Genomic DNA, 107,879 nt, shown 5'->3' with positions numbered 1-107,879 from the left:
CTCAGAGCTCTGGCCAGAAGAGATCAGCAGAGCTTGACTGCAGGGACAACTGAGACAGCCCCTGCATTAAATCAGCCTCAGAAAATAAGTAGAAACTGCCTCAGAATGTCCCCATCAAAGCCTAATTATCTGCTGACTTCTTAGACATGAGAGAATTTTCTTTGTCTATTTAATTTCATGCTTATCATCAAACTAGTCATTAAATAGCTGAGTATTAGGGGAAAAATGCAAAGCTTTCTGGTCTGTCTTGTTTAATCCTTCAGCCCCTCCCTCCCCTCCTCCCCGTCCCACTTTCTCTCTGGCACAGTCAGGAAGAGGGGAGAGCAGGCAGGGTGTCCTGCTGGGCACTGTGGCAGTCCCTGGATCCTGCTCTCCAGGTGGGCAGGATGTGAGAGTCCTGGCAAAAGCTGGGATGGAAAACCCCCGAGTTCCATGCCAGAGCCCAGCTTTGGTTGCTGGCAATTTGGGCTTGGCCTCCCATAGGATGTAGCAGAGGTGCAGCAGCCACTAAGACTGGGATGAGACCCAGAGGTCTGATCATTACAGTGGAAATGAATTGTCTGTGAGTCAGGTGAATCATTTAAAACAGAACCAAAATGATTGACCAGCAAATGGTGCTGGTCTTTCCTGTCTCATAACATATTAGTGGGGGACATTACATGAAATTGGAAAATAAAAAATTGTCCATCAATAGAAGGCTTTTGTACGTTGGATGAATCTAGGATGTGGAATTGCTGCTTTGGGCTATATTTGAAATCAGGAACATAGAAACATTTAAGCAATGATTGGCTACTTAAAATGATGCCAGCCTGTCCCACTGGGATGAGTTCCTGCTTTAGGTCTCAGCTGCTCTTCAGCTGGGCTGCGTGGAGGAACAGGACTGAGTCTGCAGCAGCTTTCTGCAGCCTGCTTGAAAAACCACGTTCTGGCCATGGCAGGATTTTGGCTCAGCTAACCCCAGACACACCCAGGAAGGCAATTCCCAGCTTCACAAGGATCTGTGGCAATGTCCTGTCTGCTTCTCCTGGGCAGTGTCTGTCCTTCTGAGGGCACATCACTGCCCAGTCAGCTTATACAGCAAGACAATCCCATCCAAAAGATCTTGATTAAGTGTTTTGCCTTGATGCCAACTCCTGCTTTCTGCAGTTTGGTTTCTAATGTCCAGGAGGAACCATTCCCTAGCAGCAGCCTCCAAGCTGTAAACTTTTGACCTGAGCTAATTACTGAATTCACTTTATAGAAGTAATGAGGTTCTGAGCCTCTGCAATGCCTTGGAGGCTCTAGAGAGTCCGAGCCAAAACCTGAGCTCCCTAATAAGTTCTGACTCTGTTTTTTTTATTCATTTACCGAGTGCCCCGAGGCACTGCCGCTCCTTGAGCTCCCTGGGAGGAGCTGAGTGCTGCTCTCCCCAGCCTGCAACTGGGCAAAACATCCCAGTCAGGGCTGCAGGTACACTCAGCACCTCAGTGATGTGAGGAGAAGGCATCAGTGGGGACCAGTGATCAGAGCAGCTGGGCCAGGAGAGTTGTGCTCAAGTCTGTCCTCAAATCTACCATTGGACAACTGGGATCTCTTCCTTCTGCCTCAAAACCTCCAACAAAGAAGCTGATAGAACTTTGCTATCTGTGGGAGAGCACTTGGATAGCTGTGGGCAGTGTAATGATGAGAGGAGCGGAGGTGTGGCTGTACAGAACCCTGGCAGCAGGAGCACAGCAGAGACAGGCAGTGGGAACACTGCAGAGATGTTCCTGTCCTCTGGGCAGCTTGTGAAATCCCATCTCCCTCACTTTGCTGAGTTCTTCTCACTCAGTACAGGCAGGCCTTAACCAGCAGTCCAAAACTAAGCCCAGAGAAGTTGTGGATGCCTCATCCCTGGATCTGTTCAAGGCCAGGTTGGATGGGGCTTGGAGAAATCTGGATTTTTTCTACTGGAAGGTGTCCCTGCCCATGGCACACTGGAATGTGCCCTATGGCAGGGGATTGGAAGCAGATGAGCTTAAAGGTCCCTTCCAACCCAAATAATTCTGTGAGTCTATGACTATGATTCTGCCTTTCCCTGGGAACATCCAGGAGCTGTCAGCAGCTGAAGAAGAGCTGGAGACCTGCAATGAACCCCTCAGCCCCAAGCCCACTGCTGTTCTCCAGGTGCTCACAGAGACAATGGCCCCAGCTTCCCCTCCCAAAGGCTTCCCCTTGCCCTTGTGCTTGCTTTGTTTGTCCCTCTCTCTGTGGGGTGCTGAGGCACCCCCAGGGCTGACAATGGGGAGGAGGTGACTGTCACCCAGGCCAGGACACTGCTGACCAGCTCCACCTCCAGCAGCCTCCCAGCCTGGGGCTGCATGGTGAGAAGAGCATCCCCACTTCCCAAGATGGGAATGGAGAGGGAAGGTGTGCTGTTCCTGGCCACCATCACCACCAGTTTGAAGCAAGAATGGTTCTGCAGGCACATGTGAGCTCTTGATGCTGTGCTGCCATGGTGGGCTCCTGCTGAGCCTCACTGGGCCTTGTCCATGGGGACCCCAGGGTGAGCTCTGCCCCACAAGGGACCCCAAGATGAGTTCCACTCCACACTGGGCAGTGGGGGACCCCACCCTGAATCACCCCAGCCACGTCCTGACTGCTCATGGCAGAGCCCAGGCAAACAGAGCTGGCTCTCTGTGCCCAGCCCTGCAGTGTGGGCAGCAGCAGTGTCAGCTGGGCACAGGGAAGGCAGAGCTGCCAGAATGCAGGAATGGCCCTGCTGCTGCTGCTGTTGCTGCTCTGGATCCCAGGGAGGCAGTGCTGGCAGGAGCAGAGACAGGATTTACATTGCAAATCCACACAAGGCTGAGCTCCAGCACCCGGGGCCAGTGCAATCATTATTATGGGCTTGGCAAACCCAGCTCTCCTCACTGAGGGTGATGTGCTTGGTAATTACATCAGATTGGCACATCTCTCCCTGCTCTTCCTCTGTCTCCCTTCAGACTGAGGCTTGGTGATTCAAAGTGGGGACTTTGTGAGCATCCTTGTAATCTGACAATTCAGGTTCATCACACAGGTTTGAGGCGTCACCTCACCTGACACAGGCCAGAACAAATAACCTGCAATGCAAATGATATTTTTATATGGAGTATAAAAAAATCCAAAAAATACATGTGATAGTTCTAATTTTAGCTCATAGTCATGCAAGTGAAGGCTCTGGCATCTGAAACACAAAAATCCAGTGTTTTAAAACAGCTGCAGCAGAGAAGTAAAATCACTGGGGGAAGCAAGAGTGGTTCTTCAAACCAGCTCGTTATGGACACTGGGAAAAGGGCATTGGCAGGTGGAAATGCACCAAAGTCTTTTGCCATCAGTGGAGATGGGCTGATTTCATATCACTTACTGTGAATAGACCACTTACTTGGTAGGGAAGTGATGCACAAAAATCTGTGACTGGACAGGAAGGGATAAGCTGTGAGTACCTGCTACCAACACACATTTATAATATTTTACAGTAATATAATTATAGCATATTATTTTATAATATTATATATTTTTTATAATTCATCAAATCGTCCAGCAGGAGTTAAAACTTTATCTTGGAAAATTCAGAACAACAAGGATATTAAGCTATAGCCAATTCAGTGGTGGATGTGGGCAACAGAGAGTGTTCTTGAATTTCAGATACCTTTTCAAAAACAAGAAGAAAAAATTATAAGAACTATGTTTAAAACAAATCAATCTCTTCACATACATGGTCACTTTGATGGCTGTGGGAGGTGAGCACTCCTGAGCAGGCTCAGGACATTGGTTTACCAGGCACTAAAGTGATTATGGGATAATCCAAAACACTTGGAGAGAGCAATAAATCTTGGAGCTCTTGTGCCACCTCTCATGTCCCCACTGCTGCACCATCATGCTTGGGGCAGTGGGACAGTGTTGGTAAACTTGAAGGAGCAGTGAAGGAAATCCATTTCATTGAAACAGGGAAGAGTGGTAGATGCAATTTTGCAGATTTCATTTGGTGTTTAACCCACCTGCCTTTTAGTGGGGTAGATAAAACCCTGCTGCCAGTGGAATCAATAACTGGAATGGGAAATGCAACTGGACCTGGGAGGAGTCGGAAATGTGAGGCAAGAGGTGCAAGGCTGGCTGCTGGAGGGAGATTTTCTGTGATTAGACCATTTAGTCTGGTCAGAAAAAGCTGATAAGCTTTAGGGAAAACAAGCCCTTCTCTGAATTTGAAATAGAAGCAGCAAATTGACAGATGGCTCAGGATAGCAGGAGCAGTTTGGTGGGGCCAGCTAATCACTGGAGATAAGATCTGCAGCACAGACAGATCCCAGCCCCTGCTGTGGCACCGTCCCTGTCCCTGCAGACATCCTGGCAGGTGGGGAAATGCCACCACATCAAGGAGTGACCTCATGTCCCAGGGGACAAGTGCAGCTCCAGCTGTGGCAGCAGTGCCTGGTGCAGCCCTGCTGCCAAGGAGGCTGAGCCAAACCACTGCCAAGCTCAGCCTCTGAAGGGAGCCTCAATCATAGGGAATATAAAAACACAATGTGCCTCTTCATTCTTTGGCAGGTGCTTTCCAGCCCCAAAGAAATACAATTCATGTTACCCACAGGTACCAAAAACCATCTTGTGAGCAGATGGTAAAATTAAATTCCTGAGGAAAAGGTTTGTAAGAGCATCAGGAGAGTCAGTGCTAGAGCTGGATCTTCTCTTCAGTGGGGTGTGTGGGGTACTGTGTGCAAGCCTGGTAAAGAGATCCACTCCAAAGAGATCTCACTCCAACTGTGCTGTGCATCCCTGGGTGACACTGCAGACCAGAGCTATCACAAACTCCTGGACCCCTCTCACAGAGCACCTGACCTAACTGGGAAATGGCCTGGAAAGCACCACCCTGCTGTGGTTACCCTGAGCAACACCAGGCTGGCTACTATGGACTCACAGCAGTTACCCAGAGAAGCTGCCCCTGGATCCCTGGCAGTGTCCAAGGCCAGGTTGGACAGGGCTTGGGACAGTGGATAGTGGAAGGTGTCCCTGCCCATGGCAGTGGGTGGCATTGGATGGGCTTTAAGGTTCCCTCCCACCCAAACCATCCTGGAGTTTCATGATTCAGTGACTCTGGCACAGGAGCTGCCAGGCAGGACCCAATGGTGAATTCTACCTTTTATGCCTCCATCCTGTCCTCACACTTTCCCCTGGTTTCCATTAACACAAGAGCCTTGGGAAGGTTTTGCTCAGATTACTGGGGAAGGTTTTAGAAAAATTCCTCTATGACATTCTTGAGAGAACTCTCCCCCTCACTGCTGCAGACAATCCCATTTTCCCTCTTGGGGGACTGGGGCTGGATTGACAGGAGCTGACATCCATCCTGTGGGTGCATGCAGCTCCTGGGGCCTCTTTGTGTCAGGCTGCTTGAACAACAAACAGCACAGCCCCTGCAGCATCCCAGCCTGCCAGGGAGACAGGGGAGAGGAGAGGGGCCTGGCATGGCCAGCTCCTCATGCCTGGATTACCCCACTGATGAAATGCAGATGAAAATTATTTTCACTTTTTTTTTTTTCTTTTCATTTTCAGATCTCCCATATTGACAAAATGTGAGTATGAGGCAGATTGACATCCAGATTTGACTTGGGAAACAGTTCAGCATTAACCTATTAAGCTAATAAACTCCAGTTATCCGGATTTGTTTGCCAAAATTAGACCCAGGAAATAGCTGTTTATTCAGTGGGAAAGAGAACATAAAAGATCTGCCCCTAAAATTTCCCAAAGCAGCTGATGATGATGTCTAATTTTAATGGAATTCTTAACCTGACACATTTAAGAGAGACTGACTGTCAGGGAACTGACCCCTGGAAAAATCAGGATAATGGCACATGGTATTGCTCACAGATTTTAAGATTTTCCTATGTAAGTGTTACATTATACATCCAGTCCAGGGTTAATAGTGCCCAGGCAGAATCTGCCATCATACATTTATGTATCCAACAGGGCTGCCCAGTAAATAAATTCAAAGGATTTTCAAAGCCAGAGCTTTTAAGGCCAAAACTCAGAGATTTCTGTGGGATTTGGAATTGAGGGTGGATGGCATTTCAGTTGAAGGCAGCTGAGGCTCGTAACAGGTTCCTGATGCTGGGCAAAAGGAAGGAGTAGTGGCAGGATTATTGGAATTTGATTTGTGCACAGTCTGGGGAAGGCAATGTAATTTCTTGCCCTTTCTGCCTCCTTGGCTCTCTTGGAGGAGACTCTTTGCTCCTGTTTCCTGAATTGCATTGATAAGGTCAAACAGGCAGGATCAGCAGGGAAAAGGCAGGAGGAAACTCAGTCCTACATGGAGAACTGAGTTGTGTTTAATCATTATTATGATAATATAACATTTATAGTGCAATGGAGGCGTGGGGCTACTAACAGAGCCATGCAGTGCCTGCACCAAAAATCCATCAAGGTCATTATTTCACCTCCAGCAGCCCCATGTAGCTGCCAGCAGGGAAGGATGAAAGCATGAGGAAAATACACTTGCCCAGGATATTCTCCAAACCTCCAGACATTTGAGCCTCTAAGATTCCTCAGGCTGGGGGATGCTGCAGTGTTCCTCACAACTGGGTATGTTTTGTTTTTATTCCTATTCCTATTCCTATTCCTATTCCTATTCCTATTCCTATTCCTATTCCTATTCCTATTCCTATTCCTATTCCTATTCCTATTCCTATTCCTATTCCTGCCATATTTCCCTGGCCTCATTAGGAGGGAGGGAGGGAGTGAAAATTGCAGAGATGCTCCTTGACTCCTTCTTCCCTTGGCCTGGCCTTCTCCATCCTTTCCATATCCCTTTTCCTGGGATATTTATGCAGAAAGGAATAACAGTCTGAGCATTTGTGACTCTCACAGCCACAAATCAGTCTCAAAACTGACTGTGACAGTCGTGCAGAAACATTTTTAATTTGGGAAGATGAGCAGGAAGGTGCAATGTGTCTTTAAAAAGCTCCTTGCCCAGGGAGACCTGAGTCCTGAACATCACCCAAGAGCCTGAGAAATTTGATAGATGAGTCTCCAGCATTCTTGTCATGTCTCCCCTTCTGGTTTTGCCCCTTCCCCAGGCTGGAGGTGCAGAGAGGCGTGCTGTGAGGTCTGCCTTGTGTCGGGGAGCCTGTCAGAGCTGGGACATGCAGCCCATGGCCTGCAGCTGGACTCGCTGCAGTCTCCATCAAGCACTCATCCAAACGTCTCTGCCGGGCGGAACGCCCCGGGCTTCGGCACTCCTTTGTTTTGAAAGCCACAGTTATTTGTATCAGCAAAGCATGCTGAGAGTGCCCCAAAACGAGAGGGAGGGGGGAGGCAGAGAGGGAGGGGGGCAGAGAGTTTCTGTGCCTGATGGGATCATGCTCAGAGAAACAGGGAGAGACACATTACTGGGGTCTGATATTAAACAGGGCATCAGTGTTTTTGGAGAGAAGCCCAAGTGCCGTGGCAGTGAGGGGACAGGGCTGGTGCAGGCAGAGCAAACAGACCCTGTGAGGATCCAGCTCTGCCTTGGGTGCTGCCAGGAGTCAAAGGCAGAGGAGGGCAGTGGGGAGCAGCAATGGCGTTTGAGAGCTGCTGCTGAATGCACACGGGGTCTGCAGGCTGTGTGGTAGAGAAAATCCCCCAGCTGGGTTTCTGGGAGAGCAGGGAATATGAAATCCTTTTTCTCCAGTAGATGCTGCACAGGAATGACCTGGGGACATAAGAGACAGTGATAAGTGACTCTCTCCATCCCCTTTTATCCTGTTTACAATACAGAGGCTTTCCTTGAACAAAACCCTTTTTTTCCTCTCCATGCTCCTGGCTGTTGTGTCTAAATGAGCCAATTTGCTCAAGGACTCCTCCTGGAAGGACTTGAAGTCTAACAAGAATAGACACTAGGTTGCAGCATGTTGTTTCTGGCAAAAATCAATTTCTTCACAAAAGAACAGAAATCTGTTCTTGTATTTCAGTGCTTGCCATTTCATCAGGACTCCTGTGATACCTCTCACAGCCTTGGCCAGGAGGGAATCCCAGGCTCTATTTCCATGCAACCTATTTCCAGAATTGTTTGAAAATGGGGTCTAATGGCTCAGGGAAGGGGGAGCAAAGGATGGGGAATGAATGTGTTTGTTACTGCTGCAGTTAATGGTTTTGTTGATATGCTGTTTATCCTTGGGCTGATGTGATTTCTGGGGCTTGAGCTGCTGTTTGACATCCAGGGGATAATCTCTTGCCAGAGGCCAGGCTGGCTGCATGGCAGGGCAGGACAGACTAAGTTTGATGCATCATCTGAGACACAAGAGATGGACCCACAGGGACAGAATCTCTCATTAATTAAAGATGTGTTGTTTCCCTCTTTTATATCTGTGTGGTGCTCAGGGATGTGCTCTCCTGTGACAAGGCTGCATTCTTCAGGTGCTCACACTGAACTGCAAATGAGCAACAGCAGAAAGAACCCAACAATTTTGGAGACTGTTCCAGCCTCCAGGTTTCCCAATTTGCCCAGTCTCACATCAGGAGGTGTCTGCCTTCAGCTTCCCCACTTCTGAAAATAATTTCTCACTTTTCCTCCAACATTTGTCATCCTTCAGTTGCCTGAATTTTTGCTGTACAGTTATTTTGGTTTTGCCTAGGTCAAGTGCAGGATAAGGCTGAGGTTGCTGAAGGAAGTTTAGGATTTAAATCACTGTATTTTATTTCATTTTTAAGAGTGTTTTATCTGGATGGAGCCAGTTTAAGACATTATTCTTGTTGATAAAGCAGGTTTCCCTTCACACCACAGGTGGGACAGGCAGCACAAACCCAGAAAAGGGCAGAATCAGTTCAACATCAGGGGGAATTTGAAGCCTGAGGAACAAGTATAAAATTACAGCATTTAATAGAGGGAAGAAATAGTGGAGAAGGAGTGAGCTGAGTGCTTGCCTGGACCACGAGGCTTTTAATTACTGATCTTGTGGTATAGAGTTTAATGTTTTACAGCTTACAAGCCTTTCCCAATTTTTCCCAATCAAGCTCTTATTAGCATGAAGTTAGAAGAAGTATTTTCCTTTAAATCACAGTGACAAGACATAGTTATGGCCCTAATTTGAGCTTTCTAATCAATCAGTATTTGTACCTCTGATGTCCTGCTGCCCTGACTAACTGGGCTATACCTCCCCACCACACTCATTTTTTTATAATTCACCTCCTTGGTTTACCCATGAAGTAAAAGTTGACAGGAATTCAGATGACTCTTACCATAAAGATATTGGGTGTTGTAGCCCAGTACATGCAAGAAGAGTTGTGGCTTCAACTGTGGTGGATTATTTGCTCCAAACAATGAAGAGTAAACTGAAAAGCACTCTCATCCAGCCCCGAGCAAAGCTCTGTGAGATAGGACAGGAACCTGTGGATCCACCATGAATGGGGAACATCCTGCTGGAGAGAATTTGGTGCATCCCTAAGTATGGAGAAAACCCAGGATTATTAAGAAAGTAAAACTATTTGCAGGGTGGACACCCTAAACTGACCATGTGAACAAACCTGTGAAGTGCAGGCAGCTCCCTGGCAGTGAAACACTGCACAGGGCAGCAAGGCACACTGCAGGACAGGTGCGATGATGATGATGATGGCAGAGCAGGAAGAGCTGTTTTAGAAGGGATACCTGGATGGAGGGTTCATCCTATGAGGAAGGAGGTATCAGCTCAGGATCTGCATCTCCAGGTGTGTTGCTCACCTGGGCTCCTAGAGGTGACCTGCCTCTGGAGGCCCCAGCTGTGTCCAGCCCCTCCTGGGCATCAGGAGGCCGTGGAGCTGCTCCAAGGCTGGAACCCTCTACATGGAGCCCTCCCTCCATAGTGGGAGACTTTGGGGTGCTCACCTGGAGAAGGGAAGGTTCCAGGGAGACCTCTGAGCCCCTTCCAGGGCCTAAAGGGGCTCCAGGAGAGCTGGAGAGGGATTGGGGACAAGGGATGGAGGGACAGGACACAGGGAATGGCTCCCACTGCCCAGATGGGATATTGGGCAGGAATTGCTCCTGGGAGGGTGGGCAGAGCTGGCACAGGTGCCCAGAGGCAGCTGGAAGGTGGCCCTGCCATGGCAGGGTGCAGTGGCACCATGAATCCACTCCCTGCTGCCGTGCTGGGGATGCAGCTCCGCGTCCCCAGGCGCCTGTCCCAGCTAACACCCTTCCCGCCGTCCGCACCGGGAGGTTGCAGCCGCTCTTACCGACGAGACGAACGCGAGCGATTGGTGAGGGCAGCGCCGCCCTCACGGCCCCTCACGCCGGTCCTGCAGCGCCCCCTGGCGGCCGCGCGGGGCGCAGGGGCGGCACCGCCGCCCGCGGGAGGCGGAAGCGGAAGCGGAAGAAGCGGGAGGCGGCGGGGCCGGAAGTGGCGGGAGGTGACGTGTGCGGAGCGGAGCCGGTGCGGGATGGAGGGGCTGTACCAGCAAACCAACAAGTGCGTGAGGGGCTGAGGGGTGTGAGGGGCTGTACCAGCAAACCAACAAGTGCGTGAGGGGCTGAGGGGTGTGAGGGGCTGTACCAGCAAACAACAAGTGCGTGAGGGGCTGAGGTGTGTGAGGGGGGCTGTACCAGCAAACCAACAAGTGCGTGAGGGGCTGAGGGGTGTGAGGGGGGCTGTACCAGCAAACCAACAAGTGCGTGAGGGGCTGAGGGGTGTGAGGGGCTGTACCAGCAAACCAACAAGTGCGTGAGGGATATGGGGGTGTGTGAGCACTGTACCCTCAATCCAGCAGTTGCTGAGGGATCGGGGGTGACCCAATCCCGCTGTGTGCGGGAGCCCAGGGCCGACACCCCGCAGCTCTCAGCGCCCTTTAAAAGCGTTTCCCCATAAAACCCCACCCGAGCAGAGCCCGGGCCGCGAGTGCCGCGCCAGCCCCGGGGCTCGGCCGGGCTCGGTGATTCCTGCCCCGGGTTTATTTAAAGCACGCCTGTCTGTCGGCATTTTGAGGGGTCTGGCTGCCTGCCGCAGTTTAAACCACCTCTGGAGGCGTGTGGCTCCTTGAGGATAAATCCCGTATTTCACAGATAATGCCAGTCTGCAGAGGGAGGAGTGCTGTGGGAATTGCAAAATAAGGCAGAAATTCTCGCGGTTCTGTTGCTAATCCATATGGAATAACTCACGGGGGAGGGGCCAAAGGACACAGTTAAGGCAATATTCCAAATTTCCGTGGTAATTTGTATCTTTGTGGGGCTCTGTTAAGGGAGGTGGGGTGGTAAGAGACTTGAATTGAGTCTTGTATTGAATCATCATTTCTCTGTCTTTGAATAATGACACAGGGTGACCCTGTAGGGAAGAGCAGGACATTCCAGGAGATCTGGAAATGCAGGAATGTAGCAGCAGCTGTTACAGATGTGGGGTCTGATGTCCTGTTCCCATTCCTGTAGTTCCTTATTTTGTGATTGTTAAATGGTTCAGGTTGGAAGGGACCTTAAAGCCCATCTAGTTCCAGAATAATTTAACAACCATCAATTTTTTTTTCTTTTATTTTCCTATGCCACTGTTTGTCCAGCCACAATAGTTTTTTCTTATAATTACAATATTTCAATTTCACTTGATGCTTGTGAATTCACATGTCATAAAACAGTGAAAATCATTCCTTACTCTACTTCTCCTCTTGGGTGTCTCCCCTCTATCATCTCCAGACCAAGCTGAACAGCTGATTCTTGTAGAAAAGCTTTTCTATGCTTTTCCTTATCTTCACCTTGATTCCTGTTTTTAGACAAAGTTACTCTGTAGGTGCATGTGAGGTGAGGGCACAGCTTGCTTCCTGCTGAGAGCCTGGATTGATGGTCCTCATGGGCTGTCTGCTCTGACACTGTTTTCTGATTCCTGTGCTGTTCTAAAAAGTGCATTTCAGTAAAAAAAAAAACAGTAAAATGAGGTGCTGGAAATGATTTTATGGCTGTTAACTAATTCTCTGTTCTTTTTCTCCTGACAGGCAGGTCCATGAGGTCCAGTCTTACATGGGACACCTGGAGACTTCAGACAAAGAGTCAGTGCACTGTAAGTAAGGAGTGAGGGAGGGGGGTTTGTTTAATTTGCATCTTTAACCTTGCATGCCTTCTTAGTAAATTTACAGTCATTATTGGAACATATTTAGCTCCAGGGTCACTGTGATCAGCTGCTGGGACACATCATCAATTCAGAATGCATTGAAATTGTTTTGCTGTTTATCTTCAATAAGGTGTTGTTTGTTGGAGTGTGTAAAACAGGGAGAGAGATCAGAATGCAGAAATCAAATTAAAGCCTTTAGATAGAATAAGCCACTCCCATGACAATCTCAACAGATGTTTTGTATGAGGACAGAGCAGAAAAGACAAGAATTTGCTTCATCTTCCTGTTACAATTCTCTGATAGAGAGTTCTTGCTGAGGATGCTTCTTTAATGTGGTTGTAGAATGCCAGATTTTTGGTGCTGTTAGATTTGGGAATTCATGGTCAGGCTGTCTGTGCAGGCCTTTAGCACAAACAGATCCAAAACCTCCACACTGATGCACTCCTGGAGGTTTTTTGCACCTTGAATTAATGAATGCCTTGGTGTGGACAGACCTGCAGGTTGGAGCATCCCTGGGTTGGTTTGTTAGGAGCTCAGAAAGCTGAGAGATGTGACTGTGCCTGCCCTGCTGTGTGGTTATTCCCTCAGCATCCACCAGCTGGCAGCTCTCCCCTAAAGATGCTCAGTGCAGTTTTGGGGAAGATACTGGGATTTTGTGTGCAGGATGCTCCTGCCATTCCTGCTGCATCAGAGTCAGAGCCTGTCATTCCACCTACTGTGGGAAGTGTGTAGAACCATGAGGTCTGAAATTCTCTCAGTCAGTTTGGACTATAACCTGGGCTCATAAATGACTGTAATAAGATGCTCTGATATGTGTGGCAGGACTTTTTACCCCAGTGCAGAATTGGCACATGTATTTTGGACCTGTGTTTGACCCCTTAATTCCTGCATGAGTCATTAACAGTGGGTTTCATCAGGAACTTCTGAGGTGAAAGGACACTGCATTGACTGGATGCATTGCTGCACGTGTTCACTCCCTTCTCTTAAACACATTTGTGAGGCATGACTGGGCTCTAGGAAGGGCTGTGATAAATTTCCTGTCAAAAAGTAGTAACTTACTAATTCTGGATGTGGTTTTTGTGGTGGTTATACCACTCCTTCTACAATGCCAGATTTCCCAGACTGCTGTTCACTGGGGATGGTTTTGAAAGTCCTGAAAATTAGTACAATTTGCCATTTTGCTTTTATTGCTTCAGACCATATCAAGAGATAGGGTTATGTTGCTTACATCATTTACAGTTGGTTCATGAGTTTACACAGTTAATAAATGAATAAATATATGTATATATTTCTCTCTCTCTAAAGATACTAGTGTGTATTTCAGAATTTATGGAAAGCAGGATTACACATGGTTGAAGAGCAGGAATAGGGGCAGTTTGCCTTTTCCAGCTTGGAGCAAATAGTCCCTTCTTGCTCAGAAAAATGTGTAGTGGTGTAGTTTGCTCTGACAGAAGTTGCAGTAACTGTCTGTCTGCTCTCCTGTGCTGAGTTCAGCTGCAGTAAATGATGGAGAGATGGATTAGGACAATTTGATTGATTTGTCTCTGGATGTGAGTCAGTCACTCTTTGCTCTGTGAGATCCAGGGCAGACTTTTTCCTTCTGTGCTGCTGAGTGTGGATTTCTGGGAAGTGCTGATATGTGGAGTAGTTTGCAGGTGGTTGATGTTGCTTCTCTGTGTTCTTGTGACAGCAAATCCTGCTGAGGGAGCAGGAAGGGGCTGCAGGGGGAGTGTGGAGGCTTGAAATCCTAATTCATGGAGCTGATGGGAAAAGAGGCTCAGATGTGTGGAATGAGCAGGGGCTTTCCTAGGTGCCTTCTCAGGAGAGGAAGGAAAGATGAGAATGTCAAATTACTGAGCTAAAGAAATGACATTTCATTATATTTATAGTTCTCAGTTACCTGATTATTTTCATCCAGTAAAGATTTGCATCTATCATGTTTTACATGCTGCTTTGAATACTTTTGAGCATTTGCCTTCATCAGATAGCAGTTATCTAATTCATGTCAAATCCTGTTTTTATTTCCTTGTAGTGGTAGAAAATGAGATTCAGGCAAGAATAGACAACATATTCAGCAACTTGGAACGTCTGGAAATCCTGTCCAGCAAAGAACCTCCCAACAAGAGGCAGAGTGCCAAACTGTGAGTTCACTGCTCTGCTGTGATTGTGCAGGGTAGTCTTTGTAATTATTTTAATTAAATTTGTTGAAGCCCTTTGCCTTTTGATTTGTGTGAAATGTTTATACTTTGCATAACTGATTTCTGTGCTCTACAGTAGTAAAATTGAGGCACAGAGGCAAAATCACTTTCCTGCTTTTAACCCCAGGATCATGAGAATCATTAAAATTGGAAAAGGTCTCAAAGACCATCAAGCCCAGCTGGATTCATGGCTCTGTTCTCAGAGGAGCAGAACATGCACTTGGATGGTCTCTCTGTCACTTGCTTTTAATGGCAATTGTGGAGGTAGAGAGTAAAACTCCTTCATTTGATGTCATTTTCCAAGCTGTTGCTGACTGAAATAGAGGTTTCTAGAGTGAGCAATAGTCTGAGCAGGAGGTTGGACCACAGGCATCAGGACTTGCTGTTTTTAATTAATTCTGTGACTCAGCTATTGAAGTTTGGTCCAAAATGCCCTTGTAGATAGTATGGGTGGATTTCATGTCACCTGTATTGAAGAAAGAGGTCAGTACCTGACATAGTCATTGATTTCTTTGTAGAATCCTGGGATCCTTTGGGTTGGAAGGGGCCTTGAAGATCAGTTCCAGCCCTTGGCATGGGCAGGGACACCTTCCACTTGACCAGGATAGTCTGGTGATCAAACATTAAATTTTATCAATCATTTAATCAGGGCCAGTGGAGTTCTGGACATGATTTGTTTCAACCTTGTGGAGATGTCTGAGGTGTCTCCTGTATTGCCCACTGACTTTTGAGCTCCTATTATTAAAACCTCAAAGTTTAGAATGTGATGTTAATTAAAGAAAGTGTAAAGTATCATCTTTTATGTGAAGGGGGAGAATCATAAACTAGAACCTGTACAAATCCTACCATCTTTCCAAATCTGTGTTAAATGAGGAATGAATACAGTTACATAACACCTGAAGAGACAATCCATGTCTCTTGGATAGGATGTCCAAGACAGCTTAGGAGTTCTGCTTCACATTCTGTCATTAGCCTGGAGGCTAAATAATTGATTAAAATGAACAATCACCTGTGAAACAATCACCTGTGAAACAATCACCTGTGAAACAATCACCTGTGAAGTAGAAAAACGAGATGGGGAAGATGTAGGTGTGGAATTTCAGCCTGCATCTTGTTGAGAAGTAGAACCCATCATCCCTTGTTACTCACTGCTATTAATTCATGCTGCTGCTTGGTACAGCAGCAGAGTGCTGAGTGTTTGTGGTCCTTTTCAGGCGAGTGGACCAGCTGAAATACGACGTGCAGCACCTGCAGACAGCCCTGAGGAACTTCCAGCAGCGGCGCTACCTGCGGGAGCAGCAGGAGCGGCAGCGCGAGGAGCTGCTGGCCCGAACCTTCACCACCAACGTAAATATTCCCCGGGGCTGGGGCTGTGTGCTGCTGCAGCTCCCAGCCGCCAGGGGGAGCAGGCAGCACGGCAGCAGCACTGCTGGCAGCTGCTGCCAGGCAGAGTAAAGCAGAGAGCAATCTTAATATGTAAATAGGGGATAAAGTGCAGCTCGCTGGGCTCTTGAGGCTCCAGATGCTGCTGCTGCTGTTTTATCCAGTGCAGTCCCACCTGGATTTACACAGCAGTTGTAAAAGGGTCAGTGAGGTAGGTACCAAAGTGTACATTTCACTTGGATTTGTGTCAAATGTCTGCCAAGTCCTGAGATCTGTGAAAAGCTTGATTTTTACACGCCCCACTGGCAGCAGGGGGCAGCAAACATAAGTGTGGCCAGACAAAAATCACACAGCTGGGACAAAGCCTTTGCTTTTGCCTAGAAATGAGGCAAAAGTTTGTAATAATATAAATGTGTTCCATCTATTCTGGTTTGTTCCTCCATTGGGAAGTGCCCCCAGTGCAAATTCCTGGAGGAATTTTGCTCTGAGTAATGTAGGCTTGCTTTCAGATTTCACTTTTCTGCAACTGAAATGTTAAGTCTTGGGAGGTTTTTTTGTTTGATTGATTTTTGTTTAGTTTTTTTTTCTTTTTTTTTTTTTTTTTTTGTTTTGTTTTGGGGTTTTTTTTGTGTTTCATGTGAGATTTTTTTGGTTAATGTTTTTTGTTTTGGTTTATTTTTTAAATTATATTTTAAAATTTCTGTTTGATTTTCCTCTTTATTTCCATTCTTTGTTAAAGTCATCTCACCTAACATTCATTATCTGTGTTTTCAGTCATTGTCAGGGCAAGAAAGAAAGAATGTGAGCAATCCTAATTAACTGAGATTTTGTTAGTTTGATGCATTTCTCAAAGCCTGCCATAAAGATAATGCCTGGTATTTTGTTGACAATTTCAAAATTATAAACAAGGTTTGAAAGAAACACTGCAGTTTGTTATTTTTAAACATTCTGGTGTTTCCCTGCAAGTAGGGACAAGTTTTCCTACAGGAAAATTTGCTGTTCAGAAACAAAAGGTATGTGAGTGGGACAGTTTTAAATAGCAGTAGCAGGCTTAGATGCAAAATATAGAGCAAATGAGTTATTTTCTCCTTCAGATATTGAAAGGTATCATAGATGAAAAAAATACACAATTACTTTGTATTTCTTCTTGCCTTGCTACAAAAATGTGGCTTTAAAATGATCCTTTAATAGGAAAATGAGGATTTATTTTCAGTTATCAGCCTCTCCTGCTTACAGTTTTCCACAGTTCCTATTCATACAGGGATATTCTATCAGAAATGCCAGCTGAGTATGTGAGTAAATCACTGGAACATCCAGAACAGCTTTTGGAAGCTGTAGCAGTGTTCTGAACAGTTTGCTTAATTTAGAGTTAAGAATGGTCTTTATCTTTAAAGCCTTTCCTTGTACCTGGAGAAAATCAAAAGCAGCAAAACTGAACTCTGTGCCATCCCATCTCCTTGGCAGGGGGGTCACAAATCTACTGCTCTTATTGCTGCCTTATAGTGGATAAATAAACCCTTGTAGAGAAATGAAATCTGCTGGTTTGAAGGTTGTTAAATACCTGCAATAAGAGCCATTCACATGGAAATTAAGTGCTTCTGCTCAGACACTTGTGTGAGCTGCATTCACAGGGGCCCAGGTTTGTGTGAGCTGTCACAGCCCCTTCATCCAGGGCCCCAAGAGCTCTGTCCCTGATTCTTCCTTCTCCACAGTGAGCAGATTCCCTGCCCAGGCAGGGCAGCACCAGACCTTGGGTCCTGCATGGCATTTTCAGGTGAACATTTGGGGTTTTTACCATTCTGCTGTACCTGTGTCACCTGCACATGGAGTGCCATTCATTGTGAATTCTGCTTGGGATGCTTCTTGTTCTGAGTACCAGGAGCAGGTGATCAGTGTTCCAGCACTTGCCCCTTCCCCAGTTCCTGCTCTAAACCTCATGGGAGCCATTTCCTTGCCTCTCTGGATGGAGAACAGCAACCTGGAGGCCTTTGGCAGACAGGGGTGATCCCATCCTGTCCTCCTGTGCAGTCCAGATTAGAGTTTTACCTTGATATTTCCAATTCAAGATTCCTGGTTCCTAGTTGAGAGAATGAATCTTTTATGAAAAAAACCTTGAAAAATAGATTTTTTTTTTTTTTAATAGGGCCCTGGGTGAGTGAGCCAGAGCTCAGGGAAGCAGGCCCATGTCTGTTTGCCCTCACTGCCAGAAATTTGCACTATTTTGTAAATGTTTAGAAGGTCATCTCCAAACATTTTTTCAGGCCTTTTGTTGCTCAGAGATTTGGTGTGAAATCTTCCACAGATCTTTCACTTGCAGTGATCAATGACTAAGCACCTTCTTGGTGTTTAACACTTGTCAAACACCTTCTGTTAGCTTTGATGTTCTCTCCTGCAGTACCCTTTCCTACTGAGATTATAAAAATTCTCTGCTTTTGCTCTTTTCATCCTTGAGATCTCATTGCAGTTGAGCAGCTGCTCAGCTTTACTTTTTTTTCTTCCTTCTCTAAATGACTCTTTTCGCTCAAATATCAATGTTGCATTTCAAACCCATTATTAAAAACCAGTGTAAGCACAGTGCCCACAGTCCTGTTGGGTTTTGGCCATGTCTGCTGGTGCATGCTGTGTTTTGAGTCAGGTAACTGAGCCCCTGCTTTCCCCACAGGACTCTGCCACCAGCATCCCGATCGACGAAACCTTGCAGTTCAATGAATCCCTGCAGAGTGCCCACCGAGGCATGGATGAGCTCATTGGCAGTGGCACCAGCATCCTGGCGGGGCTGAGGGACCAGAGAGTCACTTTGAAGGTGGGGACATCATTTTGTACCAGAAAGTCCCCAAGTTTTCTGTGTTCATGCTGATCAGGCTGAGTAAAATCAATATATGTGTCGGTTCAGTACATTGCTTCGAGCTGAGGATGCTGGAGAGGCCCAAACTTCATTTAAACAACTTGATATCTTTCCATTTCACCATCCTGTTAGTAATACCTCTGTGATCTCTTGGGGCTGGCTGGTCTTCAGCTGCAGGGCAGCATCTGGAGTGCTGTAAGCTGTGTTTGTTTTTCTTTGGTTGATGGTTGTTTTTCTGTTCAGGTTCAGGAGGGGCAGTAACTGGCTGGCAGGGAGATGTTGGTTCAGATGAGCATCACTCAGAGCTGCCACAAAGCTGGTGATTGAGATTAGTAATAAAGATATTGCACCTCAACAATCTCTCCTTCCCTGCTGGTAACAGCTGCATCTCTGTCTCTTCATAGCAAATATTCATCTTTTATTTTACAGACTGCTCAAAGCGATGGTCAATTCTGAGTAAAAAGCTCAAAGATGCAAAAAACTTTTTAATAAGAAGTCTATGGGGAGAAACTGGACTTGTGAAAAATTTAGGGGTATGCCTGTCTGTTATATTCATCTTCTGTTCTAAATTGTGTGACACTGCTTTGTTCTGGGATGTATTTGCCAGATTTAGGCATTTTTAATGGCATCAATCCCAGATTTGGTCAGGTCTGTCACACCTGCAGCTCCATAGTGTGGCAGGCAGTGCAGGTCTGGTCTGCACTCAGGGGGCTGAGCTGGGTGTGCACAGGCACTTTGCTGTCCTGACCCCGGGGCTCCTGGTGTTCCCTGAACCCTGCACAGGATCCAGAACAGGATCCAGAACAGGGCTGCAGCTCCTTCTCTGCTCCCCAGTCTGGGTACCACACCCTGCACCCACAGATCTGACATGGAGACATTAAAGCAGAGTTTGAAGCTGAGTTCTTTCCAAGATGAGGTTTAGCTTCTGTTTCAGGTCACTTTTTCTGACCTGGTGAATATGGATTTGGTTTAAAGGTCCATTACTAGAAAAACTTTGAAGAAAACTCAGTGGATGGTTCAGTGTTCATTGCAGAGGAATGGTGTTGCTGAGCAGTCTGGCCACAGGAGTGATGGGGGGAGGGAGGGGTTCTGCTGCCAGCTCATGAGGAAAAGGCTGGAAGGACACATTACTGGTACTGGGAGAAGATTGGGGTTGTGAATGCTTTTTGGAAAGAGCACCTTCCTTGTAGTTCCTGCAGAACTCTTCTGCAGAGACAGGGCAGTGCTGAGCCTTGGAGCAGCCTGCAGGGGGTTAACAGGAGCTGTGGGAACTGGAGAAAATGGATTATGTGGGACTAGCAGAGACACAACCCACCTTCACTGAAGGGCCTTGAACACAAGACACTGATGATGTAGTTAGGCATTGCAAATCTGTTTTATGGACTTTTATGGAGAAACTTCTGCATCTGGATCTAATATAGTTTGTCTAAATTTTGTCCTTGGAGAGCTTTCCTGATCTTGAGTCAGGTTTATACTCTGAAAAATTCACAATTTTCATATTTTCACTCTTTTGAGATCAAAAATATTGTAGACTAAAGAAGAGAGGCTGAAGTTGTTTCAAAGTCACCACATGGAATTCAGCACTGTGATGGGGATCTGTGCTGTTGACCTGGCTCAGAGATGAATGCAGTGTTAGAGCATCCTGCAGTGGGGTGTCCTGTCAGGGACAGCCCGGATGTCACACTGAGGGACTGTCCACTGGCCCTGGTGTGGCAGGGCCCCTCCTGGGCACGTGGTGTGAGGAGGGTCCTGGTTCAGGGCTCTGTCTGCCCACAGGGGGGTCACTGTGTCCAGCTTTCACCTCCTGTGCTATCAGGGCTCTGCAGCCCTGAGTCCTCTCCCTTCTCCACACTCAGGGCAATATCCCACCCTATCTGTGCCTGTATTTCATACTGTTTCCTCCAGCCACTGCCCTGAAATAAAGCAGGAGGATTCCAGTTGTGTCCCTTCTGCTGATGTAATGGTGGGATCCATATTGCTAATAATGCCAAGTGTCCTTTCTGCAGCACCCTGTGCTTTCCTGTGGAAGGATTTCAGGGAATTGCATTAATTGCACATTTATCTGCCTTTTTTCTCCTATTTACCTTGCAAGTGTCTGGACCTTCTCAGTCTCTGATGTGGACTGTACTTCAGCAGGGGGAGCCCTGCACAAAACCTTGGCTGGTCAGAGCTCTTTTTAGACTGGAACAGGACCAGCAGAACTCTTACTCCTCCCTAAGGAACACATTTTTCTGAAACACTTTTTATCTTTTTTCTGTCCAGACAGACTTTTTTTGTGTCTTTGCCATGTTCCTGTTCACATATATGAATTAATTAGTCCAAACTTGCAGTTTTCCTATGGCCACCTCCTGTAGAATGGTAGGGATGGTTGGCTGAGAGAAGCTCCATGGGTTAGAATCCATCCCTCACCACCATGATGAAACACTCCTGGGCTGTCAGGAGGCTCAGAGCAGGAGGGTGACTGTGTCTTTGCTGTGTTCTGTCCTCAGGGCACTCACAAGAAGATCCTGGACGTTGCCAACATGCTGGGGCTGTCCAACACGGTGATGCGGCTGATCGAGAAGCGCGCCTTCCAGGACAAGTTCCTCATGCTGGGGGGCATGGCCCTCACCTGCCTCATCATGTTCCTCGTGGTGCAGTACCTGACATGAGCTGCTGACCTGCAAGAGGACTGTCTCCAGGACTGATTTCCTCTGGCTGCTGCTTTGGATGAGCCCTTCCTGTGGACTTCAGAGTTTACACATCCCACTCGGACAGTGTCACATGGAAAGCACAGCAGGAAATGGATCTGTGTGGGGATGCTGTGCTTGAGAATGGCCCTGTGAAAATAACCCCTGGCCTGTACTGCTCTCCCTCAAGCCTGCAGGGGTAATGGTCTGGTTAATAGGAAGCAGAAGTGAGCACTGTGCCCAGCTGTAGCAAGGCAGGAATGTCCCTTTGGGCACACAGGGGTGGGAGGATGCAAAGGCACAGCCTAGGATGCAGTGAGTCTTTGCTGTGCTGGCCAGCACCAACCTGACCCCTGCATTTTGCAGTGCAAGAGTGGCACAGAGAATTTCACAGTGTTCATTGGCCTGAGTTCAGCCTGTGGGACTCAGTGTGCAAAAAGAGTTGGGAAGTGAAGGGAGTGAAGGGCTCCCATCTGTGGTTCTGTTTGCTTGAAGGAGGAGGATTTGTGGGGAAGAGTCTTAGAACACGGTTATAACTTCAGTTAACTTTACACACAGTATTAACCAGCACAGATCTCTGCTTTAGGCTGAAATGCTGCTCTGCTCATGAGGGATGTTCTCTCTGCCCTGCTGCTTCCCAGGGGATGCTGAGTGCCAGGCTCCCTCCTGCTTCCCCTGGAATGCATGTCAGGCCTGTGGCATCTCCCTGGGCCTCCTGCCAAATCCAGCCTCTATTTCCAATGCTGGAGCACAGAGGTTTGGGGAGCTGTGTTCATTTCCTGAAGTGCTGGTTGGGTTTGGGCTCTGGAGCTGGAACTTGAGTGGATGGAGCAGGTGAGTCCCCCTGTGCTCCCTGGAGATGTGGGATTGTTCACAGAGCTGGAACAGGCTCTTCACATCAGAAGATCAGCACATCAGGCCTGCCACTGAAAATCAGCTTGTCAGAGGAGTTTCCTCAAGTTTCATCCTTGGGGTGGTGGTGTCCCCATCCTTGGGAAGGGTGTTCCCTGTGGTCCCTGTGCACTGGGAGTTACTGTGAAGGACACTCAGTGTCACCTCTGGGGGTGCTGCTGCCTCTCACTCATCTCCTTGGGGTTGTTCCCTGTCCCAGTGAAACACTGGAGCTGTGAGATCCTTGTCTCAGTCCAGCACTGCTTCCCCTGCAGCCTGGGGGGTGATAGAGGGGCCATCCTGGGATTTTGGGCATCATCCATTTCAGTCACCCTGCAGATCCATTCCCATCCCCACATGTGGCAAATGTGGAGCATTTCCCAATGTCTGACAGTGGCACAGATGTGGCATGTCCAGCTGATGTGCTGGCAATTCCTTCCCTGTTTCCTGTCTGGAATGGTTGTTGGTCTCTGGATTAGTAACTAATCACAAGTTCTATATTCTGTCCTCACTGCACTGAGCTTTGCTTTCATTATCTGGTCTGTTGCAAACTGGGAGAAAATTTTTAATATCAGAAAAAATTTTAGAAGAGATTTTAGGGAATATGGGCCATGAAACAGGACCATGCTGGTGACCAGAGCTGGGGTGGGGCCCAGCCAGACACCCAGAGTGACCAGTGGCCCTGTTCCTGGGCTTCTCCATGTGCTTGATAGTTCTGGAGTGTTTCCTGCTCTTGGAGCTCCCCATTTGTCCACATTTTCCAAGGACATTCTTTATCACAGCAAGTATGGAACTGGTTTTCATTTGAGCCCAAGGGAAAGGAGGGAAAAGAGGGAATCTGCAGTGATGGAATATCTGCCTTGCTGTGTGATAGAAACCATAAATACAAATTTGCCTGAAGTTTATTTTAGGTATAAAATCTGATGGATTCAGCCCTTGAGAGGGCAGCCAAGCACTTGCAAGGGGTCCTGGCAAATCTCAGTTCTGATGAACTGATCCCATTCCACTGGATTTTACACTGTTGGGGTTTAGGGTTTCAGGCTGGCATTGTTTAAAGTTTCTGCAGCTGTGACCTGGTGTAGCAGGGTTTGTCTCACACCAAGGTGGGTCTCTGGCCAATCTCTTTCTTTTTGGGCTGTGGTAGGAGCCATAAGATACTTGGAACTGGATTCTTTTTCTGTTTCTGAGCCTAGCTTGGCATTTTAATAGATGTTTTCCTGTTGATTTCTTTTGCCTTCTGGAGTCTCCTTATCCCTGCACAGGCTGATTTCCCCTTGGTGAGCCAAGTGTCCTTGCTGCCCATGGCATCCCATGGTGACACCTGGGGCTTGAAGGAACCCCCTGGGGAGCTGGATTTGGGGACAAGTGACATCAGATGTGTTTGTGGTGCCTGTGAAGTCCAGACACATTTCCAGGGGGTTTGTGTGAACCTCCATTGAAGTGGGATAGGGGTGGTTCCTTCAAGCCCCACATTTCCCCTTGGGATGCAGTGGGAAATGAGCTGGAGCCCTGGTGGGATTGTGCTCCCTGCCAAAGGAAACGAGCTGGAGCCCTGGAGACTCTGCTGCTGGAGCTTCGTGGTGTTTCCTTCCTCCCTGAACACCTCACTTCTGCTGCCAAGCTGTGGCACGAGTTCCAGCTCTGGGGTGAGCTGCTGCCTCAGGAGGGGACTCTGTGGGAATTCAGTTGCCTCTGGAATAAAACTTTTTACCATTATTTTATACATAAAGGAGCAAGGATGGGACATGATTCATGTGATGTTCTGTGAATAAAGATTTTTTTCAAGCAAAAGGAAGTTGGTTTTTTTTTGTTTTTTTTTACCTGGTTCACAATGGGTGCAGGAGGGGTCTGCAGGGGAGCACAGGGGTGCTGTGGGGGGCTCCCACTTGGGTCACAGGAGGAAATGGGTCCCAGTACCGTGGGCTGGGAGGAGCAGGAGCCTGGGCTGGACCTCACTGGTCAGACTGGGGGTGGTGCCAGGCTGGGCCAGCCCCAGAGCTGGTGGGGATGGGGTGGGTGATGGAGCAGGAGTGGGGGCAGCTGGGGGCACACCGGCCCTTGCTGTGCTCTGCCCACCGGGAGGGGCCAGACCCTCCCCCTCTACCTGCCCCTGATGCACGAGGGGGGCTCTGAGTAAGAGAAGTGAAGGAAGAGCCTGGAGGGCAAAATGTGGCTGCTGATAAAGAGATAGTGGATTTAAAATGTGAGATCAAGGGCTTGGATTATCTTCCTCTTGCTCTGAAGGTCTGTTTTGAAGTAATTCCAGTCCCTACAGCTACAAAACACTTATTAAATCAGAAAAGAGCCAGCAAAGAATGCAGAAAGTAGTCAGTGCTGTATGGATGAACTTGCTGCAGAGGTGTGTTATAGATAATAAAATGATCAAGCCGAATTAAGAATAATCAAAAGGTTTTTATTTCGCGACTGAAACACGGTCTTAGATACAATCAAAATAGGCCAGCGGGCACCAGGTGAGCACACACTGATCCGACCTCCATCGCTCCCCTCTGTTCACTAATGTTGTCCCGCGGGTTGGTTTTATCCAGTTTCTTCTTTCCTTTCTTTGTTTCTCATTTTCATGTAGTTCTCTTTCTCTGCGCTGGGCTGGACAAAACCATTTCAGGGAAGCGCTGGATGTTGATGAGCGCTGATGTCCAGCATTGAGATGCATGTTCCTGACGACTCTGCTTATCTTGATCGGTGACACTTATTCCCCTGACTTCTCCTAAACGCCCATCTCCGCTGGAGCTACTTCTATTAATTTGCTAATTTAGGTCTCTTTGCTTTGTCTCCAGCTCTGGTTTCACAATCCTGTTAAGCCACCCAGCTGCGTGTGTTCTAAAGAGTTTTATTTTTTTTTATACAAGCATGTTTTATTCCATATAAATTTCACACCAACATGAATTATTTTAAAACATAGATTACAGGTGGGACCAGCCCTGGCAGTGCTGGGATGGGCCCTGAGGGGCTTTGATAGTGTGAGCAGCAGCTGGAAATGAGACTGATGCTTCAGGAGAGTGTTTGAGTGTGAATGAGCATGTGGAAGAAATCCAGGAAAGGTTTTATGTTTTATGTCCTGGCTTCACCTGGGATTGAGTTAATTTTCTCCCCTGCAGCTGTTCCCGGGATTGTGTTTGGGATTTAGTATGGCAGTAAAGTTGATAACACACCAATGGTTTGTGTTTACTCTAAATCAAGGACGTTTCATTTTCCCAGGCTCTGCCAGTGAGGCTCAAGAAGCTGGGAGGGAGCAGGGCCAGGGCAGGCGATCTGAACTGGCCAAAGGAATATTCCACACCACAGAGTCATTCCCAATGTATCAATTGGGAATGATGGGCTGGGAGGGGTCAGAGGGTGGTGAACAACTGTAGCGGCCAGCACTTGTCTGTCTTGGGTTTTATGTCTCCCCCTCTCTCATTATTTTTTTATTATTATTAATTATATCTAAATTTGTTTCAATTATTAAACTGTTCTTATCTCAACCTGTGAATTTTACCTTTTTTCCCCGATTCCTTTATCTGCCTGCGTGGGGAGCAGTGAGCTGTGATGTTTAGTTGCTGGCTGGAGTTAAATCTGACAGGCAAACATTTTTAAACAAAGACTAAACCAGTCAGTATTTGATCACTTAAAACCAGTGAAAAGGGAGAGAGGTATGTGCAGAATAGAGGGGGAGAAAAGGAGTGATAAGAGATAATGACTGGGTGGGACAGAATTAATTTAGAAGGCAGAGTGTAGATCAGTACCAGGGGATGTTTGTAGCTGGCTCACAGCCTGCTCTGTGTCTGCCTCTCCCTGCTCGCTCTTCCTCAGGTTAACCCTGGAATGTCTGAGCACAAGGGAATGTGTGGAAAATCGCCCTCCTTTAGTGCAGCATGCAGCCCGTGGAAACACTGCCCAGGGCTGGGAGGCTCAGCTGGAGCAGGAAAATGTCCCTTCCTGGGCTGTAACAGGTGAAGATGTTGTGGTTCCCCGTGTCAAGGAGAAGCTCTGTCAGCTCCCTGCTCCTGCCTCACTCTGCCCAAGGCCTGTGGGTGATGCAGCCCCTCCCTCCCCAGCCCTGGGGGATTCCTGGTGGGAGTTTCTCCCTTCCCCCCTCGGCCTCATTGGGCTCCTGTTCCACCACTCTTGGAGATCTTTGTGCCTTGGCTTAGGGAGGGAAATAAGGGATCAGTTGTACCAACATTCTGGAAGGGGCTGTAGAAATTAAAGTCCAGCAGGACTGGAAATTATCCAGGACACAGCAAAAGGAAGCTGCTGCCTTGGGCCATTATGGGATGTCTGCATCGGGTGTGTAGGGATGGGGTCAGGAAAGCCACTTGGCAAGTGATACAGGTCAGAAGAGAGGCCAAGGAGAGTGAACCCTCCAAAGGGACAAATGCTGGCCAGGGACAGTGGGCTGGGGGTGTCCAGCCTGGAGAAGGATCCCAGGAGGCCTCAGATCCCCTTCCTGTGCCTAAAGATTTATAAAAAAGGACGGAGGGGGTCTTCTTACACAGTGATAGGACAAAGGAAACAGTTCTTGACTAAAAGAGGGGAGATTTAGATTGGATGTTAGGAAAAAATTCTCCCCTGTGAGGATGGTGAGGCCTTGGCACAGGGTGCCCAGAGCAGCAGTCCCTGGATCCCTGGCAGCGTCCCAGGCCAGGCTGGCCATGGTTTGGAGCAGCTGGGACAGTGGAAAGTGTCCCTGCCCATGGCAGGGGTGGCACTGGATGGGCTTTAAGGTCCCTTCCAGCCAAGGCTGTGATTTTGTCTCTACATCCCATCTGCTCCTGGCAAGCACATCCAGCCTAGAGGGAATGGGGTGAAGGCTCTGGCATGCACAACCCACCCAGCACAAGAGACTGAGGATTCAACACAGGAGCTGTGACAGCAAAGTCCTTACTCTGTCACCAGGGTGGAGGTGCCCTGGGACACACCTGAAAAAATATTCTGAAAAAACAAGCAGAGAGAGAGAGCCCAGTGATGGCCAATACTGGGATTGGAAACATTCCCAGTGCTGGGGGAGGTCAGCCCAGGATTTGGGATTTCAGGATGTGCTCAGGGACAGTGCCCAGGATTTGGGATTTCAGGATGTGCTCAGGGACAGTGCCCAGGATTTGGGATTTCAGGTGTCTGGGATGTGAGAGCTCAGATGTCTGTCACAGGTGGGCTGCACTCACCCAAGACAGACCCTCTTCTTACAGATCCTACCCCCAGTGCTTGTGGCCTGGGGGTGTTTGAAGTCACAACCAGAACCTGCCAAGCCTGGTCCTTTCCAGAAAGGCTGTGGATTCCCCCCAGACTGGGGGAACAATGTTTTCCCCAGGGTTAATAAGGTGGAGGAGCTCTCCTCCACAGCACACACACGTGAGCCCCAACAAGGAGCAGCTTTCACCCACTGCCAGTTAAAGGAGCTCAGGTTTATGGTGCCCAATTATGGCATGTACCTGTAAAATTGTAGTGCTCTGGCACACAAATCCTACAAATGAGCTAGGGCTGTCAAACCAGAAATGATCACAGCTGGTGTCTGTCACCACTTTCATTCCAAGTGACAAGAAATAAATGAAGGTGGAAAAGAGAGCTTCCTATGTCAGCACTTACTGACTCCAAAGAAAAGCAGTCCCAGGGTATTCGAAACATTTTTATTCTAAATTGTCAACAAAAACCTTGACATAAATTGACAGAATTTTAAAAGAATCCTAATTTTCACATTCCAGTCAACATGTATTATTTTCTAGTGTCATGCAGAGATGGTGGTCTTTAGAGGAAAATATGAAGACATTTATCTCTTTCTAGACAAACACTGTCTGGCTTCTTAATTCTTCATAGTTGTATATTTAGATCCCATTTTGTACTTTGCATGTTTGGAAATAAACTGCTTAATCTGGACATTTTCAGTCCCAAACATGTACTTTTACTGATTTAACCCACTCCTACTCCCTCCCTCCCACCCCTCCCCCAATACAGAACAGGTACCTGAGAGCTCTCAAACATGTTTTAAGCATTAGAAAACTGTAAAATTCTAATGGAAACTGGAAAAGCATCTCAGGGTCCTCCTGAAACTTCCCCTGTTTGGAGTTGTGTGTGATGCAAGGAACTTGCAGAGGATTCTCTGTTAAGATCTGCCTGAGAAAGCCCCTCACACACAAATGTGACAAAAACAAGGCTAGAAGTGTGAAGGTGCAAAAATTAAAGTCAGGATGCTCTCAAAGCAGTCTCTGCAAATGACAACACAGTTTAAACTCCAACCTGAACACTTGCCATACATTGTGTGGACAAACTCAGACTCCAACAAGACAAAACCAAAAACTCCATGGACAGAAAAAATACTTCTAAGTCTGCTGCTCCCGATGATTTTAATCTCAGCCCCTAAAAACAAAGATAGATTTTGCTTTGTAAGGACACAACTCCTGGAGCCTCAGTTGCAGGGAGTTTGCTGCAGTTCCCCAGCAAACAGTTAAATCTTCTCCCAAATGTTAGGAGAATCCTGACAGAATCCTGTCAAGATCTCCCATGTTAAAATATCCAGAAGTTCCACGTAATCCTTCCAGGCTTCCTGAGAACAGCAAGATGCTTAAGGCATAGGGTAGAAATTGCTGGAAGTTACTGTTGGGTCCTGACTTCTACTGAAATGGGACTGTAACAGTTGTCAGGCCTGGATTCTCCCAAATCTGCCATTCCTGCAGGAGCTCTCCTGTCCAGATCAGGGGGACACTTACTGCTGGGGCAAAACCAGGTTCCAGGGGGAGGAACTGATACGCTGAATTCTGTAAAGGACAAGATACAATTTTTTTGCAATTAATGGACAAAGATACAGGTTCCCCCACTCCCCTAAGGGACAGTGGCCTCTGCAGAGGCAGCACTTGTCCCCTTGGCAACAAGGCTTGTCTACAACTGACATTTCAGTTTGGTTTGCCAGACTCAGCCCAACACTGTGGCAATTGCACAGTCCCTGCCTGTGCAGGAGCTGTGTCTGCAGTGCCCTGAGAGCACCAGGTTTACTTGCTCCCAGTGGGAATCAGGATAATAATTTCTCAAAGCATCTTTAAGCTGTTGCTTTGCTGCTAAAGGCAAATAGAAGCTTTTCATTTCAGCATTAGACACTTCCCCATGGGGAGCTCCTTCCCTTCCTCCCCCAGATAGAATTTGATAACTTCTTCCCCCAGTGGTGCTGGTTTAAGGACCCCCTGTTTCACCCCAGTTCTGACTTAGCTGGGACTGACAGTGAATAGAGCACAAAAGCAAAGGAACAATTTGGTTTATGACAGGGGCAGGGTGGGAAATGCAAGGGTGTGTTTAGAGAGACAGAGCACACATGATCAGGAAGCAGCTCTGCCTAACCTGGGCCACAGGAACAGAGCAAGGAAAGAACAGAGAGGATGCTTCAAAGGAAGGACACAGATGATGATCTGAGCAGCAGATGCAGGAGTGCTGCTGCAGCCAGAGATTGCAGGAGCTGCCCCAGCTCTGGGCTGGGTGCCAGAGCTCAGTACTCACAGTCCTGCAGGCACGGTGTACGGGAGGGTCTCAGGGGGCCGCATCCGGGGGGGCAGGCAGTTGTTCTGCTCACTGATGGGGCTGCAGTCAAGGGACTTTGGTTACTCCTGGCAAATGCACTGACTGACATTTATGCATTTTACTGCAGCAAGGCCCTGGGGGATGGTGCTGTGCAGAGCTGGATGTGCTCTGAACACTCAAAGGTCTTTGAAAGAGTCTGACAGGTGGAACCAGTGCTGCTGCAAGCCCCTATGGAAGAGCTCACACAGAGCTTGGAGGTGCCAGGGGCAGGATTATTGCTGAACCATAAATGAACCTGCTAAATAAACCTTAAAACACCTTGGGCAGTTCTGGTGGTGCCACCACACCCCACAGCCAGCCAGGGCAGCCCCCTCCTGTTCACAGCTGGGCACTAAGCTCCTCACTCCCTGCCCAAACTCTGACCACACTTTGGAAAGGGCAGGAGGGGAGGATTCTGCTGACACAGGGCCCAACTCCTGCACATCCACCAGGCCCCAGGGGACAGGAGCTCACAAGGGACCTCCCAAGGACTCAAAGGGATCACAGAGTGTGACTACTGCTCTCCCTGCACATTGCCCAGACATCCATCAGTCCCTGAGCACAGTCATGGCAGGAAGAGCAGCCTGCCACAGGCACACAGGAGCAGTGTCTGTGCTCCTGAGGGTTTTCTTCTCTAGTCCAGGCCATATGAGGGAGCAGATCACACTGAACCAGCAGCATCTCTCCTCCCAGGGTTGTACAGCAGCAAAGGCATCTCCTCCAGCCATCAAGGTGAGGCTGGGGGGTGGCTGCAAAATCTGTTTAAACAAAAACTGGTGTAAAGAATCAAGCTTGCATTCCCTACCTGTTCATGGAAGAGTTGATCACACCCCACACAAAAGTAGACTTGGAGCCCTCCAGCAACTCTGTGAAAGAAAGCAGATATTGTGGCTCAGAACCAAGAAACCCCAGAAACCACCATCTGATCAGTGGCTTCAATGGCTTCCCACTGCAGAGGGCAGGGGTGGATGGGATACTGGGAAGGGACTGTTCCCTGTGAGGGTGGGCAGGCCCTGGCACAGGGTGCTCAGAGCAGCTATGGGTGCCCCTGGATCCCTGGAAGTGTCCAAGGCCAAGTTGGACAGGGCTTGGAGCAGCCTGGGACAGTGGAAGGTGTCCCTGCCCATGGAATGAGATGAACTTTAAGGTACCATCCAAGCCAAACTATTCAGGAATTCTGTGATCAGGAATATCTCTGTCATACTTTTACATGTTCAAAAGTTGACCTATGAGGAATGTCTCTGCTTCACTGAGGAACATGTTTCCACTGCTATCACTGCACAGAAGGTACAGAAACTTTTATGGGAGGAAGGGATTCTTGGAAATCCCTCTGCATGCTCATTCTGGCAGGCATTTTGGATTGTTCTCTCTACCAAGCCAAGCCTGATGGGTGGATCCATGTTCATAAGAACAAGTATAATCAAAGTGTCCTACAAGGCAGCCCTGGCCTCTCACTGTCCCCAGAGGAGCTGGAGGACATGGCCAGGAAGAAGGCAGCGGATAGGGAAGTTCCTCACCTGTTTCCCAGTCTTCAGCACATGGAGGTGCCTGCCATGTGCTCCCATCATTCAGCTGCTCCTGAGGGGGCTCACAGGACCGGCTCACTTCAGGAAGAGAGAAAACACAGTCACCAGCACTCCTTAAATCCATTAAACACTTTGGCTCAAGCTGTAAAACATCTCTGGGCTTTAGAGGAAGCCCCACTCAATGCAAACAGGTTATGGACAGCTGAAATCCTCCAAAGGCAACTTCAAATTAGCATTTTTCAATGAAAAAGAGAAAACTCTGCTTCCTGGAACTTTGAGCAGGAATGCTGGTATGAAAAGGAAACCTGCTGACATGGATGCAGGCATCACTGCCTGTGCACCTCTACAGAAGATTGAAAACTGTGTACTCTATGGTGTGCAAGAGTTTAAAGGGAGATCAGCTCTGCAAGAGGAGCAGCCCATCCCTGTGGCCATTAATGCATCCCACTCCTCCTTCCAGAGGCACTTCCTGCATGCTTTTGGCTAAAACCTTTCTATTCAACAAGCCTGATAACAAAATACATGCAAGGCTAGAGAGCATCTGCCACATTCTCAAGAAACTGCCCAATAAAAACAAACAAATAAGATCAAGTTTCCCCAAAGCTGTTGTGTCACACAAAATACAGACAACCATTTGCCTCCCACCTATGAGTTATTCCATGAGGAGACCTCAGCCCCAGGGTGCACAGGGGTCTCTTACCCACATCCTGCTCCACAAAGGCTTTGTCATTGCACTTCATGATGTGCTCACTGAGGTCCTCCTGAGGAACCAGGTGACGAGCATTGAAGGGACACGTGGCCAATTTCTTTGCAATTTCAGGGTTGCTCTGGACAAGGGAAAACTAAAATGATGTACCACTTCTCTCAAATTCACTTAGCTCTTGTTAATATAGAGGAAAAAAAAGACTGGGATATTTGTGGTATTGTTTTAAAAAATACAATAATAAAAATGAAATTGCAATGTATTACTTGCTCACACTGTTCACCCAGCACACTCCTGCCAAAATGTGCAGGGACTCAACACAGAACATTTCAGCCTTCTCTGAATGTTTGGTACTTGGCACTTATCTCTGCCCCCCACTTACACTAGCTAATTAATATTTTAAAGGCTCTAGTTCCACCAAAATAAACTTATTGTACTGATACCAGGACATGCTGCCTACAACTGCAACTTAAGTGGAAGGCACAGCAATGCTGGACCATTTTAAGAATACACTGGAAAACTTAAAAAGGGGACAATCAGGTTTTCAAAAGTCTCAGAAAAAACCTCCAAGCTCAGAAGGTTTAAAGAAACCAAATTATGAGTAGAACAGAGAAGAGAGGAAGAAGTGTGTAATATGAAATGATTTGTAATCAAATTCTTGATTAAAGATGCAGAGGGGAATGAACCTCTCCCAAATGTGCTGAGCCCAGGATGTGCAGTTTCTGCCAGATGCCCATGAAACAGCTGCAGGCAAAACCAAACTGCCCAGCCCTGCAGTGAAAGAATGAGCTGCAACATCACAGCACTTGTGCTCTGAAGGGCCCAGAGGGGTGCATGAAGTCCTGAGTCCTCTCTTCAGCTGAAACTGGAAAAATGAATATGGCATCCCTGTGAGGGAGAGGAAGACTCTGGAAGAGACCAGAGTCTCCTCTCTGAATTAACCATGAAGGATCTTTGTCTCCTTCCTACTGAGCCAGACTGTGAATGGGTGAATTCCTGTGTGCTTGGAGCTGTCACTAAACAAATCCTGCTGTTAGATGAAATAGAAGTTAAACAGGGCTATTCATCAGGAATTGCAGGAACACAGCTGTGCTTGCATGCAGAGTCACTCTGACACTGCTGCTCAGCTCTGTTGGGTTTTGTTCTATTCTGACCCAGAGATAGGGCACCTGAGAGGCATTTTAAAAAACTTTTATTCCATTTTCAGCCCTAAAACCTCTCTACAAATGCATTTCCCATACAGCTCACCTCCTTACACTTCACCAGGTGATATGGAAAGCGCCGTGCTCTGATCACATGGTGTTTAACCAAGGGGCACTGGATTAACCTCTCTGGATCCAGCAAATCTGATGGAACACAAGAACAGGGAAGAGCAGCTGGTTAGGAGGATGAGAATCAGTCACACGGGGCACTGGGGAAAACCCCACACCACCACATCAGGGCTGTGGCCTGAGGGTGTTAAGCCAGTTGCTCTTAGTTTGAAACCATTCATTAAGGCAGGCACCTGCTTTGCATAACCAAATTAATTAAACTTGAAGTTCTCATAACTGGGACATGAGCTAAAACAGAGGAGAGTCAGCATCACTGAGTGTAGTAACTCTTTAGGTTACCTTCTTATTAGGGAGGCAACCACCCTTACTCCAAGGGAAAGTCAGCAGCACTTTCCAGCTCCCCAGTGGGATCACGTCACACCCACCTGCACCTGCAGCAGCTGAACCAAATCTTTTTTCCATCAACAGCTTGTTTTGCTGGAGGCAAAATGTGAGGGAGCTGAGTTACATTCTGGAGGTAGCAGTGTGCCTAACATGGTACATGAGACTCTGAATGAAGCTTTTAATAATGTAATTATTTAGAAGCTGAGGTGTTGCTAAAGCAGCAAAACCATTGAGGAACAAACATATTTAACATGAAGCAGTGTGAATCTATGCATACATAATTGTCTATAAAATATATTAAAATATAAATATTAATAAATATGCATATTCTTGGTGAGGAAGAGAGGCAGTCAGGAGGAGACACAAGGCTCCACTACTGCCTGTGGGTCTGTCTGTGGGTACACACCAGGGAGCCTGGGCTGCTCCCATCCCTTCTGCTCTGCCACTCTTGTTGCCTGGGCTTTCATCACATTTAGGATTTGATTCTGCAGGAACTAACCCAGCTCTAGGCCCTGCCTGCTGCTGCCTCTGCCCTCCTCTCACACACGTGGCTCCATCAGGGCTGGTAGTTGTTAAATGCTGTTCCATGAGTCCCAAGGAGCAGAATTCATGCTGAAAGTCACTTGGAAAGAGAGGGGACAGGCAGGATTCCCATTTCCATCTGGGCTGTGCAGGGCTACTGCCTCTGAGCACCTCTCACCTCAACAGCCCACACAGGGCATGAGAGCAGCTGAAACCCACCTGGCTTTATATTGGCCCAGCTGCCCCTGGAAAAGCAATCACGAGTGGTTTTGTCACCAAAAAATGTTGTGAAAAATAAAACACTCTAACTGTAATTTCACTATTAGATAGCAGCATTCTCTATTTTGGCACTGGCTGCATGGGGGATGTTCTTCCAAGCATCCTCTCCTCCTCTCTGAGGAAGGTTTCTTCTCCTTGAACACATTCAAACTACAGGCTCTGGCCAAGATACACCCTTTATCAGGCACACACAGTCTTTATTCTCACAGCTAAGATACCCACTTGTGCACATTAATCACTGATATGTAAATACAGGATTAAGCACTGTCTGTTTAAGGAACTCACAAGACTAAACACTACTTGTTAGAGATTTTTCCAACAGCTTCTCTATCTGAACTGGCTCCACACAAGACCAAGTGCGTTGCCAGTGAAGGAAAACAGAGACGAGCACCAGAGGAAGAGCAGAGCCCCCAGCACCAAACACCAGCAGCACAGGAGCGGCTGGGGCAGCCCAACAGCTGTAATTTATCCACGGCTGAAAGCACCAAAGGCAGCACAACAATGCCACGTGCAGGGAGATCCGTGTACCCCTCCCTGTCCACACGGAATGGAAACGGATCCCACAGACACGCGTGGAAGCCACGCTGGAACCAAACAAAGTCGCTTTGAGAGGAATGTTGGATTTGTCTTTACAAACAGCTGGGGGTCTGCTGGTGGATAAAATCATAACTGAGAAATAAAAGAAACAATGGGATGGATTCCACTGATTGGTGAAGGGAAAAAGATATTTGCCTTTACAAATAAACTGTAGGTTTGCAGATAAATGAAACTGGATATTGAAAGATGAAAGAACCAACGGGGAAAAAAACATTAATTCTATAAGAATTAAAAATTAAAAGGGAGGGTTATACATTAGAGGGGAATCTCAGTTATCAGGCAAGGGAAGTCTGTACCTCTCAAGTACCTCAGCCCATGGGAAAACAGAGTGGGAAATGCGGCCGGGAAATTTGGATAAAAAGGAGGCTGCATCCTCCAAAAATTGGAGAGATCCCAGGGGAATTCCCCATGACCTCTCCCTTTTTTTGAATAAAGTAAAAGGACTCTGTCTCCTTTTTGGACATAAACTTTTGGTGTTTGTGGATTAATCTTCCTGACAGCTTTTTTCAGTTAAATCCTGCAGGCCGGACCTCACCCGCAGCAAGTGCAGCTGGTGTGGTGACCTGGGCTGGAATCACCGAGAGAGGGCCCGCGGGACCCGGCCCGGGCCGAGAGGAGACAGACCCGGCCCGAGAGGGATCAGACCCGGCCCGGGGTGGGGGACAGACCCGGCCCGAGAGGGAACAGACCCGGCCCGAGGGGAGCGACAGACCCGGCCCGAGAGGGACTAGACCCGGCCCGAGTGGGATCAGACCCGGCCCGAGGGGAGCGACAGACCCGGCCCGAGAGGGATCAGACCCGGCCCGAGAGGGATCAGACCCGGCCCGAGAGGGAATGGCTCCCGTGCCACGGGTGTGCTCCCGGCCCTGCCCGCAGCCGACGGGCGCTTTCCCTCAGCCTCAAGCCTTACCCAAGTCCTCCTCGAGTTCCATGGCGGGGCCGCACCGGGGCGGGATGTGGGGTCGGTGTGGGTCCGGGTGCGAGCCCGCTGCGGGGGCGGCTGTGGCGCCGGGCTGGCTGTGGGGTGGCTGCGGGGATGGCTGTGGGGCCGGGCTCCTGCGGGGATGGCTGTGGGATGGCTGTGGGGTGGCTGTGGGGTGGCTGTGGGATGGCTGTGGGGTGGCTGTGGGGTGGCTGTGGGGTGGCTGCGGGAGTGGCTGTGGGGTGGCTGCGGGAGTGGCTGCGGGAGTGGCTGTGGGGCCGGGCTGGCTGTGGGGTGGCTGTGGGGCCGGGCTCCTGCGGGAGTGGCTGTGGGGTCGCTGTGGGGCCGGGCCGGCTGCGGAAGTGGGTGTGGGCTCGGCTCTGGTGTCGCTGTGGGACCGGGTCAGCTCTGATCTCGGCTCTGATCTCGGCTCTGATCTCGGCTGTGGGGCCGGGCCGGCTGTGGGCTGGGCTCTGGGGTGGCGCTGGGGTCACTGTGTGGCTGGTCCGGCTCTGATCTCGGCTGTGGGGTGGCTGTGGGGTCGGTCCGGCTCTGGGGTGGTTCTGGGCTCGCTGTGGGGCCGGGCTGGTTCTGATCCCGGCTCTGATCCCAGCTCCGGGCTCGCTGTGGGGCCGGGCTGGTTCTGATCCCGGTTCTGATCCCAGCTCCGGGCTCGCTGTGGGGCCGGGCTGGTTCTGATCCCGGTTCTGATCCCAGCTCCGGGCTCGCTGTAGGGCCGGGCTGGTTCTGATCCCGGCTCCGATCCCGGCTCCAGGCTCGCTGTGGGGCCGGGCTGGTTCTGGTCCCGGCTCCGATCCCGTGTGATCCCGGCTCCGGGCTCGCCGTGCGGCCGGGCCGGGGCCGCCCTTCCCGCCCAGCCGGGGCGGTTGCCGCGGTAACGCCGCGCGGGCCGGGCCCGGATCCCGGCTCGCGGTCCCGGCACCGCGCTGAGGTGATGGGGAACGTTCAGCCGAAATAAAGCCATTTAAATACAATGAGCCAGGCTTAGAATCATTCTGATGTTTTTGCCTGGGACTGCTGCAGCCTTAGGCGCTGGTTATGAACTGTCCCTGGACAGTGATCAGAATTGCCGAGGTTGGAAGAGACCTTTGATATCATCGAGGTCATCCAGTCCAGCTGTCCTCTCGCTGTGACCCCTAAACCCTTAAACCTCACCACGCTCCACCAGATCCTGACACCTCCTGAATTCCCAAGAGTTGTTGGCTCCTCACCCCCCTGGGCAGCCCAAGACCTAACGTGAATCTCCCCTGTCTCAGCTCAAGGCCATCCCCCTCACTGCAGGCACAGCACAAGGGACCGACCCCACCTCACTGCAGTTCTCCAGTTCTCCTTCTCCTCCCTGGACAATCCACACTCACAGCCCCCCTCTCCCCGGGGAAATCCCCCTCTTCTGGAACTGACTTCAAATGAGGAGCCAAAGGCACTGACTTTCAATCCCCAGATTTCCTTTAGGGAAAGAAGGCCTTCCACTCTTCTAGTTAAGAGTTACAGGACAAGGTTTTTCTGGCAGTAGCCAAAAATTTGCCTAATTTAATTCCAGCAGATGAGTAAAGACTTACCAGTGGTCTCTGGTAGCAGCAAGAGCAGAATCATCTTAAGGTACAAGAGATAGTGTGTTTATAGAATCAAAACTACATGACAGAACAGTGTAGGCTTCTCTTGACTGGAAACAAAAGACATTTTCAAGCACAATGAAGCTTGCCTCTTCAGTCCTGTCTGCAAAAAACATGTAAAAAACTTTCCAGAAGCCTAACATGGATTAAATCTGTCAAAGGATTGTGTCTCCCTGTGCATATGATCTGCAGTGGTGTTTTACTCATTTGCAAAGGCTGAAAAGGGCTCAGCACACTGTTCATCCTTCCTACTGGGAATAATGAAGGCCCTTCATATGGTCCATGAGCCTCAGAGAAACACCCTTCCTTCTGACCGTGTGTGTCTGGAGTGTCCACAGACACAGGGACCCTGCACAGAGACTTAACAATTATTGTGTGAACAATCACTGCCCAAACATCCCTGAAATACCCCCCAGAACCACCCCTGGTCAACACTGCTCTGCTTGGACATCTTGGGATCATGCCAGCAGGGGAAAGGATAACACAGAGGCATGGGCTGGGATGCAACAGAAATTTAATGTGTCAGAAGAGATAAACAAGTCGATCCAAAAGAGGAATCCAGTGCAGGAAGCATCAGGGGCAGATGAGAGTTTGTGTTCCACGGCAGTGGCAGAGATGGCAGCAGGTGTCCATCTGTCCATCTGATGCAGAGGGAGCAGGGCCAGCAGGTTGTCCCCAGGATGGCTGTGTGGGGTTCACAGCCCAGGGAAGCACAAGGCAGCAGGGACACAGGAGGGAAAGGAGAGAGGGCCAGAGGGCAGAGGCAGGGATGGGCTGTGCTTGCCAAGAGCCCAGGCTGGCCCCATCCTGCTGTAGGAGCTGCTGGGGTTGCTCAGCCCCTGGGGAGCAAAGAGCCGATGCTGCGTCCCCAGGGCGCTTCCAGCCTGGCAGCCCCTGCCTTCCTTGCCCAGGGCCATGGCCAGCAGCTTCAGCAGGGGAGGCACCTGGTGCCACAGAGGCCACTGCCCAAGCCTGAGAGGCCAAAGCCCCCAGAGCTGATGGGCACTCCCTGAGAGCTGAGGATGCTGCCAACAGCAGCAGAGGTGGAGGATCCCACGGCGGTGTTCTGTGGGAAGGAGCTGAGGATGGGGCCAGGCAGGGTCACCACCACAGGCGAGGGTTCAATGATGACAGTGGAGTCCTGGCACTGCCTGACACAGGGCTCATTGCAGCTGTTGGCCAGTGGGGTGGGGCCACAGGGCTGGCAGGGCCGGCACGGGGTGTAGCAGGACATGGCTTGGGGCTGGAGATGCACCTGGGAGAGAGGGAAGAGGGAAACAGAGCACAAGGAGTGGGTGAGGATCAGCCTGTGGCCCCTCCAGGAGAGAACAAAGGCATGAACATGAGACAAGCCTTGGGGGCTGTATGGAGAGACACACAGGCTTCTTTCCTCAGAAGAGCCCTGTCAAGAGCTACCCAAGCAAGGTCCCTGTCTGGTCCATGGCTCTGGAAACACCTCAGACAAGCCCCAGCCTTTCCCCATGTTACACCTTCTTCCCCCTTCCTATTCCCATGGCAAGAATTCATATGGGACAAGAACAGCATTTAAAGAATGAGAAATCCCATGGGAGGAGGAGAAGCACGAGAAAAAGCTTCAGACTTACCTTGTCGAGGAGGTGGAGGTGAGAGGAGTGAATGAGAGAGTGAGGAGAAGGGCCCATTTTTATACTCCTCCTGCACTGCCCCAGGCCCACAGTCACTGCACAAGGACAGTAATTTTCCTACAGACTCACCTCAAAACAAAACATTCTACCCAATGGCACAGATTATGGTTTGGTTTCCTTCTATGTTGCCATTTAATTTCCTCATTTCTGACGTTCCCACTAAGTCATGGAGGCTTCTATCGTGTAGTGGGATGAGAAGTGCAAGGATTTCTTGTGCAGGAACACGTGAGTATGGGCAGGAATCAAGCCTCCAGTTGAGCCATGTGGAGTTCTGTACTTGCTGCCTGCCTGAGGGATGTGTTGGCTCTTGGGACAGCACCTTCTCTTGCCCCTCTCCTCACCCCATGCTGCACTTTGGCTGCACCCTTTGCACCCTGAGCTGGAGGACACACAAAGCCCTGCCCCACACTGTCAATTCAGAGAACACCCTGAGCTGGGGCAGTGCTGCCAAGCAGCTCAGGCTCAGGGCCGTGGCCTTTGGGCTGCCTGGAGCTGTGCTTTGGGCACAGCCCAGTGCTTGAGATGGTTTTCCAGGCTCATGGATGGAGCTGTCCTTGCTGGAAGGGAATTCAGCCCCACCTAGAACAATGCCTGTAGTCATCACACACTCCTGGCTTGGCCTCACACCAAAATTAGAGTGTGACTTGCCATGGCTCAGGAGAGCCTCACTTTGGGGATTTGCCCACTGAAGGCATTTCCTGGCCCTCCTGGTCACATCCCAGCTGCCCCCGTGTCTGCAGGGCAGGGAAGTGCAGCACTCCTTGGTGTGGTTGGAAAGCTGGTTTTGCATCTAGGGTCTTTCTGAGAACACTGAGCACTGCTTGTTGGATTTTGTAGGGATTTTCTCTATCACCTTTCCAGATATGGAGACAAGTCTGACTGGCCTGTGATTCCTGACTCCTCTTTCATTCCTGTCTTGGAGACAAGACACTGTCTTTCTTCCAGTTCTCAGATGTATTCTGTGGTCACTGGGACTTTCAAAGGGAGTTGAGAAAGGCTTTGTACTGACACCAGTGAACACATAACATCAATTCCCACATACTCACTTCAGACCAGTCTGTTTGAATGTTTCCCCATCAGATTCTGTTCTTGCTTGGGGAAGTCTTTTCTGTTCCAGTTGTTCCATGGAGTACCAGGAACTTCAATGCCTGACAGCAATTCCTGATTGTAGAGACCAAGGAAAAGAACCTTTGAGGATGTACCTTTCCTCAGGGAAGCTGCCTGGCTGAATCCTGGGGCTGCCTGTGTCCAAGGCTCCCTTTACTGATCACGTCTCTGGAGGAGACCTTCTTATTGCCCGTCCATGTGCTGTACCTGATTCAGCTCCATGTGGGGCTTTGCCTTTCCCAATGCCTGGCAAACATCCCCTCAGAGCAAAGGGCATCAATAGGAAGAGAAATGAAACATTGGCACAGCCTGGCTACCTGGACATGCTGCAGCTCATGACCCTTGCAGACAGTAGAGAGAGAGGGAAAAGAGGGAAGCAAGTGAAATGTCCATAAAAACTGGATTATTTGGATGCCCTGTGACACGTGCAGTGCAAGACAGGGCCTCTTCCTACAGGGGCTATTGCAGAGAGTTGCTTTTCACTGCCCTAAATCAACGTTCCCTGCCTTCATCCAGCACTTGGATCATGTGCCCTTACTGACATGGCTCTGCCAGGAATATCCTTTGGCTTCTCATCAGAGAACATGAAAGGATCCTGCAATGCAGGGCAGAAATGTCAGAAATGAGGAAGTGAAATGGCAGCGTAGTGGAAACAAAATGTGAATCGCTGCCACTACGTGGGATATTTTCCTTTGAAGATGAGTCTGTTGAACAATTACTGCCCTTGTGCAGGACTGTGGGCCTGGGGCAATGCAAGAGCTCTATAAAAGCAGGCTCTTCTTCTCACTCTCACATTCACTCTGCTCACCTCCATCTCCTTGGAACAAGGTGAGTTTGAAGCCCCTTCTCCATTTCCTTCCTCTCTTCTCTGGCATTTCTCAGCACATACCTGTGATGGTGTCCCATGGAGATCTTGTAGATGGTTTCATGAGAGGAGGAAAGAAGTGGGAGATGTGTGACTGCTGGGTCTTGGCAGAATCATTGCCCCAGTTTTGGGCAGGTTGGGGCTGGAGCTCTTGGTGGGATTTGTGTGTGGGGAAGAGCCCAAGTGCCTCCACAAACAGAGCTCAGCTCTCATTGCCAGCTCCTGCCTTGGCTCTGCCATGGTGGGCTCACAGTTGGATCCTCACCTGCTCCTTGTGATTTACTTCCCTCTTCTCTGTGCCAGGTGCATCTCCAGCCCCAAGCCATGTCCTGCTACACCCCGTGCCGGCCCTGCCAGCCCTGTGGCCCCACCCCACTGGCCAACAGCTGCAATGAGCCCTGTGTCAGGCAGTGCCAGGACTCCACCGTGGCCATCCAGCCCTCGCCTGTGGTGGTGACCCTGCCTGGCCCCATCCTCAGCTCCTTCCCACAGAACACTGTGGTGGGATCCTCCACCTCTGCTGCTGTTGGCAGCATCCTCAGCTCTCAGGGAGTGCCCATCAGCTCTGGGGGCTTTGGCCTCTCAGGCTTGGGCAGTGGCCTCTGTGGCACCAGGTGCCTCCCCTGCTAAAGCTGCTCCCTGCACTGTGTGGATTCCCCCTGTTTTCCCTCTTTTAACTCATTAAATTGTGCTTCATCCCAGCCTGTGCCTCTGTGTTCTCCTTTGTCCTGCAGACACTCTGTCAGGGCAGAGCTGTTGCCCCAGGGGTGTTTTTGGGAGGGGGTTGTTGGGGCTGGTTTTGCACAGGCTGGCACTGGGTGTGCTCAGTGTGCCCTGAGTGCCCCTCTGGCTTCTGAGTTTCTCTGCCTCTTTGGGTCAGCACAGAATTTCCCTACATTGTCCAGGAGCAAACATCCACTCTATTTGCACTTTTCCTTTCTCAGCTCAATACTGTGACACAAGTACTCAGCAGTGAATGTGTTACTGACCAGAGAGAGGTGCTGGATTCCCATCAGACTGCAGCAGATCCCATGGGTCTGAAAGGTTTCTGAAATGGAGGGACAGAGTGCATGGGGCTGCCTTCTCACAGACCCCTCTTATCATGGAATCACAGAATGGGTTTTGTCAGATGAGATTGCTGAAGATCATTGAGTCCAACCCTCCTTTCATGGACAGTATCTCAGCTCCAATTGGCCTATTCCAGATTAAAACTCCTGCCCCTTGTCCAATCACTTGATATAATGTCTGTCTCCAACTGCCTTACACCACCCCTCGATGGAATGAAAGCTGCAATAAGGTCCCGGACATCCTGCTCTTCTCCTGACTGGAAAACCTCACCTGTATCAGCTGCCCTTCAGAGCAGGGTGATGCACCCAGGTGGTCAGGTGTAACCATTTTTGCAGCCCTTCTCTGCAGGGCAAGCTCTCCTTCCATCACCCCACAGTCCCTATTGATTTCTGAGATTGTCCCAAAGCAGTGTCAGGACTTTGCCCTGAGTTCAATGTAGGACCATTCCTCAGTTCTGCTAAGATCCTTGTGGGGTTTAAAGCCTCCCATCCAGCAGAGCTATTGCTCCTCTCAGCTTCTTGTCATTGCTGGGAGTCACAAATCATTAAGTTTGGAAAAGACCTGTGAGAGTGATCACCTTAACAAAACACACTATGGCCACTAAAGCACAGCAGCAAGTGCTCTGAGGGTGCACCCAATGCCATTGTCCATGTCACTGATGCTCACAGACACCGAGGGGCTGTCAGCAGCAGCCTGGGCTGTGCCAGCAGGAGGGGAAGCAGGACAGGGCTGGGGAGCCACGATGCTGCTCTGCTCAGCACTGCTGCCATCCTCGTGTTGGGCACAGGCTGAAATGCAAGAGCCACCAGGAGCAAGGGGAGTGAGCTCAGTGCAGCCAGGATAGTGAGGAGATGAGAGCACTTAATTTAGGCCCAGGGATTGCTCAGTGTGGAGTTAAGAATGGTTTGGTCAGAGAGATAAAATAATTCTTGGAATCCTCAGGGTCAGTGAAGAGGTTTGGGTTCATTCTGTCCGTCTGCTGACTGGGTGACACTGAAGTCTTAAGGGGTAATGACTGAAAACATTCCCCCATTTGTGGAGACCAGGGTGCTTGGTGAACTGGGGGAGCTGAGCTTCTGGATGTGTCATGGCCAACCTGTGATCTAGTAAAGGAGAGGGTGAATGATGGGCTTTGAATGAGGTCAGAGGTGGATGCTGGTGCCTCTTGTCACTCCAAGCTATTGGTGATTGTTGGGGGTTGAGTATTTTTCTATTACTGTGTCATTGAAAGAATTTTTCCCATTATCATGCCAATGGAGCTGGCCTGGTTACACCCAGGGTCTCTGAGGAGTCCAGAGAAAAGGTGTCAATTGCCTTGGCTCCCGGAGGGGCCACTGAGGTTTCCGGGAGGGGACTCGTTTTTTTCCGGCGAGCTCAGAGGAGGAGGCTCGGGATCTTCATCCCAACAGCGGCCGGAGCACACAGAGCCAGACCCTCTGCGACCACCTGCCTGCATCTGCCCCGTTCCAGCCTCCTGCCATCTGCGGACACAGCTGATCCCCCGGACACACACGGTGAGGCGAGGAGCCGCCGCTCAGCCCGTTCCCGCCCGCGGACCGGCGTTGGCCGCTGCTGCCCCTATCCCCCTCCTTCCTGCCTCCGTTCCCGCCTGCCCTCTGCAGAATCCGGGCTCTGGACTAAGTACAGAGACAGCGTGGCTTGCATCTAAAGGGGACTGACACCAGTTATCTTATTCGTTCGTGTGAGCATTTACAACTGCTGTTGTTTTCTGACTTGTACAGTTTAGATATATTAGTAAAGGAGCTGTTATTCCCACCCCCTTATCCCTCTCTGCCTCAGAGTCCTTGATTCAAACAATTATATACTTGGAGGGGAGTGGAACCAAAGTCCTCTGTTTCAAAGGGAAAATTTCTGCCCTTACTGACAGACACCTGGCCTTCAAACCAGGACAGAGATTGAGAGAGAGACAGGGACTACTAAACTCATGATCAGAATCTGAATTTTACTGTGAGCTACATGTGCTTATATTCCATTTTCAGAAAGGCTAGGAATTATTTATAGCATTAATTTATGAAATATCACACAGACACACTTTGCATTTCTGCTTAGTTTGATTTTCTTCTCTGGTCGCCAGTCCTTCCTCCAATGCTCTTGTAATCTTCAAAGCTCTCTTCGACCTTGCCAAAGCATCTTGGTTATCAAACTGCATATGCTAATTAAATCTTGGCTTCCAACACTAAGCTGCCCTCCCTTGCACAGACCGTGGGGTTGTGGGACTCCTCTCTTCCCCCAGGGAAGCACCAGGACACTCCTGTGTGCCCTGACAGTGTTCATCTCTGCTTGATGGGCCATACTGGGCCCAAAACCAAGCAGCTGTGCTGGGTGTGCTGGGCAGCTGTGTTGTCTTAGAAGGTGTCAGGGCTCCTAAGTGTCCATGATGCACACACTACTGATGCAGTGTGAAGCTTCCCCCCGCCAGGGGAGGAACCTGGGCACCCCCTCCTGAAGCTGAGTGAATATAAGCCAAGTAGATTTTATGTTCCATGGATTTTCCCAGGCACCTTCCCCTGTCACTTCTTTGAGATTTTCCCACCACCTGACAGCTCCATTCTATAACAACTTTGACCAAGACTGCCCACCCACCAGCCAAGTCTCATCCCAGGGCCTATGGCTGGAGAGATCTTCACAATCTTGCCCTGTCTCTTTCTTTTGCCTTGTGCATGTTCCTGGGTGATGTGGTTGCATTTTCATCTTGCAATGCTTTCATGTTGTTGTATTGCTTAGAGAATAATAACCAAATTACCTACAGATGTGTTTCCTGTGCAACCCCACTGTTCTCCAATAAACCTCTGTGTGTACTTACAAACAACCCACAGTGTTGGTTCTCTCAAGGGATGTGTTAACAAGAACCTGGGTTACCCCTCACCTTCTGCAGTGGGTTGAAACACAGACACATGGAGGAGGAGAGAAAGCAGCAATATTGAAATAAAGCACATTCAACTCTCCCATTTTAAAATACCCGCAAACACCTTCTCCTAAATCTGTCACACAGAACCATCCCTGAGCAACAGCACTGTGCCAGGAATCTTGGAAACTGACAACAGGGAAAGGATGACACAGAGGCGTGGGCTGGGATGCAACAAATTTAATGAGTGAGAAGATGAGAACAAGGTCACTGTGAGTGGAGGCCTCAGTGCAGAGAGCACCAGGGCCAGCTCAGAATCTCCATCACATGGCAGTGGCAGAGATGGCAGCAGGTGTCCATCTGTCCATCTGATGCAGAGGGAGCAGGGCCAGCAGGTTGTCCCCAGGATGGCTGTGTGGGGTTCACAGGCCAGGGAGCACAAGGCAGCAGGGACACAGGAGGGAAAGGAGAGGGCCAGAGGCAGAGGCAGGGATGGGCTGTGCTTGCCAAGAGCCCAGGCTGGCCCCATCCTGCTGCAGGAGCTGCTGGGGTTGCTCAGCCCCTGGAGAGCAAAGAGCCGATGCTGCGTCCCCAGGGCGCTTCCAGCCTGGCAGCCCCTGCCTTCCTTGCCCAGGGCCATGGCCAGCAGCTTCAGCAGGGGAGGCACCTGGTGCCACAGAGGCCACTGCCCAAGCCTGAGAGGCCAAAGCCCCCAGAGCTGATGGGCACTCCCTGAGAGCTGAGGATGCTGCCAACAGCAGCAGAGGTGGAGGATCCCACCACAGTGTTCTGTGGGAAGGAGCTGAGGATGGGCCAGGCAGGGTCACCACCACAGGCGAGGGTTCAATGATGACAGTGGAGTCCTGGCACTGCCTGACACAGGGCTCATTGCAGCTGTTGGCCAGTGGGGTGGGGCCACAGGGCTGGCAGGGCCGGCACGGGGTGTAGCAGGACATGGCTTGGGCTGGAGATGCACCTGGGAGAGAGGGAAGAGGGAAACAGAGCACAAGGAGTGGGTGAGGATCAGCCTGTGGCCCCTCCAGGAGAGAACAAAGGCATGAACATGAGACAAGCCTTGGGGGCTGTATGAGAGACACACAGGCTTCTTTCCTCAGAAGAGCCCTGTCAAGAGCTACCCAAGCAAGGTCCCTGTCTGGTCCATGGCTCTGGAAACACCTCAGACAAGCCCCAGCCTTTCCCCATGTTACACCTTCTTCCCCCTTCCTATTCCCATGGCAAGAATTCATATGGACAAGAACAGCACTTAAAGAATGAGAAATCCCATGGGAGGAGGAAAGCACGAGGAAAAGCTTCAGACTTACCTTGTCGAGGAGTGGAGGTGAGAGGAGTGAATGAGAGAGTGAGGAGAAGGGCCCATTTTTATACTCCTCCTGCAATGCCCCAGGCCCATCACTGCACAAGGACAGTAATTTTCCTACAGACTCACCTCAAAACAAAACATTCTACCCAATGGCACAGATTATGGTTTGGTTTCCTTCTATGTTGCCATTTAATTTCCTCATTTCTGACGTTCCCACTAAGTCATGGAGGCTTCTATCGTGTATTGGGATGAGAAGTGCAAGGATTTCTTGTGCAGGAACACGTGAGTATGGGCAGGAATCAAGCCTCCAGTTGAGCCATGTGGAGTTGTGTACTTGCTGCCTGCCTGAGGGATGTGTTGGCTCTTGGGACAGCACCTTCTCTTGCCCCTCTCCTCACCTCATGCTGCACTTTGGCTGCACCCTTTGCACCCTGAGCTGGAGGACACACAAAGCCCTGCCCCACACTGTCAATTCAGAGAACACCCTGAGCTGGGGCAGTGCTGCCAAGCAGCTCAGGCTCAGGGCCGTGGCCTTTGGGCTGCCTGGAGCTGTGCTTTGGGCACAGCCCAGTGCTTGAGATGGTTTTCCAGGCTCATGGATGGAGCTGTCCTTGCTGGAAGGGAATTCAGCCCCACCTAGAACAATGCCTGTAGTCATCACACACTCCTGGCTTGGCCTCACACCAAAATTAGAGTGTGACTTGCCATGGCTCAGGAGAGCCTCACTTTGGGGATTTGCCCACTGAAGGCATTTCCTGGCCCTCCTGGTCACATCCCAGCTGCCCCCGTGTCTGCAGGGCAGGGAAGTGCAGCACTCCTTGGTGTGGTTGGAAAGCTGGTTTTGCATCTAGGGTCTTTCTGAGAACACTGAGCACTGCTTGTTGGATTTGTAGGGATTTTCTCTATCACCTTTCCAGATATGGAGACAAGTCTGACTGGCCTGTGATTCCTGACTCCTCTTTCATTCCTGTCTTGGAGACAAGACATTGGCTTTCTTCCAGTTCTCAGATGTATTCTGTGGTCACTGGGACTTTCAAAGGGAGTTGAGAAAGGCTTTGTACTGACACCAGTGAACACATAACATCAATTCCCACATACTCACTTCAGACCAGTCTGTTTGAATGTTTCCCCATCAGATTTGTTCTTGCTTGGGGAAGTCTTTTCTGTTCCAGTTGTTCCATGGAGTACCAGGAACTTCAATGCCTGACAGCAATTCCTGATTGTAGAGACCAAGGAAAAGAACCTTTGAGGATGTACCTTTCCTCAGGGAAGCTGCCTGGCTGAATCCTGGGGCTGCCTGTGTCCAAGGCTCCCTTTACTGATCACGTCTCTGGAGGAGACCTTCTTATTGCCCCTCCATGTGCTGTACCTGATTCAGCTCCATGTGGGGCTTTGCCTTTCCCAATGCCTGGCAAACATCCCCTCAGAGCAAAGGGCATCAATAGGAAGAGAAATGAAACATTGGCACAGCCTGGCTACCTGGACATGCTGCAGCTCATGACCCTTGCAGACAGTAGAGAGAGAGGGAAAAGAGGGAAAGCAAGTGAAATGTCCATAAAAACTGGATTATTTGGATGCCCTGTGACACGTGCAGTGCAAGACAGGGCCTCTTCCTACAGGGGCTATTGCAGAGAGTTGCTTTTCACTGCCCTAATCAACGTTCCTGCCTTCATCCAGCACTTGGATCATGTGCCCTTACTGACTGGCTCTGCCAGGAATATCCTTTGGCTTCTCATCAGAGAACATGAAAGGATCCTGCAATGCAGGGCAGAAATGTCAGAAATGAGGAAGTGAAATGGCAGCGTAGTGGAAACAAATGTGAATCGCTGGCCACTACGTGGGATATTTTCCTTTGAAGATGAGTCTGTTGAACAATTACTGCCCTTGTGCAGGGACTGTGGCTGGGGCAATGCAAGAGCTCTATAAAAGCAGGCTCTTCTTCTCACTCTCACATTCACTCTGCTCACCTCCATCTCCTTGGAACAAGGTGAGTTTGAAGCCCCTTCTCCATTTCCTCCTTCTTCTCTGGCATTTCTCAGCACATACCTGTGATGGTGTCCCATGGAGATCTTGTAGATGGTTTCATGAGAGGAGGAAAGAAGTGGGAGATGTGTGACTGCTGGGTCTTGGCAGAATCATTGCCCCAGTTTTGGGCAGGTTGGGGCTGGAGCTCTTGGTGGATTTGTGTGTGGGGAAGAGCCCAAGTGCCTCCACAAACAGAGCTCAGCTCTCATTGCCAGCTCCTGCCTTGGCTCTGCCATGGTGGGCTCACAGTTGGATCCTCACCTGCTCATTGTGATTTACTTCCCTCTTCTCTGTGCCAGGTGCTCTCCAGCCCCAAGCCATGTCCTGCTACACCCCCGTGCCGGCCCTGCCAGCCCTGTGGCCCACCCCACTGGCCAACAGCTGCAATGAGCCCTGTGTCAGGCAGTGCCAGGACTCCACCGTGGCCATCCAGCCCTCGCCTGTGGTGGTGACCCTGCTGGCCCCATCCTCAGCTCTTCCACAGAACACTGTGGTGGGATCCTCCACCTCTGCTGCTGTTGGCAGCATCCTCAGCTCTCAGGGAGTGCCATCAGCTCTGGGGGCTTTGGCCTCTCAGGCTTGGGCAGTGGCCTCTGTGGCACCAGGTGCCTCCCCTGCTAAAGCTGCTCCCTGCACTGTGTGGATTCCCCCTGTTTTCCCTCTTTTAACTCATTAAATTGTGCTTCATCCCAGCCTGTGCCTCTGTGTCTCCTTTGTCCTGCAGACACTCTGTCAGGGCAGAGCTGTTGCCCCAGGGGTGTTTTTGGGAGGGGGTTGTTGGGGCTGGTTTGCACAGGCTGGCACTGGGTGTGCTCAGTGTGCCCTGAGTGCCCCTCTGGCTTCTGAGTTTCTCTGCCTCTTTGGGTCAGCACAGAATTTCCCTACATTGTCCAGGAGCAAACATCCACTCTATTTGCACTTTTCCTTTCTCAGCTCAATACTGTGACACAAGTACTCAGCAGTGAATGTGTTACTGCCAGAGAGAGGTGCTGGATTCCCATCAGACTGCAGCAGATCCCATGGGTCTGAAAGGTTTCTGAAATGGAGGGACAGAGTGCATGGGGCTGCCTTCTCACAGACCCCTCTTATCATGGAATCACAGAATGGGTTTGTCAGATGAGATTGCTGAAGATCATTGAGTCCAACCCTCCTTTCATGGACAGTATCTCAGCTCCAATTGGCCTATTCCAGATTAAAACTCCTGCCCCTTGTCCAATCACTTGATATAATGTCTGTCTCCAACTGCCTTACACCACCCCTCGATGGAATGAAAGCTGCAATAAGGTCCCGGACATCCTGCTCTTCTCCTGACTGGAAAAACCTCACCTGTATCAGCTGCCCTTCAGAGCAGGGTGATGCACCCAGGTGGTCAGGTGTAACCATTTTTGCAGCCCTTCTCTGCAGGGCAAGCTCTCCTTCCATCACCCCACAGTCCCTATTGATTTCTGAGATTGTCCCAAAGCAGTGTCAGGACTTTGCCCTGAGTTCAATGTAGGACCATTCCTCAGTTCTGCTAAGATCCTTGTGGGTTTAAAGCCTCCCATCCAGCAGAGCTATTGCTCCTCTCAGCTTCTTGTCATTGCTGGGAGTCACAAATCATTAAGTTTGGAAAAGACCTGTGAGAGTGATCACCTTAACAAAACACACTATGGCCACTAAAGCACAGCAGCAAGTGCTCTGAGGGTGCACCCAATGCCATTGTCCATGTCACTGATGCTCACAGACACCGAGGGCTGTCAGCAGCAGCCTGGGCTGTGCCAGCAGGAGGGGAAGCAGGACAGGGCTGGGAGCCACGATGCTGCTCTGCTCAGCACTGCTGCCATCCTCGTGTTGGGCACAGGCTGAAATGCAAGAGCCACCAGGAGCAAGGGGAGTGAGCTCAGTGCAGCCAGGATAGTGAGGAGATGAGAGCACTTAATTTAGGCCCAGGGATTGCTCAGTGTGGAGTTAAGAATGGTTTGGTCAGAGAGATAAAATAATTCTTGGAATCCTCAGGGTCAGTGAAGAGGTTTGGTTCATTCTGTCCGTCTGCTGACTGGGTGACACTGAAGTCTTAAGGGGTAATGACTGAAAACATTCCCCCATTTGTGGAGACCAGGGTGCTTTGGTGAACTGGGGGAGCTGAGCTCTGGATGTGTCATGGCCAACCTGTGATCTAGTAAAGGAGAGGGTGAATGATGGGCTTTGAATGAGGTCAGAGGTGGATGCTGGGTGCCTCTTGTCACTCCAAGCTATTGGTGATTGTTGGGGGTTGAGTATTTTTTCTATTACTGTGTCAATTGAAAGAATTTTTCCCATTATCATGCCAATGGAGCTGGCCTGGTTACACCCAGGGTCTCTGAGGAGTCCAGAGAAAAGGTGTCAATTGCCTTGGCTCCCGGAGGGGCCACTGAGGTTTCCGGGAGGGGACTCGTTTTTTTCCGGCGAGCTCAGAGGAGGAGGCTCGGGATCTTCAGCCCACGCGGCCGGAGCACACAGAGCCAGACCCTCTGCGACCACCTGCCCTGCATCTGCCCCGTTCCAGCCTCCTGCCTCTGCGGACACAGCTGATCCCCCGGACACACACGGTGAGCGAGGAGCCGCCGCTCCAGCCCGTTCCCGCCCGGGACCGGCGTGGCCGCTGCTGCCCCTTCCCCCTCCTTCCTGCCTCCGTTCCCGCCTGCCCTCTGGCAAATCCGGGCTCTGGACTAAGTACAGAGACAGCGTGCTTGCATCTAAAGGGACTGACACCGAGTTATCTATTCTGTTCTGTGAGCAATTTTAACAACTGCTGTTGTTTTCTGCTTGTACAGTTAGATATATTAGTAAAGGAGCTGTTATTCCCACCCCCTTATCTCTGCCTCAGAGTCCTTGATTCAAACAATTATAATACTTGGGAGGGGAGTGGAACCAAAGTCTCTGTTTCAAAGGGAAATTTCTGCCCTTACTGACAGACACCTGGCCTTTCAAACCAGGACAGAGATTGAGAGAGAGACAGGGACTACTAAACTCATGATCAGAATCTGAATTTTACTGTGAGCTACATGTGCTTATATTCCATTTTCAGAAAGGCTAGGAATTATTTATAGCATTAATTTATGAAATATCACACAGACACACTTTGCATTTCTGCTTAGTTTGATTTTCTTCTCTGTCGCCAGTCTTCCTCCAATGCTCTTGTAATCTTCAAAGCTCTCTTCGACCTTGCCAAAGCATCTTGGTTATCAAACTGCATATGCTAATTAAATCTTGGCTTCCACACTAAGCTGCCCTCCCTTGCACAGACCGTGGGGTTGTGGGACTCCCTCTCTTCCCCCAGGGAAGCACCAGGACACTCCTGTGTGCCCTGACAGTGTTCATCTCTGCTGATGGGCCATACTGGGCCAAAACCAAAGCAGCTGTGCTGGGTGTGCTGGGCAGCTGTGTTGTCTTAGAAGGTGTCAGGGGCTCCTGAAGTGTCCATGATGCACAACACTACATGATGCAGTGTGAAGCTTCCCCCGCCAGGGGAGGAACCTGGGCACCCCCTCCTGAAGCTGAGTGAATATAAGCCAAGTAGATTTTATGTTCCATGGATTTTCCCAGGCACCTTCCCCTGTCACTTCTTTGAGATTTTCCCACACCTGACAGCTCCATTCTATAACAACTTTGACCAAGACTGCCCACCCACCAGCCAAGTCATCCCAGGCCTATGGCTGGAGAGATCTTCACAATCTTTGCCCTGTCTCTTTCTTTTGCCTTGTGCATGTTCCTGGTGATGTGGTTGCATTTTCATCTTGCAATGCTTTCATGTTGTTGTATTGCTTTAGAGAATAATAACCAAATTACCTACAGATTGTGTTTTCCTGTGCAACCCACTGTTCTCCAATAAACCCTCTGTGTGTACTTACAAACAACCCACAGTGTTGGTTCTCTCAAGGGATGTGTTAACAAGAACCTGGGTTACCCCTCACCTTCTGCAGTGGGTTGAAACACAGACACATGGAGGAGGAGAGAAAGCAGCAATATTGAAATAAAGCACATTCAACTCTCCCATTTTAAAATACCCGCAAACACCTTCTCCTAAATCTGTCACACAGAACCATCCCTGAGCAACACCACTGTGCCAGGGAATCTTGGAAGACTGACAACAGGGAAAGGATGACACAGAGGCGTGGGCTGGGATGCAACAGAAATTTAATGAGTGAAAAGATGAGAACAAGGTCACTGTGAGTGGGAGGCCTCAGTGCAGAGGAGCACCAGGGCCAGCTCAGAATCTCCATCACATGGCAGTGGCAGAGATGGCAGCAGGTGTCCATCTGTCCATCTGATGCAGAGGGAGCAGGGCCAGCAGGTTGTCCCCAGGATGGCTGTGTGGGGTTCACAGGCCAGGGGAGCACAAGGCAGCAGGGACACAGGAGGGAAAGGAGAGAGGGCCAGAGGGCAGAGGCAGGGATGGGCTGTGCTTGCCAAGAGCCCAGGCTGGCCCCATCCTGCTGCAGGAGCTGCTGGGGTTGCTCAGCCCCTGGGGAGCAAAGAGCCGATGCTGCGTCCCCAGGGCGATTCCAGCCTGGCAGCCCCTGCCTTCCTTGCCCAGGGCCATGGCCAGCAGCTTCAGCAGGGGAGGCACCTGGTGCCACAGAGGCCACTGCCCAAGCCTGAGAGGCCAAAGCCCCCAGAGCTGATGGGCACTCCCTGAGAGCTGAGGATGCTGCCAACAGCAGCAGAGGTGGAGGATCCCACCACAGTGTTCTGTGGGAAGGAGCTGAGGATGGGGCCAGGCAGGGTCACCACCACAGGCGAGGGTTCAATGATGACAGTGGAGTCCTGGCACTGCCTGACACAGGGCTCATTGCAGCTGTTGGCCAGTGGGGTGGGGCCACAGGGCTGGCAGGGCCGGCACGGGGTGTAGCAGGACATGGCTTGGGGCTGGAGATGCACCTGGGAGAGAGGGAAGAGGGAAACAGAGCACAAGAAGTGGGTGAGGATCAGTCTCTCACTCCACCATGAGGATGACTCTGCTTCTCTCAGTGCAAAAGGTTCCCCACACAATTTAAAAGTCCATTCTAAGGGTTGGTGTGAAGTTTCTCTGATCTGCCTCAGGGCCATCATCAGAGACTGCGACGCCAGGACCCCATCACTCACTCTGGACCTGAGTTCTGGCCCAGCCAGAGTGGATGCTTGCCAAGGGACTCTGTAGCTGTGCCTGGTGGTGACATGGTATGCTGCTCTTGAGCACTGTACTGGTTATAGTTCCCTGATCCATCACCTGTTTCTTGGAGCAAAGACCTTTGCATACAATAGTCCATAAATCTCCCCACCTTTTGACCAGAAGCCACTTGCTTTGGAAAAGGACTATAAAATGACTTTCCTGAACAGACTTTGAGATCTCTTTCTCCCCAACGGATTGAAGACGCGTCTGTCTTCAGACGACCACATGGATGTGTCCCTTCAGCTGTATCCCATCCTTTCTGTCTCTCTCTCTCCCCTTTTACTTCATTTCCTTTGCCTCTTTCTCTCTCTCTCTTCTCTCACAAAACTGAATTGTTTACAGGCAATAAACTGCAGTGCTGCTTTCCGCTAATAAAACCTGAGTCTCCTGCTTTTGTCTTTTGCACTCTGGTGTTGCATGCACCATCACGACTCCTGCTGGGGTTGAGCAGGTCATGACATCCATAGAGATTCCCACCTCACCTATAGCTCAAGAGACACCCAGGACAAGCCCCAGTGTCTGTCTCTGCCACACCTTCTCCTTCCTTCACTCACCCATGACAAGGAGCCCCAGTGCCCAGCTGAAGACAAGGAATGTTCTTAGAAATGCATTTGGAGGAGGACAAGGAGGAGGAGAAGTGGTCCCAACTCACCTTATTCCCAAGGAGCTGGAGATGGGGAGAGTGGATGAGAGAGTGAGGAGAAGGAGCTGCTTTTATACTTTTTCTGCACTGCCCCAGGCCCACAGTAGCCGCACAGGGCAACAATTTTCCTGCAGACTCATCTCCAAACTTAATGTCCTCCCTAATGCCACAGGGTGTGTTTTGTTTTCCATTAATGCTGTCATTTAATTTCCTCGTTTCTGACATCCCCACTAGGTCATGAAGATCCCTTTCATGTTAAGGAATGAGAAGCCAAATGATTTTTCTTGCGGGAACACATGAGTAATAGTTGGAGTCAATGATCTTGGAGGTCTTTGCCAATCCTTGTGATTCTGTGATTCAATAATTCTCTGATCATTGGCAGGAATCAAGTCTCCAACTGAGCCCTGTGCCATTGGGTTCCTTCTCAGTATCTGTGGAGGTGTTGGGTGCCTGGACCATTCCCTGTTCCTCCCTCTCTCTTCACCCACGATGCCCTTTGGCTGCACAATGTGGATGTGACCTGGATGACACACAAGCACAGGCCACTTTTCCAATACATGCTGCGAGTGCTCAGAACACATATGCCATGTGTGAGCTGCCAAGCATCCCTTTTCCCAGGGCCAGGATGAAGCTGAAGTCCCTGCCTTGGACTGCAGACATCACACACTGCTGGCTTGGCCTCACACCAAAAGGCTGACACACAGCCAACCCAAAATTAGACTGTGACTCCTGACAGGCAGAGAGAGTCTCTCCCTGCAGATTTGCCTACTGAAGGCATTCCCTTCCCTCCTGGGATGCGTCTCAGCTGCCTCCATGTCTGCAGGGCAGGGCAGTGCAGCACTCCTTGGTGTATTTGGAGAGCTGGTTTTGTACCCAGGGTTCTTCTGAGCACATCCCCTCCCTGAGCATCCCCAAAAGCATGGCACTGCAGTTTCCCCAGAGATCTCACATGTTGGGGAAATGGATGAAGTTTCCTTCCCTCTCCAGTGCTGCTGGGTTGTTTCCTAGGCTGAGAAGGCACCTGGAGAATCAGAAAGGGGTGGGTTTAAGTCCCAATGTCTGCAGAAGCCAGAGAGCTTTGGACCCCAGGATGTGTCCAAAGCAGTGGGCCGTGCTCTCTGAAACCCCTTCTTTTACTCCTTAGCCTCCAGGAGAGCTGCCCTCCACAGCCAGGTGCCTCTGACCAGGAAGATGAGTCCTGGTGTCCATTCTGTCCCTCCACCAACATCTCCTCCTGTTTTCCTGTGTTTTGCCCTGACTTTCCATGTTCTTTTGAAGCACAAGGTGCCCCTAAGATGTTGCCAGCTTTTCTGATCTCTTTTGCTCTTCACAGGTTCCTCAGAAGGCAAATCTGACCTGCCACATGCCTGAGTGGCTAGAAGAGTTGGCATGTTTGAAGTCCAGGGTCTGCTACTCATATCCTCCCTGACCATCTCCTTCTCTCTGTCCTCAGCTGCATTCCCTGACTGCCAGCACCTCCCAAAGGGAGCCCTGAGGTGCTTTCTTCTGTGTCCATCACCAGGTCATAGACCTACATTGGCCCAGTCTGATTAAATGTTCCCACAGCTGATCCTCCTCCTCTGCTCTGGGGAGGTTTTCCCTGATGCAGACTTTCTGAGGAATATCAGGAGGTTGATGCTGTGACACAAGAAGTTGCCAGTGAAAACCAAGGCCCAGCAGCCTTGGAGAAGCTTCCCCTTTCCTGTAACCCCTGCCCCAGGGAAGCTGCCCCACTCAGCCTTGACTCAAGCCTCCCTTTTGCTGCTGCCCTGTGGACAAGATCTTGTTTCCCACCACAAGCTCTTCTGATTCAGCTCCAGCAGGGCTTTGGCTTTCCAGCCCCAACCCTGGAACCCTCAGACAGCCTGGCAAATGTTCTGCACCAGCAGAGAGCACCAGGAGGAAGGGAAAGGAAAGCAATTCCCTGGAGAGGCAGTGTCTAGTGCTGGAGTGAGGTGAGAGGGAGGAGAGAGCAGCAGGCAGGATGTGCTGTGAGGAGAGGATCCTTTGGGTGCTCTGCTGGGGCTGTCCCTGCACAGGCAGCTGCTGTGATAATTGATAAAATATTCATGTTAATCATAGAGGTTTTGGAGTTTGTATAAACCGGAATACTTAGACAAGACATGGACCTAGATAAAGGGAAATATATGATTAAAACCATTCTGATTAAATCCCCCTGTTATGAATATTGTGTTTTCTAAGTAAATTGTATTTGATACCAGTTTGTAAAACAAGGTTTTCCCACGGACTGAAAGATTCTGCAAAATCAGATTTTCTGTCTTTGTGTAATCAATTGTGACCTATCTGCTAAGACCAGACTTCCTGACTTCTGCTGTTCTCTATCTACCAAGACTAGATGGTTATCTATGAAACTTGACAAATTGTCTGGAGATGCCACTCACACAGAGGTGTCATGGATGTTTTTTGACCACCACTGCTTACCTGGCAGAATCATGGCAACAAAAAAATAACAATTATTGATTAGCACAAGGAAACCATGATATAAAAATGAGCTGCAAACCAAGTTCTGTGGAGCGTGGAGTGGGCTGTGACCTCTCTGTCTACCCAGTGCTGCATTGCTCTGTCTTTATAAAATAAAACAATCTAAATGTTGTTGAATATCAAGACTTCTGTTTCTCATTTATAACACTGCCAACAATGGCAAGGCACAGCCCCAAGCCAGCATCCCCTGCCTGCACAGAACCCTCTGCACGGGGGCTCATCCTGTGCCTGCACAGACACCTCTGAGCCCAGGGACCCCCAGCCTGGCCTGGCACACGTGACAGGAGCTGCAACACACACCAAGCATGTCAGAAATGAGGAAATGAAACAGCCTGGATGGAAATCAAACCACAATGTGTGGTGTTAGGGAGGATATTTTGCTTTGGAGGTGAATGTGCTGGAAAATTACTGTCCTTGTGAAGAGCCTGTGGGCCTGGGGCAGTGCTCCAGCACTATAAAAGGGGGATCTTCTCCTTGCTCTCATTAACTCCTCTCACCTCCATCTCCTTGGATCAAGGTGAGTCCAAAGACCTCTGTTTTTTTGCTCTTTTGGGCTTTCTGATCACATTCTCCGCTTTAATCCCATGTGGGTTTCTGAGAACTGCTTGTTATGGGAGAGGGAAGGGGCAGAAGTTGTGCATGGAGAGAGGTTGGGTTTTGTCTGAGATATCTCCTGAGTCCTAGCCTTGGGCTTGGTTACTCTTTACGAGATTCTTGGGGTCTTGGGGGGCTCTCTAAGCAGCCTCCTGTTGTCTTGTCCGTCTCTTTGGACCACCATGTCCATCACGGTGGGCCAACAGATTGCTCTGACATAGCCCTTCCTCAACTCTGCATCTCTTCCCTGTCTCTCCCAGGTGCATCTCCAGCCCCAAGCCATGTCCTGCTACACCCCGTGCCGGCCCTGCCAGCCCTGTGGCCCCACCCCACTGGCCAACAGCTGCAATGAGCCCTGTGTCAGGCAGTGCCAGGACTCCACTGTCATCATTGAACCCTCGCCTGTGGTGGTGACCCTGCCTGGCCCCATCCTCAGCTCCTTCCCACAGAACACTGTGGTGGGATCCTCCACCTCTGCTGCTGTTGGCAGCATCCTCAGCTCTCAGGGAGTGCCCCATCAGCTCTGGGGGCTTTGGCCTCTCAGGCTTGGGCAGTGGCCTCTGTGGCACCAGGTGCCTCCCCTGCTGAAGCTGCTGGCCATGGCCCTGGGCAAGGAAGGCAGGGGCTGCCAGGCTGGAAGCGCCCTGGGGACGCAGCATCGGCTCTTTGCTCCCCAGGGGCTGAGCAACCCCAGCAGCTCCTGCAGCAGGATGGGGCCAGCCTGGGCTCTTGGCAAGCACAGCCCATCCCTGCCTCTGCCCTCTGGCCCTCTCTCCTTTCCCTCCTGTGTCCCTGCTGCCTTGTACTCCCCTGGCCTGTGAACCCCACACAGCCATCCTGGGGACAACCTGCTGGCCCTGCTCCCTCTGCATCAGATGGACAGATGGACACCTGCTTGAAAAACACACCTTGAAAAACAACAGTGTTGTTTGTTCCTGGTGCTCTGTGTATTAGCATCTGAGTTTGGATTGACCTAATTTTCCTGTTTTGACTCATTAAAGTTCTTTTGCATCGCAGCCCATGTTTTCCTCTCATTTATTTCCCTGCAGATCCTCTCCCAACGTGCCCCAAAAAAAAGAGGTGTTGCACAGGGCTGGTTGTGGGAGGGGATTCTGGGGCATGGCTGTTCACAGGGTGTTAACACAGGCTCAATTTAAATATTCTTAATCATGCTATAGGTAACTCTGTTTTCTAATTTTCTCTAGTAACCTGGGGCTGCAGAGCATGGCTCAATTCTCTTCAATGATTATAATGATGAGAAAGATGATCTCTTCTGTAGCATTCTCTTCCCTACACTCTGCAGTGAATTTCCCTACACTGCCTGGCCCTTCAGCTCCTCTCTGCAGCCAAGTGCTCTGATCTCCTCACCATCCTGGCCACCTTACACCAAACTCCCTCCCCTTGCTCCTGGTGGCTCTTCTTGTGCCCAACACGGGGGTGGCTGCAGTGAGATTCTGAGATTCTGAGAGGAATGATGGATTTGTCTTTACAAACAGCTGGTGGGTAAAACCAGCACTGAGAGATAAAAGAATCAATGGGAAGGATTCCACTGATTGGTGAATGGAAAAAGGTATTTGCCTTTACAAACAGACTGTAGGTTTGCTGGTAAATACACTGGATATTGAAAGATTAAAGAAGCAAAGAGGAAAACCATGAATTCTGTGAGAATTAACAATTAAAAGGGAGGGTTATACATTAGAGGGGAATCTCAGGTACCAGGTGTTCTGAGAAGTCTGTGCTTCTCAAGTACCTCAGCCAGTGGGAAAAGAGAGAGGGAAAGTGGGATAAAAAGGAGGCTGCATCCTCCAAAAATTGGAGAGACCCCAGTGGAATGTCCCATGGCCTCTCCCTTTATTTGAACAAAATAAAAAGGATTCCTCTGTCTCCTTTTTGGACATAAACCTCTGGTGTTTGTGGATTAATTTTCCTGTCAATACCATCCCTAAACCACAACAGTAATAAATCAAGATGTTGTGTGCCATGGAGCAGATTGCAGTTACCATCTCTTACTCCAGGACATCCAGGAAAAAAACTATTTTTAAGGGTGTAGTAAATCAAGTTGATGTGTGCCATTGCTAACCTGGGAAAATATTCAAGGCCCATTTACTCTATAGCTGAATTATGCTAATTGCAATACTGAAAGTCACAGCTACAGGTCAAAATGTCCCTGTTCCCAGATGAAGATACTTCCCCATGGTTTGTATAGAATTGAGCTGGGGTTATGCCACTTGTATGGAACTCAGTAACCAATTCCAGTTCTTGTTGTACTTGGGAAAATTCAAACTCTATATTTCTGTGTGCAATGGCATGAAAAGTTCTATGGACATGCTTAATTTGGAGAATTCCACCAAGCACCCAGGCTTGTACAACTATGACAGAAATAATCAATGTCTTTTCCAAGGGTGTGACTATTGAGTTGTGGCACAGTGGGTAACAAATCTGATACTGCGGGCAACACAACCAAACCCATGCTGTGATTCCATGGGAATGCAGGTGTGTGAGAAGGCAGCCCACTGCACCGTGTGCCTTCTTTTGGGAATCCTTTGGGAATTTGGTTAGGATGGGACTTCCTGGAGTCTGATGGGAAGTTGGTGCCTTTGTCTTCTCATTACCACATTCACAGCTGAGTGCTTGTGCCAAATGTTCAGCTTAAAGAGGAAAGAGAAAAGAGATGCAAGGCTGTCTCTGAACAATGTAGGGTAATTCAATTCTGTTTGAGAGTAATTCTGTTTTATTCTCTGCACCCCTGCCAAGAAAGACTTGGGGGTGCCTGTGGGATGACAGATCTGCCATGATCACAGCTGTGCTCTGGCTGCCCAGAAAGCCAACTGTGTCCTGGGCTGCATCCAAAGCAGCTTGGGCAGCAGGACAAGGGAGGGGATTCTGCCACAGCCAGGTGACACCAGACCCCACCTGCAGAGCTTCCAGCTCAGGGATCCCAGCACAGGAAGGAGCTGGAGCTGTTGGGCCAGTCCAGAAGAAGCCAAGATGATCAGAGGGATGGAGCGGCTCTGCTGAGAGCCTGGGCTGGGAGAGCTGGGATTGCTCAGCCTGGGGAGGAAAAGCTTTGACATGACCCCATTGTGGCCTTGCAGCACCTGAAGGGAACTTACAGTCAAGATGGAGAGAGAATGTTTATCAAGAATATGTAGTGACAGCAGAAGGGGAATGGCTTCACACTGACAGAGAGCAGGTTTAGACTGTTTATCAAGAAGTAATCCTTTATTATAAGGGAGGGGAGGCCCCAGCACAGGGTGCCCAGAGCAGCTGTGGCTGCCCCTGGATCCCTGGCAGTGTCCCAGGCCAGGCTGGACAGGGCTGGGAGCAGCCAGGGACAGTGGAAGGTGTCCCTGCCCATGGCAGGGTGGCACTGGATGAGCTTTAAGGTGCTTTCCAACACAAACCATTCAGGGGTTTTATCATTCTTTTCACATCCATTGAGACACTGAAACTCAGAAGCCAGAGGGGCACTCAGGGCATACTGAGCACACCCAGTGCCAGCCAGTGCAAAACCAGCCCCAACAACCCCCTCCCACAAACACCCCTGGGGCAACAGCTCTGCCCTGACAGAGTGTCTGCAGGGCAAAGGAGGACACAGAGACATAGGCTGGGATGCAGCACAATTTAATGAGTCAAAGAGGGAAAACAGGGGGAATCCATAGTGCAGGGAGCAGCTTTAGCAGGGGAGGCACCTGGTGCCACAGAGGCCACTGCCCAAGCCTGAGAGGCCAAAGCCCCCAGAGCTGATGGCACTCCCTGAGAGCTGAGGATGCTGCCAACAGCAGCAGAGGTGGAGGATCCCACCACAGTGTTCTGTGGGAAGGAGCTGAGGATGGGGCCAGGCAGGGTCACCACCACAGGCGAGGGCTGGATGGCCACGGTGGAGTCCTGGCACTGCCTGACACAGGGCTCATTGCAGCTGTTGGCCAGTGGGGTGGGGCCACAGGGCTGGCAGGGCCGGCACGGGGTGTAGCAGGACATGGCTTGGGGCTGGAGATGCACCTGGCAGAGAGGGAAGAGAAAATCCAGGCATGAGAGGGATTGGAAATGCAACCTGTCACCCCAAAATGAGTGTGATTCCCTCTGCCCTGGTGAGCCCCAGCAAGAATAATCAAGTCTGTGGAGGAACCCGTCTAGCCCATTGCTCAGGAAACACCTTATTCTATATCCATCCTTTTCCATGGAAAACCTTCCCTCTGCCATGGTAAGTAGCCTTAAGACTCCATACTGGGTTTTGGGAATGTGAGAAGAAGTCTCAAAAAAGGATTATATGGGAAGAGTAGAAGGACAAGGAGAATGAGAAGGAGGACAACAAACAGCCCCAAACTCACCTTGTTCCCAGTCAGATGGAGAAGAGGTGAGTGGATGAGTGAATGTTAGAAGGGCCCATTTTTATACTGCTCCAACACTGCCCCAGGCCCACAGTCACTGCATGAGCACAGCAATTTTCCAACACACTCACCTCTAAACCAAAATATTTGACCTAATGCCCCAGGTGATGTTTTAGTTTCCATCAGTGCTGCCGTTTCATTTCCTCATTTCTGACTCATCCTCTAGGTCACAGAGGCACCTTTCAAGTACCTGGATGAGGAGCCTGAGGATTTCCTGCTCAGGTACAGGCAGAAGATGTGCTCCACTCCCTGGAGGGGCCTGTGCAGCTCTGGGGAGATCTGTTTGCAGCTCCCTGTGCAGGACAACATGCACACCTTCCCACCAAGGCAGTGGCTTTGTACCAGACTATCAGCCCATCCCTCTCCCTCCCTGCTGCTTCCCTGCTCATGCCAGGGCATTGCCTCTACAGACAGGTGGCCTGCACTGCTGTTGTCAATTGCCTTCACTCAAGGAAATCTCCTTCTGAGGAAACAATAGCCAGCTGGAAGTCATCCTTTCTTGTGACAGTCTCTGGGGTGCACAAGATGTATTGTCATTGGGCTGGCAGAAGAATGTTGTTCTCTCCAATTCCTTGATTCCTCAATAAACCTTGGACCTCTACTCTCCTGATGGCACCATGAGCTTTAGCAGCAGCTTTGGGCACTTCCAGCAGCAGAGTCAAAGACCTGGACTCTTTTTGCAAACACAGTGAGAGTCCTGCAAGCCCCTGGGCTGAGGGAGTGCTGACAGCCAGGGTATGGACAGGGCAGGGGGGCTGCCTGGAGCTGTCCTCCAGAGCTCAGAGATGGTTCTACTGGGACATGGTGACATGGTGTCATTCCCTGACAGCAGGGAATTCTATGTGGGACATGGGCCAGCACACAGGATGCCAAAAGTTTGACAGCTGGCCAACCCAAAATTAGAGTGTGACTCCTCACAGGCAGAGAGAGTCTCTCCCTGCAGATTTGCTACTGAAGGCATTCCCTTCCCCTGGGATGCGTCCCAGCTGCCCCCATGTCTGCAGGGCAGGGCAGGGCAGCACTCCTTGGTGTGTTTGGAGAGCTGGTTTTGTAGCCAGGGCCCTCCTGAGTACCCCAGCACATGGCACTGCAGAGTTTGAAGGCTGTGAGATCACAGTGTACCCAGTCATTCAAGAGTTCTTCCTTTTGCAGTGCAAGACACTTTTTGCCACCTTCTTGAAGGTAGAAAAACTTACATGGGTCAAATCCCCCAGCTCATTTCCAGTGCTCACATGCTTTTTGTGGCAGCTGTGACTTCAAAGAGAGTTGAAAGTGACTTTTGGGTAGCACCAACCATCGCTCCTGCGTGCACAGCATTGAATCAGACACATTTGTGTCAGGCTAAAATGTTTAAATATTCCCACACTGATCCTGTTGCACTTGGGGGAAGTGTTCCCATTTCCTGACAACCCGAGGAGCATCAGGAACTCACATTCCTGACAGCAATTCCTGCCAGTAAAGAACAAGTCCAAGAACCCCTGGAGTACTTCTGGCAGGCATGTCACCCCTGCCTGCAGGGGAGCAGCCCTGTTGAATCCTGGAGTTTGCCAATTCTTCCCTTTCCCTGAAGACCTTGTTACCCTCCTGTGCTTTGCCTGATTCAGCTCCAGCTGGGCTCTGGATTTCCTGAACCTAGCCTGGATACTCCAAGAGCCTGGCAAGCATCTCCCCCAGGACAACAAGAGGAAGAGAGATGGAACACTGGCCCAGACAGGGTGCCTGGAGGAGCTGCAGCTCTCTACCCATTTAGACAGAGGGAAGAAAGGGACATATCCCTAAGCAGGAGGAACTTTTGGGGACTGTGGTGGCACGTGTTGGTGGGACATTTCTGACACAGGCAGTAGCAAACAATTGTATTTCACTGCCCTAAGCCAACATCTCCTGCCTGCATGGGACCATTCCAGCACCACTGCCCCAACTGACAGGATTCTGTCTGGGATGGTCTTTAGCTTCTTACTGCAGCACATGAAAGGATCCTGCAGAGCAGGGTGAGAATGTCAGAAATGAGGAAATGAAATAGCAAGGTAGATGGAAACATAACCTGAATCAGTGACATCACATGGGATATTTTGCTTTCAAGGTGAGTCTGTTGAAAATTACTGCCCTTGTGCAGGACTGTGGGCCTGGGGCAATGCAAGAGCTCTATAAAAGCAGGCTCTTCTCCTCACTCTCACATTCACTCTGCTCACCTCCATCTCCTTGGAACAAGGTGAGTTTGAAGCCCCTTCTCCATTTCCTCCTTCTTCTCTGGCATTTCTCAGCACATACCTGTGATGGTGTCCCATGGAGATTTTGTAGATGGTTTCATGAGAGGAGGAAAGGAGTGGGAGATGTGTGACTGCTGGGTCTTGGCAGAATCATTGCCCCAGTTTTGGGCAGGTTGGGGCTGGAGCTCTTGGTGGGATTTGTGTGTGGGGAAGAGCCCAAGTGCCTCCACAAACAGAGCTCAGCTCTCATTGCCAGCTCCTGCCTTGGCTCTGCCATGGTGGGCTCACAGTTGGATCCTCACCTGTCCTTGTGATTTACTTCCCTCTTCTCTCTGCCAGGTGCATCTCCAGCCCCAAGCCATGTCCTGCTACACCCCGTGCCGGCCCTGCCAGCCCTGTGGCCCCACCCCACTGGCCAACAGCTGCAATGAGCCCTGTGTCAGGCAGTGCCAGGACTCCACTGTCATCATTGAACCCTCGCCTGTGGTGGTGACCCTGCCTGGCCCCATCCTCAGCTCCTTCCCACAGAACACTGTGGTGGGATCCTCCACCTCTGCTGCTGTTGGCAGCATCCTCAGCTCTCAGGGAGTGCCCATCAGCTCTGGGGGCTTTGGCCTCTCAGGCTTGGGCAGTGGCCTCTGTGGCACCAGGTGCCTCCCCTGCTGAAGCTGCTCCCTGCACTGTGGATTCTCCCTGTTTTCCCTCTTTGACTCATTAAATTGTGCTGCATCCCAGCCTGTGTCTCTGTGTCCTCCTTTGCCCTGCAGACACTCTGCCAGGGCAGAGCTGTTGCCCCAGGGGTGTTTTTGGGAGGGGGTTGTTGGGGCTGGTTTTGCACAGGCTGGCACTGGGTGTGCTCAGTGTGCCCTGAGTGCCCCTCTGGCTTCTGAGTTTCAGTGTCTCAATGGATGTGAAAAGAATGATAAAACCCCTGAATGGTTTGTGTTGGAAAGCACCTTAAAGCTCATCCAGTGCCACCCTGCCATGGGCAGGAACAACTTCCACTGTCCCTGGCTGCTCCCAGCCCTGTCCAGCCTGGCCTGGGACACTGCCAGGGATCCAGGGGCAGCCACAGCTGCTCTGGGCACCCTGTGCTGGGGCCTCCCCTCCCTTATAATAAAGGATTACTTCTTGATAAACAATCTAAACCTGCTCTCTGTCTATGTGAAGCCATTCCCCTTCTCCTGTCACTACATATTCTTAATAAACATTCTCTCTCCATGTTGACTGTAAGTTCCCTTTAGGTGCTGCAAGGCCACAATGGGGTCATGTCAAAGCTTTTCCTCCCCAGGCTGAGCAATCCCAGCTCTCCCAGCCCAGGCTCTCAGCAGAGCTGCTCCATCCCTCTGATCATCTTGGCTTCCTCTGGACTGGCCCAACAGCTCCAGCTCCTTCCTGTGCTGGGATCCCTGAGCTGGAAGCTCTGCAGGTGGGGTCTGGTGTCACCTGGCTGTGGCAGAATCCCCTCCCTTGTCCTGCTGCCCAAGCTGCTTTGGATGCAGCCCAGGACACAGTTGGCTTTCTGGGCAGCCAGAGCACAGCTGTGATCATGGCAGATCTGTCATCCCACAGGCACCCCCAAGTCTTTCATGGCAGGGCTGCATTGAATAGAATAGAATTACCCTTGAACAGAATTAAATTTCCTTATGAACTGATTTTGCACTGCCCATTGTTTTGTAGCTGGGGGGGCACAAAGATTGCTCCTGTGAAGATTTTGCTGGAATCTTTCACCATGTCCAGCAGAGCCAGTCTCTGATGGCTCTACAGGTGGACATGCTGCTGGCCAAGACTGGGTCAATGAAAAGGGGTCCGTAATGCCTCTGTGATGATGAATTTAAGGACAAAATCAAAACAAAGTAATACAGTTTTGCTTCTAGTCAGAGAAGAGGAGAATGTGAGAACGTGTGAAGGAAAACAACATGGTAACTCCAAGGTCAGTGGAGACGGAGGGGCAGGAGGTGCTGCAGGGCCAGAGCTGAGATTCCTCTGCAGTGCGGAGACCATGGGGAGCAGCTGTGCCCCTGCACCCCTGGGGATCCATGGGGAATGCAGACACCCACCCAAGGCTGTTGTCTGCTTCTCTGCTCTGGTTAGACCTCACCTGCAGTCCTGAATCCAGTCTGGAGCCGTCAACTCAAAGAAGGCATGGACTCATTAGAGCAGCTCCAGACAAGGGCTACAAACATGATCACAGGGATGCATTGTCCCTTTTACAGAGAAAGGCTGGAGGGAATTGAGCCTTTTGAGGCAGGAGAAGAGCAGGCTCTGGGGAAACATTATTGCAGCCTTTTGATATGAAAAGGGGATGAATGATGAAGTTGGAGAGAGATGTTTTCTCAAGGCCTGCAATAACTGGACAAGCAGCAAGAGTTTTCAACTGAAATAGGATAAATCCATATGGGACATAAGGAAGACTTTTACTGTGATGAGTGTGATAAGACAATGGGAAATGTTGCCTAGAGAATGATGGGGTGTCCCATCTTGGAAAGGGTTCAAGGCCAGGTTTGCTCAAACCTGATGTGATGCAGTGAAGGATATCAGTGCACATGGCAACAGGGTTGGACGAGATAAACCTCAATGGTCTCTTCCTCCCAGACCCATTCTGTGACCCCATGATCACAGGGGTCTGTGAGAAGGCAGCCCCATGCACTCTGTCCCTCCCTGAGAATATCCTGTGACAGGATGGGATCTGCTGGAGTCTGATGGGAATCCAGCAACTCTGTCTGCTCAGACACACATTCACTGCTGAGTATTTGTGTCACAGTGTTGAGCTGAGTAAAGAAAAGGAAAAGAAGTGCAAACAGAGTGGATGTTTGTTCCTGGACAATGCAGGGAAATTCTGTGCTGACCCAAAGAGGCAGAAAAACTCAGAAGCCAGAGGGGCACTCAGGGCACACTGAGCACACCCAGTGCCAGCCTGTGCAAAACCAGCCCCAACAACCCCCTCCCACAAACACCCCTGGGGCAACAGCTCTGCCCTGGCAGAGTGTCTGTAGGGCAAAGGAGGACACAAAGGCACAGGCTGGGATGCAGCACAATTTAATGAGTCAAAGAGGGAAAAGAGGGGGAATCCACACAGTGCAGGGAGCAGCTTCAGCAGGGGAAGCACCTGGTGCCGCAGAGGCCACTGCCCAAGCCTGAGAGGCCAAAGCCCCCAGAGCTGATGGGCACTCCCTGAGAGCTGAGGATGCTGCCAACAGCAGCAGAGGTGGAGGATCCCACCACAGTGTTCTGTGGGAAGGAGCTGAGGATGGGGCCAGGCAGGGTCACCACCACAGGAGGGCTGGATAGCCACGGTGGAGTCCTGGCACTGCCTGACACAGGGCTCATTGCAGCTGTTGGCCAGTGGGGTGGGGCCACAGGGCTGGCAGGGCCGGCACGGGGTGTAGCAGGACATGGCTTGGGGCTGGAGATGCACCTGGGAGACAGGGAAGAGAAAATGAAGGCATAAGCCGTGTTTGAAATGTAATGTGCCACCCCCTACACAAGGAAGACCCTTTTACTCAGCCCTAAAGGACTTCACCAGGAGCCCACAGTTATCTCCTTTCCCTCCAAGTAATGCAGCAGGAATTGCAGAGCCAGGGAGGACCCTGAGAGGAACCCCTGGCTCTGGAGACATCTCTGCCAAGCCTGAACCGTTTCCTTTCCTTACTGTCTGCATCCTTTCCTCACCCAGTTTATGCCTTCCCAGGGCCCCAGAATATGACAGAGAGGTATGTGTGGAGACAATCCACAATTGGAGGAAAAGGAGGATAAGGATGAGGACTAGAGAAAAGTCTTCAAAACTCACCTTGTTCCCAGTGAGATGGAGCTGAAAAGAGTGGATGAGAGAGTGAAGAGAAGATCCTGCTTTTATACTGCTCCTGCACTGCCTCAGGCTCACAGTCACTGCACAAGGGCAGTAATTTTCCTACAGACTCACCTCCCAAGCAAAATGCCCTCCCTAATGCCACAGGTTGTGCTTTTGTTTCCATCAGCAATGCCATTTTCATGTCCTCATTTTTGATGTGACCAATAGGCCTCCAAGGATTCTTTCAAACATTGAGATGAAAGACCCAAGGGTTTTCTGGGCAGTGACACATCAGTATGTGCAGAAGATGATTTGCATGTGCTGGAGGGTCTGTGCAGACAGCTGACACATATTTGGGGATGTATCTGGGGTGGTTTTGTGCCCTCTTTGAAGGCAGCTGAACATGCCCTCCCACCAGCCTGTCTGCTCCTCATGTGCCAGTTAGTTTGGCAAGGCTGTCCCCTTTCATGGCAGCCTGGTGGGGTTACCAAGGTGTGCCATTGTCACTGTCAGATTGGGAATGGTGAATAATATAGCAAAACACACACAACTTCTCCCGAGGCAGAAGAAGAGGTTTATTGAAAGCCACTGTACTTATACAGGATAGATCGTGCAACACAGAATAGAAAAGTGTTATTGGTCCAAGAGGGCAACGCCTCTTGAAAACTCATTTTCGTCAAAACATCACATAGCCCATGCACTGCTCTGCGATCAATACCATGTGTTAATCTATGTTATTCATTCTTCCTTCCCTTGTTTATCTCTGAAAAAGTCTCCTGCCTAGTAAAATGCAAGTTGGAATTTTCCCTGGGCCCTCAGCAGTGCCCACATGCCATCAGCAGTTGTGAGGGAAGGAAACTTTGCTCTTTTGAACACCAGGATTCCTTGAGATGCCTCATGGAGTTGGGTCCCTTCTCACTCTCCTAGCGGATTGTGGAGGTTCACTAAATATCTCGTTCTTCCCATTTTCCTCAGGTCACCATACACTTTGGTCCCATACTAGCTGAGGACACTTTTCCAAAACAAGCTGATTGTCCTGGAAGCCCCCAGAGCTGTGGGAGTGATGGCAGCAAATTGATGCTGAGGGCAATGTCTGTTTGAGCTGCCTGGAGCTCTGTGCAAGGACCAGACCAGTGACTGGAGATGGTTTTCCTGAGGTGTGGATGGAGCTGCCATTGCTGGAGGGGAATTCAGCTGTGTGTGGGTCATGGGCGTGCACACAGCACATCACAAGGCTGACACACAGCCAACCCAAAATTAGACTGTGACTCCTGACAGGCAGAGAGAGTCTCTCCCTGCAGATTTGCCTACTGAAGGCATTCCCTTCCCTCCTGGGATGCGTCTCAGCTGCCTCCATGTCTGCAGGGCAGGGAAGTGCAGCACTCCTTGGTGTGGTTTGAGAGCTGGGTTTGCACCCAGGGCCCCTCCTGAGCACATCCCCTCCCTGAGCATCCCCAGGCATGTGGCACTTCCAGCTCTCATTCACTGGGGACTGGGCAAGTTTCCAGCTTCTCCAGTGGTGCTGATTTGTGCTCCAGGCTGAAGCAGCCTTTGGGTCAGAGAAAGGAAGCGTGATGAAGCACTAATTCCAGGAGAAGTCAGCTGAAGCCCAGGGGCGTGTCCCAGATGATGGGGAGATGTTTTCTGCAAACATTTAGCTGTGTAAAGCACTCAGTAGAGACTCCCACCACAGCCTGAGACAAGCCTCAGGCCAGGTAGATGAGGCCTGTGCATCCCTTCCACCCTCTGCTTGTATGGGTTGAATATTCTCAGGGAATCCTTGCCTTGGAGCTCACCCACTACCATTATGAACAGCACTTCACTGCCCCAAGCCAACATTTGCCTGCACAGAACCCCTCCTGTGCTTCTGCACTCACTGCCATGACTCTTCTTGGGGTATCTGCTCATTGTGGCACATGAAAGGATCATGCAAAGCAGAGCAGGAATGTCAGAAATGTGCAAATGAAATGACAGTGTTGAGAGAAACAAAAGCACAGCTTGTGGTGTTAGGGAGGATATTTTGCTTTGGTGATGAGTCTGTTAGAAAATTACTGTCCTAGTGCTGTGACTGTGGGCCTGGGGCAGTGCAGGAGCAGTATAAAAGCAGGAGCTTCTCCTCACTCTCCCATCCACTCCTCTTGTCTCCATCTCATTGAGAAGAAGGTAAGGTTGAAGACTTTTCTCCTCTACCTTCTTCTATTCTCCCCTCTCCTGTTTTCTGCACGTACCTGCCCTTGTTCTGTGGCAGCTCATGGGGCTGTTTATGATGGGAGAGGGACAGGAACGGGAAGTGTGACAGGGGGAGTTTGGGACTTGAATTAAGTGAATGATGGATAGGTGGAATTACCTTGGGGCTGTTGTTCTTGGCAAGAACTTGTTTGCTAAATGGAATGAGAAACCTGTGGGCATCAGCACAGCATCTCCAGCTCTTGCTCCCATCTTGGCTTGACAGGGCAGCTGCATGGTGTGGTGAGGGGTTACTCTTCAAACACACCTCATGGTCTGCTCCTCTCTTCCCTGTCTCCCAGGTGCATCTCCAGCCCCAAGCCATGTCCTGCTACACCCCGTGCCGGCCCTGCCAGCCCTGTGGCCCCACCCCACTGGCCAACAGCTGCAATGAGCCCTGTGTCAGGCAGTGCCAGGACTCCACCGTGGCCATCCAGCCCTCGCCTGTGGTGGTGACCCTGCCTGGCCCCATCCTCAGCTCCTTCCCACAGAACACTGTGGTGGGATCCTCCACCTCTGCTGCTGTTGGCAGCATCCTCAGCTCTCAGGGAGTGCCCATCAGCTCTGGGGGCTTTGGCCTCTCAGGCTTGGGCAGTGGCCTCTGTGGCACCAGGTGCTTCCCCTGCTAAAGCTGCTTCCTGCACTGGGGATCCCCCTCTTTGCAGTTTTTGACTCATTAAATTTTGCTGCATCCCAGCCTGTGCCTCTGTGTTCTCCTTTGCCCTGCAGACACTCTGCCAGGGCAGAGCTGTTGCCCCAGGGGTGTTTGTGGGAGGGGGTTGTTGGGGCTGGTTTTGCACAGGCTGGCACTGGGTGTGCTCAGTGTGCCCTGAGTGCCCGTCTGGCTTCTGAGTTTCTCTGTGTCTTTGCATCAGAATGGAATTTCTGTAAACTCTTCAGTGATAACTTGTACTTTTTTCAAACACTTTTTGATTGTTCCTCACTGCAGTGGAAGTACCAAGCAGTGAATGTGTTACTGCAAGGACAGAGATTCCAGCTTCCCATCGAGTGCCAGGCAAACACTTCCTAACAGTATTGTGCCATTATATCAGTTACTCAAAGCTCCATTAAAACTCACTCTGAACACTTCCCATGATGGGACATGCCATTTTCCATTTCCTGCCACATCATTAACTTCTTCCATCTGTTTAAAAGTGTTGCTCCTTCTCCAGTCACTGCAGACCTTGATAAAATGTCTCTCTCCAACTTCCTTACCTGTCCTCTTTACATATTGAAATGCTGCAATAAGGTCTCCCCAGAGCTCTTCTCCTGCCTGAAAAAACTCAAGTCCCTCAACCTTTCTCCGTGGCAGAAATGATGCATCCATGTGATCCTTTTTGCAGCCCTTCTCTGGAGCTTCTCTAACAGGTCCATGACTATTTGAACTGGGGACTCCAGACTGGACACAACACTCCAGGTGGGGTCTAAGGAGAGCTGACTTGCTGGCCACATTTCTGTTTGTGCAGACCAGGATATGTTTGAGTTTCAATTTTCATGTCAAAACACATTTCTGGCTCATGTCCAATTTTTTTTAATCTGCATTATTTCTGGTTCCTTCTCTGCAGGGCTGGTTTAAACCATTTCTCTTCCAGTCTTGGCCTTGTTGAAGTTCCTGAGTTTCACATGGTATCGTTCTCAAATGTCTGAATTGAACGCGTCCCCTCAAGCCTCAGCTTGGTGTAATTCACAACTCCATCAGTGTTCACCCAGTCCCACTATCTATGCTATTGAAGAACGTATTAACAAATATTGGTCTCTGTATTGATCCCTGATGGACACCAATCATCATTGTTTTCCACTTGGACATTGAGCTCCTGAGTATAAATCCTTGGATTCTCCCAAAATTCTCCTGGAACACTGTAACTTGCAGGTGAGGAAGGAAGCCATGACCCCAGTTGACCCCCTGACCATCAGATCCAGCTTTGCTCAGACCTCCCTCCTGGCCTTGCTGCTCATTCTGCAGAAGGGGCACGTGGTCACTGCTGACATTGGTAAAGAAGCCTGGGTTGTGGAGGGCCCTGGAAGGGCAGAAACCCCAAAAGTCTCACAGAAGTGGATAGGAGGAAAGAGAAAGGAAATTTTATCTTGCCCTGGCTGCCATCACTCTTCAGGGGCAGGCAGAAAACAAGAAAAGCCCCAGATTACAACAGGAAATGGAACAGAGAATCAGTTGTTTTGATCTCATTATTATGAAGTGCCTCTGCCCAAATTAACGTACAGATGAGACCATATGCGAAAGTCAACAGTACGAATTTTATTTCATGATAAATGTGAGGTAGAATAGATAGAAAGAAATACAAGATAGAGGAGGTTGAGAGAGAGGAAGAGTGTGAGAGACAGACAGTATAAGTTGAAAGACATCACACCCCTTGTATCCAGTGGCATCCTGTTGGTTTTTCCTTCTGGTCTTTTCAGTGTTGGGGGTCCCCGAGTCATTCTTCTGGGGTATCACCTCTGTACAGTCCAAGTTCTGGGTATTCTCAGGGTGTAGATACACTTCCAATAGCTTGGGAAGAATATGCATAGGCAGTTGCTTCCTTTCCCATAGAGGGAGTTTTTGGATGCTCCCCAGATCTGCCTCCAGACCTGGAATTTTCATCTTTCAGTTGCAAATTTCTCTCTCTGTGCTTGTCTCAAGTTCCCACTGTAAAGGGTTATCTTATTCTGTGGCCTTCACTGTGCTTAAGGCAATTGTGATAAGTCTGTTACACCAGTCTGTACTGCTGCTGATTGGGCTGGAGCTCACTGTCTTTGGAGCAGCCAGTATTGTTCTGTGCTTCAAGGGAGTGACTAAACCAGTGCAAATAACACACCAAAGCCTGACCTGTGCTGCAGGCCCACCAACAAGACCATCTCTTTCTCATGCTGCATTACCAACAGTGGAGGCCAGGAGTGGGCAAGCAGCCAGAGCTGATGCTGTCACTGCCCTGGAGCTCTGGCTAGCTCTGATTGCTGTGGGTGCATCTCAGCAGTGGATTCACCTAAGGTGCAGCTGAAGAGCTATGAGGCAAAGGAGAGGCAAGGAAGCAGAGGGGGTATTCTGTATGAGTTGTGGAAAATCTTCACTCCAAAGAGGTCAAGAAGAGAAGACAAAACAAGGGGCTCATCCAGCTGCTTTTAAACAGAGGAATGCAATGGGAGGGTACAAAGGAACAACCAATAGGGGTATAACATGGGAGGAGACAAAGGCGGGGAAACATGCACAACATCCAGTGAAGGATAGTTTGGGGAAGGGTTACATTGTACAATCCAATAAAGCATCGAATAACTGGTAACAGGCACAGAACTTTCTAGAAGAGAAGGCAGGAACTGGGGAAGATTGACAGCTGGGAGGAGGAGAGGAACAGAATATTTGGGAACTATGGGTGTGGCAACCAAGGGATTGACATCTAATTGGGAGGGGAAAACTTGAGGATGGAACTGTTGAGCATCCAATAAAGGGGAGAACAAATTAAGGGGAAATACGCATAACAGAGCAAACCACAACATGATACAACCAGGACAAATGACCCCAGCTGACCAAATGGCTGTTCCAGGTCATGTAGAATCAGAGAATCACTTAGGTAAAGACCTTTAAGATTAAGGGGTCCAAGCATTAACCTGGCTCTTCCAAGCTTAACACTAAACCATGTCCTCAAGTGTCACAACAAAAGATGTCTTTTAAATCCCTCCAGAGATGGTGATTCTACCACAACACTGGGCAGATATGATATCATATTCAGTAATAAAGCTGTGGGCAGTCTTCCCAGAGTAGCTGTTCTTTGGACACTGCCTGTGCATTGGCTTCTTGGTGCCAAGTGATAGCCTTGGAACCAAATGGTTTTTTCTTTTTTCTCCCATCCCTTCATAGAATGTCCTAATCTTGACACCAGAGTCTGTCACTCTCATGCTTTTCCAGTTCTCCCCCTTCCCACTGGGTGAGCAGGTCATGAGAACCACCACTCAGTGCTTAGTGCTGGTCATATCACCGCACAGATCCACAGGCAGTGCTTTTCCTCTCTGCCTTGCTCCTTCCTTGTCTCTGCCCAGGCCCTCCTAGGAAGGTTTTTGGAGAGATGAAGGCAGGAAAAGACACTGGGCACGAAGAGAGGCAGCAATTGTGGGCTGAGTAACTCAGAGATTTGTCCAGGAGCAGCTGATGGAGGGATGAACTGCTGCAGGACACAGCTGGGCACAGTGACACACATATCCCCAGAGAACTGAAGGGCAGTTGACTTGGGACCAACCAGCCCTGTCTCCCCATACCTCCCTCAGCCCCTGGCAAGCAGCAGCCCCAAAGAAGAGCCGGGAAAAGGGGCTCTTTCAGCCACCACATCAGAACAGAGGTATCTGTACCAACTGTGCCCTGGCCTGAGGGCTGTCATCAGCAGCCTGGGCTATGCCAGCAGGACTGGAACCAAGAGAGGGGTGGGAGCCATGATGCTGCTCTTCTGAGCACTGCTGCCATCCTTGTGTTGGACACAGGCTGTAATGCAAGAGCCACCAGGACCAAGTGGAGTGTTATTGGTGTGAGGTGACAAGGGTGGTGAGGAGGTCAGAACACTTGACTTAGGCCCAGGGATTGGTGAGTTAGGACATGAATGATTTGGTCAGAGACAGAAAATCATCTTTGGAGTAAAGAGGGCCAGTTAAGAAGATAGGTTCATTACGAGCCCCAAACATATGAAGAAGGATAGAAAGCAGCAATAACATGATAAAGCACATTCAACTCTCGTGTCTTAAAAGGCACTGAAACATCTCCTAAGTCTGTCAAACAGAACCATCCCTGAGCAACACCTCCCTCTCAGGGAATCTTGGGAGACTGACAACAGGGAAAGGATGACACAGAGGCGTGGGCTGGGATGCAACAGAAATTTAATGAGTGAAAAGATGAGAAAGAGGTCACCGTGAGTGCAGAAGCACCAGGGCCAGCTCAGAATCTCCATCACATGGCAGTGGCAGAGATGGCAGCAGGTGTCCGTCTGTCCATCTGATGCAGAGGGAGCAGGGCCAGCAGGTTGTCCCCAGGATGGCTGTGTGGGGTTCACAGGCCAGGGGAGCACAAGGCAGCAGGGACACAGGAGGGAAAGGAGAGAGGGCCAGAGGGCAGAGGCAGGGATGGGCTGTGCTTGCCAAGAGCCCAGGCTGGCCCCATCCTGCTGCAGGAGCTGCTGGGGTTGCTCAGCCCCTGGGGAGCAAAGAGCCGATGCTGCGTCCCCAGGGCGATTCCAGCCTGGCAGCCCCTGCCTTCCTTGCCCAGGGCCATGGCCAGCAGCTTTAGCAGGGGAGGCACCTGGTGCCACAGAGGCCACTGCCCAAGCCTGAGAGGCCAAAGCCCCCAGAGCTGATGGGCACTCCCTGAGAGCTGAGGATGCTGCCAACAGCAGCAGAGGTGGAGGATCCCACGGCGGTGTTCTGTGGGAAGGAGCTGAGGATGGGGCCAGGCAGGGTCACCACCACAGGCGAGGGCTGGATGGCCACGGTGGAGTCCTGGCACTGCCTGACACAGGGCTCATTGCAGCTGTTGGCCAGTGGGGTGGGGCCACAGGGCTGGCAGGGCCGGCACGGGGTGTAGCAGGACATGGCTTGGGGCTGGAGATGCACCTGGGAGAGACAGGGAAGAGAAGCAGACTGTGAAGGGTGTTTTAAGAGCAGCCTCACCACACCATGAGGGAGATCCTTTCTCTCAGCCCCTGTGAGCACCACCAAGAAGACCAAAGCCAGAGACAAACCCCCCAGCCCAGAGATCAGGACACACCTCAGTCTATATCCAGCCTTTCTCCACACACTCTGCCCTCTCCAATGGGAAACAGCCTCAAGACACAGCAGGGATCATGAAGGAAGGATATGATTGGAAATGCCAGAGATGTGTGAGGTGGAAGAGAAAGGAAAGGTGGAAGGGCTCAAGGAGAACCCAGACGAAGACAAGAAATGGCTCAAAACTCACCTTGTTTCCAAAAAGATGGAGCTGAAGGAGTGGATGGAGAGGGAGGAGAAGCTGCTGCTTTTATACTGCTGCTGCACTGCCCCAGGCCCACAGCCACTGCACAGGGGCAGTAATTTTCCTGCAGACTCATCTCCAAAGGAGTCTGTCCTCCCAAACGCCCCAGGCTGTGTTTTGGTTTCTGCCAACGCTGCCATTTCATTTCCTCATTGCTGACATGGCCATCAGGCCACAGAGCATCTTTTGAAGTCTTGGGGTGCAGGTCCTGAGGCTTTCCCAAGCATGATCACGTCAGCACAGGCAGAAGATGTGCCCCGTGTGCTGGAGAGGGCTGTGCAGGCACAGCATGTGGCTGTGGGGAAATATGCGGAGTGTTTTTACAAACCCCTCTGAAGAAGTAAGGTCGTGTCCTTCCCCCAGTTCAATCCCCTCCTGAGTAGCTGCAGTGCCCTGAGTGTGGGCATGCTGCATCCCTGTCCCTCCCTGTCCCTCCCTGCCCAGGCCACGAGTCACTGGGCATTGCCTCTCCAGGCAGCTTTGTCACATTGCTGCTTTGCCGAAGAAAGCTTCTCCTTGAGGGAAGACATTTCCTGGTTGATTTGGCAGACTTGTCTCCTCTCATTGCCACCTCTGGCTTTCCCCAACTGGTGCAAGCTTGTGGAAGGAGATCACTGTGCTCTCAAAACCCCTTGTTCACTCAACAAGTGAGTCCTGCACCTCTGGACTCAGGTGCCTCTCCTCTCCCCACCTGAGGGATGTGATGGTTCTTGGGATATTGCTCTCTTCCTGCCCTCTCCTCTCCCCATGTTGCACTTCAGCTGCACCTTTGCACCGGTACCTGGGGGAAACACTAAGGCGTGAATGTGAGCTGACACACAAAGTCCTGCCCAGCTTTTCAATACACACTTTCAGTGCTGAGCACACCCCAGTGCTGCCATGCAGGACAGGCTGAGAGCAGTGGCATTGAGGCTGCCTGCAGCTGTGGTGTGTGGGACAGCCCAGTGTTTGAGGATGGTTTTCCTGAAAAAGAAGTGGACCTGCTCAAAGGATTTAGGCCTGGCAGGATCCTGAAGTGCCACATCCCTGTGGGTGCTCAGGGAAGGAATGTTCTCAGAAATGCCCTGAAAACCAGCTCTCCAAATACATGGAGGGGTGCTGCACTTCCCTGCCCTGCAGACATGGAGGCAGCTGAGATGTGACCAGGAGGGAAGGGAATGCCTTCATCAGGCAAATCTGCAGGGAGAGACTCTCCCTACCTGGCAAGTCACACTCTAATTTTGGGTTGGCTGTGTGTCAGCCTTTTGGTGAGAGGCCAAGCAGCAGTGTGTGATGTCTGCAGGCCAGTCCAAGGAAGGGATGGATCCCCATCCAGCAAGGACACCTTCATCCTGGCCCTGGGAAAAAGGGATGCATGGCAGCTGTTTCATGGGTCAGGGATGCTTGCGGAACTGACTTTGGAAAAGTGGCCCATGCAGACTATGGTACAAAATGTTCAGGAAATTGGATTATGGAATGAGGAGAGAGGGAGGAATATGGTGCAATCCCAAGAGCCAGCACACCTCTCTGACAGAGGGGACAGAGAGACCTAACCCTAAAGGGCTTCTTCAGAAATCACAGGATTAGGACGAGCAAAAATCTCCTTCCACAAACCTGCTGACAACACCAGTTGGGGAAACCCAGGGGTGGCAATGAGAGGAGACAAGTCTGCCAAATCAACCAGGAAATGTCTTCCCTCAAGGAGAAGCTTTCTTCGGCAAAGCCCTTTGAGAGCAGCAATGTGACAAAGCTGCCTGGAGAGGCAATGCCCATGACTCGTGGCCTGGGCAGGGAGGGACAGGGAGGGACAGGGATGCAGCATGCCCACACTCAGGGCACTGCAGCTACTCAGGAGGGGATTGAACTGGGGGAAGGACGCGACCTTGCTTCTTCAGAGGGGTTTGTAAAAAGACTCCCCATATTTCCCCACAGCCACATGCTGTGCCTGCACAGCCCTCTCCAGCACACGGGGCACATCTTCTGCCTGTGCTGACGTGAACATGCTTGGGAAAGCCTCAGGACCTGCACCCCAAGACTTCAAAAGATGCTCTGTGGCCTGATGGCCATGTCAGCAATGAGGAAATGAATGGCAGCGTTGGCAGAAACCAAAACACAGCCTGGGGCGTTTGGGAGACAGACTCCTTTGGAGATGATCTGCAGGAAAATTACTGCCCCTGTGCAGTGGCTGTAGGCCTGGGGCAGTGCAGCAGCAGTATAAAAGCAGCAGCTTCTCCTCCCTCTCCATCCACTCCTTCAGCTCCATCTTTTTGGAAACAAGGTGAGTTTTGAGCCATTTCTTGCCTTCCTCTGGGATCTCTTTGTGCGCTTCCACCTTTCCTTTCTCTTCCACCTCACACATCTCTGGCATTTCCAATCATATCCTTCCTTCATGATCCCTGCTGTGTCTTGAGGCTGTTTCCCATTGGAGAGGGCAGATGTGTGGTGGAGAAAGGCTGGATATAGACTGAGGTGTGTCCTGATCTCTGGGCTGGAGGGGTTGTCTTTGGCTTTGGTCTTCTTGGTGGTGCTCATAGGGGCTGAGAGAAAAGATCTCCATAATGGTGTGGTGAGGCTGCTCTTCAAACACCCCTGACAGTCTGCTTCTCTTCCCTGTCTCTCCCAGGTGCATTTCCAGCCCCAAGCCATGTCCTGCTACACCCCGTGCCGGCCCTGCCAGCCCTGTGGCCCCACCCCACTGGCCAACAGCTGCAATGAGCCCTGTGTCAGGCAGTGCCAGGACTCCACCGTGGCCATCCAGCCCTCGCCTGTGGTGGTGACCCTGCCTGGCCCCATCCTCAGTTCCTTCCCACAGAACACTGCTGTGGGATCCTCCACCTCTGCTGCCGTTGGCAGCATCCTCAGCTCTCAGGGAGTGCCCATCAGCTCTGGGGGCTTTGGCCTCTCAGGCTTGGGCAGTGGCCTCTGTGGCACCAGGTGCCTCCCCTGCTAAAGCTGCTCCCTGCACTGTGGCCTCCACCTGGATTCCCCCTGTTTTCCCTCTTTTGACTCATTAAATTGTGCTGCATCCCAGCCTTACCTCTGTGTCCTCCTTTGTCCTGCAGACACTCTGTCAGGGCAGAGCTGTTGCCCCAGGGGTGTTTGTGGGAGGGGGTTGTTGGGGCTGGTGTTGCACAGGCTGGCATTGGGTGTGCTCAGTGTGCCCTGAGTGCCCCTCTGGGTTCTGAGTTTGTCTGCCTCTTTGGGTCAGCACAGAATTTCCCTACATTGTCCAGGAACAAACATCCACTCTGTTTGCACTTCTTTTCCTTTTCTTTACTCAGCTCAACACTGTGACACAAATACTCAGCAGTGAATGTGTGTCTGAGCAGACAGATTGCTGGATTCCCATCAGACTCCAGCAGATCCCATCCTGTCACAGGATATTCTCAGGGAGGGACAGAGTGCATGGGGCTGCCTGCTCACAGACCCCCTTGTGATCATGGGTCACAGAATGGGGTCTGGGAGGAAGAGACCATTGAGTTTATCTCGTCCAACCCTGTTGCCATGTGCCTGATATCCTTCACTGCATCACATCAGGTTTGAGCAAACCTGGCTTGAACCCTTCCCAAGATGGGACACCCCATCATTCTCTAGGCAACATTTCCCAGTGTCTTATCACACTCATCACAGTAAAAGTCTTCCTTATGTCCCATATGGATTTATCCTATTTCAGTTGAAAACTCTTGATCCTTGTCCAGTTATTGCAGGCCTTGAGAAAACATCTCTCTCCAACTTCATCATTCATCCCCTTTTCATATCAAAAGGCTGCAATAATGTTTCCCCAGAGCCTGCTCTTCTCCTGCCTCAAAAGGCTCAATTCCCTCCAGCCTTTCTCTGTAAAAGGGACAATGCATCCCTGTGATCATGTTTGCAGCCCTTGTCTGGAGCTGCTCTAACAGGTCCATGCCTTCTTTGAGTTGACGGCTCCAGACTGGATTCAGGACTGCAGGTGAGGTCTAACCAGAGCAGAGAAGAAGTGGAGAATCCTCTCCTTTTCCCTGCTGGCCATGTTTCTGTTTGTGCAGCCTTGGCTCTGATGGAATTTCTATGCTGCCAACACACTTTGCTGGCTCATGTCCAGTTTTCAATCCTCAGTGTCCTCATGTCTTCCTTAAAGTTCTGCTCTCAGTCATTTCTTCTCCCAGGATGTTCTGATATTGTGGATTTCCAGAATGCAATGTTCCTGGGGGAGTTTCTGGAGACAGGGAGGCAGGGAGAGGCATCAGGAGTGGGCTTGGTTCTCACAGGGCTGTGCAGGATCATCTGAGGGCAGGGAGTGGCTGAACTTGGGCAGGATACAGCTGGGCACAGTGACACATGTCCATGCAGAGCCCAGATTTGAAGCTGACTTGTAGTAGCCAACCCTGTCACATCCTTCATTCTCTGAAAAGTAGTGCCCAAATAAGGTGCTTTTGTGGTAACACCATCAAAGCAGGAGGGACTGCCAGGAGTGTTCCTGGACATCAAGAACTATAATTGACATCCTGGGCTATCAGAGCATGACTACCAACAGGATAATGATGGGTGCAAAGATCTCACTCTGCTCAGAACTCCCCAGATGGCAGCAAGCATGCTGTGCTGCCTGTTGGACTGTAACACAGAAAGATCTCCAGCAAGGGAAGTGAAATACACAAAGATTGACCAGAGTGGTGAGTGAGGTGGGACATTTACTTGTGGACAGGAGGCTGAGGACAACAGAGAAGAGAAGGCTTTGATGGGAGAACTGAAAGTGTTCTTGGAATATTTGAATGGTATCAGGTAGAGAGAGGCAGATTAATTTAGGAAGGTGACATCTAATATGAGTAATCAATGCTGTGTTAACATGCTGAATGTGCTGTTGACAACCATGGCAATAACTCTTTGAGCAAAGTCCTGCAAGGCTGGAGGAGAAACTCCTGCCCTCACAGGCTGGGGCTGTGTGGCAGCTGAAGAGCTTTGCAGTACAGAAAGGGGGTCCTGCAGGTCATCAGGACACAGCCCTGGGGCTTTGTGGAGCTGGCACCTGACAGCATCCCAGGGCTGCACTAAGAAGGGCTTTGCTCTTCACCTGGAATGTGACCCCTCTCCTCTGCCCACAGTGGCCACAGAGAGCAGCTGCCCAGCACAGGAGAGGCACAGTCATAGTGGTGCAGGTCCAACAAAGGGACTCATGAGCTGACTGGGACAGGAGGGGCTGCTTGAGGTGGGGCTGTCCACCCCAGAGGAGAGGGGGCATCTGGGCACACTGCTCAGCCATGGCTAAAGGAGCTGTGGCAGGAGTCCAGAACACAGAGCCAGGCTCTCCTGAGCCTTCTCCAGAGAATGGACAAGAGGAAATAGGCACACTGGAAATACAGGGAATTTAGGGAAACATAAGAAAAGAAGTGGTTAGTGTGAGGGTGATAAGGAATTTGCTTGTGTTTGACACAGGATTGTTCACCTTGTAGAAATTCAGGGACTTGGCCCTGAGCATCCTCCAAGAGCTGATCATGCTGTGTAGAGGGGCTGTTGGACTAGTGGTGATCTCCAGGGGTTCCTTCTAATCTCATGGAGTCTGTCATGGGAAAAAAACAGTGATGCACAGCTCAGAGAAGGAAGAACTGGATTGAACACTGGAATCAAAGGCAGCCTTGGCTGTCACAGCAACCAAGAAGGCAGTGTCAAGGGACGAAATGAGTGGCAATGTGCAGACCCCAGACATCAAAAATCTTACAACCCAATCAGGCATCAGGCACTTGGATAGCATGGGGCACCTGTGAAGAGTAAAGAGGTCAGAACAGCTGGCAGCACCTTAGGCATCCTGTGGTCAAGGATTAAGAATGGGCCAGGAAAAACACAGGAAAAGAAGAGGAGATTTGTGAGCACAGGGGATGTGCTCAAGAGGGCCCTGGATCACAGAACCAGGCTACACCAAGGAGTGCTGCACTGCCCGGCCTGCAGACATGGAGGCAGCTGGGACATGACCAGTGAGGGAAGGGAATGCCTTTGGCAGGCAAATCTGCAGGGAGAGACTTTCCTACCAGTGAGGATTCACACTAATTTTGGGTTGGCCCTGTGTCAGCCTTTTGGTGTGAGGCCAAGCCAGCAGTGGTGTGACGTCTGCAGGTTTTGCTCCAAACCAGGATGAGTTCCCCTCTGCACAGAGGAAACATCTCCAAATATCTGGGCTGTAGCCAAGCCCAGAGCAGCCACTACACACCTTGCCCTCAGCAGGACCTTGCTGTCTGCAAAAGAGGGTGGAAATCAGTGTTACCATTTTTCCCCTGGGCCCATGATCCCTTCCTTCCAGAGGTGCCTCTAGCACATCTGCCTGTACTGGTGTATCCCTGCTGGGAAATCCTTCAGTCTTTCATCTCCATACTTGAAAGGATACTTGGAAAACTAATGGTCATGTCAGGAATGAGGAAAATAAATGGCAATGTTGATGGAAATAAAAGCACAACTTGTGGCATTAGGGAGGATATTTTGCTTTGGAGGTGAGTCTGTAGGAAAATTACTAACCTTGTGCAGTGACTGTGGGCCTGAGGCAGTGCAAAGGCAATATAAGAGAGAGCTCATCCTCACTCTCTCATCCACTGCTCTTGCCTCAGTCTGCTTGGGATCAAGGTGAGTTGGGTCCTCTCTCTCCTCCTCTCCTCTCCCTCTCCTCCCTCTCCTCTCCCTCTCCTCTCCTCTCCTCTCCTCTCCTCTCCTCTCCTCTCCTCTCCTCTCCTCTCCTCTCCTCTCCTCTCCTCTCCTCTCCTCCTCCTCTCCTCTCCTCTCCTCTCCTCTCCTCTCCTCTCCTCTCCTCTCCTCTCCTCTCCTCTCCCTCTCCTCTCCTCGTCCTCTCCTCTCCTCTCCTCTCCTCTCCTACTCCTCTCCTCTCCTCTCTCTCCTCTCCTCTCCTCTCCTCTCCTCTCGCCTCCTCCTCTCCTCTCCTCTCCTCTCCTCTCCTCTCCTCTCCCTCTCCGCTCCTCTCCTCTCCTCTCCTCTCCTCTCCTCTCCGCTCTCTTACCTCTCCTCTCCATCACTCCTCCGCCTCGTCCTCTCCATCTCCCTCGCCTCTCCCTCCTCTCCTCTCCTCTCCTCTCCTCTCCTCTCCTCTCCTCTCCTCTCCTTCCTTGTCCTCCTCCTATTTTTCAGTGCATACCTGTCACTTGGCCCTGTGCTGCATCATGGCCCTACTCTCTGTGTCAGGTGATGTGTGAGAGATAGCCATATGAAGGGAGGCTGTGGCTTTGCTGAAGTGAGTGATGGTCCAGGCAGGAACCTTCTGAGACTGGTTGCTGTTGGCAGGGAATTTGTGGGCTAAAAGTGAGGAAAAACCTGTGGGCATCATTGCATCTCCTGCTCTTGTCTCCATCTTGGCTTGAGTCATGGTGACAGCTTGCTCTTCAAGCACCTCTCATGATCTGCTGCTCAATGTCCTCTGTGCCAGGTGCATCTCCAGCCCCAAGCCATGTCCTGCTACACCCCGTGCCGGCCCTGCCAGCCCTGTGGCCCCACCCCACTGGCCAACAGCTGCAATGAGCCCTGTGTCAGGCAGTGCCAGGACTCCCACGTGGCCATCCAGCCCTCGCCTGTGGTGGTGACCCTGCCTGGCCCCATCCTCAGCTCCTTCCCACAGAACACCGTGGTGGGATCCTCCACCTCTGCTGCTGTTGGCAACATCCTCAGCTCTCAGGGAGTGCCCATCAGCTCTGGGGGCTTTGGCCTCTCAGGCTTGGGCAGTGGCCTCTGTGGCACCAGGTGCCTCCCCTGCTGAAGCTGCTGGCCATGGCCCTGGGCAAGGAAGGCAGGGGCTGCCAGGCTGGAATCGCCCTGGGGACGCAGCATCGGCTCTTTGCTCCCCAGGGGCTGAGCAACCCCAGCAGCTCCTGCAGCAGGATGGGGCCAGCCTGGGCTCTTGGCAAGCACAGCCCATCCATGCCTCTGCTCTCTGGCCCTCTCTCCTTTCCCTCCTGTGTCCCTGCTGCCTTGTGCTCCCCTGGCCTGTGAACCCCACACAGCCATCCTGGGGACAACCTGCTGGCCCTGCTCCCTCTGCATCAGATGGACAGATGGACACCTGCTGGGGCACAGATTCCCTTCTGTCCCTCATGCTCTTTGCACTCGGACCTCCAGACAGGACAACATAATTTCTGTGTTTTGTCTCATTAAATTTCTGTTGCATCCCAGCCCATGTGTCTGTGTCATTCTTTCCTCAGCAGGTTCTTTCTCAATATGCCCAGGGCAAAAGAGGTTTTTAAGGGCTGTTTTTGTGAGAGTTAACTTGGGATGAATATTCAGTGATGGATAACAGCATTTTATAAGTTCTACACAAAATGGACTTCAATTTCACCAAATAACCCTTCTACTGGTTCTTTACAGTTGGAGCTAGAATGTTGCTGATAACACAAAATATTTTGGGTTTTCCTGGGCAGTGCTTACCCATCATCAAGCCTGTGCCTCCACCCTCCTCTGCAAGAGGCCATGGATGTGGTGGAAGTGGTCAAGAGGTTGGGAGAGGACAGCTAGGCTGCCTGACCCACACTGACCAAAGGGACATTTGATACCATGTGACATGACAGCAAAAAATGTTCTCTCAGCAAAAAATGCTGAGAGAAATAAGGAGGAGTGTGGCAGGGGATCATTTATTAACAGATGGTTTGTCAAGGAAGAAACTACTAAGTGTGCTGTGTCCCTGTTTCCCAGGAGAGCCTGGACATTGCCAGTTGATAGAAGGTCATAATAAAAAAACCCTTTTTTAATTTTTCTGTGTTTTTGCAGTCTTTCTGTGCTTCTCTTCATTAAACTGCCTTTATCTCAACACACAGTACTTTAATTTTATCTTCCCCCACCATACTCTCTGAGGAGAGGGAGTGAGTGAACATTTTGATGGGCACCTGAGGGAAGGGAAGATGAGACTGCTGGAGGAACTGTCTTGTGTGGGGGATGAGCAAATAGACCTCTCTATTCTCATCCATGAGTGATGCAGGTTGTTCTGTTGTGCAGGCTCACAAAGCCCTTTTTCATCTTAGTGTGAGGTGTTTAAAAATACTAATTAACTCTATTGACTTAATGTGGTGTTTGAGGTATCTGGTGTCAGGGTGGTGTAAGAAGAGAGAATTTTTTGATGTGGCAACAGTGAAACTTGTCTTGAGGTGGCTGGTGGCAGTTTTAACACACCTTTGCAGCTTGACCAGTACTATCAGAGGACAGGGGTCCAGACAGGGCCCAAATCACTTCTGAGAATGTCACCAGTGAGTCATGCATCTGAACTACATTTAAGAACACAGTAGTTGATGCAGACACCCAAATCACTCATGAGAACACCAGGGCTGAGATAGGGACCCAAACAACACCTCTGGTAATTGTCCTAGTACTGGGAAAAATTGTGAACAAGGAGGTGAATGGGACCATCTCACTGGTGGATTGAGGGAAGGGGAGAAAGGGTCTGGTCAGGAATCCAGTCCTTCAGCAAAGAGGATGCCCTCTGTGTGGGACAGCATCTTCCTGGCTCTGAAAGTTTAGGGAAAATCTCTCTCCCTGTCCTCAGAGGCTGGCACCTCAGCTGGGAGGGGCAATGGAACAGTGACCCATGGAGCCTGTCCTCTCCCACTAAGGTCACTGGGAAAGAGGGGTCAGGCTTGCACTGGGTGGGCCCCTCTGGTTCTTCCTGCATGGACTGAGGGAGGATGGAGAGGGTGGGGTGGTGAGAGCCTGCCCTGAGGTTGGTGTACATTAACTGAGGGGGGAAGATGGCTGAAAGAAATCTGTCAGTCTTCTTGCAGAAGCATTTGAAAGAACAATTCCAATTCTTCTGGAAGGTGAGTTGCCCATGAAATGAAGCCAAGGTGAAGACCTGCACAGGAGATGTTTTTCTTGGGAGTGAAATGGCAGGTGGGGTGTTGTGTTAATTATATGTTAATAATTATGTTTCCAGCACTTGGTAGTCAGACAAGGCTGAACTACCATGACAATGATTGTTTGCTGCCTCTTCTATGGACACTGGACACCAGTGATGAGGAGAGCAGTGCCCTGGCAGAGTTAGGGGTGCTGAGCCTTCAACAGTCACAAAAGGAAAGGAGGATGGAGCACAGTGCATTGGGTCCCCTTTGGGTGCTCTGATTTGGAGGTTTGGAGGTTACCCATGACCTCCAAAGGTAATGGGAGGCAAGACAAACAGAAGAGAGGTGAGGACATGAGAGGAGAGAGGTGAAGTAACAATTCCTCCTTCTCTGGCTGCCACTGTGCCAGAGGAGGAGAATTAAGTGGGACATGCCCTCCCAATGGTTTAGCTGAATTGATGAAAGGGCTGTGCCATGCCATATAACATGCTCAGCAAAAAACCTGTAGACAGTCTCTCCAAAGCAGCTGTTCTTCAGAGCCTGCCTGGGCATTGGTCTGCTGGTGCAAGGTGGTGGGTGGTTGCATTTGTACAATTTGTGGTTTTTTTCTCTTTTGTTCCTTTGCTTTCCAAACAGCCCTTATCTTGACCTGAGGGTATTTCACTCTCTTGCTTCTCCAGTTCTTGGTTCTGTGACAGTTGAGAGAATATGAATGGCCAGTGCGAACTTGCTGACCAAGGTCAACACACCACACGGACCCACAGGCAGCTCTTGTTCCTCTCACCTGTCTGTGGCTGGGGCTTCCTGGAAAAATATATTGAGAGATGGATGCAGGGAGAAACTTAGGGTAGGAATGGCCAATTGTATAAGGTCCAACTAGAAGAAAAGCTGGGTCCAGCCCTTAGGTGATAACAATCCCCTGCATCACTACAATTTTGGGGCAGAATGGCTGGAAAGCTACCTGGGGGAAAGGACCTGGGGGTGCTGGTTAACATGAGCCCAGACTCCATCAAAATTGCTGGGGTGGTCAACAGGCTGAACCTGGGATGTTTATTGCATAAGAACCACACTGTGCACACTGAATGCTTTTATCAGGGATTAGAGCTTGTCTTTGCATTTCTTTGAATACATTTTTGCAGTCAGACACTATCACTGGCAATCCTTGAATTGTAACCAGTCACAATTTTATATTATGAAGAGTATTATTCCATAAAATGTCAGTGTCAGTCCTTCACTGGTGTTTGCAGTCTCCAGCAGCTGGGACCTTACTTGACCACAGTGGAAGACCCACAAACGTTTCAAAAAATGGGAAGACCTGCTGAGGGTTTTCCTGAGGCTGATGGTGTTTCCCTGACTGAGTCAGTTGAGCTGCTCTCAGGTCCAGCAGGATGGCTCAGTGCAGGGTCCCCCTAAATGGGCACTGACAGAGTGGTTGGGCACAAGGGTCTCAGCTTTCCTGGGGCACTGACAGACAAATTAAACACTAAGGGTCAAGGAAATATCCCTTTTTTCATGTGATAGCATCTCTGATGCAGCTCTGTAAATGTGGTAATTTCACCAGTTAATTAGTGGCTTGTCTTCATTTTCTTCTCTCTTCACTCAGAGTCAGTATTAAAAACATGAAGGAGATGAATTTCTCATGTTGAGGCTTGGTTCTTTATTAAATCTTATCTAAAGTACAGAGAGTTCAGTAATACTTCTAGCCACCAGCTAAAAGCAAGCAAATGGAGGTGAATTTAGCTAGTTACAAGGTCTTTTGAAGCTGAACAGTTTAAGAAAGAACTAACACCTATATTATTTATACTTTTGATTCAATAACCAAACTCTTGTGACCCTCAGTGTGACACTAACTGTCCAGCCAGAAACTACTACCTGTAATCATGAAGAAGAAGGAAGAAGACAGAAAGGGAGAATACCCAAAATCTTCCATCTTGTCCCATACCTATTACTGTATTCTAAAACCTTCAAATTCTAAACCCTTCACCATGTGAAATCACACTTCTGATTAACTATACACCCATGATTTTAACTCCATCACTCAAATTTGGAAGCTTCTCCAAGGCCTCAGGTCAAAAGCGGTGTTCTCCAGGGGGTCAGTGTCAGAAAACAAAGAAAGCTCAAAAATCCTAGGTTTCTGGTATCCAACGGAGTTTTAATAACTGAAATTTGTTGAATCATTCCATCCAACCCAAGATAGGTAGAGAAGTTTGAAAAACAGAGGATCACGCTTTAGGCATAGTAAAAGCAATCCTGTGATAATGGTCCCCACACAAGCAGACCCAATAAATCCCCTGGTCATTTGGTGAGGGCATATACAGGGGAAATGATGACAAAAGGCAAGAGCTAAAATGCAGCATAATTTTAATGAGTCAAAAGATGAAAACTAGGTAAATCTGAGTCAAAGTAGTACCAGAGGCAGGTAGGAGTCTGCACCAAATAACTGTGATGGAGATCTCAGGAGCTGTCCATCTGTCCATCTGATGCAGAGGGAGCAGGGCCAGCAGGTTGTCCCCAGGATGGCTGTGTGGGGTTCACAGGCCAGGGGAGCACAAGGCAGCAGGGACACAGGAGGGAAAGGAGAGAGGGGCAGAGGGCAGAGGCAGGGATGGGCTGTGCTTGCCAAGAGCCCAGGCTGGCCCCATCCTGCTGCAGGAGCTGCTGGGGTTGCTCAGCCCCTGGGGAGCAAAGAGCCGATGCTGCGTCCCCAGGGCGATTCCAGCCTGGCAGCCCCTGCCTTCCTTGCCCAGGGCCATGGCCAGCAGCTTCAGCAGGGGAGGCACCTGGTGCCACAGAGGCCACTGCCCAAGCCTGAGAGGCCAAAGCCCCCAGAGCTGATGGGCACTCCCTGAGAGCTGAGGATGTTGCCAACAGCAGCAGAGGTGGAGGATCCCACCACGGTGTTCTGTGGGAAGGAGCTGAGGATGGGGCCAGGCAGGGTCACCACCACAGGTGAGGGCTGGATGGCCACGGTGGAGTCCTGGCACTGCCTGACACAGGGCTCATTGCAGCTGTTGGCCAGTGGGGTGGGGCCACAGGGCTGGCAGGGCCGGCACGGGGTGTAGCAGGACATGGCTTGGGGCTGGAGATGCACCTGGGAGACAGGGAAGAGGGAAACAGAACAGAAACTGGATGAAGAGCCATCTTTCACCCCACTAAAAGTGAGATAAGTCACAAGTTGGAGAAAAGAGCTGGGGACTTTGCAGTGAGATCCACAGGTATCACCTTCCTTTCTCCCCAGAAGAACCCTCTGGACAGCAACCAAGCTGAAAGAGGTTCCTTCCTGGTCCATAGCTCATGAGACACTTAACCAAGTGTCAGCCTCTGGTGATGACAGAACTTCCCCCCCTTCCCTCTCCCGTAATAGCAGTTCCAAGACCCCATGTAGGACTGGTACAGGTATGAGCTGAGCTGCATTGGAGGAATAAGAAGCGAAAGAGGATAAAAAGCTTCAGACTCACCTTGTACTGAAGGAGATGGAGGCAAGAGAAGTGGATGAGAGAGTGAGAAGAAGGACCTGCTTTTATACTGCTCTTGCACTGCCCCGGGCCCACAGACATTGCATGACAGCAGTAATTTTCCAACAGACTCATCTCAAAAACAAAATATTCTACCTAGTGGCACAGGTTGTGTTTTGGTTTCTGTCAACCTGTGCTGCCATTTCATTTCCTCATTTTCAACATTCCTGCTCTGCTTTCATGTGCTGAGATGAGGTGCCCAAGGATATCCTGAGTGATGCTGTGTCACTGAAGGCAGAAGATGTGTTGGAAGTGTTGATGTTGCTGGAAGTTTATTGATCCCCATGAACACAGGGGATTTTGGCTTGGAGCAGTGAAATGCAATTGTATGCAGGTCCCCTTGCAGCAAGAAGTTTCAGCTCTGTTCCTATTACTGAGTTTTTCTCTGGGGAAAATGTTTGCCAGTTTGTCTGAGTATGCAGAACTAAGGACAACCAAAGCCTACCTGGGTTTGAAGCAGGCAAAATATGTGACCGACACAAGAAATCCTCTAGGGATTCTTGACCTTGGTTTTTATCAGTAGGAATTTCTGTCAAGAGATTGGGCTCCTTGGAAAGGCATCAGCAGGAAAGGCTTACCTGCACTAGGGCAGGCTCAGGTGTGGGAACATATTAACATATGGACTGAGATGAGTGTGTGTGAAGTGGGATCTTTGGTGTCTGGTTGCCCTCAACTCCCTTTGAAAGGCTCAGCACTCACAGAATACATCTCAGGACTGCAAGAAAGCCAATGGACTTCTTGTCTTCAAGAAGGCTGTGAAGAAGGAGCCATGTCAGTCAGCCTCACCTCAATCCCTACAAAAGTAATGGAGCAAATCAACCTGGAAGCAATTTGTCAGGATAAGAGAGAGTCTGTGAGGAGGTCAACATGGATTTCTGGAGGTTGACAAATTTCTTTACTTTGTGTGATTTTGTGCCTAGCTCTGCTGGGTGAGGGAAGTTCAACAAATCTAACTAATCTAACTTAGGCCTTTGGTGATGTTGCCTGTAACAATCCTTAGAGACAAACTGACAAAATACCAGATGGGGAAGGGGGTAGTACAGAGGACTGAAATCTGTGAAAACTGTTGTTCTCCACGGGTTGGGATGAGGGGCACAAAGTCCAGCTGGCAGACACCCCAGACTGGGACCAGCACTGTTTAATTCCTTTATCCAAGGTCCGGCACTGGGGGAAGAAAAATCTCCTCCCTACTACAGGCTGGAGTTGATTTGCTGCCAAAGAGCTTCGCAGCAAAGGACAGGATTTCTGAAGGGCACCATGAGACAGCCCTGGGCCCTTGTGGAAATAGCATCTGACAATATCCTGGGCTGCTTAGGAAGGAGGTGTCTCTCAGATGATAGAAGGTAATCTCAGAAGTCTGGAGGTAGAGGAGACAATGCCCCTCTCAGTCTTCACCTGCAAAGGTCTCCCAGGCTGCTGTATCCCCTAAAAGAGTTCTGAGAAGGTGGGGGAGCATTTCCCAGCAGTGAAGAGGTGTCAGAAAAAAAACAGGAGTCAACCAGAGAAGCCTGCCAATGCATCCTGGGTCATGGCTTCTATAAAGCAAGTTACCTGGAGAACTTGGTGACAGGAGCCCTCTGGCATTCAAGAAAGATAAATGTCAAGATCTGCACTTGGAAATGAAAAGCTTCTTCCAGGAGTATGGGTTGGACACTGAACTATGCTACGGTCTTAGAGCCCTCAGCTCTATTTTCTCTTGTGAGAGAAGATGTGCTTTGGGGAGAGACTTGGAGGATGGGGTGGATGCACAAGCCTCATCCTCTTGGCCAAAGTGAGTGTGCTGTATTGAGGAGCTCCCCTGAATGCTCAGTGGAGGGACAGAAAGCGTTGCAGAAAACATCTCCCCACTGGTTGGAGCTCATCAATGAGCCTGTGCATTGAGTATTCTCTTCGTATTTTTGCTTCAGCATATCTTGTTTCCCATGCCCAAAAAGACTCATTTGGAGAGAAATCCAGCACCTTTGGGGAAGCAGGAACCTCTCAAACTCCCTAGTAAATAAGGGTTATCAGTGATAACCCCTGCAGTGCTATGTATCTGAGAACACTGAGGGAGGTGATGTGCTCAGGAGGGCCCTGGGTGCAAAGCCAATCCCTCAAATGACGTCAAGGAGTGCTGCACTTCCCTGCCCTGCAGACATGGAGGCAGCTGGGACGCATCCCAGGAGGGAAGAGAATGCCTTCAGTAGGCAAATCTGCAGGGAGAGACTCTCCCTACCTGGCAAGTCACACTCTAATTTTGGGTTGGCTGTATGTCAGCCTTTTGGTGTGAGGTCAACCAGCAGGGTGTGCTGTCTGTAGACCCATGTCCCTTGCAGGGACACAATTGCCCTCCAGCAAGGGCAGCTCCATCCATAACCCAGGAAAGCTGGTGCAAGCACTGGGCTGTAACCGAGTACACAGCTTCAGGCAGCCACAACAGCCACTGCTGTCAGCAAAACCTTCTTGCCAACACTCTCACAGCTTCAGGGGCTCACAGGACAGTCAACATGTTTTGGAAAAGTCTCTCCTGCTGGTCAGGGTTTAAGGCATGCAGTCAAAGTTCATGGCACTGTGAGGAGAATGGCACAAACAAGGTGCTGTGCCAAGCCCATACATCCCTCATGTATCATCAGAACTGTGATCATGGTCCTTAGAAAGGATGGTGTTTTCTTTCTTCATGGTGACTTTAAGCAGTGATATGAGAGCCCCAGAGACTGCCATGAGAGGGGATGACTCTTCCAAGTAAATGTGTAAAGAATTGAGGGAGAAGGATAAGTCATGTCATTAGGCAAAGGAGCTTTTGTGAACCTAGGACAGACTCCTGCATTGGCAGGGAGAGAGTCAAACATTTCTGTAACGGGGTTTGAAAGCAACATGGCCAGATTTCCCAGTTCTATATCCCACATCTGCATAGACCCTCTCCTGCACTTGGGGGTACATCTTCTGGTGATAATGACATGATCCATCTTGTGAAATCATTGCATCTGCCATCCTGGAACTTGAAAGGAGCCTACATAGTATAATGGGCACGCCAGAAATGAGGAAATGTACTGGCAATGGTGATGGAAAACAAAACAGCACCTGGGGCATTAGGTGGGATATTTTGCTTTTGAGATGAGTCTGTTGGAAAATTACTACCCTCATGCAGTGACTGTGGGCCTGGGGAGGTGTTGGAGCAGTATAAAAGCTGCTCCATCTCCTCACTCTCTCATCCACTTCTCTCCTCCACACAATCTCCTTGGGAACAAGGTAAGTCTGAAGCTCTTACTTCTTTTATTCATTCTCATCATTATCCTTCAATGGGATTTTTCAGCACAAAACTCTCTTTTTTCTGTACCTGATTCTGGGATTGCTTTCTATGGGAGAGGGAAGGATGCAAAGAGACATAGAGTTTGGAGGTCAGTTTGGTGTTTCTGTGGTATGGTCTTGGAAGGGATCTCCCACAGCTTGGTTGTGTTTTGCAGGTCTCTGTTGGGCTTTGGAGAAGGAGAAGCCTGTGGATCTCCTTATAATCCTTCCAGCTCTTTGTATGGACTCATGTCTTCTCTCCCTTGTGGTGGTTACAGGCTTCTACTCACCGCTTATGTTTTCCTATCCCCTGTCTTCTGTGCCAGGTGCATCTCCAGCCCCAAGCCATGTCCTGCTACACCCCGTGCCGGCCCTGCCAGCCCTGTGGCCCCACCCCACTGGCCAACAGCTGCAATGAGCCCTGTGTCAGGCAGTGCCAGGACTCCCACGTGGCCATCCAGCCCTCGCCTGTGGTGGTGACCCTGCCTGGCCCCATCCTCAGCTCCTTCCCACAGAACACGGCCGTGGGATCCTCCACCTCTGCTGCTGTTGGCAGCATCCTCAGCTCTCAGGGAGTGCCCATCAACTCTGGGGGCTTTGGCCTCTCAGGTTTGGGCAGTGGCCTCTGTGGCAGGAGGTGCTTCCCCTGCTAAAGCTGCTGGCGATGATTCCAGGGTGTGAACCTAAGGATTCAACGAGATGATACTTCACCAGGGATGGAGCATCAGCTTGTTGCTTTCTGAGAGGCTGAGGAACCCCAGCAATCCTTGAAAAAAGACTCTTGGCAAGCACAGCCCATCCCTGCCTCTGCCCTCTGCCCTCTGCCCTCTGCCCTCTGCCCCTCTCTCCTTTCCCTCCTGTGTCCCTGCTGCCTTGTGTTCCCCTGGGCTGTGAGACCTACACATCCAGCCCAGAGAGGATCTGCTGGCTCTGCTCCCTCTGTAGGGCAGGCAGATGGACTTCTAGAGGGTTCTCAGCAACAACCATGGGGCACAATCTCTTATCTGTCTCTTGTGCTCACTGCACCATGACCATTGCTTGAAATGACCTAATTTCCCTCTCTTGACTCATTAAAATTATGCTGCATTTGAGCCATTGCCTCTGTGTCATTTGTCCTGCAGATACTCTCCCAAAATGACCAGGGAAAGAGATGTTGCTCAATCTTTTTTTCTGGGAGGAGGTGTTCGGGGATGTCTCTGAAGCAACTGGTAACACAGGCTTACATCAAGTTTGCTTAGTCAGACATTGGATTACTTTCTGCTTTCTAAATCTTGAAAAACAAGCAGCATGATGGTATTACAGATGCCAAAGGGATTCTATTGCTAAAGGCATCCATGGCAAACTTTAATCTCTGTGGATGGAAAGTTCATACAGAGCATCACTCTTTCTCTATTGCACCAGGATAACCTGGGCCGTATTTGCTGATCCTTCCTATGCCATGAAATTTCCACTTCTTTGTGATTAGAGGGTCCACTACCCACAGAAGCTGCATGCCAGAATCCCTTTTGTTATGCTTAAATGCTCCACCTGGAAACAATCCTCCCTTTTTTTTTTTTTTTTTTTGCTGTGGGATAAAAACCTCTGTAAAGACCATAAAAGTTTTTGTCACTGAACTGTTGGACTTGGTGATGACTTTAACAGTTTTTTTCAGCCCTTGGAACAGTGCAGTGGGACCAGGTCAATGTAGGCAAGTATAGTCTACAAGGAAATGTGGTCTTGGGAAATGGAAAAATAAAATTTCCACTGCAGAATCTTTTCATTACTTTGTCCCTCCTCTGAAGAGTGGCTGTTATCAGAAATAGGTTCATTGACTGGATGTGTCTGGCTGTGGAGGTGAAATAGCAACTGTGTCTGGAGCTCAACCTTTATAGAATCACCCAATACCCTGAGCTGGAAGATGCCCACAAGGATCACTGAGTCCAAATTCTGGCCCTGCACACACTACAGCCATCCCACCCTGTGTCTGATAGCATTATCCAAATGTTCCTTGGTTCTGGCAGCCTTGGGACTGTGACCATTCCCTGGGGAGTCTGTTCAGTATCTGACCACTCTCTAGGGGAAGACCCTTTTCCTGATATCCAAACTAAATCTGCCCTGACACAGCTCCAACCATTCCCTCATGTCCTGTTACTGATCACCAGGAAGAAAAGGTCAGCCCTTGCCCCTCCATTCCCCCTCATGAAGAAGCTGTGCATTGGGGTGAAGTCTCCTCTTGCTCTCCTCCAGCCTGAACAGACCAAGTGACCTAAACCTCTCAGCCTGCCCTCCAACCCTTCACCACTTTTGTGTCCCCTGCACAGGAACACCTCTCTTTTCCAGGCTTTTGCCTGGACAAGGAAGATGCCTGCACCAGGGTAGCATGGACAGCACAGAAGAAGTAACTGGTATTTTCCAATGTGTAATGGTTTAAAAAACTCAGTGGGAACAAGTTAAGGCTGTTTGACACCCCTCAGGACCCCTGAAATTCCATAGCTGAGCATACCCCTGTTGGACCTTACTAGCAGTGGCTGTAGGAGTTAAGAGATCATTTTCACCCTCTAATAAAGGAATAAATGTAGTGCCACCATCCCAAGCTCATAAAATCCATGGCAGTGTGCTCTTGCTGCTCTTCTGCAGACAAGTTTCTCAAAATTCCTGTAACTCCTCTGGGGTGTAGGGCCATGTGACCTTTACCCCTCTGCCTGGCAGATTCTGATGCCCTTCCTTTGTATGAGGGGTTGTGCTTCTACCATGTCTTAATCTGCTGAGTTTGCCTCAAACTCGGTCTCGGGGTTCATCCAGATATTTTCATCCCAAGCCTCATGTGCTGGTCATGTACTGAAGGCACCTGGCGGAGGGCACACTTAGTTTTTCTTCATGAAACCTTCCTCTGTGAACAGATGAGACAAATTGGAGGCTGGCTTAGTTGTTGACAGCCTGAGAAACCAATTGTAAAAGTTAGTTCGCTTTGTGAATCCACATTTTTGAAGCAAGTAAACCCTGGGAAAAGCCCTCTTTCATTTCTGGCCTTTCTCAAGGTAATACTGACCAGCACGGGCCAGGTCCCAATGCAGACCAGGCTGGACAGGGGTGGACTCGGGAGGCAGCTGGGTCCCATTTTTCAACCAGAGCCCCGATGGCCAGGGGGAAGAGAGGCCTGTTGCTAAGATCCTAACCCCCCCTTTTCCCACAGTGTGGCCATGGTTTAGCAGAACTCTGCCCTGTTGCTGGCTCAGAGCAGCCATGGGGTGACCAGGGCCTCCCAACTGCCCACATGAGCTGGGTGGGAGAGGCAGGTGAGCCCCACTCTGGCAGAACCCCCGATGGCCAGGGGAAGGAGAGGCCACGGTTTAGCAGAACTCTGCCCTGTTGCTGGCTTGGAGCAGCCATGGGCTGGCTAGGCCTCCCAACTGCCCACAGTTGGGAGAGGCAGCTGGGCCCCGTTTTTCAACCAGAGCCCTGATGGCCAGGCGGAGGAGAGGGCCATTGCTAAGATCCTAACCCTCCTTCTCCCACAGTGTGGCCACAGCTCAGTGGGGCTCTGTCCTGCCACCGGCTCAGAGCAGCCATGGGGTGACCAGGGCCTCCCAGCCACCCACATGACCTGAGTGGGAGAGGCAGCTCTGGCAGAGCCCTGATGGCCAGGGGGAGGAGAGGACCATTGCTAAGATCCTAACCCTCCTTCTCCCACAGTGTGGCCACAGCTCAGCAGAGCCCTGCCCTGCTGCCGGCTCGGAGCACTGTGGGGTGGCCGGGGCCACCCACCGCCCACACGACCTGGGTGGGAGAGGCAGCTGGGCCCCGTTTTTCAACCAGAGCCCTGATGGCCAGGGGGAAGAGAGGCCCATTGCTAAGATCCTAACCCCCCCCTTTTCCCACAGTGTGGCCATGGTTTAGCAGAACTCTGCCTTGTTGCTGGCTTTAAGCAGCCATGGGGTGGCCAGGGCCTCCCAGCTGCCCACACAACCTGGGTGGGAGAGGCAGCTGGGCCCCACTCTGGCAGAGCCCTGATGGCCAGGGGGAAGAGAGGCCCATTGCTAAGATCCTAACCCCCCCTTCTCCCACAGTGTGGCCATGGTTTAGCAGAACTCTGCCCTGTTGCTGGCTTGGAGCAGCCATGGTGTGGCTAGGCCTCCCAACTGCCCACATGACCTGGGTGGGAGAGGCAGCTCTGGCAGAGCCCCGATGGCCAGGGGGAAGAGAGGGCCATTGATAAGATCCTAACCCTCCTTCTCCCAGAGTGTGGCCACGGTTTAGCAGAACTCTGCCCTGTTGCTGGCTCAGAGCAGCCGTGGTGTGGCCAGGCCTCCCAGCCGCCCACATGAGCTGGGTGGGAGAGGCAGCTGGCCCCGCTGTGGCAGAGCCCCTCCACACTTTTCTTGCTGGGCAAGGTGAAAATGGACACTGAGGGCAGCCCTCAAGCAGCTCCCCAGTGTGGCTCGAGTGTCCTGAGATCCCGGCACCACTCCAGCATGGGCTGCAGCCCCCCGCATCTTCTGTGTAAGATTTTAACCCTTCCAATGCTCAGGTAGGATTTGCAGACCTTCAATCCTCCCTTGAGTGAGAGGAAAGAGAACAGAGAGAATACAGCAAAGTCAGTAAAGTAGGAGCCAAGTTTCCAGATGAGAGGAAAAATGAGGAGAAGCCATGCAAGTTGGTAGAAAAATCCTTTTGTAAGCTATAGGGGTGGACTGTACTATACTAAAAATTCCTATAAACCATAGAAAAAGACATGGGGGGGTTGAAGTGACCCAATGAAGTGCCCCTTTGCCCCGATGGAAAAAAGGGAATCTCTGTTCCTGAGAATGAAGTATGAACAGAAAAAAAAGAGAAATGAAAAGAACTTTTACTCTTGAACAGCTCATCCTTAAAAGTAATACCCCATGAGTTGGACATGGCTCATAAGCACAGCTCTGGGAAGGCTGTGAAGATGAGAGGAGTTTCACGATTGCAGATTCCCAGGCAGCTGGTACTCATGAAAAGTGAAGTCATGAGAAAACTGTTTTCTTGGTGTTTTTTTCTCTTAGAAAAAAATTCCTGAAGTCAAACAAGAAGAAACTCCTCTCCCTAAGGTAAACTAAGTGAGATTACCTAAGCTGGAAACTGGCTGAAGTGTCCCTGTATGTTGTAATTAAAAAAGTGTGGGAGTGGTCTGAAGATCTTATTCTGAATTTATTATTTTCTTTGTGTTGTTAATCAAGCTTTTCTTAGTACAGGCCTTTTAAATTTTAGGCCTGCTTTGCTCTTGCTTCAAATTCTATCTCACAACAGAAAATGAGTATATTAAAATTAGCAAACATAAACTATAACACCTCAGGATCCCATGAGGGTTCCTTAAAAAGAACACAAATTTGGGAAATCAGGACCTTACTTCTCCCACAATTTTACCTATGTTTGTTAGCAATGTAAGGAAAATTAATCCACAAACACCAGAGGTTTATGTCCAAAAAGGAGACAGAGGAGTCCTTTTTGCTTTATTTGAATAAAGGGAGAGGCCATGGGGCATTCCCCTGGGATCTCTTGGATTTTTGGAGGATGCAGCCTCTGTTTTTATCTTAATTTCCTGGCTGCTTTCTCCTCTCTCTTTCCCCATTTGCTGAGGTACTTTAGAGGCACAGACTTCCCAGAACACCTGATACCTGAGATTCCCTTCTAATGTATAACCCTCCCTTTTAATTTTTAATTCTTATAGAATTCATATTTTCCCCCCCGTTGCTTCTTTCATCTTCTGTTACCCAATTTCATTTACCAGCAAACCTACAGTTTGTTTGTGAAGGCAAATCTCTTTCCCCATTCATCAATCAGTGTAATCCCTCCCATTGTTTCTTTTATCTTTAGGTGCTAACGTTATCTACCAACAGATCTACAACTTGTTTGTAAAGACAAATGTAACATTCCTTTCGGCAATGTGTGCCTGCAGCTGTTCTATAGTGTGTTGCTGCTCACAGCATTGCTCCTGTGGAGCAGGATATGCTTCTGACACAAATTCCTTTGCATGTTTTAAGTTGCAAAGGACAGCCACTTTACAGCAAAAAACAGGCCTTTTAAAAGTAGTTTGCCCATTATCAGGTACATTCCATTAAAGTACAACAAATATAATTCAGCCAACCACCATAAACCATGATGTGAGCACATTATATAACTTGATTTTTACTTCCAACTCAGCTGAGTCACTTTCCCATAGTCCTTTTCCTGCTTAGCCAAAGTAGCAGGCTGAGCCATGATTTTATCAGGATAAGAAGGCCGTTGTTTTATAAAGTTTTAACCTACATGCAACAGCTCTCCATGGTTATTCTCACACAACCACAGCTGCATCATTAACTTCAAGCCATGGCAGAGCCATTGCTGCTGGGAAAGCAGCCACAGGGGTCCAGTGCTCAATGCTGGGCCATCCCAAAACGTGGGGAGTCACTGTCACAGCCTCCCCAGTCCTCGACCTTTTCTGTAGCCATGGCATGCTTGCTCTTGGCAACTGCTGATTACACCAAACATGTGAACTGAAACATGTGCAGGTAACCAAAATGGCCAAAATCTACACCTAAAGTGTGAAAAGCAGATGTATTCCATCATCATGGTGTAAAAATGGGGAGGCAGACACTGCTGAGCTTATTCCATCTCATAAGGGACAAAAGGCATGTGCAATAGGCCTGTGCCCTGCTTAATTCAGAGACTGATCCAGACACATTTTTTCACAAGGCTGTGTTTTTATAATCTCAGCTTCTAAACTCATTTCCCCTGCTACAAGGAGGCCCAAGCCTATGGGAAAAATGTTTGAAGTATTTAAAAACATCCTGTTCTCTTTTCTGAGAGAATTAAGTTCCTTTCAGCAGGCAGAAAACAATCCAAAGCAAACACAAATGATTGAAATTTCCACACTGAGTATTACTAGCATCTCTCAGCTGCAAGTTTGGTCTTTGAGTGAAAAGAACTCTAAAACCAACTTATATTCTTTCTCCTTGCCATTCTTCCATTTTAATTCTTTCCTCCCAACAAACAGCCACTGTATAGCTGGGGAGATGGACACCTCAAGAGAAGACTCGTTGGTCTTCCCATCATCTGCAGGTGTTGTCAAAGGCTGAGGAGGGAATTTGCATTTGGGGTGCAATAAGGCAGGGCCTCATGGCTCCTGGTTATGCAGGAGACAGAAAGAGCTTCCCCAGCTACAGAGAACAGTCTCTAGACAGGAGCCTGTGTCTTGCCCTTCCCTCCCTCCAGGAAGCCCCAGGGCTCTGATCTGTGCTTGCCACGTCTTCCCAGAGCAACACGTTTCTCTCTGGCAGCTGGGAATAGTGTGGGGAGAGAGAATGACCACACAGAGGCACAGGCTGAGATGCAGCAAAACTTTAATGAATTGGAAGAGGGAAACAAAGTCCTCTGAGTGGACACCTTGGTGCAGGGAGCACCAGGTAGAGGAAGGAGACTCTGTCCCTTGGCCAGGGTGCAGTTCACAACTTGGATGGGGCTTAGATGTAATAACAGCCCATAGAAAAGCATGAGACAAGAAAGAACAGGGGGGAAACAGGAAAAGTTAGACAAGGGCTATGGCTTCAGACAGCCCAGGCACAGCTCTTCTCAAATGCCATGGATGCTTAGTGTCTCTAAATGATGATGCAAAGTCCATTTCCATCTTCTGAGTTCCAGGGGGTCCTTCAGTGGGGCTGTCGCCTGCAGCTTTAGCAGATCCTGTTGCAGTAGCGGTTGGTGATGCAGGAGAGGTCAAAGCCCCCAGAGTTGATGGGCACTCCATCACAGCTGAGGATGCTGCCAACAGCAGCAGAGGTGGAGGATCCCACCACGGTGTTCTGTGGGAAGGAACGGAGGATGGGGCCAGGCAGGGTCACCAGCACAGGGGAGGGTTCAATGATGATGGTGGAGCTCTGGCACTGCCTGACACAGCACTCATTGCAGCTGTTGGCCAGCGGGGTGGGGCCGCAGGGCTGGCAGCAAGGGTTGCAGGGCTGGTAGCAGGGAGGGCAGGGCTGGTAGCAAGGGTTGCAAGGCTGGCAGCTGGACATGGCTCAGAGTCTCAGGTGCACCTGGGAGAGAAGAAAGGGACAATATGGTGTTGTCTGATTAGGAATAGCAAATAATGCAGCAACACAGGCTTCATGCAGGAAGCAGAAGAAGAAGGGATTTATCGAAAAACCGTGGCATTTATATAAGATAGATCATCCAAAACATAATAAAAAGACTCATTGCTCCAAGAAGGCAACACCTCCTTGAAAACATACTTTCTGCAAAACAAGACACACACAGCTCAGGTGTTTTTCTGTATTGTTCTTTCTTCCTTCTCTTGTTTTGTCACTGAGAAAAATCCCATGCCTGGGAAAGGTCCAAACTGGACCAGATGAAGCCAACAGCCTAGGAAAAATCCAGGTTGGATTTTTTCATGAGCCTTCAGCAGTTTCTGCAAGATGGGGATGGTTGAGGAGCCACCTCTCCACACACCACAAGGGAGCCGAGACACAGCCTGGCCTGGGACATGCAGTCAGTGCAGGGAGCACCACACAACTCTTTGCCTTTGATCCCCACCACTGAACAAGGACAGACAGGCCCACAAAAAGCACTTTCTTAGCCAAGAGAACAAGACTTCCCCCAGCCAGACACTGCCCCTCTGTCCAAACCAAACCCTCTGTTCCCCTCCCCTCCCCAAACAGGCAGCCTCAAGCCCAGTATAGGACAGAGCTTCCAACTCACTTGCTTCCAAAGGTGAAGAAGGACAGTGAAGTGGATGAGAGAGTGAAAAGCTGAGATGCCTTTTATACTGGTTCTGCACTGCCCCGGGTCCAGAGGAAGCCACTCTGGAAACAGTAATTTTCTGAGAAGCTCATTTCAAGTGCAAAACATTCCAATTAATGATATGGGCTGTGTTTTGTTTTCCTGTATGGCCGCATTTTCATTGCCTTCTTTGGCCACACACGTTTCTCCCTGAAGGCTCCTTTTTAGAGCTGGACAGGGAAGCCCATGGACTTCTGGGACAGGAGCTCATTGGTGCCAGCAGAAGATGAGTCTGGAGTGCCAGAGGCATTGCCTGCAGTCTGGGGACCTCGGCTTGGGGCACTCCCGTGGGCTTGTTTGCAGCCTCGTGGGCAGGAAGGGCCCTGCTGCTCCAAGCCCTGGAATGCTTGCTTAGATGCCAAAGGATTACTGAATGTGTTGATGTGCCACGTCCCCTTCCTCCCACCCTCCAAAAATCTCTGATTCACACTGGCCATTGCCTTTGCAGGTTGATCGTCAGCTCTGCTGCTCTTGTCTCTCTCGCTCTCATGAAGCACACAGTAATGCAAGTCTACCCCTCTCTAAAGGACTGCCCACAAGGCAGGGGAACTGTGGAGATGCTTCTCAGCTGCTGTATAAAGGCAGGCATCTCTGGTCAAAACCAGCCATTTGCCCCACTTTTTCCATGGCAGCCCCTCCACTTTTTGGTGATGGCAATGGGTAGTTCTGATAAGCAAAGGAATGGAGAAGGGTCATGGCGTAACCACATCTGGCATCTCAGCACACAGAGCCAGTCACTCTTTACACCATCATGGGACAGAGGGGAGAATCAGAAAACTAAAAGTGAGAAAACCCATGGGCTGAAAGAAAGGCAAAATTAAAGCTGCACATACAAACAGAGTCAAACCAAGTATTCATTCACCACTCCTCATGTTCAAACAGGTGTTCAGCCATATCCAGGACAGCAGGGATCCATCATGCATAATGGTTAAATGGGAAGGCAATGCCATCACTACAAACATTCCTGCCATGCTGCTTCTTCCTGCAGCTTAATTGTTCAGCATGATGTCACATGATATGGTTTATCCTTTTAGGCAGTTGTGACCAGCTGTCCCAGCTGTGTCCCTTCCCCACTTCTTGTGCACTCACAGTCTTGTGCCCCACTAACTGGTGAGGCAATGAGAGAAGCAGAAGAGGCTTTGATGTTGTGCAAGTACCACTGAGCAAACACCCCTGCCTTGCCCTGAGCAGCTGTGGGCTCATGTGGCAAATGAGACTCAGAGAAACCTTTTGGATGGGCAAGGCTGGAGCATCCTGGCAGAGGACATGATGAGGTTGTTTGTGTTAGTAGGGGTCTATCAGAGAGAGCCCATGGAGGGGAGGAGGCCCAACAAGTGCACCAAGGACTCCTAAGAGCAGCATTCAGAGGGAGAGAGACAAGAGCAGCAGTGCTGACAACCAACCTGCAAAGGCAATGGCCAGTGTGAATCAGAGATTTTTGGAGGGTGGGAGGAAGGGGACGTGGCACATCAACACATTCAGTAATCCTTTGGCATCTAAGCAAGCATTCCAGGGCTTGGAGCAGCAGGGCCCTTCCTGCCCACGAGGCTGCAAACAAGCCCACGGGAGTGCCCCAAGCCGAGGTCCCCAGACTGCAGGCAATGCCTCTGGCACTCCAGACTCATCTTCTGCTGGCACCAATGAGCTCCTGTCCCAGAAGTCCATGGGCTTCCCTGTCCAGCTCTAAAAAGGAGCCTTCAGGGAGAAATGTGTGTGGCCAAAGAAGGCAATGAAAATGCGGCCATACAGGAAAACAAAACACAGCCCATATCATTAATTGGAATGTTTTGCACTTGAAATGAGCTTCTCAGAAAATTACTGTTTCCAGAGTGGCTTCCTCTGGACCCGGGGCAGTGCAGAACCAGTATAAAAGGCATCTCAGCTTTTCACTCTCTCATCCACTTCACTGTCCTTCTTCACCTTTGGAAGCAAGTGAGTTGGAAGCTCTGTCCTATACTGGGCTTGAGGCTGCCTGTTTGGGGAGGGGAGGGGAGGGGAACAGAGGGTTTGGTTTGGACAGAGGGGCAGTGTCTGGCTGGGAGAAGTCTTGTTCTCTTGGCTAAGAAAGTGCTTTTTGTGGGCCTGTCTGTCCTTGTTCAGTGGTGGGGATCAAAGGCAAAGAGTTGTGTGGTGCTCCCTGCACTGACTGCATGTCCCAGGCCAGGCTGTGTCTTGACTCCCTTGTGGTGTGTGGAGAGGTGGCTCCTAAACCATCCCCATCTTGTCCCTTTCTTCTCTCCCAGGTGCACCTGTGACACCGAGCCATGTCCAGCTGCCAGCCTTGTACCCCTTGCTACCAGCCCTGCCCTCCCTGCTACCAGCCCTGCCCTCCCTGCTACCAGCCCTGCAACCCTTGCTGCCAGCCCTGCGGCCCCGCCCCACTGGCCAACAGCTGCAATGAGTGCTGTGTCAGGCAGTGCCAGAGCTCCACCATCATCATTGAACCCTCCCCTGTGCTGGTGACCCTGCCTGGCCCCATCCTCCGTTCCTTCCCACAGAACACCGTGGTGGGATCCTCCACCTCTGCAGCTGTTGGCAGTGTCCTCAGCTGTGGTGGAGTGCCCATCAGCTCTGGGGGCTTTGACCTCTCCTGCATCACCAACCGCTACTGCAACAGGATCTGCTAAATCTGGTGGGGACAACCTCACTGACGGACACTCTGGAACCCAGAAGATGAAAATGGACTGAGCATGGAGATCCTGACCATTGCTTTCAGAGGCACTGAACATCCATGAGTCCACTTGCAGTGGAAGAGTGGTGCCTGGGCTGTCTGAAGCCATGGCCCTTGTCTAACTTGCCTGTTTCTCCTGCAATTCTTTATTGTCTCTTCTCTGTTGTTTTGTCTTCTCCTGTGCTGTTATCACTGGCTAAGCCCCATCCAAGTTGTGAACTGCACCCTGGCCAAGGGACAGAGTATCCTACATCCCCCTGGTGCTCCCTGTACCATGGTGTCCACTCAGACGACCTTGTTCCCGTCTTCTAACTCATTAAAGTTTTGCTGCATCCCAGCCTGTGCCTCTGTGTGGTCCTTCTCTCTCCCCATACTGTCCTCAGCTGCCAGAGAAAAATGTGTTGCTCTGGGAAGATGCGCCAAGCACATCTGGGTCTTTCTGCAGGGATGGAAGGGTGGGACACTGTAGCAGGATGGTCTGCCCTGCAAAGTGGTCAAGCAACTTGTAGAATGCCCTGTTTGCTGGGCTGTCAGTAGTGGACTGAGTGGAGCCCTGCATTTGGTTCACCAAACCCTAATTAACATCCTTACATTGCTGCAACCACAGACACATGACTGAGAGTCCATCATTCAATACTGCAGAAGTTCAGTCCAATTTTATACAATAGGCTCTTCTAACATTTTCCTGTTTGGCTGTCTGCGTGAATTTTCTGGTCTTGCAGTGCAAATGCCCTTTCAAGAATACATGAAGGAGAAGATCTGCCCATGAGTGTTGGTATGCTTAGTTGCACCAATATATGTTTTAATGGTTGTTTATTTTTGCTAGCTTTAATATAATTGCTTAATATAATTACTCTGATATGTCGCACTATTCTATCATATTCTATACACTACTGATAGTTGTAGGTTTTATATTGTATAGAAAATAAGTCTGATTAAGACATTTTGTCTAATAATTTGTCATAACAAATAATTTTACATATATGTATATATACGCATAGATATATATGTATGTATCTAAAATTTTCCTTAATTAGTCCTGTGGGACAAAGTTATTTCAACCACTAACAGTCTAGGGCTAAGATTGGATGCAGCCTAACCTAGGCTCCTCTCTGAGGAGGAATTTAGAAAGTGAGGGTGTCCTCTCTGCACCTCACAACTCAACAGGACTTGTCTAATAAACTCTGTCTGAAGCTCCCTCTCCACCAGTGACAATTTGGTGTAGTTGTTAGGATGGCAAATTTTGAGAAACAGACAAAACAGAGTATTTGCAGAGGCACAGCATAATCAAGAAAATCAGGGACATAGCAGTAGAAAAGGAAAAATACTCTGCCATTTTGGTGGGAGAAGTATGTTGCCAAGCAATGAAATAAGGCACTTAGTCTTTGTTTTATTTAACTAAAACTTTGCAAATTAGACATTCTCCAGCACCTAGCTGGAGAAAAAGCTGAAAAGGAATTGAATACTAAAGAGACATCGGCTGGAAACTTGAGGAACCAGTTGTATGACTTCTTCCAAAGAGAAATATAATTAAATTTGCAAATTCCCTGCCTCAGTGAGAAGCTGAAGCATAAGGAGTTTTCCAGCCTTGCTAATGAGGTAGAGGGAGTCGAACTTCATTCAATATGATCTCCCTATCCTTCACTCATTCTCACAGTAGTTTGATGCTGTAAAGGCAAAGTCCCCACCACAGCCTAAAAAAAAAATAAAAATGAATTCATATATGAGGTAGGATCTGCTGTAGCAGCTAAAGATAAACCTTGCACTGTGATACAATTGGCTAAACTGCAGGAGCCATGTTGCAAGGATTCCAAAGAAATCAAACCAGGCCATCTCCTGTGTCAGAGCACACAGTCATGCCCAGCAGTAGGATGGCACACAGGACTTTTATATTAGGCCCATTTATGTAAGTTAGGTGCTATGTAGGATGGCAAATATAATCCTTGCCTTTAGGTTCCAAGCACTCTGCATGTAACAGCCATAACCATGAACATTCTGTCAAGCCCAGGACCTGGAGCACAGGATTTGTTCATACAAGTCTACATCCTGGCAGAACAGGGGTCCCATCTCACCTGTTGCAGGATGTAGCAAGGAGAAGTGAAGAGTGTCCTGGTTTAAAGGACAGATGTCTGCCAAGAAAGGCAGGAACCTCCCTTGGAATGAAGAATATGACCCCCTTCCCTCCGAATTATTATAACTTTGAAATTAGGGACTTTCAGGCAAAGACATGGGAAAAGGAATATTCATTCTGTACCAGTATGTGTATGCATAACAAGGCAAACAAACAACAGCACCAAACAGCAGCAGCCCCCAGTCCCAGCTGCTCTGGGCTGCAGGCACTTTCCCCTTGGGTGCAGTTCCAGGCACAGCCAGCAGGGGCGCTGCTGGCTCCCGGCCGGGCAGGGCGGGTGCGCTGATTGCCCAGCAGGGGGCGCTGTGGCAGGAGCTCGGCTGCCTTCTTGTGCTGTTTATGGCGGCTCGAGGGGGGCAGGGATGGAGAAGGGTCTCCTTTTACAGAGCCAAGGGATGGAGAAGGGGCTCCCTTTACAAACCTGCAGGAGCAGCCAGTCCTGATGCCCCTCCTGATGGTGAAATGAGCTGTAGCAGGAGTGGTGGCTGGAATGGCACAGGCAGGCACATCCTAGGGTGGTGAAAAAAATGTAACAGAAAGCTCCACAGCCTTAGCAGGAGCTGTAGGTGTCAGGCTGGCATGGGGTGTTGGGTGAGAGTGTAGTGAAAAAGCCCAAGGCAGGGGCAGAAAGCAGTGGGATGGGCAGCAGCAGCAGGGTTTCTCTGTAGCAGCTGCCTCGTGCAGCTGGGGGATGCACCCTTGGGAAGGGGGTCGGGGTCCCAGGATTTTCCCCTAAGGCACCTGAGTAGATGGTGAGGGTCTTTTCCAGTCAGATCAAGTGTTACTAACGTTCCAGTTCACTGGCTGCTCTAATGAGCAGAGGCTCACCCACAGTAAAGAAGCAACAGTGCCAGGCTGAACTCCATGCTGGTGAATTCTTCCCTCAGGAGCGGCAGCTCAACTGTTCCCCTCCAATCCTGAGAACAAGAGAAACAGGAGTCAAGCCCACTCCTCATCCCCCCCAGCCAAAATCTCATGGTATCTCTGCCAAGAGAAAATCCCTTAGCTGCATCCTTCCCCCAACCTTGGCTACTTCTTTTGTCTCTTAAGTACTGGTTGTTATTATCTTTAAGATAACAGATGGGAGAAAATTCCCTCAGAGAAAAAGATATAAAGAACAAAAAAAAGGAAAAAAAAAGAAAAATCCTAACCTCTAACAAATAGATGGGAGAGTTAATATTTATTCTGGTCCTGCACTGCTCCAGGCCTTGAGATTTTCTCTTGTGGAAGCAATAATTTCTTGAAATGAGTTGCAAAACATTCCAGCTAATGATATGGTCTGTGTTTCAGATTCCTGCATTGTTAACTTTTGATTCCTGTGTTTATGTTCATTCCCCCATGGATATTTTCTCTGAGGGCTGATGAGAGCTTCCATTGCAGGAGTATGTCATTGCTACCATAAACTGCATTGGTTCCTGCAGGGTTCCCTTGCAGACTGGAGTCATTGGCCTGGCACACTCTTGTGGGGCAAGCTGACAGGGCACAAAAAGCCAAGCTCCTTCCAGCCCTGCAATCCAAGGATTCCTGTGTGTGAGGACAGGGATGGCTCACATGCAGGACTGCTCCTTCAGAAGAGGTTCTCTCACTTTGCTCCAGTGAGGGCAGAAAGAGGCATCAGGGAATGAATCCAAGATTGGCCCTGAGGCTGAAGGGATAGAGGGATTCTCTACTGGAGAAGGCTCCTGAGAGGTGCCCACCTGTCCCTAGTGCTCTGCTGTCGGGGTTGGCACCTGATTGCTATCCCAGGTATCCCTGAATAGAATGGAAACTCTGTGGCCTGACTCAGTCTGGTTGTTTCTGGGCCCTTCTGGCAGAGCTGTAAGAGCAGCAGCAAGCACTGCCCAGGACATGGCCATGGGGCTTCTGTCGTGTCACACTAACTGCTGCTTTTCTTTCCCCATTCTTCCCTTCCTTGCTCCCTCTCTGCCTCCATTTATCTCTGCCTCACCCTCTCATT

The 107,879-nt window shown here is 50.1% G+C and overlaps 6 protein-coding genes and 10 pseudogenes across 19 annotated transcripts; 8 read left to right on the top strand and 8 right to left on the bottom strand.

Moving 5' to 3' along the window:
* Nucleotides 1-10,333: 10,333 nt before the first annotated feature.
* GOSR2 (golgi SNAP receptor complex member 2) lies at nucleotides 10,334-23,809 on the top strand. Of its 4 annotated transcripts, none has more exons than XM_079327628.1 (6): nucleotides 10,334-10,412; nucleotides 11,917-11,981; nucleotides 14,065-14,173; nucleotides 15,445-15,577; nucleotides 18,276-18,416; nucleotides 20,948-23,809. In XM_079327628.1, the coding sequence occupies exons 1-6, from the start codon at nucleotides 10,384-10,386 to the stop codon at nucleotides 21,107-21,109; spliced, it is 639 nt and encodes a 212-aa protein (XP_079183754.1). In that variant the 5' UTR covers nucleotides 10,334-10,383; the 3' UTR covers nucleotides 21,110-23,809. The 4 variants fall into 4 exon arrangements, with proteins under 4 accessions (XP_079183754.1, XP_079183757.1, XP_079183756.1 ...); XM_079327630.1 differs by having other exon boundaries at nucleotides 10,392-10,461; XM_079327629.1 differs by lacking the exon at nucleotides 10,334-10,412 and adding an exon at nucleotides 10,588-10,660.
* A 4,531-nt stretch (nucleotides 23,810-28,340) lies between these two features.
* Nucleotides 28,341-35,804, bottom strand: LOC306812765 (gametocyte-specific factor 1-like). Its single transcript, XM_079327632.1, has 7 exons — nucleotides 35,750-35,804; nucleotides 33,035-33,132; nucleotides 31,784-31,910; nucleotides 31,075-31,161; nucleotides 30,363-30,423; nucleotides 29,498-29,578; nucleotides 28,341-28,767 (listed from the first exon to the last, which is right to left on the bottom strand). Exons 1-7 carry the CDS (start codon nucleotides 35,769-35,771, stop codon nucleotides 28,716-28,718), a joined length of 528 nt encoding a protein of 175 aa, XP_079183758.1. The 5' UTR covers nucleotides 35,772-35,804; the 3' UTR covers nucleotides 28,341-28,715.
* Nucleotides 35,805-36,754: 950 nt separating this feature from the next.
* LOC306812926 (feather keratin 1-like) lies at nucleotides 36,755-41,661 on the top strand (the record flags this gene model as incomplete). Its single annotated transcript, XM_079327846.1, has 2 exons — nucleotides 36,755-36,856; nucleotides 41,335-41,661. Exons 1-2 carry the CDS (start codon nucleotides 36,821-36,823, stop codon nucleotides 41,659-41,661), a joined length of 363 nt encoding a protein of 120 aa, XP_079183972.1. The 5' UTR covers nucleotides 36,755-36,820.
* LOC306813033 (feather keratin 1-like) lies at nucleotides 38,324-40,215 on the bottom strand (the record flags this gene model as incomplete). The annotated part of the gene is made up of 2 exons (XM_079328047.1): nucleotides 39,129-40,215; nucleotides 38,324-38,650 (listed from the first exon to the last, which is right to left on the bottom strand). The coding sequence occupies exons 1-2, from the start codon at nucleotides 39,141-39,143 to the stop codon at nucleotides 38,324-38,326; spliced, it is 342 nt and encodes a 113-aa protein (XP_079184173.1). The 5' UTR covers nucleotides 39,144-40,215.
* A 3,955-nt stretch (nucleotides 41,662-45,616) lies between the features above and the next one.
* LOC306812782 (feather keratin Cos1-1/Cos1-3/Cos2-1 pseudogene) lies at nucleotides 45,617-75,874 on the bottom strand (annotated as a pseudogene). The gene is made up of 2 exons: nucleotides 75,761-75,874; nucleotides 45,617-45,941 (listed from the first exon to the last, which is right to left on the bottom strand). The product of its transcript is annotated as a feather keratin Cos1-1/Cos1-3/Cos2-1 pseudogene (transcript).
* Nucleotides 52,884-53,189, bottom strand: LOC306812787 (feather keratin 1 pseudogene; annotated as a pseudogene). The gene has a single exon. The product of its transcript is annotated as a feather keratin 1 pseudogene (transcript).
* Nucleotides 57,485-57,808, top strand: LOC306812789 (feather keratin 1 pseudogene; annotated as a pseudogene). The gene has a single exon. The product of its transcript is annotated as a feather keratin 1 pseudogene (transcript).
* LOC306812783 (feather keratin Cos1-2 pseudogene) lies at nucleotides 60,897-61,219 on the bottom strand (annotated as a pseudogene). Its single transcript has one exon. The product of its transcript is annotated as a feather keratin Cos1-2 pseudogene (transcript).
* On the top strand, nucleotides 64,179-64,484 carry LOC306812788 (feather keratin 1 pseudogene; annotated as a pseudogene). Its single transcript has one exon. The product of its transcript is annotated as a feather keratin 1 pseudogene (transcript).
* LOC306812791 (feather keratin Cos1-2 pseudogene) lies at nucleotides 66,912-67,215 on the bottom strand (annotated as a pseudogene). The gene has a single exon. The product of its transcript is annotated as a feather keratin Cos1-2 pseudogene (transcript).
* Nucleotides 69,533-70,463, top strand: LOC306812770 (feather keratin 1-like; the record flags this gene model as incomplete). The annotated part of the gene is made up of 2 exons (XM_079327639.1): nucleotides 69,533-69,771; nucleotides 70,137-70,463. Exons 1-2 carry the CDS (start codon nucleotides 69,640-69,642, stop codon nucleotides 70,461-70,463), a joined length of 459 nt encoding a protein of 152 aa, XP_079183765.1. The 5' UTR covers nucleotides 69,533-69,639.
* LOC306812781 (feather keratin 1 pseudogene) lies at nucleotides 75,010-75,884 on the bottom strand (annotated as a pseudogene). The gene is made up of 2 exons (XR_013777857.1): nucleotides 75,761-75,884; nucleotides 75,010-75,417 (listed from the first exon to the last, which is right to left on the bottom strand). The product of XR_013777857.1 is annotated as a feather keratin 1 pseudogene (transcript).
* A 2,551-nt stretch (nucleotides 75,885-78,435) lies between these two features.
* On the top strand, nucleotides 78,436-78,813 carry LOC306812784 (feather keratin 1 pseudogene; annotated as a pseudogene). The gene has a single exon. The product of its transcript is annotated as a feather keratin 1 pseudogene (transcript).
* A 4,397-nt stretch (nucleotides 78,814-83,210) lies between these two features.
* LOC306812790 (feather keratin 1 pseudogene) lies at nucleotides 83,211-83,516 on the top strand (annotated as a pseudogene). Its single transcript has one exon. The product of its transcript is annotated as a feather keratin 1 pseudogene (transcript).
* A 4,748-nt stretch (nucleotides 83,517-88,264) lies between these two features.
* Nucleotides 88,265-88,669, bottom strand: LOC306812785 (feather keratin 1 pseudogene; annotated as a pseudogene). The gene has a single exon. The product of its transcript is annotated as a feather keratin 1 pseudogene (transcript).
* Nucleotides 88,670-91,021: 2,352 nt separating this feature from the next.
* On the top strand, nucleotides 91,022-93,016 carry LOC306812773 (feather keratin 1-like; the record flags this gene model as incomplete). Its single annotated transcript, XM_079327642.1, has 2 exons — nucleotides 91,022-92,324; nucleotides 92,690-93,016. Exons 1-2 carry the CDS (start codon nucleotides 92,190-92,192, stop codon nucleotides 93,014-93,016), a joined length of 462 nt encoding a protein of 153 aa, XP_079183768.1. The 5' UTR covers nucleotides 91,022-92,189.
* Between the last annotated feature and the right edge of the window lie 14,863 nt (nucleotides 93,017-107,879).

This window comes from Erithacus rubecula (genome assembly GCF_903797595.1).
Source record: "Erithacus rubecula genome assembly, chromosome: 27".
Lineage (NCBI taxonomy): Eukaryota > Metazoa > Chordata > Aves > Passeriformes > Muscicapidae > Erithacus > Erithacus rubecula.
Note: the sequence above shows the minus strand (reverse complement) of the source record. Positions and strands in the feature narration are given on the sequence as shown.

Bases quoted from the DNA above. Each gene is read 5' to 3' on its own strand.
- GOSR2 (XM_079327628.1), top strand. From the start codon at position 10,384: ATGGAGGGGCTGTACCAGCAAACCAACAA. The intron at 10,413-11,916 runs GTGCGTGAGGGG...TTCTCCTGACAG, and splicing joins CTGTACCAGCAAACCAACAA to GCAGGTCCATGAGGTCCAGT. The intron at 15,578-18,275 runs GTAAATATTCCC...CTTTCCCCACAG, and splicing joins CCCGAACCTTCACCACCAAC to GACTCTGCCACCAGCATCCC.
- LOC306812765 (XM_079327632.1), bottom strand. From the start codon at position 35,771: ATGGAACTCGAGGAGGACTTGG. The intron at 31,162-31,783 runs GTAAGAGACCCC...CTCTTCCTGAAG, and splicing joins CTTTGTGGAGCAGGATGTGG to TGAGCCGGTCCTGTGAGCCC. The intron at 30,424-31,074 runs GTGAGGAACTTC...TTTCTTTCACAG, and splicing joins TGCTGAAGACTGGGAAACAG to AGTTGCTGGAGGGCTCCAAG.